Genomic DNA, 115403 nt, shown 5'->3' with positions numbered 1-115403 from the left:
AACCACTTTCCCTTTCCATCTATTCATTCCTTCCCTCTCCCTAATCTTCAAAAGAACAGACCATTCATTTTTTTCTTTTTCTTGCAAAAAGCCAATAAGGGGTTCCAAATGCTCAAATAATTACCTAATGTCTTTGGCCATCTCGGCATAGTCTATCCTTTTTCCAATCTTCTGCTGGAGGCAATGTAACTTTCCATTTTTGAGCGTATAATAGTCTCGCTGCTGTTATCATATACAAAAATAGTATGCCATGTGCAGCTTCCAGTTGTTTATCCATTAATCCCAGCAAAAAGGCCTCCGGCTTCATTTGAACATTAGTCTTTAAATTCTTCTGAATAACTGAATGTATTTGTTTCCAGTTTTTTTTGCTCTGATACATGTCCACCACAGGAGATAAAATGTCTCTTCCTGTTGCTCACATGCTTCAAGCTACCATCTTAATAGGTTTAGTAACTGGATATGCCTAGTTACTTCTAAAAAATACTCAAAGGTGTAATACTAGTATAAAATCCATATTTTCTCTACAAACCACAGACATACCAGTGGCTAAGTGTTGTAAATCAGCACTCTACTAGTTCGAACCCCACGACTGCCATGAGCTCAGTAGGTGGCCACTCCTCTCAGCCCCAGCTCCCCAGCTGCATTATGGGGATAATAATAATACTAACTTGTTCACTGCTCTGGGTGAGGCACTAATTTGTCTAGAAGAGCGGTATATAAGCACAGTTATTGTTATTATTAAGAAGAGATAATATGAAAAACTGTTTTGAAACTTGTATTCCAAGTTATCCCAAGTTATAAAAGGGCACAGACACACTGAGGTTGCTCGGGTGTTTCTTTGCCCTGGAGGGACCTTGGATTCTTTCCAACTGATCCTCAAACGAAGCACAGGTTTTTCTTCGAATCCAAGGCTAAGTTCCACTTCCCTCGTACCCCTCCCCTCCCCATGCTTTAGGAAAATTTCCTGACCCTGCTATTTTCCCCCAAGCATGTTTATCAGATTAAACAGTTTTTGGTTGTTGGGGGTTTTCCGGGCTGTATTGCCGTGGTCTTGGCATTGTAGTTCCTGACGTTTCGCCAGCAGCTGTGGCTGGCATCTTCAGAGGTGTAGCACCAAAAGACAGAGATCTCTCAGTGTCACAGTGTGGAAAAGATGTAGGTCATTTGTATCTACTCAGGAGGGGTGGGGTTGAGCTGAGTCATTCTGTAAGAGTTTCCCAGGGTGTGGAATGCTAATGGCGGGAGGCTTCACTGTGTCCTGAGGCGGTTCTTTTGCATATGGATTGGTGCTTGATGTGCTAATCTTCTCTGCAGGGCTATTGTCGGGTGTGGAGTGTTTTGTTGGCCTGGTGTTTTTCAGAACTGGAGCCCATGCTCTGTTCATTCTTAAGGTTTCTTCTTTCCTGTTGAAGTTTTGCTTATGCTTGTGAATTTCAATGGCTTCCCTGTGCAGTCTGACAAAGTAGTTGGAAGTGTTGTCCAGTATTTTGGTGTCCTGGAATAAGATACTGTGCCCTGTTTGAGTTAGGCTATGTTCAGCCACTGCTGATTTTTCAGGCTGTCCAAGTCTGCAGTGTCTTTCATGTTCTTTTATTCTTGTCTGGATGCTACGCTTTGTGGTCCCGATGTAAACTTGTCCACAGCTGCAGGGTATACGGTATACTCCTGCAGAGGTGAGGGGATCTCTGCTGTCTTTTGCTGATCGTAGCATCTGTTGTATTTTTCGGGTGGGTCTGAATACTGCTTGAAGGTTATGCTTTTTCATAAGCTTTCCCATCTGATCAGTAATTCCTTTGATATATGGCAAAAACACTTTTCCTGTGGGAGACTGTTTTTCTTTGGTTGTTTGATTCATCCTGGGTTTGATTGCTCTTCGGATTTCATTTCTGGAGTAGCCATTTGCCTGAAGTGCGTGGTTTAGATGATTAATTTCCTCATTGAGAAAGCGCGGCTCACATATCCGTCTTGCACGATCCACTAATGTTTTCATTATGCCTCTTTTCTGTCGGGGGTGGTGATTGGAGTTTTTGTGTAAGTACCGATCAGTGTGAGTTGGTTTCCTGTAGACCTTGTGACCTAACTGAAAGTTTGCTTTGCGGATGACCAAGGTATCCAGGAATGAGAGTTTTCCCTCACTTTCTTTCTCCATTGTGAATTGTATGTTCAGGTGGATGTTGTTGAGATGATTCAAAAACTCCATCAATTCTTCCTCCCCATGGCTCATTTGGAGCCATGGGGAGGAAGAATTGATGGAGTTTTTGAATCATCTCAACAACATCCACCTGAACATACAATTCACAATGGAGAAAGAAAGTGAGGGAAAACTCTCATTCCTGGATACCTTGGTCATCCGCAAAGCAAACTTTCAGTTAGGTCACAAGGTCTACAGGAAACCAACTCACACTGATCGGTACTTACACAAAAACTCCAATCACCACCCCCGACAGAAAAGAGGCATAATGAAAACATTAGTGGATCGTGCAAGACGGATATGTGAGCCGCGCTTTCTCAATGAGGAAATTAATCATCTAAACCACGCACTTCAGGCAAATGGCTACTCCAGAAATGAAATCCGAAGAGCAATCAAACCCAGGATGAATCAAACAACCAAAGAAAAACAGTCTCCCACAGGAAAAGTGTTTTTGCCATATATCAAAGGAATTACTGATCAGATGGGAAAGCTTATGAAAAAGCATAACCTTCAAGCAGTATTCAGACCCACCCGAAAAATACAACAGATGCTACGATCAGCAAAAGACAGCAGAGATCCCCTCACCTCTGCAGGAGTATACCGTATACCCTGCAGCTGTGGACAAGTTTACATCGGGACCACAAAGCGTAGCATCCAGACAAGAATAAAAGAACATGAAAGACACTGCAGACTTGGACAGCCTGAAAAATCAGCAGTGGCTGAACATAGCCTAACTCAAACAGGGCACAGTATCTTATTCCAGGACACCAAAATACTGGACAACACTTCCAACTACTTTGTCAGACTGCACAGGGAAGCCATTGAAATTCACAAGCATAAGCAAAACTTCAACAGGAAAGAAGAAACCTTAAGAATGAACAGAGCATGGGCTCCAGTTCTGAAAAACACCAGGCCAACAAAACACTCCACACCCGACAATAGCCCTGCAGAGAAGATTAGCACATCAAGCACCAATCCATATGCAAAAGAACCGCCTCAGGACACAGTGAAGCCTCCCGCCATTAGCATTCCACACCCTGGGAAACTCTTACAGAATGACTCAGCTCAACCCCACCCCTCCTGAGTAGATACAAATGACCTACATCTTTTCCACACTGTGACACTGAGAGATCTCTGTCTTTTGGTGCTACACCTCTGAAGATGCCAGCCACAGCTGCTGGCGAAACGTCAGGAACTACAATGCCAAGACCACGGCAATACAGCCCGGAAAACCCCCAACAACCATCGTTCTCCGGCCGTGAAAGCCTTCGACAATACATTAAACAGTTTTTGTTGCTTTGTAATGATTTAAAAGGCAGTTTGTTTAAAATGAGGGGTGGTGGCCTGAGGAGCGGGCATCTGGGAAGGCGTTGTTGTCACAAGAGCCAGGTAACCCATGCTGGGCAGAGTTCTGTTGCCTGTAGAAGGAATGACAGATTTCTGCTGCGAAGGCTCTGGGGAGGATGACTGGACCTCTGCCAAAACACCGAGAATGTTCCGCAGCTCTAATTCTGGACACCTGGACACACACGAAGATTAACGTCTGCAGGTCGATTTCAGAGGTGGAGAGAGAGTCCCTCAGCCCTGGGAAGGCCTTGCATGGAACCTCTGCCAGTGCTGAGAAGCAGTCCTGAGCTGGCTGTGCTATTGCTCCCTGGAGAGGTGTTGGAAGGAGCCAGGAGTCCTGTAGGCAGGGAACTTGTTTTGTCCTGCTTTGTTTAGCAGGGTGATCCACGTATGAAGCTAAGGCACCCTCAAGATTCAGCATTTAAGTTTGCATCATGTCCGAGTTTTAATGTTGGCTGATTCCGCACACGTTGGATAATGCACTTCCAATCCTCTTTATAGATCATTTGGAACGGATTTTTTTTGTGTGCGGAACAAAAAATCCACCTCAAACGATTGATAAAGTGCATTGAAAGTGCATTATCCGACGTGTGCGGAATCAGCCGTTATCACTCTCTCTGCAACTGATGCAAAAGAATTTGCTTAACAGTAAGAAGCCTTTTATGAAGCATTCTTGCATCTTCTCTCCAGCAGCTCCTCTGGATTTTTCACACGGCCAGCTTCATCTTCTTGATGACTCGGCAGTTTATTTCTAGTAAGGAAAGACAGTGGAATTATCCCATCTGCCTCTGACATCCATGGCAGACCTTCCTTGTGCCCAACTTGCAAATGTAACTGTACAACTGTCATGGACCTGAATGTTATCAGTTTAGACCAGGAGCTGTGAACCGTGGCAACTGAGGAGTCTGCCCACATTGACTCCCCTGTCCCCATTTAATTTCCCAACCGGGTTCATGAAAAGGAAATATCATTTCAGAACCAGCATCAACCCCATCTGCACCTCAGCCTAAGCCTACGGGTGAGGGGAACTGCGATGGCACAAATGTGGCACCTGCCAACAGCGGCCTATAAAATGCCCTACCTGAGGCCAGGCACCACTACAGAGACAGGTAGAGGGCGAATTCAGATTCATGACATCCACACTGAACCCAAGCATATTGTCATGTCTGTGTACAGCCACGCCATGGTTGTCTGTTCGTTGTAACCACAATGTACTGAAGTTACAATGCTTTATTACCAAGCTGACGTATTCTCTCCATAGCCATATTGTAAGTGTTACTGTTTTGAGACTTAGAATGGGCCTGTCCTGCTATCTTAGAGAAATACGCAAGTCTCAGCTAGCACCGACCTTGGAGCGTCCAGATGCCACTTTTTGCTACTTTACCCAGACGCTGGGAATGTATTACTGTGTACCTGATATCTAGCCATAACTAAATGGGTTCTCACAGGACCCGTGTAGACTTGCGTGCCAAAACCTTAACAGTCATTTGGAGGGCGGGAAAATCCAAGTATAACATAGATTGTGTGTCTTGCCTTGTCTCTTCTGCCAAGCTCAGTGATGGAGTTCAGACCTGAACTGTATAGATTCTAATAAAGCTTTATCTACTGGAACCACCGTGTGTTCACTGTGGAGGGGCTGAGGGATCTACCTGCCAGGAACTGACACATATCCAGTTTCTGACCAGATCTGAATGAGATTCAGTATTGCCTCAGCCTCTGCCATGGCACTCTTGAGGGATCTGGGCCCTGTGGCATGGACGAGCCATACTAGCCACCGCCTCAGTCCCTACTATCCCTTCCTTTTGGTCAACTGTCCTCCAGAGAAAGGGAACCCACGAAGAGAACTCCAGGGAGTGCTAAGGCAGTCAGGGAGGCTCCTAAGCCAGGCCCGGCCCAAATGGATCGATCCCCTCATTTCTGATCATTCCTGGGCTGGACAATTCTATAGCACCTGAACTCCTTTGAGGCCTGGCCAGGAGAAACACTGATGTTGGTGTTGAGTTCTTCTTCCTCTTCTCTTTCCTGGAACTGTAGCTTCTTTTCTGGAGAAAGCAGGATAAGTGAAGAGAGGGCTCTCACTGGCACACCTGTTCCCTTGACACTTTTATCACTTGTCCTCAGTGGCTGAGCTGTGTTGGAGATATAAACAAGGACTGTTTGCACCATAACTGAAGGAGGACTCTATTTAGAAGTTTTAAAAGATGTTCACTTCCAATTTGATGTTAAGGGCTTGTGTTTTTAAAGCGGAATCTCAGCTAGGCCCCAAGTTAAATCACTTTGAGTCACACCTAATGGACAATAACAAAATCTGACAAAAAGTTATTTTCAAAAGTCTTTGGCATGTTAAAGAACAAAGGTTAGGTATTTTTTTTTTGTAAATGAAAGTTGTTTTCTGTTTTGCAAAACAGTTCCACGTGGAAGGCAAGCTGCACTGCCAAATTTCTCACCAAGATAAATTGCCAAAATCCTGCTCCAGATAATGTTAAAAAAATGAAAGTCCCTCTCTTTTTCCCAGACAAATTCTAACCCCTCTCTCTTGCCTTCAGTCTGAAATTATTAAGAGTTCGGAATTCATATTACCTTTTATACACTTACACTACACAGACCATTATAAACCAATAAACAATTTGCTGAACAAACTTTATGTAATCATTAATTATTAACAAGAAAATTCAACAGGTACAGTAAACAAATCAAGCTGGGAAGACATCCAACAGGTAAGCTTCCACATTATAACACAATCAGAAACAAGATAAGTACTATATTCTTATATTTGTATGTACATGCCCTTTACAATTCAACAGGTGCAGTGAAAAACTCCAACTGTCTTGCTTAAGAGGCACTTAAAATGTTGAGGAGCCTCAAGGATCAGTGCTACAAGCAAAAGCACATGTTCTCTAGGTTCAGGATACAAACAGCTTAGTATGTAGCTGAGCATTATACCTCTGAATTCCAAGATGGGGAAGATAGTAAAAAGTCCAGTAACACCTTTAAAATTAACCAACTTTATTGTAGCATAAGCTTTTGAGAGACACAGCTGTGCTTTTCGAAAGACTAAGCTACAGTAAAGTGGGTTAGTCTTAAAGGTGCTACTGGACTCTTTTCTATTTTGCAACTACAGACTAACACAGCTAACTCCTCTGGATCTATGAAGATGGAGAAGAACTCTTTCCTTCTCCTCCAGCCACATTGTTCAGTTGGAAGGGCTTCGGGTGTTGTACATAGTGCCAATTTCCATGCCAGGCAAGGTTGTGCCTTGGACCTTGCTGAAAGGATGCTTAAGGCTAGGGGAGGGCAGGGACAAGGTGACTGCCGGAGCCACAGTGTAGCAACTTGGGGACTCTGATGGAGGACCTGGGAATGACAAGGGAATGGTGAGCCCCAGAAAAAGAACATTTTTTTCTGCCAGGAGTTGGCCACTGTGGCTCATAATTGGCATGGTCCTTCCATTTCAAATGGGCTCTTATAGGCAATGGGGGATGGCCTCATTGGTTAGGGATGGACCAGGCAGCAGAAGTCTCTCTGCAGTGAGAACCCCAGCAGTTAAAGGTATTCTGCTGACTTGCTGGTACTTCTGCAGTGGAACTTTAGGCCAGAGCTTTAGGGAAGGGCATAGCTCTCCAACCCCACTCTTTTACTTCAAGCTAATTCTTAACAGGTACTCTGGGATCCTTCTTGCATACTCAGTTACACAGCTTTACCCTTTAGTTTATTTGGAAAACTTCCTCTGGCAAGAAGATAATTTTCCACTTAGGGAATAATGGACAGTGGGTGGGGGCACCTTCTTTGGGGGGCCCATAAAATTGGTCCTCATGGTCCTATCTTCAGAAAACTTGGGGGATCTTTAGAAGACAGTAAAGAAGAGGTTCCCTCCAAATTTGGTGAAGTTTGGTTGTAAAACGACCTCTCCAGCCCACCAGACATCTCCCAGAATGATTTTCTCATAGAAAACAATGACCGAATTTTTCAGAAATACTCGAACCCAATTAGAAAATTGATTTGGAATTTGGAGAATTCTGACTCCCGCCCCCCCAACTCAGTAAAAAATTTCAAATTTACTGGATTGGGGGTGGGGGGTGGTGGTATTGCCACCATTGTCTAAATTCTTGCTTCCCAAAATCCCACATTGCCATTTAATTATGTGTTCAGGCAGCAGCTGTGCTAATTGCCACTAAGTCTGCTGACACTTTCTCCCCTGAGCATTTCTACCCATAACCATTGCCTGGGAAGGGTGCTGCTCCCCCCCCCCCCCCGGGCACACCACAACAGTCTCGTTAATTTCACTTTGCTTTGCCTCCTCACTTTGCTTCAGATGCGAAAGGCACACGCTTCCCTCCTCCTGGGCCAGTTCTGAATGAGGAAGGAAACAGGAAAATGAAAGATTTGCAGACGAAAGTTCTGTACAGACTAGGACCCTTGCCATTCAAAATTTCAAACAATAAAAGATTCACCTAGTTCTGCAGTTGATTCTAATGGCCGACTGTGGACAGGCAGGGGAAGGCGAACTGCAGCAGGTAGTTTCGCCACAAGTTGCTGCTCCGCTCTCTGAAAGCAAAAGATAGCAACAGAGCCGTTATGATCACCCAGCTCTAAGATCCTGGCTTGCGTCTTTTCTGCACAGGGCTTTTTCATCGGTTCTGGTCCCACACTGCAACGATTTCTCTCTAGACTTCTGCACACAGGGTCAAAATGCTCCCCGATCCAATCTCCAAACCCCTTCTCAGACTTTTTTGCATTCCTTGTGGAGAAAGACTGCAACTACTGCAGAATCGATCTTTCCTCAGCTTTTCTTCCCACACACATACCCCAATGGTTTTTTTCAAAGTCAAACCAGGACTTTTTTGAAGTGCAGAATGCTTTCTTCAGTGTCAGGCCTGGCCCTGGCCCTGCCTTTTGCCCTCTCCTTTATTCCCCTGCATCCTGACTGGTTAAACAGCAACCCATCAAGTTTTTTTCATTGATTTTTTAAAAATTAAATGGCAACTTTGCAACTTCGGTGCCATTAAAAAAATTAAAAAACATTTTTGTAAGTTTCCTCAGCAATCGACTGAGGAAACTGACCAGTCCTCAGCCCATTAACTGAGGAAACCAAGTCCTCAAAGCCTGCAGCAGAATTGGGGCATTTTCTTAGTGCAGAAATAAAAAAACGGACACCAGTTCAACTCCCCTAGTGTTTTGGGTGCCCTATATTGTGCCAGTTTCCATGCAGAATTAAAAAATCAAAGCAGGATGGGGCCAGAACCGATGAATAAAGCAGATCCAATCCTCATGGGTTGCATAAGCAGAAAGTCCAATGTAAGGTCCAACTAGGCAAGAAAGGGGACTTGCCCCCCGGCATAATTACTCAAAGCAGTCACACAGTACTTAATTGCATATAAATACAAATTTTAAGTGCAACATGCAATAAATATGTGCAGTGCAGGAAGTGAGATTAATAGACTCTCTCTCTCTCTCACACACACACACAGTAATTATACACGATAAATAATCATAGATGTAACATCCAAGGTACAATACAAAATACACACAAATCCCCAAGCAGCTGGGCTTCAATAAAAAATGGCCAGTACCTGTAGTCACTATCTTCCTGCTATTTATTCCACAGGTAAGCAGTATATGCTCCTATCAAGTTCACCCTGCCTCAATGACTTTACCTGTCTATATCTGGGAGGTAGCGATGAATTTCCTGCATTGTGCAGGGGGCTGGACTAGATGACCCTAGGGGTCCATTCCAACCGTATGTTTCTATGATCATATTTAATATGCCATATATTTAAGTTAGGATAGACAAGTTCACTGCCAAACTGTGCAGCTAGGGATTCCTCTCCCTGCTTCTTTTGGATGTTGTCAGCCTTCTCTTGGCACCAAGATATCTGAAGACCTGTCCTCTCCCATACATTCCTGCCCAGGTGTTGAGGTCACAGGGATCAGCCTTCCTGGCTGTTCCATCAACCAAAGAGGCTAAGCTGATGGTACAAGGGAGGGCCTTTGTGGTGGCAGCCCCACTGCTGTGGAACAATCTCCCCAGGGAAGTGAGCCTGGTCCCTCACTCTCTAGCTTCAAGAGGCAGCTGAAGATTGCTTTATTTCAGACAGTTTTTTAATGCACTTTAACTATGTTTTATCTCTGTTTTTAACTTTTTAAAAATAGTTTACTTTATTTACTTTTTACATTGTCAGCTGCCTTGAGCATCATTGGAAGGCAGCTAATAAATGTTTTAAATAAATAAATAAATAAAGAGCATCTTTTGCTTTCCACTGTTTTCGATGCTACAGCCACACTTCAAACTGCAGCCAAGAAATGGCATAAAGGCCATTTGGAAGTCTTGCAGTCTGAAGGCGCCTGAAGCTGTTTGAAAGTAAATGTTGAGTGGGTGGCCCTCCTAGCTGCCTGAAGGGGGCGCTGCTTGGCAAATGCATTAGGGAGTGTTGTGCAGCCAGGGACAAAATGCATTCCAGTTATTTTGGATCGAAAGTTGTTTTTCCAAAAGCCAAGGAATGGCTTGCAACAATACAGTAAAACTACAACAAAATCCAGCAAATAAAAGATCAGCGAGAGAACAAGAGAATCGCACACCATCCAAGGTAAACCAGACATTTTCATCTGGGGCCTAACACTGAAATGGAGACTGCTGTACAAAGTGTGTGGCCCTCCTCGTGGTGGCTCCCAGAGCCTGCTGTCAAAACTGAGTATCATCAAAGGCCGAACCCTTCCCTTTCCACCACCCAGGTTACCATTAGCTTGTTCTCTAGTTGGGTCTCCAGGTGGTTCAGCTGCAACATCTTCTGCTGCAGGGAGGCCAAGCGGGCCTGTTGCTGGACCTCAAACCAAGCCCAAACCCTCCTTGGCTCCCACGGTATTCTGACAAAGCAAAGCAGGGCAATTAGATCTGTCGGAGGTTTCTTTCAAGATGGATTTTGTCTTCAACGTACAGAAATTCATAAATAATCTACCGGAAGATAACGCCAACTGTGCACAGACGTTTGTCTGTGTCATCACAGGCAACAAGGAGAGCATCAGACTGTGAGTACAATCATTTGTTTAAGCAGTGATGGATTCTAGTAAGACCTGATCGGCCCCACCTGGACCACTTTGTGTCTGGATCCAACAGAACACTTCCACAGATGGAAGATGTTCTACCCACAGAGAGCAACTTTCTCAGCCCCAAATAACCCTCAGTGCTGCTCCTGGTGGAGAGTGGAGCCCCCAGGAACACCCGTTGGTTGTTGGTTGGTTGGTTTATGGTCCCCCTTTCTCACTGGAACTCAACTGAATTGCAGTGTAAGTCAATATGATCGACGGCTGGGACAACCAATGAACAATGCGATAGGGTTTGGATGGCAGACATTTGAAAACAAGCAGGAATCTCATACACAGCTCTAACAATGCTGAAACAAAACACAAGCCATCTAAGATGACATATTAAACAATGCAGAAGCTACCCGGTAGAAACAAGCCTACAGCAACAGACAGTATACAGTAGTATAGTCTACAGCCCCTATCAGTTTACCAAAGCATCTTTATCAGGAATTTGGGGCTGAACCATGATGAAGAAATCCTTCCACACATGGAAATTTTCTGTTGGATCCAACTGTGTGTGTGTGTGTGAGAGAGAGAGAGAGAGAGAATGTGGTGAAAAACTAAAATTGGGATAACAGTGGCGGGTGGAAGTTGTGTGCTGGAGGTTTGTATGGCACTGCGTGATACACACCTAGAGCAGGAAATTTGATTGTGTGTGCCCTCAGTATGATTAACACTGTCACACTAATGTGCTGCAAATAATCATAGTAACAAATACGATACTTATAATAATAATATCCTTACAGACAATCCAGAATGAAAACAAAGATTTCCAGTGGAACTTCCATAAAGGAGAAGGGCAACGTGGGAAACCTCGCACTGGCTAAAGAGCAATACAAGTGACAGCCAGGCACCACTGGAGATTGCATTAACGTTGTGCTAGAGCAATCACTCATAACTAGATTATCAGGGGATGACAAGACAGTTCGGTTGCAAATGATTTCTATAGTGACATAATTGCATGATATCCAACAACGTTTGGATGAGCCCAGTGTCTCACAGCACTTATTCTTGGGTCTGTCACACTAGAGCTATGCAATAGTAAACTGCCAGAAAAAATCTGAACACGTTCAACCTCAAAGATAATAGAAGTAGCTCAGATAAAGAGAAGCCAGCTTGGTGTGCTGGTGGTGCTTATACAGGATCAAGAAATCCCACCTTAAGCCAGCACCATTTATTGAAAACACTGTAAAAAAAAGACTTGTCAGGAAAAAAAAATCTTATGTTGAAAGTCTTGTTACCGTATAAATCTGTTATTCTGTAACATTCATTTTCTTCTACCCTCTCTCTGATTATGAACTTGGCTTCAATGCTCTAAACCAGGCAGCCAGGCACCAGAATAAACTAATACTGATCGATATTGTTAGTTTCCATATGGCTTTCATTATTAAAAGCAATAACTAATAAAAAGCAATAACTAAAAATAAAAAGCAATAATAAAAGCAATAACTAATAAGAGTCTTTCATTTTTTTCCTCCAGTTAATAAATGAATGCACCTTCCTAATAATTACAGTATACATTTACTTAAAGTAACTAAAAAGTAATTTGCATGTTTAATCCTGATAAACTTATGATGGATCAGAAAGTTTTTTCCAACTCACATTTATCGTGTAAAACCATCCTTTAAAAAAAAATAATCATATTTAACTGCTCTGATTATAAGTGGCTCATTAAACGATTCTTTCCATTTTGCATTTAATGATCCCCAAACATTTATGCAAATAACAAGCCATTCTAAGAACTTTGGTATGAATATTAATTTGGGAATAAACACATTAGTTCAATGACAGACAAGAAACAGATGCAAAGAAGACAGTTTGTGAAGTTCGCCTAAATCCTCAAAAACACAAACTGCCATCAAGCCGTATAAAGCAACACAACTGCTTCATCTCACCTTTCCCAGCCAGCAGGTGAAGTATTCAGAGGGCCCCCATGGTCTCCTTGCTCACAATCCTGCTTCTTTTGATGTCTTTGGTATTCAGTCCTTTCTGTTAAAATATCAATTCTGTAAAACCTCCCGCTTGCTTTCACATCACTTATAACAAGCATTTTATGCCACAAATTATAACAGACTGTTAATTTAGATTTCTTATCAGCACAACACAGCAGGCCTCAAATCAAGCCTTTAAAGTGCCTGCAATGCTACACTACAGCTCTTTGATACACCCGCTGGGTATACTTCTGGCAATGTAATTAAAAACTCTGAAGTTAGTTATTAAAAATTGGTATTTTTTAAAACTCACATCTCCTGGATAATTGGAGGCTGGCCAATATCAGGAGCTTCTTAATGTTTAGGTACAAAATAAACAGGAAATCCGGTGTGGTGTTGAGGTCTGAGTGTCTGACCAGGATCTGAGAGACCCGAGTTCAAATCCCAACACTATCATGGAAAACAGCACAATCTACTTCGCAGGGCTGTTGTGAGGATAAAATGGAGAAGGGAGAACCACAGACACGGCTCAGAATTCTGTGGGTGATAAAAAGAGGCATGCCCTCTGTGAACTGAACTGTGCCTGCCCTAAGGTCTTACAGTTAGAAACTGTTTTATGCATTAAGATGTACAATATAAACACTTGGAATATCTGTATCAAAAATGTTGCCCTTCCCTATTCCTTCTCCTTCTCATTACAGACTGTCAGCACTTTGAGTCTGGACTGAGACATTCTGAAAGCAGAAGACAGAAAGCAGATGGTGGTGGAATTTTTATATCATATTGTGCTGGTCAAGAAGAGCCTGAAAACAAGACTGAAGGAGCAGGGAAGTTCCGTTAAAGAAAAATCAGAGGCCTAGTTCAGGCATGCAAAAAAAGAAAGAGGTGTCAGCTATGGGACAGAATGGAGTTTATCATCTCAGGCTACAAGTTGGGGATTCCAGCTACAACGCCCCACAAATAGAAAATCAGCACTTCAGGGAGAAATAATAATAACAACATTCGATGTATATACTGCCCTTCAGGACAACTTAATGCCCACTCGGAGTGGTTTACAAAGTATGTTATTATTACCCCACAACAATCACCCTGTGAGGTGGGTGGGGCTGAGAATGCTCCAGAGAACTGTGACTAGCCCAAGGTCACCCAGCTGGCTTCGAGTGGAGGAGTGGGGAATCAAACCTGGTTCTCCAGATTAGAGTCCTGTGTTTTTAACCATTACACCAAACTGGAAAGTGTCCACCCCCTCTCTTTGCTTGCTGTACTGCTTTTCTACTTGCCAAAATTTTTTTTAACCTAGGGGTACATTCCAATGTGAGCCTCCACAAACCTCTACCCACAATCTAAAGTGGTGCAGTGTAACAGAATTATTAACTCAGGTCTCTGCTATCTCCCTGCATGTGAGAACTGACTCTAAGACTACAATCATATGCACACTTCCTTATGAGAAGCCCTATTGTACTCAGTGGGACTTACCCCTAAGTAAACATGCACAGGAATGTACTACAAGCATATTGTAGATATGAACAGAGGCAGAACTGTATAGTGGTTAGAGTACTAGATGCAGACTTGTAAGATCACCACTCCAGTCTCCACTTAGCCATGAAGGGAGACCTTGGTCCCTTCCTCTCTCTCAGGGGGCTGCTGTAAGGATAAAAAGGAGGAAGGGGGCCAAGCCTGCTGCCCCGAGATTCTTGGGGGAAACATGGGATAAAAAGTTTGGTGTAGTGGTTAAGAGCAGCAGGACTCTAATCTGGAGAACCGGGTTTGATTCCCCACTCTCTGCTTGAAGCCAGCTGGGTGACCTTGGGTCAGTCACAGCTTCTTGGAGCTCTCTCAACCCCACCCACCTCACAGGCTGATTGCTGTGGGGATAATAACGACACATTTTGTAAACTGCTCTGAGTGGCTGTTAAGCTGTCCTGATGGGCAGTATATAAATCGAATGTTATTACTATGTTGTTATTACTAAAAATGAGGCTTCTGATAAGCAAGAAGCCCGTATGATTTTTCTGAGGCATAAGCCGATCTGCACAGGCATCGCAATTACTATTAAATCCAAACACAAATAGTTTTGCCCCCTCCCAAGCTGCATACCCTGAAATGCTTTCAGTGTTGCATTTTCGTGACTCTCTTGGATCTTTGCCAGCTGGTCCAAATAGTTCTGCAGCAACCTCGGGGCTGTGTGGCTGGACACGCAAAGACTCTGCACGGTGGCTCCTTCCAGCACCTCCTGCAACAAGGCACCGCGTCATTCACCAGAGCAGAAAACAGAAGCCAGTCGGTCAAAGGATGCTCTCCACTGGGCTCTTTAGAGAAGGAAAACCATCAAAAAGGACCACGTGTGTAAAATGCCCTCGAGTGGCAACAACCGACTTATGCCGGCCCTTGCTGGCTCTTTCTTTTTTTCCTTTTCGATAGAGAAATTTTATTTTAAAAGACAGGATATAGCAATAGAAAGTGCATAAAAGCTTATACAAGCACTACGTTTGAAATGAAACTAACAGAAAAATACAATCAGAATATATAATAACAAAACTTAATTGTGAAATAGCTCTCCTTCCCTCTCCTTGGTTACTTATACAAGCATTAGTATCAACTATTTTAGTTAATCATTTCCCTGTGTTTTATCTTCTTATCTTTGTATCGAGTTACCTTAATTAATAGGAGCCCCGTGGCGCAGAGTGGTAAGCTGCAGTACTGCAGCCCAAGCTCTGCTCATGACCTGAGTTCGATCCCAGCTTCAGGTAGCCGGCTCAAGGTTGACTCAGCCTTCCATCCTTCTGAGGTTGGTAAAATGAGTACCCAGTTTCCTGGGGGTAAAGTGTACATGACTGGGGAAGGCAATGGCAAACCACCCTGTAACAAAAAGTCTGCCAAGAAACTGTTGTGATGCAACATCCCCCCATGGGTCAGTAATGACTCGGTGCTTGCACAGGGGACTACCTTTACTGTTACCTACCTTAATTAATGCTAATTTTAGCCTAAATAGTCAAAGAAATCCTTCCACTTCCCCCAAAACTCAGCTATTGGTCTATTATGTACATAAGTAGTTAAATTTGGCCATTGATGCATATTCATAGATCTTATCTATCCACTCTGACACATCAAGGCACATATCTGCTTTCCATTTCGCTGCATATAGCACTCATGCTGCTGTCATCATATAACAAAAAAGGTTGCCCTTTTTGAACGTTGTTTGGTAGAATGTTTAATAGCATATTTTTTGGATTTAGCTCAAATCTGAGCTTGAAAATCTGTTATCTCTTCATGTATCCTGCTGCGTTTTCAAGGCAAGAGACTAACAGACGTGGTTTGTCATTGCCTTCCACTGTGTAGCGACCCTGGTCTTCCCTGGTGGTTTCCCATCCATATATTGAGCAAGGTTGGCCCAGCTTAGCTTCCCAAGTTCAAGCTAGCCTGGACCACCCAGGTCAGGGTTAAGTAATTGCCATCAAGTTGCAACCCTCTTATGGCAACCCCTCATGGGGTTTCCAGGGCAAGAGTTGAGCAGAGGTGGTTTGCCATTGCCTTTCTCATTATTTCCTTACTATAATTTCTAATCGCTCAAGAGAACCCACTTTTTAGAAGTGTTGATCTCAACATGTTGTATCATACTGTAACTGTGCTGTTATAGAAAGCTGGTGTTATAGCCTTAGAAAATGTTAGATAACGAGCCTGCGCCTTTCAGAATACAGGCTCATGGGAACTGTAGTCAGATATTCCCTTCTGACTCCCTTCCTCCTGGGATACGGGGGGCATATGAGATTTTTAATACCCCTTTTTCCTATCTTTGTTTCTTTGTATTCACTCTTCGGTGGGGATGGAGGATCCTCATCTTTTTTACTGTTAGCACACAAATATATCTGGCTACATGAATAGATGTATCTACTTGGTTTGATATAAGTAGGATTTCTTTTGAAAGCTAGAATCTCTAACTGCTATTGTGTTAAAACTCTCCAGAATCAGCTGGCTTAGCTGTAGTATGGAATAATAACCATTTACTGATGTCAGTTAATGTTCTTATGCGTGACTGCTGCTTCTTTGATCTTCCTATATCATACTTTTGTTTATCTGCACCCCGAGAGTGGCTGGAACCTCTGACTTGTCTTGTCATTCATTATGAGTAACGACCAGGGCTTTTTTTCAGCAGGAACGCGGTGGAACGGAGTTCCGGAACCTCTTGAAAATGGTCACATGGTTGGTGGCCCCGCCCCCTGATCTCCAGACAGAGGGGAGTTTAGATTGCCCTCCACACCAGTGGAGATCAGGGGGTGGGGCCACCAGCCATGTGACCATTTTCTCCGTGGGCAACCCACTGAGTTCCACCACCTCTTTTCTCAGAAAAAAAAGCCCTGGTAACAACCGAATTAATTCCAGACTCTTACACAGAGAATCATACCTGAACAATTTATGACAGGATTGACACCAAGCCTCATTCTGCCCCAGCTGTGCCTGTCCTCCCCTCTCTTTGGTAACTTTCTTGATAAACAGAAGGAAAATGATTTCCTTTCCTTCCGACATGCACCTGAAGAAATAAGCTCTGACTCTCGAAAGCCTAAAGCTGGAATAAATGTTGTTAGTCTTCAGGGTGTTGCTGGACTTCTGTTTCATTTAACATGGAAATGCTTGTGTGGGATGTTATGTTGGTTGCAGAAAGGGGAACAGGGAGAAGAGGGGAATGCTTGCATGAAAAGATTCTACAATATGGAAATAGAACAGGTTTCAAACTTGCTTGGGGGGAGGCAGGGCTGGAGTGAACCTAGCTCTCGTTTTGACCTTCGTGCCTCCCATTTCTGAAGTGCTCCCTGTCTGGCAATACCTTGGCATCTTCTTTCCCGTCTGTGTCATGCTTTGCAGCCAGCTGCCGAGCGCGCTGGACCAAGGCCCGGCCAATCACTTGCTCCAGCTGCCGCTGTAGAATCTGAAGAGTCTCTTGAGTTTCTGCCATTAACTGCTGGTGGAATTCTAGTCTGGTCTGTAGCATTTCATTGTCCAGTTTCTCCTCCTCTTCAACAATGTGCGACTCCTTGCAAACAGAGAAAACCATCATTCCTGAAGCAAACCGTAGCCTCACAGACTGTGCGTCAGAGTCTATTCAGGTCCAGACCCAGACCACACTGAAATTTAAGCTTAACCAAGTGACCTATCAACTATGGTTCTCCCGCTTTTGAATGACTTTGCCGAAATAATGGGATTTATACCGAGTCCTCCTTGAAAGCCTCTCCTAAATTGGCTTCTTATGTGTGGCCTCAAATACTCTCCTAGCAAGTGGGGAACAGAACATTTTGAACGTAAGACAGCATCAACAAAGCAAAATGCCCGTCTTTTTGTTTGGCCATTTCAGGCTTGGACTTCTTGTTCAAAAAAACACCCAGGAGAACACTGTCTCAAGACGAGCAATTCCCAATTAATTTGGGCCAACCCTAGTAGAGGTTTTGGGGGGGAATCTGAGAAACAACATAAATGGAATCTGTGGGGATAAGGGCAGCTCGTCCACAGAACTGTCGATCTCCTTTTACATAAAGTAGAATTTGGGGCAGATTTGGAGGATCCTGCTTAGGCACAAATCACAAAAGAAAAAACCAAGAGAAAAAAAAACTTAGATAAGATCAATGACATTTACCGTAAGTTTTTTTAGGTGTGGGGGGGGGGGGAGCAGACATCTCCATTCATCTCCAAAGACCACAATCCAGAGATGTGTTGACGAAGCCAAAGCCAGTTGGCCAAAAGCATGACCAACTCTCCAGTGTGAGAGTCTCTCTTACACGTTAGGTACGTTACTAAGTACCTAGGGATGCTCAAGTGAACCTCATTTCACGTCTCCCCCTTCCAACTTTCCATGCACTCGATCGTACAATCACGCTTCAATTTGCTCCGCGTCATGTGTTTGATATCAGTTCCTCCTGATATCAAGTTAATAGTGGAGGATCCAATATTAATTTGACTTTATTAAAAATACTTAGTCTAATTAGAGACGTAGATAATGGATATAGTAGTGGAGACGATATCGTATATATAAAAGAATTTGAATATGCTTAGATTAAGAGATATACAATGCAATCCTATGAAGACTTACTCCAGTCTAAGCCCATTGAAGTCAATGGGCTTAGACTGGAGTAACTCTCCATAGGATTGCACTGATAATGTATGTATGTTTTAGAAGAATATAGCTGAAAATAAGTTAAGTAATATGATAGGTTAAGGGTTGGAAAGCTGTTGGAGGTCTATAAGGAGCGGGGAGGGAAAGGGTGGGGGTTGATAAAAATTAGGTAGGATGGGGAATGTGTGTATTAATTATGTACTCACCAATAAAAATTAAAAAAAAAAGATATCAGTTCCTCCTCAACTGCTAAAAGTATCCCAGTTTCCCCCACATGCGTTCATTGAAATGCAGATCTTGACACTTCTCACACCTTAAAGAAATGCAAATTGGCAAAGGAGCCTGCAGTACTTGTTCTCCAGCAAAAACAGAGCAGAACTGGTGCTTGGCCCTCCGGAATCACTTGCAGAGGCAGTCACACAAAGGGAGCTCCCGTGAAATCGGCATTCATGTGCATCAAGCAAGAACAGCCCGCACGTGAATTGAGGGCTAGACATACCATCCTGCACTTGAGCGTCCCTCCATACTTAGTAACGTGTAGAGAGACTCTGAGATGGTGAGAGAAAAGACCATAACCAGAAATCCAGTGACAAATGCAGAAACCTGTATATGCGAGCCTGCATGGAATCCTGTGTTTGTGCCTTGACAGCCTTCAGAGGGAGCCACCAACTCCCAAAGCCCCAAGGGCAGTCAAGGAAACTCCAAAGACAGCTATCTGGCTGTAGAGGGCAATAAGACTGGGCAGCAAACAACTGGATGGGTATGTGGGCAGCAGCTGCATCAGCAGAACCAAGCTGAGGGTGGGTGAGACTTTGACCAGCTGTGTGCGGCTGGGAGATGAAAGTTCTCCTTGTCAAAGTATGAAGTTACTCATTGTTCCCCCCATGTAGATGCAGCTCATCCTAATTAAGATGAGGAAGGTTACCAGAAGCTACAAAACACGTCCCCCCCCCCCCGCTTCCCGTTCTTATCTGTTAATCTCAATGTACTGGAATGTTCTTATTTCAAGGGCTAAATTTAGCTCAGATAAATTGTCATTTGATTACTTGCATTCCTAATAGGAAATTAGGGTAGAAAGCAATGCACTTTAACTATCCGCGGTATTCTCTAGGGCTACAGAACCCATATCAGCGGTGGTTGTTTTGACATATCTTTATTTATAGCACAGGCAGATGGTTTCTGGTTTTGTTTTGTTTTCTTCCTTGTCAAGAGCAATCTACAGTCACAAAATGCTATCTCATCACAGTGGAGGCTGGGTTTTATTACAGGTAATGTCCTGAATCAAATTTATATTTTGGGTCGAAATCAGGAGCTTCACTGCCCTTCCTCCACGGCTTAGCTGCATACTTCATTGCCATATACTCAGCTTTCAAACTCACACTAAAAAACAAGGGCCTCAAGGGGGATATTCCTCTGCCATGAGCAGAGCCTGACCTTGAAGGATGCTCCACTCCTGGAAGGCTTTTCCCATTTGATGGCTGCCAACGGTTATTAACCAGGACAGCTAAACATCTTTGAAAGTGAAAGGCCTGAGAACAGTCCTTCAGCCCAGTTGGCCGTTGATGGAAACAGGACGCCGGGTCTTTGGTGTGTTCCCTGCTATATTGAATCCACTAGGTTTCCTCTATTTTTTGTTGTTTTTACTGAGAACTTCTACACAGTTGCCTCCCTTTTTTTAGCAGCGTATTTTTGAGCTGCATGCTCTCTTCTTAAGAACATAAGAAGAGCCTTGCTAGATCAAACCAGTTGTCCATCCCATCCAGCACCAGTGGTCCACCTAGTCCAGCCTCCTGTTTCATACAGTGGCCAACCAGTGTAACTCTTAGCAAGGTATCTCCTTGACACCCTTCTTCTATTATGCTAAGTTTAGATCACTGTCCAACTAAGGTTGAAAAGCACAGAACCAACTGACTGTTCAGCTCTGCCAGGCTAGTTGGCATTTGAGACTATTTTGGATGGACTTGTGATTGTTTCTGTATTTCAATGGAAGAACAGGTGATGGGGATTGAATACAGCTTCTCCAATGAATAAAGTTAAGCTGTTTGCTTGCTTTTCAGTAGATGCAAAACTGGTCTTAACAATTAACATCGTTGCCTGAAAAAACTACTTTTGTTAATATTTTGGAAATCTTACTGGCCTCTGGTGGAAAAACTCATCTTGGCACTTCTCAAACATCGTAGAAGAGGGGACCCTGGATATGTCAGTGCCTCTTTCCCAAACCCAAGCCAATTCTCCATCCTATACGTAACCACCCGCAGATCCTCACAAGCGGGAATGGCTATTTAATAATAACTGCACTTATATACTGCTCTTCTAGACAGATGAGTGCCCCACTCAGAGTGGTGAACAAGTTAGTGTTATTATCATCTCCACAATACAGCTGGGGCTGAGAGGCTTACCCAAGGCCACCTGCTGAGCCCATGGCAGTAGTGGGATTCGAACCAGAAGAGTGCTGATTCACAGCCAGACCACTTAACCACTGTGCTACAGCAGCACCCTATTTCTATGCATGCTTCCTAAAACTGCACAGAGTCAAACAACACTGGAGCACAGAAGGTGCTCTTGAAGAGCTCCCTTCTCAGGTTACCTCAATCAATCCACTGTGGTTCAAGGAAGCTCATCTGCCAGAGGGCCAGATCAATCCATTTGGTGATGGGCTGCTGTCAGCAGATGGCTTCGCCTCCATCAGGAATTCCTGCCACCCTGGAACGGCTGACTCACCTCTTCAGTGTTCCATTCCTAGGAAGGCCCACCTCACTGCCTGAGAACCTGGAGCCCCACAACTCACTATAAAGCATCACAACCAGGAGGACTTCTTTAGGGCGAAGCAAGGTGTCCTGTTGGCAGTGTCTATCACTTTGGAAGTGGCAACATTGTGGGTGAAGCAGATCTAGCTGCCAAACTAGTCTGAGGTTCTGCATTTTATAAACTTTGACAACCTTGCTGTTCTGACCAAGGGAGTAGATGCAAACCAAGAAATAAGGGGTGACCAAACAGGTAAGGACAAATACCGTTTCCTTCCATTGTTTCCACTGGTTTTCATCAAGGCAGTGAGAAGAGCTCCGCTGCAGGATCAGATGTTCTTTCAGCTCCCAAATGAAACTTCTTCTCCTCGATGTTCTCATTCGAGCGAGAATACTCAGAGCAACGTGTCGGAACGCCAGCCTCCTCAGGACGGGCTTGAGCAAGGATTGGTGCTTCTTAGTTATGTATTTTGAAGATCTGTGAAAAATCAGTTCAGGAGTGGAGATTCAAAGAGTCGCTGCCACATGTGGAAAGTGTGGATCCAAAATTGACGTCTTGTCAAGCCAATTTAATGGGAGCCTGTGCTCCAGAACTTAGCAGGACACGGTAGGGTGGATCCAACCATCCTTCAAGAGACCTTCGTCCAGCCTAAGGAGTCTTCTTCCACCTTCAGGGGCTGCAGCGGAAGAGCCACCGAATTTGGCAGAAGGTTCCTTAGACTGGAGGAAGGCTTCAAACTTGAGCGTAAGGGAAGTTGGGGAATACACATTTTAATAAACAAACACACTTTGCTCAATGGAGTGGTGGGGAAGGGGCAGGATTCCCTCCCCCTGATATGTATATGTCCTTCTACAAAGCTAAGGGAAAACAAGAGGAAGGGAAAATGGCAAGGTGTCATACCTAGAAGATTGTTTTCAAAGATAGATCAAGATGGGTAGCTGTGTTAGTCTATCTGTGGCAGTAGAAAAGAGAAAGAGTCCAGCAGCACCTATAAGACTAACAAACTTTGTGGTAGGGTAGGAGCTTTTGTAAGCCACAGCTCACTTCTTCAGAAATCTTTTGTTAGTCTTATAGGTGCTACTGGACTCTTGCTCTTTTCAAAGATGTTCACAATAACAGAACCTCTTCTGTCCCAACCTCACAGAAGATGTCTGAGGTTCAGCCCTTAGGAGCTGCGCACTGTCCTCTCTTCAGATGGGCCTGCTTCCACGGAAGCAGAAAAAACTCTTCCAGCTACTACAGAGTAAGCCAAGAAAAGGAAAAGGAAATAAACAGACCAGAAAGAGAACTCTGTCTTAGCAGAGGAAGGGCAGACGATGGGATGTGGAGAAAGGGCAACAGATCTGGTCTTTAGCAATATTTCACAGATGGAAGAAGGCAATGCTTATGCAGGCCAGAGAGTGGCTAAAGGGCAGCTGGAGAGCACAGCCCTCTGTCCAAGGGCAAAGGAAGAAATCAAGCTAAATGCAACTAGACAATACTGAAGAATAGAGAGTTTGCTCTGAAGGCTGAAGGAAACGTGGGATATAAATATTATGAACGGGGTGCATCCCACCCTGCCAAGCAAAGTTATTAATTAATTAATTACAATATTTATACTGCCCCTTCCCTTTTGGTTCAAGCCTGAAGCCATCCTCCAACCTAAGGAGTCTTCCTCCAAGCGGTGGCTTCTCTGTTTGAGAAGGAGCCATGGGACTATTTGGGGCATGGTTGGATCTATCCCAATAAATCCAAGCAAGCATCATGAACAACAACACATCGAGATGAAGGGAAAAGAGGAATAAGGCCATGAAGCCTACTAACATCCCATAACATTGAGAGCACTTCCATCTCCATGAGAGGCAGCTTTCGTTGTTTTGATATGGTAGATCTGTGGTGGCCAACCTTTGGGGCAGGTGTGTCACAAGACAGCTCCAAAGTAGGACAGTGTGCCATCTGGACATATGCTACCACACACACACAGGCATCCATGCTGTAGTTCTGACTTTGCTCTCCTGAGACAGGAAGCAGGCAGTTGCACAGCACTGAAGAAGCAGGCAGGAGTCTAGCCGTTTTTGAGGACTTTTCCACTTCCAGACTGTGCCAGAAGGACTTCCGAACTACACCCTATTGTACTAGCCATCTTGCTTCTTTCTTTCCAAGCGTGTCAGGAAACTTCTGCTACTTGTGGGGCTTGGCGTGTTGCAATCTGGCCACCCAAGTCATCATAAACAAAAGATTTTGATGCTTCTATTTCTTACCTCTACGCTGGGTCTTTTATTTTCCTGGAACAAATAGCCTATTCTCACCAACTGCTGATTGGTGCCAACAGGGTGAGGTGGTGGAACTCAGTGGGTTGCCCTCAGAGAAAATGGTCACATGGCTGGTGGCCCCGCCCCCTGATCTCCAGACAGAGGGGAGTTTAGATTACCCTCCATGCCGCTGGAGTGGTGTGGAGGGCAATCTAAACTCCCCTCCGTCTGGAGATCAAGGGGCGGGGCCACCAGCCATGTGACCATTTTCAAGAGGTTCCGGAACTCCGTTCCACCACGTTCCAGCTGAAAAAAAGCCCTGGGCACCAAGCCCCATTGCTGATTCCATTATCTCCTCAGCTGTTCATCTACCCTCCTGTGTCAGATTCTAGCTGCGACAGCTTTGGCCACTTCACCCAGTGCCACCCTCAGCAACTGGTTAGGGGCCTTCTGTCACTGCAAGGATGTACATTGTGTTTTGAATATTTATTACAATTCAAAAATATGCCTACCTCTGCTAATCTTGTGCCTAGAAATCTATTATAAGCCTCCTCAAGGCAAAAAAAAAAAGTTATGCAGATGTATTTATTTTCACATACAGTTTAACTCTCTGGTTTAGATGGCTACTTACCCCTTGCTGAGCCCGCCCAATCTGGTCATCACACACTGGATAATCTTCTCATTTGTCTCTGACAAACGACTCTGCATCATAGCAGAGAAGGCATGCTCTTCTATCCACAGCTGTAACACGGGAAGGAGGGGGGAACTCTTTGGTAAAGTTGTTTCTCAGCATTTTTCAAATTCAAACTGGACCCTCCTATATCTCTAGATTCTAAGAGTTAAAATACCTTGTCTTCTGACAGGTTTTTAAAGAACTATTATTTTAGTCATATTCCTTCATCAAAGCTTCTGATACAAATTAACATATAAATTTATTTTTAAATAAAGTTACTTTAATGATCTGGCTCAGGACCATAGCATGGGGATAAGAGGGGTTTCCCACCCACCCCAGCATTGTTCCAAGCAAACAACCCGAGAAAGGAGTTATTTGCCCACCTGGAGCTACACACGAGTATTCCTACCTGACTTGTCAGAAAATGTCTCATATAGTTGGGTCCCAAGTTTGCTAGGAACAGAGACAGGGACTTTTCCTCTCAGGGGAGGGGAGAGTAGCAAGCATTTAAAAAAAATAAGGATGGTCTCACATCGTACCTTCTGTTCTTCTTGTATTTCTTCTTGGAAGGAAGTCCAAAGCTTTTGCCTGTGGCTCTCTGCTTTCTCTAACTGCAGGGCCAAATCTTCCTGCTGTTCGTCTTTCAGAAGTTCACATTCTGATAGTGGCAGACTAGTTAAAACGGGAAGAGTCTGAAGAAACAGCTGACTAACCGAGTCCTCCAAACTACGAGAGTATCGTGAATACAGTTCCTGAAACAGAAACAAATTATGATATCAGAGGTTGGCATTCCTTCTGGTAACCTTTCAGCGTTTACATTTTCTTTCATCTTTACTAGCAGGTTGCTTCCCGCTTTGTAACTGTTACAACAGCTCAAAGGGAACATATTGCCTGGCTGTTGAGTCAGACGACAGATGTGAATTTCCTGCTGGAAATGCCGTTCTCAAACATGACTGATTTGGATCAGGACGCCAGCAAGGGGCAGGAAGGTGTTTATGCTTCTCTGTCTGCACCGAGTCCCCAATTTGAAACAACCCTGGGAGGTGTGCTTTTTGCTATGCTGGGGACTGTTAAGCCGTATGTGCAGCTGTCAGTGAGGAAGACAGCTCCCCCAGGGGCTGTTAGGTGTCAGGAAAACCAGGGGAGACAGAAGGCCTGTCACGGTCCTGCCTTTACATGTGGCCACATACGCTTGAGAACTGAATTCGCAGGGGGGAAATGGCGGCTGATGGTTGACTAAAGGTCCTTGGGGAGGTCAAGCATCAAATGTAGTTTGCTGTAGTGGTTAAGAGCACGGGACTCTAATCTGAAGAGCCGGGTTTGATTCCCCACTCCTCTACTTGAAGCCAGCTGGGTGACCTTGGGCCGGTCACAGCTCTCTCAGAGCTCTCTCAGCCCCACCCACCTCACAGGGTGTTTTGTTGTGGGGATAATAATGACGTACTTTGCAAACCGCTCTGAGTGGGCATTTAAGTTGTCCTGAAGGGCGGTATATAAATCAAACGTTGTTGTTGTTATTATTATTATTATTATTATAGTCTGGCCCTCTGGCTATACACACCTGGATGAAATGCCTTCTATCTTCACAATAAATGCTCAGTACTAACTAATTTCTTCCCCTTACTAAAGAAGTCTCTGCATGTATCCTTCCACAACAGAAACACCTGAGAAGGCTGAAGTTGGGCAGTCTAAGAACCCCCGACAGAGAGCTCCAGTGATGTCTCAGGGCCACTGTACATTACATCAGAGACAGAGAGAAAAAAATGGCACCTTATAGAGATCTGCCACAGCTTCAATGGTTTCACAGTCACTCTCTTCTTCCAGCTTGCATCGTGCTTTTATCTGCCGTTCTGACATTTCACAATAAGCCTAAAATTGAGAGAAGAAAACTCTGTGAAGTCTCCTCTTTAGAATAGTGGCAACCAGTTAGAAGGTCTGTCCATCCCTCCCTCCCTCCTTCCGTCCTGCGAGTCCCATCTCCATGCTTATCTGAGCATACTCCTAACTGGCTTCAGAAGACAGAACAGTGATGTATTTTTACATTTTGCTGAGAGCTTCACCAGAATCCCAGCCAACCCCACCTTGTTATTTGTTTGAATCCTTCCTCCAATCTAAGGAGTTGTTGTCCAACTTAAATGGCTTGTCCTTTGGAGGAACAGCCTGTTTAAGTTGGAGGAAGGCTCCTTAGGCCTGAAGAAGGCTACCTAGAGGATCAGAAGAGACTGATTCCAGTTCTGCAGACACAGATCGCTGATGGCCAAATTTCACCATTACACTTTTTGTAAGAAGGGCACAGCCTGCCTGGCGGATGCATCTGCTATTGATTTGGACAGGATCTTCTGCAACACCAGCCATTTTAGCTGGCATCTATTAACATGCTCAGCAGAAAGGTCAAAAAACAGAGCAGGCAATAACATGTTCTGCACCCAAGATGGCAAAAAAAAAAAGTGCTGGTAAAAGGAACTTTCTTATCCTAGCAGGCTAGAGGGCTGAACTGATACGCTGCTCTACCAGAATTCTTTGGAGGCCAGGATTCTATGAACAGGGAGGGACTTGAGTAGGCCAGATTTCCCCATCTCCATTCCCCCTCTGACTCTTAACCATTTTCAGCATCCCATGCTTCCTGGAAGATAGTCAGGTGGGATTCGTAAACTGTTTAACTCATTACAGAACAGATATTAATCCACAGACCAATAGACTGAAATATGGGTGATGTTTCTGATGTACTGGAAACAATACATATTTAGATAATATACATCCTTGTTCTCTCCCCCCGCCCCCAATGCTGGAGTTTTTATTATATGAGATGTTGGTGAATTCCCTTTGTGCTTTGAATGTATTCCTTTCCTTCCTCTACGTTATTAATAGTCCGCTTTTCTCACTCAGACTCACGGCAGACTACACAGTAAATACTGAACTGTTTTATTTAGATAAAAATTAGTAAAATTTTGAAAAAGTTCACCAGTGATTATTACAAGGAACTCTCCAGCCAAACGAGTTTCCTTAAGGGCTACAGCTCTGAACTTCCTGTCTTTGGAAAGCTGTTTAGAAGCTTAAGTATCAGCCAGTAGCTATCCAAAGGCAGAAAATGAAGACTTGCAACCTTATAGGATACCTTAGGAGGTTGGCTTCCTCCAACCTCAATTATTTCAGGGCAGTAATTCAAAACGTTCCAAGACACTTTGACACAGTCTCCACTTCTTGCGAAATTGAACAGTGGAGGGGTGGTATGTGCCACAGTGACCAGGGCCATCATAGACTCTACGGAGAGGCTTCTGCACACCCAAGAGGCTCCCCAGGTATGCAGAAAAATCTGATTTGGTAAATTAACCAAAAAATAAACAAAATGGCCTAAAGATGCCTGGGCCTGCGTTGGGATGCATGGAATGTTGAGAGCAGCTGAGAGGCACTGAAAGGGAAACAAAACAGAGGACGCTGGTTTAATTGGCCTGGAAGAGCTCTAGTAGGATCCTGGAGGAGGGAACGTGGCTCAGAGGAGAGGCATTTTCCAATGATTTTAACACCCTGGCAATCCCTTGTGGGCCTCCAGCTTCTCTAGAGTCTGCTGTTTTTGTGGCCAGTACCTTCAGAAATGCATCAGGGCTTCCAAGCTGCTGGCTTTGGTTGAGGAGATCTCCTTGCTCATCATCCTGAACTTTGCTTAGGCGTTCTGATTTCTCTGTGTAACTTGTAAGGCATTTCTGAATTAGATTTTTTCCTAGTTGAATACATTCTGAAATGCAGAATTTTGAAGATTTGTTATTACAGCCTCAGGGGGGTGGAGGGAGAACAAGGCACTGGAATATTGTTATATTAATATACTGTTCTGACAATATGTGTAACAGGTTCTCTGAACTTCCAGCTTTCATTTTTAAAAAATACAGAACAGAACAAGGTAGTGAGTGACTTCTACAGGGTAGCAGGGAAACAGCTGGGGACCGGAGCTTGTGAAAGAGGGGTTAAACATTCCTACAGACCCCATTACCGGTCACTTAGCAGGTCAACTGTTTGACACCAGAAAGGATCCTGCCTCCACTGCACTGAAACAGACTACAGACCCCATGAAAAACACTTAATTCAATATACGGTTCCAAATTTTTATCTTAAAGTGCAAAGTGCATAATAAAGTTAATCAGTGATTGTAATCAGTAAACTTTTACTCTGTTACTTGTATGCCACTGGCACTCCCTTAGTAATCCATTATCTCATTTCTCATAAATACACTTCAATTGGTACAGACTTCATAAACATCATACAATAAATAGTCAATAAATATTCAATAAATAGTAAAACCAGTATACATGTACGTGTAAAGATTTGCGATTAGCAGCTGACGTGAACCACTGTGCTTGCAGACACGAAGAATCAATGATTGGAGAATACAGCAGACTGATGAACTGAACCAGAAAACTGTTGCCTTGAAAAAGAATATACGAAACAGGATTCAAACTAGCAGCCTGTTGGGACATTCTGGGAAGAAGCTGCACTCCATTCCATTCCCAAGAGGCTGATGACATCAGCAAGGTTTGGGTGAATATTTTGGATTACCATGGAATAAATGAACACACAGAATTAGTGCGGCAAGGATACACTTCATATTTACCTATGATGTACTGAGTTACTTGCCCACCTTGCAGGAACGGTGTATATTTACCATCGTCTTTTCACACCACAGGAATGAATTGACTGAGGTTGCATTTAACATATTTATGCTTGAGGACCTAAAGGACAATCTTTACACATACATATATACTGGTTTGACTATTGCATATTTATTGAATATTTATTGTATGATGTTTATGAAGTCTGTACCAATTGAAGTGTATTGATGAAAAATGAGATACTGGATTACTTAGGGAGTGTCGGTGGCATAAAAGTAATAGAGTGAAAGTTTACTGATTACAATCACTAGTTAATTTTATTATGCACCTTTAAGATAAAAACTGGAACCACATATTGAAGTACTGAGCGTCTTTCACGGGGACTATAGTCTCTTTCTTGGTGGTTCGGACCCATGTAAGCCCAACAATCGGTTGTGCTATTGCACTGAAAGCTAAATGCAATAGTAAAAAAAAAGCACTTGAGTGAAAGGGGGATGAAAACTGAGAAAACACAGAAGTGCCGTGGCTTGAGTGGAATGCGGTCTGTATTCTCAGCAGTCAATGAGTAACCAAACCGTGCGAGCAACACAACAGGAGGCTGGAATCGAAATCCTCAATGAACTCACTTTCTTCATAGAGTTCTACTTCCCCTCCAAAAGCCTTCTGGATTCCTGTTAAAAGCTCCTCCTTTTGCCTCACAGTGAGGCTGTCACTTTGAATTAACCGATCCAGCGTGTGAGATATTGCACGGAGCCTGCATTTACTCTCTTCCTGTATCTGTGTTTTCAGCAGACCCACAATTTTCACCAGCTGCTCCCAGTTAAACGTTCTTTCTTGGATGGCCTGAAAATAAAATGAGCCACATTAACATCTAAGAGGGCCATGCAGGCCATATACATGAAGGATTGCGCCATGCAACAGATTTTACTGTAGCCTTTGTGAGACAGATGCTTGGCTCTAGCACCAGGCACAACCTGCCCAATGGAAGCCATCTTAATAACAACAACAACAACAACAACAACAACAACATTCAATTTATATACCACCCTTCAGGACAACTTAATGCCCACTCAGAGCGGTTTACAAAGTATGTTATCATTATCCCCACAACAAAAAATACAAATGGGACTTGAGCAAGCAGAGAGTCAGTTTGCTGTCGTGGTTAAAAGCGGCAGAACCAGGTTTGGTTCCCCACTCCTCCGCTTGAAGCTAACTGGGTGACTTTGGGTCAGTCACAGTTCTCTCAGAGCTCTCTCGGCCCCACCCACCTCACAGGGTGATTGCCGTGAGGATAATAATAACACACTTGGTAAACCGCTCTGAGTGTGGCATTAAGTTGTCCTAAAGGGCGGCATATAAATAGAATATTATTATTACTACGTTATATTTTGTGCTTTGAACCTGTGTAAATTAAGACTCAGTAAAATTACCCTGCGCTCTCACATCAGATTAGTCTAATTCTCACACCGTAAAAAAGGGAATTGTGGGAAGAAAATTCCAGGACCTGGTCCTGGAATACGTGGTGCTCTTGCAAAGTACATTAACAGCGCTTGAAAACAGGGACAGCCAGCTCTGAATACAACTGAACGCCTCATTGCTTTCCCTCTTCCTTAGACTGACTGTCCTCATCCCTGCTTCTCCAATTCTACACAGCTGGCTTGCATAACAGAAATGTTCAACAGGGCATTTTAAAAAAGAGATTAGAACTGTAGTATAACGGAACAGGCCAGGAGGGCACCTTTCTAATGGAACGGACTTGTAGTCTATTGAAATGATTGTTTTTGACTACTTTTGCCGCATTGCCCTATACAGCTTACCTTGCCAGTTTGCATTGGTCTCTAATTCTGTTATCCTAATCCAATTGTACTGTTAATTGATGGTTTTACACTATCTGATTGCACTATTTATATCCTGAAATCCTTCAAGAGAGATGGACTATAAATAAAGTAAACAAATAAACCAGGGTAGCGTGTATATCTGTTCACTGCTGCCATGAACCTTCAGGAATGAAGAGCACAGCTGTGAGTAGGAACAAACACATCACATACATTGTACATTCCAGCATTAATCTCACTAGATGGAGCTAAATTGCAACATCTGACAGACCTGCTTTTGTTTTAGAAATGCAGAAATTCCAGACCCGTAACCACTTAACACGAGCCATCCCGTATCAGTCTATGGACCGGGCTGCAAATCTTATGGAAAAGGATGGATTCTATTTTATTATTTTATATTATTGTCCCAATAAGAATAATCAAACTATTCTTGGCAGACTTCAAAACTCCACTGGGGCACACGTGTCCTTTAAGGCAGGGGTGCACCACCCAAACTGTTAAAATGGGTCGGAATCAACCTTGCAAGCGTTCCCAGTTCATATTTTTGTGCACAGAAAACAACGCAGCTGATTTTGATAACACAGAAGAGGACATAGTATGAAGCACAAAATATAACAATACACTATTAACATATTAAGATTCAGTTTGGTGTAATGGCTACAGTGCCAGATATGGAATGGAGAGATTTGAACTCATGCTTCATGGGGAGGCAGTGGATTGTACCACTGTTATCAACATGGCACATACTACCATGTTGTTACTTTATTTTTTTTTTTTACTCATCTAATACCATTTTTCTTTATTATATCCACACTCTGTATCATGGCTCATATATTAGGCTCATTTGGATTTCGGTTATCTTCGTGTTCGTGCATGCTCATTGGATGTTGATTGTATCATCTGACACTGTGCTTATTAGATGTATCTTGTTATCAAATTACACTGCATAATCCACTTTGTGTCTCAATGAGAAAGGCGGACAGTAGATAAATAGACAGACAGACGGACGGATGTGTAGCTCTGTCCTAACCCTCCGGAGAGTCTTCTCCTGCAACCCCACAGGAGGAAGGTCACAGCGATCAAACTGTTCAGCCTCGAGCTCAGAACACTCCTTCTCTTCTTACTGCCCTAACAGTGAAGTCCTGAGCAGAGTTACTCCAAACCCTGCTTAGGATCTCACTATAATGCCAGCATACTCTTCTGAGGCCTGTTCACGGCTGGAGCCAAGTCCCCATTTGACATATAGGTATGGCCAGACGCAAGTGATGGCATCCTTCCATTCCAAATGATTTTTTGTACGTGCGCTTCATAAACTTTACCACGGTCTGTGAATCCTGCAATTCTCTGAAGTACTCCTCCACAGCTATTGTTGCCTCAGTCAAGCACATCAGGATTTTCCTTGCTTTGGCACTTGAGCACTTGGACTGATCCAGGAAAAAGAGCAGGACATGGTCTGTCTGTTGCCAGAAAGCTTCCATCTAGGAGTTAGGAATTAAAAGCTTTAGTATTTTACCACCACAAAAGTTTGATTGTAACAGAAAAAGAGACAGTGTGCTAAAGAGGGCCGGGCTTGAGAATCTAGGTCATTAAGAGGGTAGCAAATGTCACATCCTAGAGGCATGCCAAGATGTGTCCTGTCTCACACAAGAGGAGGACAAAGTCAGGATACCTGAAACCTCTGCAACAGAACATATCCTCGTCCTTCACTCCATCTGTTTCAGCCTGAAAGGCATAGATCCCAGCTGCTCAAGAAAAGGCCTACATCTGACAGAGAAAAGAAGGGAAGAAGCCCACTCACTGAGGGTGGGGAAGATCAGGATAATTATTCAGCACCAACGTGATCTTCTGTTCTGTTGTCAAAGGACAGGGTGGGGTGGGGAAGAGAGACACTGGCTTTGAATACTCGGGGCTTTCTGGCCTGCCATATAGCTCCTCAGGTTGCCTCACATTTTTGCAAAAGGCCAAAACAAAACAATCATCAGCCCTCAACTAGAGCTGCCTTTGAATTCAGCTCTAAGGGGAACCAGCAGGCAAACCCTAGGGTCCTGCCCAAAGCAGAAAGCAGACCCAAATACAGGCTAGCTGGTACATTTTTCTGTTACATTTTTATCCCACCCTTCTTCCAAGATGCTGTACATGGTTCTTCCTTTCCATCCCCATAACAACCCTGTTAGGTGGGTTAGATGAAAGAGATCTTTTATCCAACCCAAGTTCACTCAGTGTGCTAAGAGGGGACTTGAACCCATGTTTCTCCAATTCTCAGCTGGCATTCTAACCACGATATCACATTGGCTCTTGGAGATCTTCCCTGAAGTTGCAGAACGTATTAAGGGCTGGCATAAAATAGACTGGCATCAAATGATGAAATTGTGGTGTCCGGCCAGCACATTCTAGGCATGCCCATCACAGAATCCAACATTGGAGGAAGTTTATAGAAACTCAGTTTTCAGGTTGCCAAATCCAGACACATCGACTTTCATCTGAACTGGCTGTTCTGCCTCCTTCAGGTGTCAATCCTGCACTAGGCAGAAGGAAGTGTTGCTAGAATCACAGTGTCAGAAAGGAGCAAATAGCACTAAAGAGAGGTTGAACTATGTTCAGAGCTTCTGAAAATTGGCTTTTGCAATACCAAACTATCCCAAAGCACGGTGCAGACTGCAATCAATGGCTGTCTTCAGGTATCTGAGTGAAAAAGCAACTTTTATTAAACGGAATTAAGGTTTTAGGCATTCAAGATTATCAAAATCACTGAGACAATGTAATAAATGGTACGAGGCCAAAATATTGCTTATGCCAGAAGCAGCTTCCAAACTCTCCAAGAACCAGGTCTGGAAAAAAAAATCCAAATTGAGGCGGCAATACTTTGTTCTATTAAAAGCAATCCCAACAGAGATTAAAGGAAAATCCTACTGATAACTGTAATAACATCCATGTGGTGTTAGGATATTTCTGAAGCCTGATAAAAAGCTAGAGAACTTCGACGAAGCTATTTCTTTAAAAGGAAGTGGGTGATTACATTATCTATGACATGATCCGCGTATCCCTTTTCATTCCTTTCCAAGTCATCCAATGTTTGATATGCTGTTTCTTGGGCTCCAGAGCCCTCCATATCCAAGAGTCTGGAACTGACCTGGTTTTGCAGCTGTTCAAGCGCCTGAGAAAGGAACACAAGAAAAGCTTTTTAAAACGAGAATAAAGCTGATCAGGAGCTGGCTAACTTGGTGGAAGAAGCAAGTTCTACTAGTAGTTCTTCTGCCCTAAACAGGGGTTGACAAACTCCCCATAAAGGAGAAAAACTCTGAAGAAACCAGTCAAGGGCAGTGCCAACTGATCCTGCCGAGTTGTGGGAGCAAGAGTGAGATGCATTGCACCAGAATTCAGCTTGCCTTCCAATACAGAATAGCCGTCTGTCAGGCTATGGATGACAGGACACAGCAGACAGATCTCTGGACCACTGCAGCAAGACACAAGTTCTTGGTCAAAATGGCTTTTATTCAGAAATCAGATCATTTCCATATACAGGTCCATAGGACCACTTAGAAGCAAGGTAGACATCTAAACAGCAAGAGCAGAAGTTGACAGGAATGACATCATGTGCGAGAAACTTCTCTTTTAACATTCTAGTTTACTCCTTTCTCCCCCCTCCCAAACATAAACAATATTTTGACGCTCTCTTGGTGTGAGAACGTTTCACGTATTTGTGATATTATGTTGAGTTACTAGGAAGCAAGACACAGCACTGTCTGGGAATGAGAACAAGGTCATAAACACTGGAAGCTGTTACAGTCCAACAGATAAACACCTGTGAAAGCCTGAGAAAGAAATAGTTATGACACTAGCAAAGTGATATTGAGCTATAGCAAGATACATGGTGTTCAGCAGAACTGAATCAAAATTGGCATGGATGGGCTCAGACATGACACCATCATGTGGAAATGGCTGAGAGAGGCAGTATGTGTTTGGGGTCTCCATACCAAACAGCTCAAGGAGGCACAACAAGGGCAAAAATGCCTTTTCACAATTAGGAGTCCTACAGACATTCTGATCACTCACAAGAAGGGCCCTGAAGCCCTTCGCTACCCAGAACAAACTGGTGCATTTAGTTGTAGCTTCCTAATGAAGTTTTCACACTTGTCTCCATAGATACCCTGAAGGCTTGGCATAAGGGTCAGTTCTTGTAAAAATGACCTACAAGGGGAATGCTCTGAATAAAGATGGGTTAGGAACTATGGAAGAGACCAACTGAAACACCTGATGGCACTACAACGCCCAGGTGGTTTACCTCCAAGTTGAAAAATTACAGATCAGCTGCCAGACTGAAATTTTAAATCAAAGATACATGTGATTATCAGGCAGAAAGCTGGCACCAAATATGTTAATCTCTCTTCAGCAGACAACCTTTTGCAACAAAAGAGGAGCAGCTGGGCCTTGGTATGCAAATAAGCAGCGACAATGAGTCTGAAGTATTGTTGAAGGCTTTCACAGCCAGGGAACGTTAGTTGTTGTAGATTTTCCAGGCTGTATAGCCGTGGTCTTGGCATTGTAGTTCCTGACGTTTCACCAGCAGCTGTGACTGGCATCTTCAGAGGTGTAGCACCGAAAGACAGAGATCTCTCAGTGTCAATGGGTGGAGATGTTAGCAGGTAATTTATATCTACTCAGGAAGGCGGGGCATGGTTTCCAGTCCTGAAAAACACCAGACTAACAAAATACTCTACATCTTACAATAGCTCTGCAGATAAAATTAGCATATCAACCACCAACCCATATGCAAAAGAACCTCCTCAGGATACAGTGAAGCTTCCCCCCATTAGCATTCCACACCCTGGGAAACTCTTACAGGATGACTCAGCCCAAACCCACCTTCCTGATATAAATTACCTGCTAACATTTTCTCCACACATTGACACTGAGAGAATTTTGTCTTTCAGTGCTGCACCTCTGAAGATGCCAGTCACAGCTGTTGGTGAAACGTCAGGAACTACAATGCTAAGACCGCGGCCATACAGCCTGGAAAATCTACAACAACTAATGAGTATGAAGGGCGGGTCGGACAAAAGCAAACATCAAGTTGAGTGAATGGGGCATTCCCTTGCCCATCCCGCTGCTGTCAGAATTGTGACAGCCAACTAGATGTCTACTGCAGCAAAGTAAATGTCTGTACAGAAGAGAAACCAGAAACCAGAAAGGCCTTTACAGAATGACAAATCCTGCTCTCTTTCTGGAGAGTCCCCTCAGATTTTCCTGAAGCAGGTTTTTAAATGAAATGCATCTTAGGCCTCACTCTACTTCACGGACCAATTCACTGCAGGATATTTGGACGCACAGTCCATGTTTGCTATCTTTTTTGGCTTGGGATGAAGGTCTATTCCATGGCCAGCCCTCAGTGGGTCCTAGCAGGTGGGTGAGCAAGAGAAGGCAGGGAGTGGTGGGAAGGAGCAACTTCTGCTGTCTCCACTCTCTGAAGGAAGGAAATGGCATGAGGTGGGGGTGGGGAAGCAAGAGGAACTGAGGTGCCTTGTTGTCAGTACTGCTCATCCACATCGGCAGATGGACAACCCAGAGGGGGCTGAGGCCAGAAAGTGGCTCCGGGCAGCACTTCTGAAGTGCTGGGCCTTTCATATCTGCCCAAAGATGCTGACCCCCTAAGACCAGCCTTGCCTGGCATCAATGTCAGCTGGAGGCATAAATCACCAAGTCATTCTCCTCCCTGGAAACATCTCAGAATCTATTTAGGAAGACAGAGATGGCGCTAAAAATAGTTTCAGGAGGGGAATCTTCTTCTAATGCAATGTATTTAAAAAGTGTAAGAACAGAATTTCTGTAAAAAGTACTTCATCTTTAAAAGCTGGCACAGTGCCATCAATGTATCTGAGTGCCAAACTACAAGTGACAAATGACACTTGAACGGCAAGTGTATTCCTCCCTGTTCACTTGCCCTCCACTCGATCCACTTGCCATTCAAGTGTCATTCGTCACTTGTAGCTTGGCCCTCATTCTCAACATGGCCGAATCTGTCTAGTCCAGTGACTAGAGCCATGAAGAGATGAAGACAGATCTTCCTACAAACCTGAAGAAAAATCCAGGTTTGCAGAAAAATCTGAAAGGTAAAAAAAAAAAAAGGGGGGGGGGTTAAAAGTCCCCCAACTAACAGAAACAGCGCCTATAGCTTTAGGAAAGGAGTGCTCTCTCAGTGGCTATTGATAACGGTGTTGCAGTTGTATTGCCAGACTTCAAACCTCGGTTTCTGTCAGCAAAAGCAGAGGGAGAGGGAAGGGCTCTTTCTGGGGCTGTTTGGGTCTTTGAAGAAGGACTGACTTGGACAGCAACCACCAGGCAACTTGATGCCATCAGTCTTGGATGATGCTTGCGGGACTGACCGTTTGCTACAATTCAATGGCACCCAGCCCAAGAAAGCCAGTGTGGTATAGTGGTTAGAGTTTCAGACCAGGATCTGGGAGACCCAGACTGGAATTCCCACTCCACATGGAAACTCAGTGCATCACATTCTCTCACCTTAACCTACCTTACAGGGTTGTTGTGAGGATAAAAATAGAGGGGAGGTGAATGATGTGATCTGCTTTGGAGCCCCACAGGGTAGAAAGACAAGGTATAAATGAAATAAATAAATAATAAATATACATGAAAATGAGGGGCAGATGAAAGGTGTGTAGGTTGGTGTGAGGAAAGGAGAGAAGGAAGAAGGTGAAGATATGGTAGGCTGCCAGGAGGAAGAGGATATAGTCTGTGGGAGATATAAGGGAAAATGTGGTTCCCCTTTGCACAACTAGGCCTGGTGGCCAGCACTGCACAATGTGAACATAGTTTCTGAGATAGAGGCTGCCAGGGGCAGTGAAGGAGAGAAAGCTGAAGAAAGGGGGGCAGATAAAGGTCGTTCAGCTGGTGGGAAGGAAAAAAGAAAGCGGGAAAAGGGGAGAGGCTATGAGAAGGGAACGAGGAAATCGGGGGGGGGGGGGTGAGGTCCCCTGCTTGTAGTATAGTATTTGCATTTTCTTCTAATCTCAGAAAAGTAACACAACCGAAACATTTCTCAGATCCTCAGTGTTGGTCCCAACATATCCACCTTCCATAATAAATTGATCTTTATTCCACTTTTTCTCCAAGGACTCATACCATCATATATAAACATAGGTCAGTCTCCTCTAATCCACAACAACCCTGAGAAGTAGGTTATGATGAGAGGGAGAGATCAATCCAATGTCACACAACAAATTTTTTAAAATCTGAGTAGTGATTCGAACCTGGGTCTCTCCAGTTGTAATTGGGCTCTCAAATCATAACACAAAAGCCAGCATGCTACAAAGGCCAGCGTGCCTCAAAGGTGCTGCAAATGTTAGAATTCAGCTGTAAAAGGATTTAAAATCTATTTATCTTGTACATTAACTTTAAATGTCTAAAATTCTGTTTTTAGTAAAGCTAACATGAAAAGTGGATTCTGATAATAATGTCATGGGCAAAAGCCAGGTAAGTTTTCTTATTAGCAGTTTCTGGTATTGTATTTCCTATTCTGCTGTTCTTACAAAAAACGCAGAAGATAAAAAGACGGTAATTAGAGTTCGTTCATTCAGCTGAATTAATGGTAGACTTTTAGAACATCTTGTTTCTTTTACTCTTCTCAGGGCCTTTCCCCCTAGTAAGCGAGCTGCATAAATTTCAGCTGTCTGACTGGGACAGGTAGAACATTGATCACAAAACTGTGTCACGGGAGAATAAAAAGTAACTATTTAGAAAAAGTTGCAGTGGCAAATTCTTTGCTCAAACAGTTGACATAAAATGACATATTTTGGTGAGATCAATGGAACAGATGAGTTTGCTGATTAAATGGAGTATATACTTACTGTTTCTTGCGTACGAAGGATGCTTTGATACAAATCTTCAGGGATCTTCTTTTTAAGATAAAAATTAGCTACGTACAACCTGAAAATGTAGAGAATTGCCTAAGAGACAAAATAGATAAAATTGGAGGTGAATGACAAGACAAACCATCTTATCTGCAACTGTCACTGTTGCTGCTTAAATGCAATCATGAGGAGGCAAATCTGGAGTCCACTGTTAAGAGTATTTTTAAAAAATAGGCTTTCTGACTCTCACCAAGTAGTCTGACCACCGCATGGTTACTCATTTCATTAGCCTGGCTCAAGGAATTCCAGCATGTGAGGATATATGCATCAAACTGATGATACTGACCCAGGGCTAAACTACACGAGATGCCTGTCACGTGTCATGTTCTCATGTAGTTTACCTGGGTAGTGTAGTCAGCAGGAGGATAGGAGGGAAAGAGTCAGCAAGAGGAGCCCGAAGCTGTCAGGCGGCTAGCAGTGGCAGAAGGAACTGCCACCGCCACTGCTAGACTCAACCATCCCTTCTCACAGAGGGGAAGGTGTGAGAAGGGATGGTTGAGTCTAGCGGTAGTGGTGGCAACGAGAGCCTCAGCAGCTCCTTCTGCCACTGCTAGCTGCCTGCTAGCTTTGTGTTCCCTTTGCTGACCTTTTCCCTCCCATCCTGCTGCCAACTACACTACCCAGGTAAACTTGCAAGAAAACGAAACGTGTTCGGCGTCTCGTATAGCTTGGCTCTCAGAACACTGGTCCACTGACTTAATTGTGAGGAGGTTAGGTGGTATGTTTCCAAGTTCAGTGTCCAGAGATGCTTTCCTACCTGCACTTGAACAACCCATGAATTGTGTCCCTCTTTGCCAGAGGAGATCATAGTCAGCCTACCCAGCTATCAGCCTACCCAGCTACAGAAAATGGGTATCTTTAAGAATCTATTCTAAAATTTGCTCTGAAGTAATTTTTAATTAGCTTCTCACATAGTGCCATCATTTAGACCAGGGGTCCCCCTTATGGTACCCACGGGCACCCTGGTGCCCGCTGACTCCTTTCGGGCACCTGCCAAGCGTTTTTAAAAAGTTGACAGGACCAGATAGAGCTTTTGCCCAACAGGGTTTCTGACTGATCATTGAAGATCTGTGCAGAATTTTTAAAAAATTGCTTTGGGAACAGCTGCCAGCATAGCATGAAGATCTTCACTGTCTGACAGAGGGTAAGCTGTTTGTACGCAAGAAAGTTGTTAAAACATTATGTTCACTTAAAATAGCCAACATCTTCTGCCTGAAATGTTGAAGAGTTATGTATACATAATCTTGCTCCCTGACATTTTGTAGTCAGCTCCGCCTCCCATGGTGGCCATTTTGTGGTTGCGCCCACCACCTTGAGTCAGAAATATGAAAGTGCCCGCATGATTTAAGGCTGTAAAATGACACAAGGGAGCCACGCCTCGCAAAGGAGAGGAAATCCTATTCCCCCTGCCATCCGATTGATGCCATTTCTTCCTCACAGTTCTGCTTCCCATCCCCTTACCTTCACCTTCTCCTCATTTATTTATTTAAAACATCTCTATGGCACCTTCCCACTGGAGCAGGCCCCCAAACTGGCAAACATTAAAGCAGCTTTTAAAATAATATATAAAATATTTAAAGAATTCAATAAAGTCATATAGACATACAAGCACACATAACACACAACCAGAGAGGAAGGCCAATAAAACAATACAAAGTCTTCACCCACTGGTGAAGAGAAAGAGGGAGAGGGCGTGTGTGTGTGTGTGTGTGTGTGTGTGTGTGCTGGATGTAACAAGAGGCTGGAATTTTGCGAGAGAGAGGGAGAGAGAGGGAGGGAGAGAATCCCCCCCCCACACTGCTCTTCTTCTTGATGGAGAATCGCATCACGGATTCTCTTTCTCTCTTGCAAAACGCTGTCCTGGATTTCCTGCCTCCTGTTACATCCATCCCACCACACCTCGTCCCTGAGCTCCCAGAGGAAAATCTGAGCAGAGGCTTTTTGCAAGAGACAGAGAATCTCACCCCCCCACACACTCACCAATGTCTTCTGAGAAACTGATTCTTGTTCCATCTCACTGTCTTCCTGCTCCCCCCACTCCCCATGTACCTAATTTTCTGCTCCTCCCCAATTTAGTTACGATCAGATCATTTTTTTCTTCCCACTTCAGGCCCCATAAAAATATGCCTTTCATCATCTTTCTTTGTACTATGATGAGAAGCCCTGCTTCTGTGTTCCCTACCTCATCTGCAATATAGGCTGCCTGGGGTTTCTTCATCTTAAAAAGAGTTCCCTAAAATTTTGCCTTCAGAAAGCACATGCGACCCCCAAATAAACAGCAGAATTTCAGGGGAGGGAATTGTCAGACATGTGCAGAGGCTCATCACCAAACAGAAAAGTGGCCCATCTTCTAGCCTCCAGGGATGCGAGATAACCTCCTCCTCACCCCCGTCCCCGCCAGCCCATGCAATCTCCCTTTCCTGCTAGGAGGAGCGCTGGAGGAAGCACAGCATAAACCTTATTTTTAGCTGCACCAGGGCCCACAGGGCTGTTCTCTCTTCCAGAGCGCACACACTGGGGCAGCACAGTTAGTGAGTGAGCGCCAAGATGCTCCAAAACCTGGATCTTTTACCTGAGCACTAAGAACTTCCTCATTTCTGCAGGAAAGCCAACTAGGAAATGGAGCTAGAATTAAACCCCATGAACTGCCTCTTCTTATAATTTTGTAATCCTTGATCTTTGGATGTCTTGTGCTATTTGATTGCACGGTTTAGATGCTGTAACCTGCCTCAGGTCTCTGTGAGAAAGGCAGACTATAGATAAAGTCAATAAATAAATCCACACTCCACAGAAATGATATCATAATGTACAGAATATATATATATATAGTGCTTGTGGGAGGGTCCCATAAATCTACTGGGACACATGACAGGTGGGGTAAGGGCACTAAATTACACTGGTTTTGAACAAGATAATTCAATGTTTGCTTCCATGGTACTAAACACCTTCTTGCAATGCAGCTCCATTTCGTCTACACAAATGCTTACAAACTCTTTTTCTTGGGTCAACAGCCTTTATTTATCCACCTTGGAGTTAGGAAAAGGGTTCCTCTGTTTCACCTAGCAACCATTCATCATGGCAGCTCTTTGTTTACATTTCTTCTTGGGAGGCGGCAGGGATGCTAAGAGAGAGGGGTGAGCATGAGGGTCCTCAGACAGCTCTGGCTACAAAAAGACTCCTTTCTCAGGAGCAAGCATTCCTGTCAGGGCCAATTCTGAAGAGGCAAAAGGAGCAATATGTGTTATGATTTACCTCAGCTCACAACAATACCCAGATGGGGCACTGACTAGCCCAAGTCTGTTCAGTGAGCGTCAGAACTGGACAGGGATTTGAACCAGGACTGCCTCACTGGACCACAACAGCATGACTGTGAATGTCTCCCACTGTCACCTCAACCTGGACACAGCCCTGCCACCAGGCCGAGAAAGGTAGTTGCTGTGAGCTGTATATTTGGGCAGCGCTGAGGGTAATGGAATGGGCAGCAGGCAGAATTGACTCCTGGAGCACAGCTGATCTTCTGACAAAACCCGTTTAAAGGACAGGGGGGCCATTTCCACTGTCTGTCTCAGGCATCAAAGTAAGTCCAGCCAAGCATGAATGAAATGATCCCAATTTAACAAGCACCTACCAGATGTTTTTGTTTCCTTAATTCCATGTCCAGCAGTTGGAGATGCTTCAAAAAGAGGCTGTACGAGCACATCTTCACATCGAAGCTAGAAACCCCGTAAAGACATTTCATTAATATCTGTGAAACGTTACATATGCACTGAATGTTGTTTTAAAGTAATCACTCCACGGTATCAAATAATATTGCTGTTTAAGGGCCTACTGCTGAAAGGCCTTGAAAATCTTGATCGACCCCATCGGGCACCTGGCTTTCAGGTAACAGTCAAACAGGGCACTCACACAACGAAGCAGTCTTAAAGCTGTCCCGCTATGACTTGGATCGCTCACAGCTCTACTGTTAGGAAGATTAATGATCATCACTTGCCATTACGGCTAATCCCCCAACCTTTAAAGCCCAGTTCAGTCTTACAAGTGAAACCAGCAGAAAAAACTGCAGGGCTGAGGTGGCCTTTCCTTTCTCCCCTTCTATTCCGTTTTAGCATTATGTGTGGTCATCTCCCTTAATCTGGTCGTGACGAACACTGCAGAATGTGGCCAAACTCCCCTGACGATGTGCTGAAGAGGCCACACTGACGGAGGGGAGGGGAGTGGACTTGAAGGAGACATTTTGTTGGAAATAGCAATGTCTGGTGTACAAAGATGAAGAGAAGACTCTACCCTACTGGAGGCAGCAAGGATTAGTCAGGTAGGAATGTGAGGACCTCTCTTTTCTGTTAAGTGTCACTTCCTTGTTTCTAAATGGGCTTACTGGGGCAATATCCTCCTCTCTCCACACGGAAGTCTCTCTCTCCTAGCTAGCTAGATACTGTCTCTATCTCTCCTCTTTACTATCAACAATGTAGTTCCTAAATAAACTATTTTCTCACCCTTTTAAAACCGTACTGTGTAGCTACCGTTGTATTTTTGGCACTTAGCCAACAGGGGGTGGATTTGAAGGAGAGATTTGGGTGAGAGTGATCCTGCAGTCCATTCCCAGTACATAAGCCTTGATTCCAACTGTAAGCTGAACCAGGACTTAGAACTTGTCTTGCTAAGATTGAGATTGTTATCAAGAAAAACCCACCATCCCAGGGCTGAATTAACGCATGGCTGGGCCCCTAGGCTTTCAGGTATTTTGGACCCCCTCTGGCACTTCAATCTTTTACTCCACTACAGCTGACAGCCTGAGCCTGGTACGGTAGGTACTAGACTGCAGTACATAGCCCTCTATCCATTTTGAGGGTCTCCTATTCACAATTTTTAATATATATTTATTGCGCGAGTAGAACTCTTCAGGAAAGCACATTTTGGGGATGTAATTGGTCAACACTGTAATATTTTGAAGTGAATATTTGTTTTATTTATTAAAATATATAATTCATGGATAATTGTTTTAATGTAAGAGACAATTCAATAAGGAAGCACTTAATTATCTTATTAACAGGGGTTCTATAAGAGAATCAGTTAATTGTAACTTATGTGGGGGTGTGCCTCAGCAATAAAAATTGATGGGGCCCTCATCCCTGCAGGGCTCCTAGGCTTCGGCCTAGTCAGCCTTAGGAATAATACGGCCCTGCACCATCCAGCAGCAGCACCACCTTTCTGTTAGGACAGAACTTCAGCCAATACAACTGAGAGCGGGACCACAAGTGACGCCTGACACAGGTTGGACACTAGTCAGCTTCCCTCAGGTTTTGATGGGAAATGTAGGCATCCTGGTCTTGCAGCTTGACTCTCCGACTGCTGCCCAATGGACTTTTCAACTGTCACTTGTCCAACATTCCGCCAAGCTGCCTACATTTCCCGCCAAAACTTGAGGGAAGGTGACAATTGTCCAACCTGTGTCAGGCGTCACTTGTGGTCCTGCTCTGACAATCCAGATCTGCCTCACTTACGTGTCGCAGGTCAACAGTTCAGGGAAACGAGCCACTTTGAGGAAGGTTTGATCCTGGTATCTGTCGTCACTTGCTGCAGAGTGCATCGTGGTGGATGAAGCACAATCCTCTTTGGCTGCCTGACTGAGGGAACCCAGGCTGCTTGAGGTGGACCCTTCCAGGATCTGATGAGGCAGAACGGCCTGCTTTGGACTGTCATGCAGCGAGGGATTGGATGAGCCGTCTGCCAAGGGCTGCGATCAAAGTGAACAGACTGACGGACCAATGAATGCTTCACAAAAACGTTACCTTTTAAATCCTTCCTCCTCACCTTTGTATGACACAGCACCTGGTGTGTTTTTTCTCTTCTGGGAAACGGGCTTCATCATTCAAAGACGACATCTGTTTTGGGATTGACAGCCAGCTTCCCCAAAGCACTGGCTATTTTACATGGACTGGATTGGGCAGAATCTGCTGAAGGGAGTGGGACTGATTGGTACATTGTCCTGCACTGGAGGCTGGGTGGAAGGGATCTACATAGAGCCAGTTTGGTGTAGTGGTTAAGAGCGCAGGACTCTAATCTGGAGAGCCGGGTTTGATTCCCCACTCCTCCACTTGAAGCCAGCTGGGTGACCTTGGGTCAGTCACAGCTCTCTCAGAGCTCTCTCAGCCCCACCCACCTCACAGGGTGTTTTATTGTGGGGATAATAACAACATACTTTGTAAACTGCTCTGAGTGGGTGTTAAGTCATCCTGAAGGGCAGCATATAAATTGAATGTTATGATTATTATGAATTATTTACAAATTGTGTTGGAAACTTTGGGATGCTGTCATGAAGTGGTCTGGATGGATGGACAGGCTTCCTTTAATGGCTGACTGCCCACCACAACCTTTCTCCCCTTCTAATATACAGCCACAGCGGATGTTAAGTTGTAGGATGTACTCTGAGTTTATGACAGGCTGTGATGGGGCCCCGAAGAAACCTGGCCAGTCTCACAGGAAGTGACTCTGCACTCTAGACCATGCCCCCAAATCTTTTTCAATTTACAGGGGCTCTGGGGAAGACGCTCAAGGGATGCTCAGTGTACAGGCCAATGTGAAAAGAGTCCTCGTAAGGTAGGCAGTCTGAAAACCACTGTTCTAGATGACCTTTGGACCCTCCTAAATCTTATTCTATGCTCAACTTAAATCCTACTTTGACTGAGAGAAACACTTCTACTGGTTACTGAGCCTCTGTTAAACTGACCTGCCTGGAGACAAGCTAGTTGCTCCCTCCTCGCCTTTTTCGTGGCGTGAAATGAGCTGTGCGGGTGGCAGGAAAAATCGAATCATGGTTTGCTGATGGGGATGTCAGAACAAACTATGGTGAGAGCTAAAAGGGGAAAGGTGCGGCGTTGTGGTTAGAGAACTTGGCTACGATTAGGAAGGCCCAGCTTCAAATCCCCACTCTGCCATGGGAGCTTGCTGGCCAGTCATATACTCTCAGCCTAACCTACCTCACAGGGTTGTTGTGAGGATAAAATGGAGGAGAGGAGAAGGATTTAAGCTGCTTGGGGTCCCCACAGGGAAGAATTGAAGGTTATAAGTGAAATAAATTAAAGGAGGGAGGGAAGGAGGGATGAGGGGAGGCTGGGCAGGGGGAAGGTCTTTCTTCCATGGTTTAAAAGCTAATAAATAGAACTCTTGGAACTCACCAAAAATGCAGGGAGAGGAAGGAAGAAGGGGAAACAGCTTTGAATTCATTTATTTTCCCCTACTGCTGGTGCTGGGGAGGGGCTTTTCTCTGGAGTCACACAAGGAGATCTGCTGCCTTTTGCATCTAATGTGGCTCCAGGAGGAAGGAGGGAATTGGTGGCTCCTTGTTTCAGCTGAGCAATGGTATCCCCCCCTCCTCCTGCAGACCAGGGCTACTGCCTCTGCTGTTGGAGATACTCCTCTGAGGCACAATGGCAGCACATATGCACAACCCCGGCCAGGGCCAAGTTTGGGAGGTGAATGGATGTTGCAACTCCCTGCAATTTTTTCTACAAGGTGGTGAGTTTTTACCAGCAGCAATGCAGTTTATCCTACTTTGACCCTGGGATATCCATACACTGGCATGTCCCTTTACAAATGCAGGGAGTGATTTTTCGTTGAAGGAGACTGCAACTTCGTTGGTTAATATTTACACTAAACAGATACATGCGACCACGCCTCAGCCGCAACTGATAATCAAAATGAAATTTCATACATGTTAATTCCACTCTCCACAGCCCACTTTTATGTCAAAAAGTTGGCCTTTTCATAAAACAGTTTAAAAGGCTTACCCTAAATTTTTGGTTGATTGGATAGATGACCTTAGCTTTTAGTGCAAATTCTGTAATATTGCTGTCGAAAGGCAGCTGGTCTTCCTGCAAGGAAACGGAACACAGAAAAAAGTCTAATAAATTTGGATTTGACAAAGACCCAAGTCCTCGGAGAACCTCAGCAAATATTACTTGTACCTGGCATTAGCACAAGCACTGAAAATCAAAGTGAGACACAAAAAGCAGTGGAAGACAAAATGGGAAACACAACAGTAATTCCCACTCGCCTTCTGTCATAGCCAGTCTGAAAATGTCAACCGCCAGACACAACTGGAGAACTCAAACCTGAGTTCTCCAGTGAGCGGCTTAAGCTTTAAGGGCATCAAATACAAGTTCCTGCTCTGTTGATCACACAAAGACTAAAGGCCTGTCCAATCCACACTGCCTGCCAGTCACAGGGACCCAAGGCCTGAATTCACAAGCTACCAGGCTTTGCGCTAGGACAGATATGACTCCCAGATTCTGAGGTCCAGCCAAAAGAATCTTTGATACCCTCGAACTAAACCCGGTTTGCTAACCTTTTAGATCTGCCTATACTCTTACAGGAAGTATCAACACAAGCACAACGAAAATGAATGGGATTTCATAATAGCACATCTAAATTCTGGGTGGATTTTCATATGTCTTTGTCTGAAACAATTTATTTCTTCCTTCTGCTAGGCATTAACATGGACAGTGTCCCCGGAGAGTATACAGATCACAGATACCTGCAGCCTTCTTATTATCTCAAAGAAGAAAATGTTAGCTTCCTTTTGATCAAGAGAAGGCTCTCCTGTCATAATGAGAATTTTCAAGAGCTGTGCCAAACTTGGAGAATCCTCTTCCCAGGCCTTGCACAGGAATATATAAGGAACTGCCTGCCTGCCTGAAGCATATACTAGTCAATACCTTTTCCAGCAAGCGCAAAACATTGCAGGCTGACGGGGCTGAACACTGACTGTCAAGCTATTTCACCACGGTTACGGAATTCCAGCTGTGGCACACCACTGGTTGCTACACTGATCTGCCTCAGTTTCTTTCTTGCTTCTGCAGAATAATATTTGTTTTTAGCTCTCTTTTTTCACTAAGACTCAAGGAGGATTACACAGTGTAATAAATGTTTTCGTCACGTGGTACTTTGAAAATTGTCTAGCAAGAGAACAAACTGCCACTTAATGTATTTCTTTTTTAATGACCAGAACAATTTATTTTGGATAACCACCATATATTCTGGCTTTATTGCTTCTAACAGCTGTGTAATCACCCCTCCTCCAGGTTTTCATCTTGGAAATCAGATTATGGTATTGCCACTGTCACTACAGAACTCTTTACAGAAAAGCAGAGAGACAATCTTGAATAAACACAGCAGTTTGCAAGATTGTTAAGGAATTCTTGTTTCCTTCATGGCTCCTCCCAGCAAACTATTTTGAAACCATATAAGAGGGGCCTGAAAGTCTCTCCTGAGATTACAAATTCAAACCCCACAATACAAAAGTATTTTTTAAAAATTAGCAATATTGCAAGGAACTAAGGGATTTTGTGGAGGCAGAGATGTCTCTGGCAATGGCTGGCTGAGCTAAGCTGTGCTGATATCCTGGAATATTCTCAAATATTCTACTGATAGAATGAAGCATAGAGAGGTCGAAGGGAAGAGTGCCATCCGCCATGGGAAGGAATACAAGGAATATGCAGGTTACAGAACAGAACTTTCCACAGGGAAGCTGCTTGTGGGACGGCAATTTACAGTGAAAATAGTGGGAACAGGAAGTGCTAAGCGAAGTGCCTCCCTATTTCCCCAGTCAGGTTTGTTGCATGGATAGATCCACTTTGAACCTGCTCTAAGAGTGGATCCTGAGCTATTTTATACTGCCTGAAAGTTGCAAACAACAGACTGCTCTGTGCTGTTGTGGTGTAGAGGTCAGGGTGTTGGACTGGGAATGCTTAGGAAAGACTGCAGGCAGCTCCTTGAATTCTACCCCATTATACTGTGATATTGTTGCAGTCACAAAACCATACTGTTAAAGGCAACAAAAGCATTGAGAACAACTGGAACACCTCTGAATATTTTCATATTTTAGGGGGATGGAGGGGAGGCATAGAATATCACAATGCACTATATGATGGACAAAAATGTTCCTGAGTCCTGATTACTTCAAAGTTGTGCAATACTTCCAAAATTCTCATTCGAACTTCTCTCTGAATGCTGAAGTTCTGAATTAACTTGTCTTATTTTCAAAGTTGAACTGATGCATGAGGAACCTTCCGCTGTTGCATATTTTTGTTTGTTTCTGAGCTGTGCGCGTGCATGCTCTGTCACACATTTCAGCTAATTCATATCTTCCCCCTCTTCTACATTAGAGATGCACCAATGTGCAAAAGACCACTTAAACACAGCAAAAAAAAAAGCAACCTCGAACCATATATATATATATATATGTTTCATCAAGACTGTTTGGGGTTTTTATTGATGCATACTTTGGGGGTTTTATTGATATGCACTTCTCTGCTTTAGTGTCAGATTGTATTAAAGTTCTAATTATGTGGTGGCTGGCCCAAGAGCTTCAGTGCAGCTCAGCAAAGTCCACACCTGTGCGTCAATAAATTAACACACAAAAATTCTGATTAAGTTGTTCAGATGATCACAGCAAAATGGTTTTTCTGGCAGTGTTTTATGTGCCTGAAGGGGATGCAAATGAATTGAAAGGATTGAGGGCTGCATTAATAAAGATACCGAACCAAGGATATTTGCTCACCCCTACATTTATGGAAATTTAACTAGGTTAGGTTTCTATGGTTTAGCATTACTAATATTCATTATTTTATTTTATTTGTAGTCCAATCTCCCTGCAAGCAGGCTCAGAGTGAATAAACATCATAATAAAATACATACAATATAAATACTTGGTCGCTATCAATACATTACTTAAAACATCCTGATGCAGTTACTTCATTGGCTTCCCATCGATTACTGGGCTCAATTCAAGGTCATGACTATCACATTCACAGTCCTTCATGGCCTTGGCCCCTCATATCGGTGTGACCGCCTCTCCCCCATGTGCCACCATAGCAAAGTCATTAATCTGAATACGCCTTCTGCTGATATCACCTTGTAGTTGGGCAAAACCAACAGCTGCCGGCACATGAGCTTTCTCTGTGATACCTCCACCTTATGGGATGGCCTGCCTGAGGAGTTCAGGAAAGCTCCCCCTCTCCTGGCTTTCCGCAAACTATGCAAAACTGAATTATGCAGGAGGACTTTCTACCCAGATTATAGGGCTGAGTCATAGGAAGTAGCTCAGAGAGATGCACTGGTATGGACGGTTGGGGACGATACCCTACATTGTTGGATACTGTCTGCTAATGCAGACATGAACCTACTATGGAGTTTTCATGTTGCTAAACATGCGTTGTAAATTAGTTATGCTTCGCTTCAGAAAGATTTGAGCTCTGTGCTTAGCTTCAGCTTGTTTTCAGATTTTCTGCTACCACGCTGTATTGTTTATCTCTTTCACTAAAAGAATTAACTATTGTTCATCATTATACTTTGCTTAGTTAATGTTCTAGCTGTTGATTATATTGTATTTTCAATACATATTGATGTCAGTGGCGGGTTGTTATATTCGGAATAAAACAATAAAGTATTTTATAAAAATAAAAATAAATAAATAAAAATTAAAAAAATAAAATAAAAATAAAATAAAAATAAATATATATATTGTACTTTCACTTGCACTGTGTAATCTGTCTTGGATCTCAGTGAGAGAAGTGGACTTTTTATTATTGTTATTGTTATTATTATTAGTAGTAGTAGTATTCAGCTAGGATTGTACCTGCAACAGGGTATAACATTTCAAGCCCACAAACTGAAACATCAGACTGCACTCCATCTAGCAAATTGCCCAATACCTTTTCTGTGACAGCCCATTTCTTGGTTTCCTTCATTTCTGGTAAGGGATAATCAAAAGGATGTTTCTGTGCGAGAGAGCGACTGCCTTCAACCATTCTTTGGGAGTCAGCCTCCTGAAATCCCAAAGACAAAGATTATTCCATTAGTTACAACAGAAAGACAGTTCAATAGACTTTTATCTAAAGTAGTTTAAATGACGGTGCTTGAATTCTATAGACAAACGGGCTAATTGCCAAGTGATGTAAAGATCGCACTCCTAAGAAAATTAAACTGAATATATGTGTGACGGTGCTCCACTTACAGGCCCTACTCTGACCTCCACAAATACAATGTGTTATTTGCACAATACAATTGACATAATCATTACCTCCGCTTCTGCAAGGCAACTGATTGCTTGTGCAGTCAGGTGTACAAGCCCAGATCTGCCAATTGACTTGAATGGGCTCTGTTGGAATCCTGCAAGTTGCAGATCCTCCAACGAGGACTGGATCCAGAGAAACAAGGGACTAGGTCAAATGAGGTCTCTCCCAGTAGTGTTGAGCGCTGTAGATCTTGAATGACAGTCCCGGAGTACAATAACAGCCCCCTGAACGAAATGATGGTCTCTGCAATTAGAGTAACTGGTCTAGTTCTACTCTGAGATTGTTATTCAAGGCCTACAGCACTTGCACTGCAGGGAGACACCATGTTTGACCCATTCCTTTGTTTCTCTGGATCCAGCCATCACTGGATATGCAACTCTGCAGAACTGCAATGTACATCTCCAAAAGAGATGCCAGCAGCTTTGCTGAGGTCTGAGCTAGGCCTGCCCTCAATAAAAGCCCGTGCTCATTTTACGATTATCACAGCATGAAAGAAAAATCAACTGTCTAACACTGGTTCATTTGGCAATTCTAGCTTTAACTTATTGCTAGGCAGGGACAAAGCTCGCTCTGACTTTCTTGCCGGCATTATTGCTCGTTACATTATCCCTGATGATCTACTCCAGCCATTGGGGAGTAACTTGGATCTACGAGAATGGTTATTCAAAGAGGACATTCCATAATTGTTGATTAAAAGTTTGCTCCCTGGTACAAAACCATAATGAAGGGCCATGGCAGAGTTGTCTATTCTGTCATCTTAACAGCTCACAATCTAAGGATGGCATTTATGGCATTGCGCTTTCAAACAATGCCAACCGAGCTACTAACATTCCAACTGACCAACGTATCTGTGCGGCAGCTCAGCGGAACTACCACATTACGTTCTGTCCTGCCCCTTGTCCCTGGATCCCAGAAATAAGTTCCTGGCTAAGATCCTGGTTGATCTACAGTTTTTCTCAGACCCTGAAAAGCTAGCTTTTATGCTTTCTGAGGCAGGCCCTGTTTCCTACAGAATGGCTCTTTTTGCTTTAGCAGCCAGGCAGATCCGAGCGAACAGTCTTGGTAAGAACGTTTCTAACAGAAGTTAAATGTGACCTGAAGTTCTAGAATTTAATCTCGTCTGTTTGTAAATGTTTTAATCTTCCAAATTGTAAAGGCCATTGGCTGCGTACAATAAACCTGACCTGCCTCGCCATGTACGCCTCGGGGCCGTTCAAGTCAACTGGTCTTCCTGGCTCCTATCTTATACAAGGGGCCTTGAGGCATCTTCCAGAGACATTCCTAGCACTGGCTTGAGAACATCCCCAGCGCTGCTAGAACGGCTCACCTTCGGGCCTTTTCAGGAATGGAATCCAGGAGGTGAAGGATTGGGGCGGGGGGGGGGGGTCCACCAGCCTGCGGCTCCTGCCTGCATTACAAAGGCAGGGGGACGCAATAGGGTTGCCATCTCCAAGAGGAGAAATTCCTGGAGATTTGGAGGGTGAAGCCTGGAGAGGGCAGGGTTTGGGAAGGGAAAGGACCTCAGCATGGTATAATTCCCTAGAGCGCACCCTCCAAGGCAGCCCTTTTCTCCAGGGGAACTGTTCCCGGTGGCCTGGAGACCAGCTGTAATTCTGGGAGGTTTCCAGCCGTCACCTGGAGGCTGGCAACTAGGGGGGTTCGCCCCTCGAGGCCGGGCTGACGAGGCGCCCGCTTAAGAGGGAAGCTTTCGGGCCGCCCCGAGTCCCGGCCCGGCGAAGTGGGCAGCCAAGTGGCCGGGGGCGAGCGCGGTACCTGGCGGCGGAGCAGGCGAGGCCCGAGCGCCCCGAGCCAGAGCAGAGCGGCCGCGCCGCCTCCCAGCCCGATCCCCAGCAGCACCGCCAGCGCCAGCAAGCCGCCCGAAGGCTGCCAGAGGCGCTCCAGGAGCCGCAGCTCGACCTCCGCGCCGCAGGGCCCCACCGGGGGCGCCCAGCCCGCCGCAGCCATGCAGCCCCCGACGCCGCCTTTGCGCGCCTGGCGCTCGGGGCGTCCGCCCGCCCCCAAGAAGGAGGGCGAGCCGCAGCCCCGCCCCGGCGCGTCCCTCTCCCCGGCCCGGGTGGGCCGGCCTCGGAAGGGAAGCCCTCTCGGGGGGAGCCCGAGCGCTCCGTCCCAGAAAGTTGCCGCGGCTGCCCATGCGGCCGCCTGCCCGGCGCGGCGCCTGCCCGGGAGCGGCTTCGGGGCTGGGCGTCGCGCTCTTGCTGCTGGCGGCGGCGGCGCCGAGTTGCTTCGGGCAGGGGCTCGGGGAGGGGCGGCCCCGGCGGGAGCCCCGTGGCCGGCCGGGCCGCGGCCTAGTCCGCCCGCTTCCCCCCTTCCTCGGAGCAAACTTTTCCCCGGCTCTCGGCACCGAGCGGGTGAGTGAGCGGCGCTCCCGCTGCCCCCCGCGCGGCTCCGGAGGGCTCCGTGGGCGGCCCGGACTTTCTGGGGCTGGCCAGCGCAGGGCGGCTTTGCGAGCCTCGAGTTGGGAGCGGAGCAGTCAGGGGCCTTTTGCCCCGGCTACGAGTGGAAGATCCCAGGCTCGACCCCGGCAGCAGCGCGGGTTTGAAAAAGTTCTCCGGTAGTAGTAGCAGGTCTAAGGACTGTTCCTGGCGGCTGCTCTGGAGGGCCACTCGGCAATACTGGCCAAAGGCCTGACTTGGCATAAGGAGGCTTTGCATGTTTGCGCTTCAGAAGAGAATAGGGAACACATGAAGCCGCCTTATACCGTCAGTCCTTCGAGGTCAGTATTGTCTACTCAGAGCCAAACTACAAGTGACGCCTGACACAGGTTGGACACTTGCCAGCTTCCCTCAAGTTTTGATGGGAAATGTAGGCAGATTGGCCAAATGTTGGAGAAGTGACCGTTGAAAAGTCCATTGGACAGCAGTCGGAGAGCCAAGCTGCAAGACCAGGATGCCTACATTTCCCCTCAAAACTTGAGGGAAGCTGACAAGGGTCCAACCTGTGTCAGGCATCACCTATAGTTTGGCCCTCTGATTGGCAGGCGCTCTCCGGGGTCTCAGGTGGTTTCACATCTCTTGTGTGGTGGAGAGTGCCCTCAAGTCATCGCTGATTTATGGCAACCCCTCATGAGGTTTTCAAGGCAAGAGACTAACAGAGGTGGTTTGCCTATTGCTTGCCTGTGCATAACAACCCTAGTCCTTGTTGGAGGTCTCCCATCCAATTACTAACCAAAGTCAACCCTGCTTAGCTTTTAAGATTTAACAAGATCAGGCTCATCTGGACTATCCCAGTCAGTGCTTCACAGCTCTTACTCCTCTCTGATTCTTTAAACTGAAAATGTCAGGGGTTGAACTTGGAACTTGTTTGGTTGTTAAGATTTTGGCAATCCAGCCATGCATAAGGGGAGATTGCACAAGCCTTTCGATATGTGTGGCCACCATTTTTGTGTGAATAGGGCATATGGACGTTTTCCAGTTTAAGTGTGCACAACTGGAAATCTAGGTGCTTGAGGGCATGCATTTGCATGGACTAAAGCTGAATGCTAGGTGCGCTGCCTTGTTCACATAAATGGTGACTGCATATATTGAAATTATTGTAAGTAGTTCATGTTTTTTCCTGTGGGGTGAAGATTTGCTGTTTATGACTCAAGTAGTAAAAAAGTAAATTATTATTTATTTATTTGTCATTTATATTACGCTTTTCTCACTGAGACTCAAGGCGGATTACACAGTGTGAGATTAGTTCAGTCAGTATTAAGGACATTTCCATATACAATGCCATAGGGTAAAGAAACATAAGTTTACAAAGGCATAGCATTAGCAAGAATTCAATACAGAGTTGAAGAAATGCTGAAACAGAACATAAGCAATTCTAGGGCTGACATTAGACAACATGAAGCACAGGTAACTTGTAGGAGCACATATTTAAAACAACAGATAGTATGTAAGACAACATAGTAGTGAAGTCTATGGTCCTTAACTCATTAGCGAAGCATCTGAGAGCCCCTCCTTACAATACAAAAGCCTTTTTGAATGACTTGGTTTTGCATCATTTGCAGAAAGCTAAGAGAGTGGAGGCTCTCCTAACCTCGGGCAGGCCGTTCCACAGGGTAGGGGCCACCACAGAGAAAGCCCATGTACGGGCTGCTGTTGATTTCATCCATGTGCAAGGCAGCACCTAAAGTAGGTAGTTCACTCTGCTTCTAAGCGAGGTTAGAGCACCTAAACTGGAAGAACTGAACAAAGTTTTTCTGCTCTTCCACTTCCTTCACTTACGGAAGAGCTGAGATTCTTAACCATATCCATCCCAGGCTCTGTTCACACATACACCATAATCACTTGTTGAGTTGTGTTTGTGAATGAGGACCTGTAGATTAATCACCTCACATAGAACTGCAGTGGCACACACTGTCCTCTCAAACACTGGTGCTCTTCAGTGGGGATGATTCATACATTCATCGTCACAGGTTGAGTAATCTAGTCGTTCTGGGGGCCTTTTCACATTACCTTTATTGTTTTACATGATCAGTTCCGGCCTTCCTGGAATGTGTGCCCTCAAGGGCTGGTGAAAGACATTTTGGGGCCATCTGTTACGTTGCCCCAGCCCAGCATATAGTTGGAGAAGGCCAGGCCTACTCATGGGACCAAGCACTGCATTTTGTGAACGTGTCCTGAATTTCTAAAAGTATGTCCAGTGGTGAAAAGCACTCCATCATAGATTTCTGGGCCAGCAGAATAGTCCACCCTCTTCACTGCTGCACTGGAGAAATGTGATTCATTTCATCAGAGGGAAAATCATAGTGTACTCAGAATTTTTAAAAAGCCTGTATGAATTCACCCTTGATCAGTAAACCTCGATGATAATGGTTGTTGTGGGTTTTCCGGGCTGTATTGCCGTGGTCTTGGCATTGTAGTTCCTGATGTTTTGCCCGCAGCTGTGACTGGCATCTTCAGAGGTGTAGCACCGAAAGACAGGGATCTCTCAGTTTGACACTGAGAGATCCCTGTCTTTCGGTGCTGCACCTCTGAAGATGCCAGTCACAGCTGCGGGCGAAACGTCAGGAACTACAATGACAAGACCACGGCAATACAGCCCGGAAAATCCACAACAACCATCGTTCTCCAGCCGTGAAAGCCTCTGACAAAATATCTCGATGATAATGTTTGCATTAATAAGTCCTGATCATGAGACCCCCATTGTGCCTTTAAAAACATTAGGATCTTTCAACTCCAAGTAATACCGTATCCAGTGATGTAGAAGAAAGTAGATACTGTCAAAAGTCTGAAGTAGGGAAAATTGCGTAGCGACACAAGCACTGTTTCTACATACTAATTTGGGGACTAAGTCGAAATATTTAAGGCCAAATATTGTTTCAGGTGGCTCAAGATGTGTTTAGGATTCAAACATCGAGGAAGTGTTTCAGCACAACAGGTAAGTGCTAATTTCGACTATTTCACTATTTTATAAAGCTACTTTTTGACAGTGTGCTGCCTGACGTAATGCCTAGTTATTTTGTAATTCATATGTTTATGGGTGAGAAGAAAGTATTTTCCAGGAGATTTCATGGTTTGTTACCATTTTGCAAAGAAATGGCATCGTCCTTGCAAATCTTCCACAGCGGGAAGTTCAGAGCAGAGTGAAGCACGTTCCTGTCCACCTGTTATAATAGACCTGCACTGCAGGTGGTGTGATGGAATCCTGCAGTATGGAATCCTGCATTGCTTCCTTTTTCAGCTCACCTACTTGGAGGACCAAGTAGGATCAAAGGGCTCCAACACTTGTTCTTGTGTCAAATGCATGGGAGTTTTGCAGGTGGGCCTGGTTCCAGTTTGGAATGCTTCATTGGCACTGAAAGTACACTAGGGCTGTCTTGCCTAGCAGTTCCCCTGCATCTGACAGGCAAAGTGAAGTAACACTGGCTGAAATGTGTCTGCCGATCATCTGATAGTCATGTATTGAATTTTCTTTCTTTTTTTTTTAGCTGTCAAAATGCCAGAGATCCAGGGACAAAACGAAGACCACAAACTACTTTTAACTTCTGCTGGACCAGATATTCACAGCAACCATTCCTCCTTTGCTTCGGTATCCTTCTGGACAAAAAAGTTCAAACGACAAGTTTCTGTTAACCATCAAACGGTCAGTAAAAGATCATCTCTTAAAATGCCTTGCTTAATTCAGGGTCTGAATATCTGTTATTTGTTGGATACTGTGGTGGACATTATAATGTCATTGCACTCAGTAGTTCTAGGGAAGCACTGCCCTTGCATAGATTTTAATTCTTTCCCATGCAGTCAGATCTTCAAGTTTAATTAGGGAGCTGCGGGTTGGGAAATGCTACTCCACTCAGGGCTGTGGTTTTTCATCCTTCCCATGAACTGAAGTTGTCATCTAAGGCCCTGATCCACATGCCTTTTATGAGCCAGGTAAGTTTGGTCAATCCCCAGGTCGTGAAATTCCCTGCAGCAGAAAGGTGATTTTACTCCCTCAATTTTGGTGCTCTGGATGTTGGTAAAACCCATTTGTTTCTCAGGGCCTTTGATAGTTTACTTATTAATTTACTTCTGTACTTTTAATTGTATATATTTTGTGTGTGTTTCCTGATTTTTAGGAATTGGTTATCTTATGCTTTGTTTTGGTCTTAATTGTGCTGTTGGCTTTTGCAATTTATTTCATTGTTGCAGTGTGTTTAACCGACTACTTTGTAGGTTAGAACAATCAATAGAATTGGGATCTAAGTTTTCTAAAACAGACAAATAAATGTAATCCATAAACATTGTTTGTATTCTGCTCACTTGCAACCTCACCATTATGCACCCCCAGTTTCCTGCCCTCTTCTTATGCAAGTTAAAGTGAAATTGGAGTCAACTGTTGCTCATTGTTTCATCAGCTATATAGTTTTAAATTCTGGGTTCTCACAGTCACCTCTTTGAAAGCTTATTTGAAGCTCCAGTGTGCAGTATTGTGAATGGCTAACGAAAAGTAAAATCAGTACCATTACTAGCCCCCCCCCCCCATATAGCCTATTGTTGGAAGATCTTGCCAAAACTAACTACTTTTAAATGAAGCCAGCCTGTTGCAAAGGCCAATCCAAAACATTACAAAATGTATATATTTACTTCATTTATACCTGCCTTTTTCTCCTATGGGGAACCAAAATAGCCGACATCCTCCTCCTCTCCCCCTTTTTATCCTTACAACAGCCCTATGAGGTGGGTTAGTGTGAGAGCGTGTGTGACTGGCCCAGCAAGTATGTGACTGGTCACCCAGCAAGCTTCCATGGCAGAGTGGGGATTTGAATCTGGAGTCTCCCAGACCCTAGTCTGACACATTAACTGCCACACCCACCGCCTTTTGCTGCCTTCTCCCCAAAGAGGCAATTTCCCCCAGACTTGTGCCCTTCCCTCCTGTCAGCATGCTGTCCCTCAGGTCAAGGCTTTTTGCCATCCTAAGCCAGATACACCTGTTGTTTCCTCCTGTACTGCCAGGTGCAAGCGATGCCCTGTTGTAAACTAGTAACTTGACACTCTCCAAGCAGTTGCTGGGATGGAGAGCTGGAAAACAAATTACACTGATTGAATCCTAAGTCAGTCATATAAACATGTAATTCAATATTTGCAGTATATACCATCAGAAAATCATCAAACATCAAGCAGATAAGTACCGAATGTACCATCAAAGAATTATAACACAGGCATCTAAACAGGTGGTACATCAAAAATTAATGTTATCAGCATACATTTCTTAAAGTGCACAGTGCTCTAGTACAGTGTACATTTCTTGAAGTGCACAGTGCTCCAGGTATACACTTAATCCAAGGTAAGTCATGCCAAAGTTTTGCTAAACACGAGTTCTTTTTGTTGCAGGGCCAGCCAACACTTTCCCCCTGGGAACTAGAGGGACTGACCTGAAGCACTGTGCACTTTAAGAAATGTGCACTGTACTGGAGCACAGTGTACTTTAAGAAATGTATGCTGATAACATTAATTTTTGATTTACCAGCTGTTTATATGACTGTGGTAAGATTCTTTGATGGTACATTTGGTACTTACCTGCTTGATGTTTGATGATTTTCTGATGATATATATTGCAAATATTGAATTATATGTTTATATGACTGACTTAGGACTCAATCAGTGTAGTTAGATAATCATGGTGTAATTTGTTTTCTAGTTAGGATTGTGTTCCGTGATTCTCCTTAGTGCTTGCTACCTATGGAATGGAGAACTGGACTCACCTTCTCTTGCCACTCGTCAGTATCCATATGCTTAATAAAAATAAATAAAATAAAAATAAAATAAAATAAATAAAAAAAAATTATTATTTTCATTTTGTGATGCACTTCATCAGAGGCACGTACAAAACACGTGCATTGCTTGCCACCATGGAAGTTAATGCAGAGCCAGTTTGGTGTAGTGGTTAAGAGTGTGGGATTCTAATCTGGAGAGCCGGATTGGATTCCTCACTCCTCCACTTGAAGCCAGCTGGGTGATTTTGGGTCGGTCACAGCTTCTAGGAGCTCTCTCAGCCCCTCCCACCTCACAGGGTATTTTTTGTTGTGGGGATAATAAAAACGTACTTTGTAAACCACTCTGAGTGGGCATTAAGTTGTCCTGAAGGGCAGTGTATAAATCGGATGTTATTATTATTATTATTTATCTTATCTTACAGTTTCCATGTTTGTTGGTATTTTATTTTGTTTTCACAAAGCTTATGCTCTGCCGTTGTGCATTCATAATGGCTACCAAGGAAGCTAACAAATTAAAACATAGATAATAAAACCGCACCTTAAAATCCATTAAAACCAATAAAAACGTGTTATTAAAACAATTAACCCAGACTAAAATGCATACAAACTCCATAAATGTCACAGTTAAAACATTGGGCAGGAAAAGGGGATCTCTAAGGAAACCCCCAGCAGGGCCCTTAAGTGTTTTTTTTTCAAACCTGTTGTCATGTATGCCGGCATACCTGCCATTCTTGTGTTCTGCATTTTGTGTTGATCGTAACTGTTTGCCAAAGTTATATTCTGTATACTGTATATGTCATCTGAGGGCCAAGCTACAAGTGACAAATGGCACTTGAATGGCAAGTGAACAGACTCATGCATATTCCTCCCTGTTCACTTGCGCTCCACTTGATCACGTAGTGATCATGTAGTGATCAAGTGGAGCACAAGTGGAGTGCAGGTGAACAAGGAGGAATACATGTGAGTCTGTTCACTTGCCGTTCAAGTGCCATTCGTCACTTCTAGCTTGGCCCTCTGAGATCCAAGCTACAAGTGACGCCTGACACAGGTTGGACACTTGTCAGCTTCCCTCAAGTTTTGATGGGAAATGTAGGCATCCTGGTCTTGCAGCTTTAACGGAGAGCCAAGCTGTAAAACCAGGACGCCTACATTTCCCATCAACACTTGAGGGAAGCTGACAAGTGTCCAACCTGTGTCAGGCGTCACTTGTAGCTTGGCTCTGAGTGTCTTAACTGCTAACATGAAATGCAGGAGAGCCAGTGGGGCCTCTCCGTTATCTGTTGAAAATATTTACTTTCACTTTTCTAGCAAGTGTCCTTGGAGGCGAGCAGCGAGATGTATCTTTTCCCAGAGACTGGGATAATTTCACTTTGTACTCTGTCTAGCCTAAATGAATCAGTTTCCATGAATTTTCGCGCCAGAATGTCAATGGACCCGAACAACCAGAAGTTTCCTTATAATTAGTAATGCCTTTGTTTGAATTATGCTACAATAAAATTGGTTAGTCTTAAAGGTGCTACTGGACTCTTTTTGATTTTGTTTGAATTGTCACTTCTGCCAATTGCCACCTTTGTGTGAACACCCTGAACTGTATGGATCTCAGTAAAGTTGCTTCAACTGGAACACCTGTGTGTTAACTGTGGAGAGCTTGAGGGACCTAACTGCCAGGGACTGACACTTGTTACTGATCCTATAATGATAAAATACATATTGTACATTTAAGCTGAAATGAGGCTGTTTTGTTTTCTGTGCAGCGTCAAGATGTGTCAAGAATTGCGGTGTCTTCTGCACATGGAATCATTTTTCAGAAATGCGCAGTGGTAAGTTTCCAAGTGCTTTCTTGGAAGCATGAGATCCAAATCTTTTTTTTTATATATATATACTTGATCACATAGTGATCATGTAGTGATCAAGTGGAGCACAAGTGGAGTGCAGGTGAACAAGGAGGAATACATGTGAGTCTGTTCACTTGCCGTTCAAGTGCCATTCGTCACTTCTGGCTTGGCCCTCTGAGATCCAAGCTACGTGTGTGTGTGTGTGTGTGTATATGTGTACGTATATGTATGTGTATGTATGTATATCTATGTGTATATATGTGTGTATGTGTGTATATATATATATATATATATACACACACACACATACATATACATACATACATATATATATGGAACCCTACCTTAGCAATAGCCTGGAATGAGTGTAGTTGGTAAAATCAAACAAGGGAATGGTTAAATCTTTCTTTTGGACCACCTGGAGAATAAATAGAATTATTTTGAAATGGTAATTATGGATCTAGACGCCCCATCAGAATCATTAAGCACAGCCATCTAAGAACCATTTATCACAGCCATCTATGGGAGTCCCTAACTGAACCTTTACTCTTGGACTCTTGTATACCACAAGGAAGGAGTGCACATGGACTTTGTTGCTCCACATTTGTATGATATTCTGATTGTTTGAAATGTGTACTATAAAGAGGTTTTCTATGCATTTGCACTTGGTGGATGTTTGTGCAATATGTTGTAGATGAATTGAGGACCTTCTATTGGAGCAAATATTGGAGCATTAGCACTTTACTATTTGAATGTATGTTACCTCTGTATGAATGGTTTACTCTGTATGCACATGGCACTTTAAGAGACTTTCACCTCAGTACAGAGTATAAACGTTATGGTTGGATTTGAATATACATGCTAATATAGAAATATGTACTTTATTGTTATAAGTAAATATAAGACTTTGACTTAACTTTTTTCATACTGTTATTTGTTGTGTACATTATAAACAATACTTAGTTTGGGAAAAACCAAGCAAAAGTCCAGCTGCTTTAAAAACTAATAATATTTATTCCAGCATAAGCTTTTATGAGTCAAACTTCCTTTCCTCAGAGGCTTCTTCAGATGCTTTTAGAGCCTCTCTCTCTCTCTCTCTCTCTCTCTCTCTCTCTCTCTCTCTCTCTCTCTCTCTCTCTCTCTCTCTCTCTCTCTCTCTGTCTCCCTCCCTCTCTCCCCCCATCCCTCTCAACTGTTCAACAATACTCGTACTAACGTTAAATGAACTGGTAACTAAGGAATCCTTATAGAAGGAGGTTTGTTTATTTTTATTTGGATTTCATTTCCCATTTCCACAAAGTTCCAGAAGTTTACCAGTATGCTTGTCCCTTTTCCAGCTGTAGCAGAGTGTTGTGCCTCTACTCAGTAGACTTGGAGATTTTTCTTGCCGGAGATTGGAGTCCGGCTACAAAATCACAATCCAAGTACAAATAGCTTCTAAAGACCTTCAACCTAAAGTAAACTCGATTCTGAAAAATTAAAACAAATTATCATTCACTCTGGCATACTGCTGGCAAAAATTCAAGGCACCCTGTTGCCAGTTTAGGATTGCATACAGTTTCCAGCATGATAAGGATCAATTCATGAAGAGCTCGATATGGGAGGGGCAGAGATCAGGTAGAGAGAGAAAGTGGGGGCTTTACCTTCTCCCTCCCCCTTGAGTTCCTTGCCTGCTGGTGGAGAGGTGACTAGGAGACTCCATACACCTGAGGATACAGTACCAGGCCACCTAAGCAGGGTTCAGAATCTCATGTGTAACATTCTGAGTATAGTGTCCTTCCCAGGGCTTTTTTCTGGAAAAGAGGTGGCAGAACTCAGTGGGTTGCCCTTGGAGAAAATGGTCACATGGCTGGTGGCCCCGCCCCCTGATCTCCAGACAGAGGGGAGCTTAGATTGCCCTACGCGCTCAGCGGCGCGGAGGGCAATCTAAGCTCCCCTCTGTCTGGAGATCAGGGGGCGGGGCCACCAGCTATGTGACCATTTTCAAGAGGTTCTGGAACTCTGTTCCACCGTGTTCCAGCTGAAAAAAAGCCCTGGTCCTTCCTAATCCAGAAAATAAAACAGAAAGGGGGACAGAACAGAACAGAGAGGAGGAGGCACCCATTGTGAGCCTGGTGGACGCTCAAGCGTGCTTTCTTGCACAACCATTCTGCATTTCCCAGAACCTGATTTGGAAGGCTTGTTCCTTCTCTTCTGAGTTATGCCTCTCCGGGATGTTCCGCTGCTCCTATTCATTCAGCCCTTTCTCTGCATATGCTTTTCTCTTGCATTCAAATGGCTGGCTTTCTATTACTCGGTTCCCAAGCAACGGCTTGCTGTAGTAGAGATTAAAATCATCTTGAGAATTTAAAATCAGAGGCTGGTGGTGTTTGTGAGTTCCTCCAAATGCCCTCAGAAATGCTGGCATGACCCTTGACCCTTTCACAGCCAGAATAGAATCAGGCAAGCGGCATAGTACGTGGAGTTCTATGTAACTTTCTGCCAGTGTGCTTTTTTTCAAATGGAAAAAAAGGCTGCTGTTGGGAATCAAGGAGGGGCTGATGTGGAAGGGAGTTTGCCTCTTTCTCTGTCAGCTTTTTCCCCTCTCAGAATTATTCTTTTTAAACTGCTTATCTCCCTACAAGCAGATAGACACACATTCCCCTTTAGCTGCTTGAGAAAGAGTTAAGCCCCTCCCCTCCCCTTTCTCTTTGTTCCAGATCACAGCTTCTAATGGCTTCTTTTCATGAAAATAATGTCTGAGGAGAGTTCCATGGAACGTTGCTCAATACAGTTTGGTTCTAAGTTTAAGAGGTGTTGGTTAATATTTCCATTTTAATTAATACTTATTTCCAGGGCTTTTTTTTCTGGGAAAAGAGGTGGTGGAACTCAGGACTGCACAATGATGTCACTTTGGGTCAGCTGAAACAAGGGGGGAATTTTTAAAGTTTAAATTGCCCTTGGCGAAAATGGTCACATGGCCGGTGGTCCCGCCCCCTGATCTCCAGACAGACGGGAGTTTAGATTGCCCTCCACACCAGTGGAGCGGAGGACAATCTAAACTCCCCTCTGTCTGGAGATCAGGGGGCGGGACCACCGGCCATGTGACCATTTTCAAGAGGTGCTGGAACACCATTCCACCGCGTTCCTGCTGAAAAAAAGCCCTGCTTATTTCTTTCTGTAGGTTGGTACTGACCATGAACCTGAAAGAGCATATGTGAAACTCCTGATTAACAACACCAGCGCACCACATGCATTAAATGTCACAGATCTTGTTTTACTGGATAATATCACAGGTCTCCATGTTCAAGGAACGAAGGGTAATCAGACAGCAGATGGCTTCCAGACATTCCGGATACAGTTTTTGCATGGTAGGTTCATTGGTTTGTCATGGAATGTAGTTGCTGTAAGAAAATATTTAGGTAAAATTTGGGCAGACCCTGAAGATAACATGCAACAATTCAAAGTCAAATAAATCCAAATAAAAATTCAAGTTGCAATGTAATTGTGAGAAAGTATCAATGGTGGTTTCCAGTGTATCCCCAGCTAGTATTTTTAGCCTCGCTTCTGTGACTGTCGTCCATCTCTCCCCGCCCCCTTCCATTTGTGTCTTATTGCAATGCGATCTCATTTTTATTCCTTCTTCCACGCATCTTAGGGCTACAGATATAAACTCCCCTCCTCCATTCCCTCCCCTTCAATTTCTTGTAAAATGAATCAAATGTACGTCAAAAGAATCGTAAAATGAATCAAATGTGTTTCAATCTTCATAAAAACTTGTGTGAAGGGAGAGCTTTTAAAGCAATGTCAACAAGTAAAATAACAGTGGAAAAATTGTGTTAAGAGAAAAAATAAACAGACTCCCAAGGAGGTGTTTTGCCTTTACTGTTGTAGTTGTGCAGTTTTGATTCTTTCTGTATGTGTATGTTGGTGAGTTTTGCTGCCAGTAAATTTTAGTTGTGAACAAATATAGGCTGTTTCCACACTACTCACCTTCATCTGGAACGGGGCGCAACGTCGCAAAAAAACCCGCAGAAGATAGCGTCTTCTCGTGCGAGTTTTGTGCGAAGTCGTGCAAAATTTGCACGAGAAGACACTATCTTCTGCTTTTTTTTCACGACGTTGCACCCCGTTTTGGATGAAGGTGAGTAGTGTGTAAACGGCCATAGTATTGGTTTTCACGGGTACCTCTCGAGGCAACAGTTCTGGTATTTGGTTGGGGGGAGAAGAATTTAAAACTTACCCAGCATGATGGTCCCAATCCAGATCTCTCTCCTTCCCTGAAGCAAGTTTTTGTGGCTGAGCGAACCATTTTGGGAGCTGATCCAGGATTCCCAGCAGTTCCTGCCATTTGACTCCAGCACCTTCAGAACCTCTGGCTGCCAGACACTGCTTGTGCCAAACAAACATTTCTGAAAAGCCAGCCTGTTGTGTGCCAGTGGCAATACATAGATTTGTTATTACAGGGTTTCAGCAGATCATTTTATCTCTTTTATAACCCAGATTGTAGTTCCACACAACAGAGATAAAGCCAGAAATACTATTTTTCACACACGTTTTCTTCTCTTTACTTTTAGTTGGGGACCATTATTTACTGGAGTATATTGCCATTGTTAATGCAAAGGAATCGGGGAATGCTGGAGTATTGATTCTGCCTGCTAAACTGACCTTCCGCTCACCACTGGTATTTCCTTTTTCAATACAATTATTGTGTACTTTTCGATGTCAGTGTTGAAGTCAGTGTATTGTAGTGGTTAGAGTATTGGACTAGGCCAAGGGAAAACCCAATCCAGATCCCCATTTCACTGGATAGTTTTAACTTCTCCACTTAAGAAGCATTCATTAGCATTCATCATTAGACCCTTCTTCTGAACATAAAGACCTCTCACTGTGGTTGTGGAACTGTTGTACTGGAATGATCATTTGGTTTGACCTGCCTTTGAAAAGGTCGGTACCACCCAGATGTGGCAGACTAGCAGAAACAAGGAGGATGACATTTCAGAAGGTTAGCAATGTATGCTCTGAGCTCCCCGATTCTCTTGTAGAGAAAGGAGGGATAAAAATGTTTTAACTATGTCACATGTATGCCAATGGCTAATTTAAACATAGATCAGCTGTTACATGATGACTTGAAGATTTAAGCCTTGGGAGACCAACAAGTCCTTGGTCCCTGAAATCTGATGTGTTTGTATGTCGTGTCTCTTGTGCTGACCTCAAGGCTAAGAGTCATGGAGGGATACGATGACCTTAAGAGGGACAGAGAAGCCTCCTTTAGGCTTTCTGAGATGTTTAAAATGTGGCAAGGTCCCCTAGGGTGGGTAATGCTTATATGCTTCTGCAAAACTGGGCAGATACAGTCAAGGAAAATTGGGGGCTGGGGGCTGGAGATGCTGGAAATGTATTGTAGTCAAACAGTTCCCAGAATAAGGACTATTTCCGTCCTCTATATGTTTCGTTAAATTGAGGATATCTCTTTAATGTATACAGCCCACTCACCTGGCTTTTTGCAAAATAATTTTTTTGCATCATTTAATATGCCATGTTAATACTTATGCTTTGTTTCATCTCCATTTTCAGATTTCTAGTTGGTTCCAGATTATTATAATAATAATAATAACAACAACAGTAACTACAACTATGTTTATATACTGCTCTCCTAGACAGATTAGAAAGTCAGAGCAGTGAACAGAGTCCATGTTATTATTATCCTCATCATTCATCTGGGGAGCTGCGGCTGAGAGGAGCGACTTACCTAAGGTTCATGGCAGTAGCAGGCACTGAACCAGCTGACTACTGATTCGCAACTCAGCCACTTAACTATTACGCTATAGCAGCTCTCTAAATCCGATTGCATTGTTTGTTGGATGTCCCATCCTGTTGATTGTGTTGACTTGTGAGAAAAGTGGCCTATAAATAATGTAAATAAATAAGTAAATAATAGAGGCCCCATCACCCTGGTAGCCAGTATGTGCAATGGAAGATGGACTGATTGGTGTCCCAGCAGTTGGAAAGTCACTAGTCCTGTATTTGGTGCCCTGTAGCATGGCTGCTCCCCCACCCCGCCCTATGTAGGACATATATAGTGGGAGTGGAAAAATCCTGTACAGCATGCTTTGAATCCAGAAAAGTGAGGACTGGAGCCCAGTAAGTGCTCCAATAATCAAGAAAAGCAGGTCTTTATTTACATAAGCTGAAAGCAAATTTATTAAGAAGCGAGCCAGTTTGGTGTAGTGGTTAAGAGTGGCAGGATGCTAATCTGGAGAACCAGGTTTGATTCCCCACTCTTCCACTTGATGCCAGACCTTGGCCGTTTCCAGACGGCTTACCTGCAGCCGCTCCATGCCGCAACGTCGCGGATCGTGCCGGGGAAAACGCGAAATATCGCGTTTTCTCGCGCGAGTTTTGCGCGACGTCGCGCAAAACTCGCGCGAGAAAACGCGATATTTCGCGTTTTCCCCGGCATGATCCGCGACGTTGCGGCATGGAGCGGCTGCAGGTAAGCCGTCTGGAAACGGCCCTTGGTTCTGTCACAGCTCTCTCAGAGCTCTCTCAGCCCCACCCATTTCACAGGGTGATTGTTGTGGAGATAATAACAACATACTTTGTAAACCACTCTGAGTGGGCGTTAAGTTGACCTGAAAGGTGGTATGGTGGTGGTGGTGGTGGTGGTGATGATACATTGTCATCGGGTCACTTGGAACCATCTTGAAAAACTTTGCAATTCCTATGGAAAAACTGCAGCTTTCTGACATAAAACCTACAGAACTGCAAAAGATGGCGCTATTTGGAACAGCGTACATATTACGCCGATATCTGGTTGATACTTAGATCTCCGGCGGAAACTTGTATCAGCTTAGTAAGGCCAATCAATAATGACGTGACCTCTGCTTATTGTTGATTGTTTCGGATGATGATGATGATAATGATAATAATAATAAGTAAACAGAGAGCCCCAGTTCTTAGTGATAAGAAACCACGGTACTGCCCTTCTCCCCACTTGAGAGACCATGAGTTTGCAACAGCTGGCAGGAGCCCAAGCTCAGACTAATACTTCTGCCTGATTAGCATGGGCACAACTTCCTGTGGGTCAGATTAGTGCGCTTGTGTAGCTTGCATTAATTTCAACAGGGTTTGCATATGACACTTTCCCTGTATATTTGGGGAGAGCATCTGTCTGCCCTGCTCTGCTGCCCTTAATGGTGCCCAATAGATGCGGTCTGAGGTGGTTGTCTCATGAGAGACCTGCTCTGCAGCCTTCGAGAGCCGTTTTGCTTTGGGCCAGTTTCACTGGACCTCCCTTTGGTTAGCAAGACCTGTGCAGGGAGATGGTGCCTTAGAAAGTGTATACCGCACATTGTGGTGGTTGCGATCCTTCCATTTAGCTGTTAAATTCTGCCTCTTGTCTGAAATATGGGACATTCTATGAGGGGAGGAGAGCGATGACTTTCTTCTCAAAAGGTGATCTGGGTATCAGGTTAGATTATGCCAGCTGAAAACGGCTGATAAATGGACCTTTCCCCCCTCTCTGTTTTCAGAACAATTCTGAGTTTGATTCGCTGACAGCATCGTTGAGAATAATAGGAGAAAAAAAGACAAAGGTAAACAACTTTGCTTTCTCCCACAGGCCTCTTGCTTGCTTCTGCTTGGTAGCTTAAGGTCGTTTTAATGGACCAATTTGTGATGGAATCCCCGGTGCAACTCATCCAGTCTATTATGCTAACGTAAAGACTTCAGTTTCAAGATTATGTAAAGTGGTTGTAATTACAGAGGAAAATGCAATTCAGATTTATTCTAGAAGGGTTACTAGCTACTCTGGCAATTTATTTTTACTCATACAGAGGTTGGGGCATTTTTAGGTAACTACAAACAGAGTGGGTACAGAAATTGGGCTATGGATCAAAAGATCCCCGCCAAAATCTCACTCTGGCCACTCTTTAGGTGGCCTTTGGCAAATTATTTCTCCCTCTCTCAGCCTTTGTTAGTCTCTCTTATTTTCAGTGTGGTTATAATAATGTTGACCTACCTTGCAGGACAGTTGTTAAGGTTCACAACAAGGTCACAGATATGGAGTGCTTTGAACTCTCTAACACGCTACATAAATGTTAAGTATTTGGCCTTTTGCAAATTGAAGGTTGTCCTGCAAGGGTTGTGAGTGCCTGGACCATCACCTAAATAAAGTAAATAAATAAAAATAAATGAATAAAAAGTTAGACTTTTTTTTGCACCTGATTTCCCCCTGCTGCTCTTCTTCCTTTGTTTTCGACTTCACCGATCAGTTGTACAAAAGCATATGAAAATATTGTTTCATCTCCAAAGTATGTAATTCTGGTTGCTTTATTTGACATCTAAAGGAATATATTGTTAAAGCAACTGACAAATATTTGGGCAGAGAGAGTGATGTGCCAAAGGTGCCTATTGAATAATTTTTGTTAAATCATGCTGGTCTAGAAGTTGCAAGACAATAACATTCAGAAAATAAAAACTACTAAGCAATAAATGTAAGATAAAAAGGGCTACATTTTGATACTACAACAAACTGTTTGTTGTACAGTCCCTGGCTGGTCTGCCAGTCCCTGGTTGGTCAGAACTTAGGTTTGCCGGCTCTGGGTTAGGAAATTCCAGGAGGCACTTCTTGCTGGCAGGAATCCCTGCGGTATGCACCAGTCTGGTTGCCTGTTTCCATTGGCTTGCAAAGGAATACCCAGCCATTCAGGTACTGGTGATCTACCAGAGCTGGGTCTGAGAAGTGGAATTGGCCAAGATAGAAGCTCTGACCTACCTGATCCAAGTAGGGCAGGATGCACCAGCCTTCCAAGACACCCTCCACGCAGTGACCACCCCAGCTGAAGTTCTGCCTTGGATGACCCTGGCAACATGCCCCAATCAGATGCTGAAAGCAACGAGGATCAGCCATGGCCTGGCCAGTAGGGGACAGTGCAGTGCGGACCCTCCCATTGCCAATGAAGGAAGCTACACATCAACAACCTGAAGAGCTCAGATTGCCAGTTGGCAGAAGACCACCTTAAACTGATGGATGGTGAAATCCCACAGTCACCCCTAGGCTGGACCAGAGCCTGTCAGATGTGTAGAAGGCCCAGGTCTGGACCCTCCTTCAACAGGTACCCGGAGTATTCTCTTGTCTTGTCTAACTGACTCAATTTCAACCCAGTCCACCTGTTGACTACTTTCATGCAAACAATAAGATAAAATAGCACATGAAATAGAGGACATGTTTTGACTTAACATAATAGAACTGTCATATAGCACCTAGTGGAATCCAGTGGTGCTGGACCCCAAGCTAGATGGGAGCATTTAATTCTGTGTCAACTGTAGAGAATTTAACAAAGTCACACAGTTCAACACTTAACCTCTGCCCTACATAGAAGTTCTCATTGACCAACTGGGAATGGCCCACTATCTTTCCACCATAGATTTGACCAAGAAATACTGGCAGGTGCCCATGGCCCCCCAGAGATCAAGAAAAAATGATGCTTGCTATCCCCCATGAACTCTTTCAATTCAAAGTAAGGCCCTTTGGGTTGCATGAAGCACTGGTGACCTTCCAACTCCTAGTTGACAAGATATTGGCACAATGTCAGGAGTTTGCCCTCTTCTACACTGATGACATAAGGCCCTGTGCGGACTGGGACCAGCATATCTACAGGACCGTGCCCCGGAGGACACTCCGATCAGGGGACAAACAGCTGTTGGTGGTCCCTGGCCCCAAGGAGGCCTGCCTAGCCTCAACTAGAGCCAGGGCCTTTTCAGTCCTGGCTCTCACCTGGTGGAACACTCTCCTTGCTGAAATCAGGGCCCAGCAGGACCTACTCTCCTTTCGCCGGGCCTGCAAGACAGAGTTGTTCCGCCAGGCATATGGCTGAGGCTGGGCCTCTGCCAGACTGAAAAAAAAGGGGTGTATAAAATCTTAACCCTCCCTGTGAAGGCTGTCCACCATCCTGTTTTAAATGTGTATTAATACACTGTTGTTTTAATGTTTTAATGTAGATGAATTTTTAAATTGTATTTTATATGTTGTTATCTGCCCTGAGCCCACTCGCAGGGAGGGCAGAATAGAAATTTGAAACAAACAAACAAAATTTTGCCCCAACTGGCCTACGCGCCTGCACCATCTGCAAAGTGTCCTAAGAGCTCTGGAAGAGGCAGGCCTAACCGTAAACCAAAAGAAGATCCAGGTCAGCTTCCCAGAGCTAAAGTACCTGGGGTTCCAGCTGGAGTATGGCCAACTGTGTCTCTTGGCAGAAAAGCTTGCAAAGCTGGAGACTAGCCTCTGGCCCACCCCGAAGAAACAGGTCAGGAGATTCCTCAGGCTCATGGGTTACTACAGCAAGTTTATTTCCCACTTTGCCAACATAACCACTTTACCAACCTAACAAGGTAGCATGGTCTTCAGTTTGCCACCAAGCATTCCAGAAGATGAAAATGGCATTGTCCAGGGACCCCATCCCGAAGAACCCTGATTTCAACCAGCCCTTCATAGTCCAAACAGATACCTCCAGTATCAATTTGGGCAGTATCACAAGAAGTGGATGGGCAAGAACATCCAGTCCTCTTTATCAGTTAGAAGCTCCAGCTTGTGGAAGTCAACTATATCATCGAGAAGGAAGCCTTGGCAATTAAATGGACTGTAGGGGCTCTTCACTTCTACCTAGCCAACAACCTTTCACCCTGGTCACCATCCATGTTCTTCGGTGTGGCTAGCCTGGATGAAGGACCATAACGTCCGTGTCTTACACTGGTCCCGTCCCTTTTGCCTTTCAGCTTCACAGTCCATCACCTGGCAGGTCACCTCCATGTCGATGGAGACTACATGTCCTCACTGTTTGAGGTCCCCACCCCAACAGGAAGCCTCCATGATGGGGGGAGTGTCTGGGGCTGGAACTGATCACTAGCCCAGACTCTCTGCCATTGAGACCACCCTTTGCCCACTAAGGACGCCATCAGCAGCCAAAAAGGCCTCTGCCCCCATGACTCAGCAGCTGCCAAGAAGGACCCAAAGAGAAGCAACACACTGCTTGTGGGCCTCAGCTTGACCCTCACGGCTTCCGTGTCTCCATGGCTGACAGTCTCACTGCAAGCCTCAGCAAAGTTACGCAGCAACCCAAGGACAGCGGGGATGCTCATAGCAAGCTTCACGCCCTCAGCCCAGCCTCTGGTCATTGTAGGCAAGCCAACAGATGGGCCTGGACTTAGTCGAATGTCATCCCAAGCAGCAGCCTCACTGAGAGAGGTGGAGAAAGGGTGGGCCACCCAGACAGGAGACAGAGAGCTGTCTGGCTCCCAGGGATAGGGCAGAGGGCTGGAGGAGGTGGAGACCCCAGGTGGTGTTTCAAACTTTAGTCAGTTGTAGACTGGCACAACAGGAGTGGGCACAGAGGGGTAGAGTTGGCCAGGAAGGATAAAAAGGGCTCCAAAAGCACAGGCCAGGGAGGAGACAGGAGGAGCTAGTACCTGTGCACAGCCCTCCAGAAAGGTGATACCCAGGGCATGGATGTTGCAACTCAGCTCTGCCATTCCACATCTCAGAGCCAAGCTACAAGTGACGCCTGACACAGGTTGGACACTTGTCAGCTTCCCTCAAGTTTTGATGGGAATTGTAGGCATCCTGGTCTTGCAGCTTGGCTCTCCAACTGCTGTCCAATGGACTTTTCAACTGTCACTTGTCCAATATTCCGCCAAGCTGCCTACATTTCCCATCAAAACTTGAGGGAAGCTGACAAGGGTCCAACCTGTGTCAGGTGTCACTTGTAGTTTGGCTCTGAGATCTGGGGGTTGGACAGCCATTGGAAGACCCCAGCATGCCCTGAACGCCACCATAACAAGCAGAATAGTAAGGTTTGATTATGAAGTTAGAAGATAATTTTTTAAAAGCGTGATCTGAACTGTCCTTTAAATTTGACATTACCTAAAATTCACTTTATACAGTTGCTTTCCTGAACAGTTCTGTTCTACTCGTTCTGTGAAAAATTAGAAGTGTGGGAACCTTCCTGACCTTCTCAGACAAGCTACTCCATCAGGCACGACCCATCACAGAGAACACTCAATGATGGGTGGTTTTGATCTTACCCATTTGCAAGGTGGTACCTTGCAAAGGCTGTGCTCTGATGAGTGGAGCTGCCTCAGTGGAACATAGCAGGAAAGATGGGCCTGCAGGTATAGGGGCCCCAGGCCATGGAAGAGCTTTATTGGCGATAACCAGCACTTTGATTGGTTCCTGGAAACTATTTTGCAGCCAATGTAGACACTATAGAAAAAGTGTAATATGCATACCCTGAGTAGCATAGCATTCTAGACCAGCTGGAGATGCCAGCTAGTCTTCATCAACAACTTGTTCATCCTCAGGTAGGTGCTGTCTGAAGCCTTTGCATCCTGATTTATGAGATTCCCTGAAGTTTCTGACGGGCCACAGTTGGGAAAGGGCTGCTGCACTTGATGGGGCCTGGCTCTGATTCCCTCTGGCCTTCTGTTTCTCTGTGTCATTCTGGAACGGAGGTGTTTTTGGCAAAATTTCTCTTGGGCCCTGACATTAATCAGCAGGCCTTAGTCATTCAGACAAAGCTATTGTTATGTTTTGGGTCCGATTCCTGGCAATTGAGATTGAAGCTTGTCAAGAAGTTGTAGATAATGAGGTCACCTTGTGGTTGCGTCCTAAGCCAAGTTGTAACTCTTGATTTGTTTCTTTATCCACAGCGCTTGTTTGGGGTTGTTTATCACCATCCTGGAGAACTCCAGCTTCAAAGCACTGCTTGTGGGTTTACCATAAGTGTTGAAAGATATTCTTCCCCAGTTTGTATTTAGTTACTTGCGTATTTTATTCTGCTCTTGCTCCAAGGCACTCAGGGCAGCATACAGGTTTTCTATATTATTTTCCATCTGAACCTCCTGCAGAGGTCTCAGATGGTTTCCTCTGAGGTAGTGCTGTGAATGTCAATGAATCAACTTGGACTCAGTTGCTTTTGTTTCTGTTAATCTCCCTGTGTGGATGCAGATACCACAAAATTCATATAGGTGTTTCTTTGTTTTTCAGATTTTGTTGAGTCACAGCACACATGGTATGGGATTCTTTGCTGCTTTTATAATTTCTTTTGTACTAACAAGTGTGATGTTGTGGACTGCTTACAAAACTCGGCGAATTCTCAGGGAGCGCCAGGTGAAGCAATTTGTTTACTTATTATATTTATCTCTCCCTTTTCTACCAATGTATCCAGATGCCTTAGAAAATTAAAATGTGTAAAATACAAAGCTAAAAATAAACAATAGAATGGGGCACATTCAGCAGCAACCTGAAATTCTAAAACTTCATCCTCCTTATGAAACCAACAAATAAAAGTGATGCAAACAACAGTACAACCAATAACAACAACAATATTCGATTTATATACTGCCCTTCAGGACAACTTAACATCCACTCACAGCAGTTTACAAAGTATGTTATTTTTATCCCCACAACAATCACCCTGTGAGGTGGGTGGTGCTGAGAGAGCTTCTAGAAGCTGTGACTTACTCAAGGTCACCCAGCTGGCTTCAGGTGGAGGAGTGGGGAATCAGACCTGGTTCTCCAGATTACAGTCCTGCCACTCTTAACCACTACACCAAACTGGCTCCCAAAACAAAACAAAACCCAATCCAGCACCCTCAGTCAACCCCCAAATGCTATCAAAAGGCCAACACTGAAACAATAAAAATAGGCCTTAATCCTTTTCAAAGATTGGGAAAAAAACATCTTCACCCATTTCCAGACAACAAAGGGATCAACCAGGGCTGTTTTCACACTGCTTACTGGCCATGGAACATCGCACCAAGCTCCCCCGCAATGACAGCATCTTCCTGGTGCAATTTTGTGTGAGAATGCAGTTCTCATGCGAAATTGCACCTGGAAGATGCTGTTGTTCTGGGAGCTTGGTGTGATGTTCCGTGGCTGGTAAGCAGTCTGAAAATGGCCCAGGTTAGTTGGGCCAGGAATTCCAAAGCCTAGGAGCCTCCATTGGAAAAGCCGTTTTCCCACATGCCTGCCAGTTTCGTCTAATTCAAGGCAGGCACATGCAGAAGGAGTGCGTCCAATAATTTTAAACTTAGGGCAGGTTTGTTAAAGCTGTTTTAATTTTTACATACATCGTTGTAATAGGGAGGTGCAGGTAAAGTCAGTGTTGACAGTTCCTGGATAGTGCTGAATTAGAAATGCGTGAATCTGAGCATCACGTTTTCATAGAGTATGCAGGGATTTTGAAATGGCAAACCTTCTGTTCTCACCGGGGCTATTTGTTGGGATACAAATGTATGCATACAACTTGTAGGCAGTGCCCCCCTCCCCAATACAGACTGGCATACAATTGAGGCACAAGGTTGGAGCATTTTCATTTTTCGAATGAAAAGTGAAACAATGAGATGCCTTTAATCTCAGTGGATTAATTGTTGTTGGGGAAAATTGTATTTGAACATTTATCCCTCAAGACAGAAGTTGATCCAATGGGTTGGATGCAGTCAGCTTTTCCAGTAGTGAAAAAGAGAGGAGAGGAGCACTTTGATTACGCAAAACAGTTACTCTCTGACTCTTGGTGGCAGCAGAGAGTGAAAAGCTGGGTGGATCCAACCCAAGGAATAATTCTTCCTCGCCTTCACTGTAGTTTATGTTATATAGGGTCTGTTGAGACTTTGTGAATTATTGAGAATTTAAGGATTTTTTAGATGTGTAAAAAGAGAACAAAAAACTCATTGGCCCAGTTCAGACGTAATGCAAAACCATGGTTTCTTTTAACCAGGATTCAGCTCATAAGTGATCACTGAAAACAAAGATCGCTTCTAGAAATGCCAGTTTCATTGCCTTCCCTCTGAAACTGGGAAGGGTGTCGTTGGGGAACAAGCCTGGATTAAATCAGGATTACTGCTGAATATTTATATATTAATTAATGCACAGCAGCTTCATACAACCTAGATTAGTCAGTCATTTTCAGATCACCAAAAGGAGTTCATTCCAAATTTTTTAAAAAACGAAATTACTGAAGCTTGACCAGATGGTCCGTTGAGATACTCTAATGCATTGGTATTGTAATCTGTACATTTTGTAGTTCAAGAACACAACAGTAACTTTTCTTGTTTCTCAAACTGCATAGTATGATGTAAACATTTGCTTTGTATATGAATTTAGGAGGCAGAACAAGACCCTAACACAGAGTACAAGAAGGAACATTCCTATTTTAAGTCAGGTGGTACCAACCATGAGGACATCTTGTTGAACGACCACATTATTGACATCTTGTTTTTTGAAGAACCGGAGAACATGCTTCAGTCTCTAGAAGAGTAAGCATTCTTCTACCAGTGTATCATCTTTCATAGCACACGACAGGAGATCAGAAACTGGGAAGAGTAGCTATTTAATGGGGCTGGTGTCTTTTGACCATGGGCTCATGGCCTTTCCAAAGGCTATGGGAGAGCAGAGATATTATTATATAATGACATTTTACATTAGTTTTCATTGAAGTAAGTGGTTTTCAAACTCCTTGATTCCTGTATTCCAGAAGGAATCTGAATGTCATTGCTTTAGACTAATGGGTATTTTCCTAAGCAGTTAAGACAGCAATTATGTGTCCACTGCATTGTTGATTAAGTAGAAGTTATATCCATGCATAATATTTGGCTGCACGAGTTTGTTTTTTTAACCTCTTATGATGACTCAGAGTGGTTTACTCAGAGCACAAGCCTCTCTGAAGTTTTCCTGCACGTGCCTGATGGAGATAAATGGAGGTCAAGTAAGAGCACATACCCTACTCTTGCATAGCTCTCATTCATGCGCAAGGTACCTTTCTCATGGATTGAGTCCACAGTGGTCCACCTGAGACACAAAGGTAGCTGTCAGCTGATATGCTGCAAAGAAGGAACAGAGGCTGACATACAGTGATTTGTTTAGACGAGCCCCTCAGCCATTCTGTGGTGTCTGTTTAGTTTCAATCGTATTGATTTGGAAAGCAGTCCCTTCAATGCCTGGCATTTATCCTCCAAAGGTTGCTTTCATCACAGTAAAGAAGGGGAGCCTTTTATGCCATTATAGAGTAGAGTTTACCTTTAGGCCAGCGTGACCTTGTTCATGTAGATGGAAAAGGTCAGCTTTCAGTAGAACTCTTTGGTTGCTGAGATGTATTCACAGGCTTGGTGTCTTTCAAACACCTAGAGGAAGGAGTGACAGTACAGTCTCAGAAAGTTCTTTTTCCTTGTGTTGTTTTCTTGGAAGGAAGCTTGGGTTGCCTGCAGAATGCCTCCCCCCCCTACTTTTAAATGTCACCTGCTTCCTGGGAGAAGGTTCAAAAGACCTTTGAGATAGGATGGACCCCTGGGGTGCAGCTTCCTGAGGTCAGATTTCCTTGAGTATATTCTGAAAGCATATAGAATTTCCTTGAGTAAATTCTGAAGGCCTCATATGGCAGCTGATTTCAGCATCTGATACTGATTGATAGTTGATTCTCTACATGAATTCGCCTGACGAAGCAGATAACTGTGGCCTGATGAAGGACCATTTCTGAAACGAGCCGAAAGGAATGAGACCGGTGTAGCTCGTTGCCACCTGTTTTGCCACCTGTTTTTTGCAACCTTGCAACTCTGGATGCTACCAACCAGCTATATTCTGGACCTTTTTGGAACTGTGTACCTTCGGGCGTCATAAGCAAAGTTTGAGAGAACTCTACTATATTGGAATTAATTCTCTCTCCATGCATGTGTATTGAATTGCTGTAGATAATTGATAACTCAATGTAGATATATTGATATTTGTAGTGTGATACAGATAATAATATTGTACTGAGTCACTCTTTGGCATACTTCCTTCCTTTCTTCTTGTTGGTTATCAGTAATTTCGAGGAAGTATATTCTCCCTCTTTACCGTTCCCCCACCTCTTGAAAATGGTCACATGGCTGGTGGCCCCACCCCCTGATCTCCAAACAGAGGGGAGTTTAGATTGTCCTCTGTGCCATGCGGTGTGGAGGGCAATCTAAACTCCCCTCTGTCTGGAGATCAGGGGGTGGGGCCACCAGCCATGTGACCATTTTCGCCAAGGGCGATTTAAACTTTAAAAAACTCCCCCCTTGTTCCAGCTGACCCCAAGTGACATCATTGTGTGGTCCTGAGTTCCATCACTGAGTTCCACCACCTCTTCTCCCAGAAAAAAAGCCCTGGGCATAAGTGTTCTCCCCTAGTCCAGTGCAGTGTAGTGGTTCTCTGTGAAACCAGTCCTGGGAACCTAGCACTCACTTCTGCCCACTGCACAACAGGAAACTGGTTCTGTTGAATAAAAATTAAGCTATCGCTAGAATAAAGATCAAAATGAATTTTTTTTAGTTTATTTGAAAAGAAAAATAGAAATAAGGGTAGAAAGTGCATAGTAACTTACACAAAGTACAAAATGCTAAATTTAAACTGTAACAGAAGTATATTCAAAATATGTGGCTACACAACTAGCTTATGGTTCTCCTCTCCCTCTCCACAATTACTTATACCTAAAATTTAATACTGTTTTTAATCGGTCATCTCGTTCATGTTTTATACTCAACATTTTTATGGTCTCTATGTTATGATTTCTCTATTTTCATATTAACTGCTCTTAATATTTCTTAGCTTCAGGCTACATAATCAAAGCAATCTTGCCACTTTTTCTGGAATTCCAATATTGGCCTATTGTGGACATAAGAAGTTAACTTGGCCATCGATGCATATTCATACATTTTATCAATCCACTCAGACATATCGGGGCAAGATTCTGTCTTCCATTTCGCTGCATATAGTACTCTCACAGTTGTCACCATATAACAACAACATTTGATTTATATACCACCCTTCAGGAAAACTTAATGCCCACTCAGAGCGGTTTTCAAAGTATGTTATTATTATCCCCACAACAAACACCCTGTGAGGTGGGTGGGGCTGAGAGAGCTCCAGAGAGCTGTGACTGACTCACGGTCACCAGCTGGCTTCAAGTGGAGGAGTGGGGAATCAAACCTAGTTCTCCAGATTAGAGTCCCATGCTCTTAACCACTACACCAAACTACTTGAAAAGTTCTCCGTGTTCTTTTGTAATATTACTCGGTAGAATATTTAACAGTGTAGATTAGAATGAAATTATAAGGCATTTCAAGTCCCAGTCCATGGGAGAAATGGGCCTCTCTGCCTGAACCTGGAATTCAGATTCCAGGAGAAGTGAGCTGTGTATCTGAAGAAGTGAACTGTGACTCATGAAAGCTCATACCCTACCACAAATTTTGTTAGTCTTATAGGTGCTACAGGACTCTTGCTCTTTTCTCATGCTACAGATAGTCTAAACAGCTACCCCTCTTGTAATGAGACAATAAGAAGAGGATTTTTTTTTTTTAGTGTAGAATTCTAGCAGTAATTTTGATTCATGGGTCATTTTACTTTCTCTTCATATTTGCCCCACAGCTTTCTGGGAGTCTTTGTTAGTCTGCTCTGCTGTATTGTGTTCTACATACGACTAACATTTGCAACCTTTCTGGCCGGTCTGTGTCCCCAGAGCAGAGAAGTTAATCCGCTGAAGGATAGATTCAAATAAATTTCCCCAGGGCATCAGCAGTGATGTCAAAAACAATTTGGTGGTTTATTAGATGTGGAGTTTGACTCCTTTCTAAATGTAAATTCCTCTTTGTGCCTTGTCATTACAATTCCCTAAAGAAATGAACTTCGGGACAATCAAGAAGGAATAGAAGTTTTAACAATTCTTCTACAGCATAAAAAGTCACCAGCTTACATAACAAAGTTATTTATATATAGAAGCTTTAACCACCCACCCACCCTCTTTTGTGGAGTTAGCCATGTTAGTCTGTAGTTGCAAAATAGTAAAGAGTCCAGTAGCACCTTTAAGACCAACCAACTTTATTGTAGCATAAGCTTTTGAGAACCACAGTGTCATGTCTGTACCCCTACATCCATGTCATTGTTCTATGTATTGCTAATGCTGTACCTTAATGTCATTTGGCAAATGCTCTTACCGTCTCTTTCGTTTCTCAAGCATCCTGAGAACACAGCTGCCTTATCTCCTTCCTTTGAAGCTCCCAGGAGCGACCTTGCACTGTCTGAAATGTTACAGTTTAGTCTTATGCCTTTTGTCCTATCTAGGCTGATGTATAAACCCTAGCAGAAATTCCCAGACTGTTTCCTGTGCAAACCTGTCGTCTAGGTGGGAGGGGGGAAATGATTGTGTATCTAGAGATGTACTTTCTTCAAGTTTCTGTTCCTGTCAATGGAGCGTGTACTGCTTAGATGCTTTCTTGCTTCTGAGTAATTCTGTGGACATATATATGGAAATGATTGGATTTCTGAATAAAACCATTTAACCAAGAGCTTGGACTTTTTGTTGCAATGGTCCCCCGCATTAAATGTGGGGGATGGATTGAAAGTGATTTTCTGCTTTTAGCCCAACCTGAATACTAATCACAGCTTAGACAGAACAGTGTCTACCATATCCTGTCACCCATAGCTTGACACGCAGCTCTCTTTGTCAGATGCATCATCGGCTTTCAAGAACCACAGCTCTCTTCATCAGATGCATTGTCAGACCTTTTGCAGATGCATCTGACGAAGAGAGCTGTGGTTCTCGAAAGCTGGCGATGCATCTGTCGAAGAGAGCTGTGGTTCTCGAAAGCTGGCGATGCATCTGTCGAAGAGAGCTGTGGTTCTCGAAAGCTTATGCTACAATAATATTGGTTAGTCTTAAAGGTGCTTTTGTGAGTAGTTAGTGATGATTCTGTTTGCAGTAATGTCCGGATACTGGCCTGCTGCATCCACTAAGATGCTGTATCTGTTTGGAACTATTTTCCTTCCCCACCTCTATGATACCCATGTGAATGTTGCCATTTGAGCAGCGTTCTCTTCTGACAATCACCCCAATAAAAGTACATTGCTCCTAGTACTTTTCCATTCTTTTGAACCTAGATTAATTTTTTTTCTGATTGGTTTTTGTCTTTTTCTTGTTTCTCCCTCTGTCATCATTTCACTTGTAATCTCTGCCCAGTTATCTAAAATACAGTAAGTTTTCATAAAAGCTGCCGCTCTTGAAACTGGAATGTTGTGACTGAAGTGGTATTATAATAGGCATGTTAGAGAATCTTTCCTGCTGTAGCGTGCTTGTAATGATACCCTTGTAAAATCCGATTGCGCTGTTTATTTTCTTATCCTTGACAGAGCCCTTTGTACTTCAGATTTCTGAACATCTTAATTTCATTTTACAGCTTTGAAATAGCAAACTTGACCCACGCAGACAGAGATTTAGAAGCCCGTCGAATGCAGATTTCCCAAGAAGTGATTGCTCTGTTAATGAAGAACACGATTGCAACTTATGGGCTCTCTCCTCATGTGGAGAAAAGGGTGAATTCAGCTTTCAGAAAGCAGTTTCTCACGATGGAGGTGGAGATTCAAGAAGAGTATAAAAGGAAGATGGTGGCATTGACGGCAGAGTGTAGCTTGGAGAACAGGAAGGCTGCCGAGTCGCAGCACCACAGAGAGAAAGGAAGGAGCAGAGAGGCCGAGGAACTGGTTAAGAAGGCCAGTGAAAAGGTAACTGAGGGGCAGAAATGACAGCAGGCTGCAGAAATTGGCATTTTCCATCTTATGGGGTGGGGGGGATGCTGCTGATAATGACTTATTTCAGAATTTAGTTTTGTCCAACCCACAGTGCAATATGGATTAAGAATTAACCCTCATTTCCCAAAAAATTCTTGCACTCAGAATGTAAAACAATATTAGGCTTCCAGGCCAACCAGGTTGCTTTACAGAAGTATGTGCAAAAGTATGCGCTGTGAGGGAAAAAATTTTCATTAAATATGGGGGATGGATTGAAAGTGTTTTTCTGCTTTTAGCCCAACTTGAATACTAATCACAGCTTAGACAGAACAGTGTGAAGGCCAACAAATGCTGGTTTTTAAAAATTGTTCTGTGCAATTTGTGTGCTCTTAGTTGACAGGGCTCAGAACAGGGGAAGTGTGAAAGTCTTGGGAGCAAGAGAGCAGTCCAGTCCCTGGGCTTGACTGACCAAGCTAGAGAAGCTTCCAGGTAGAAATGAGCCCAGGTTTCGGTAGATGGCTTTGCGGGGGGTGAACTGGCCATTTAACTTACAAGGAAATTTCCTGGTGGCTGGTGCAGCCGAAAGCTCCTGGTAGCCACAAGCAAACCTAACCAAGCTGTAGCAACTCTGCCAGTGCCTCATAGATCACACTTCATCAACAATAATAACATTAATGTAATAATACTCAATTTATATACCACCCTTCAGGACAACTTAGTGCCCACTCAGAGCGGTTTACGAAGTATGCCATTATTATCCCCACAACAAACACCCTGTGAGGAGGGTGGGGCTGAGAGAGCTCCTAGAAGCTGTGACTAACCCAAGGTCACCCAGCTGGCTTCAAGTGGAGGAGTGGCGACTCAAACCCGGTTCTCCAGATTAGAGTCCTGCACTCTTAACCACTACACTGAACTGGCTCTCAATGGGAATGGGTATCAGTTTGCCAATCATATTTCCCCACAATTCTGCCAGTTTCCAGGAGGGATGAATGGACAAGCTATTACCTACCTATTAGCTTGGAGAAAAGATGACTGAGATGCGATATGTTAACCATCTTCAAGTACCTGAAGGTCTGTCCTATAGAGGATGGCATGGAGTTGTTTTCTGCTGCCGCAGAAGGTCAGACCAGAACCAATGGGTTGAAATTAAATCAAAAGAGTTTTCGGCTAAACATTATGAAGAACTTCCTGACATAGCAGTCCCTCAGTGGAACAGGCTTCCTTAGGAGGTGATAGGTTATCCTTTTTTGGAAGTTTTTAAGCAGGGGATAGATGGCCATCTGACAGCAATGCTGATTCTGTGAACCTAGGCAGATCATGAGAGGGAGGGCAGGAAGGGTTACATCAGTGCTTAGTTCTTGTGGCCCCTTTTTACATGCCCAGGGTAAAGACGATTGCCACCTTGGGGGTTAGGTAGCAGTTTTCCTCAGGCCAGTTTGGCCAGGGATCCTGATAGTGTTTTACCATCTGGGCATGCAGTAAGGGTCACTGGGTGTGTTTGTGTGTGTTGGGGGGAGAGGGGGGGGTAACTGAATTTCCTGCATTGTGCAGGGGGTTGGACTAGATGACCCTAGAGAACCCTTCCAACCCTATGATTCTACTGTTTGTAGTGCTGAACTGAGTGAACTCTGCAGTACTAGCTTGTGAGGCCACTCAGCTTGGATTGCTTCGGGCCCATTTCCACACCTAGGCACATCTGAGTACGTTTTATCCACTCTGTTAACCTTCTTCCTTGCCACATGGGATTCACTCTAAAGGGACAGTGCTGGCTCTTTTTATTAGGTCAGATAGCCCAGGAATTGCACAGTTCCCTCACTTCCAAGGCCTGGGAGCACCTCTGAGAGTGATGGGACTGGATAGCTTTAAAATCAGCCCCTAAGGGCTTTTTCACCAAAGACACACGGATGCCTGAGCTGAGATAAACATTGCTCTTTTGGATCAGAGAGCCAATGGGGAAAAAGGCACTGTGAGATGCAGCCAATATTATTAGCTGGAGAAAGCTCACGAGGAAAGGCCAGGCTTCCTCCCAAAGTGTTCTCTGGAAAAGCTCGTAAATACAAAGTCAGTTCTGAACTGTGCGGGCGAGTTTTGCATTCACTATGTTTTAGCAGAATTCTCAGATGGCAGCTTTCAGAGACAGGGAAAGACGAAGGGACTTCACAGCCATGATATATGACAACTAGTGATTAAAAGCCAAATCCACCGATATTTCACCCTTAATGCAGACTTTTCTCTGGTCTTGGGCTGTTGCCTTAATAGAGAGTTGCTCTTCTTTGTCCCCAAACACTTCTGCATTGTCACCCCCCTACCCTTTTAATGCATATAAGGTCACCGTTTGGATTTGCTCACGAGCAGCAAAATGCAATATGCGTTAGGGCCAAATCTTAATTTTCGTGTTCACGTATACTCCTAAGATATTTTAAGAGTAGAATAAAAAAAAAAAACGCTGTCCAGAGGGGACTACTCAGTCCAAACAGACCATAGATGTATTTTCAAAATAGTTTATGCAGCAGAAAATTTCCAACAGGCACAGCAATATTGTAGCCGCAAAATCAACAGGCTCAATCAATGTGCCTCCCTTGTTCGCTTCCGACCAACATGGATGCAGCCGCCACCTCTGCGCCCCTGAAGGAACACTATAGAGGCTGTGAAGAAGTGGATCATTGCGAAATGGGAGATTAACGAGGCCGGCATACCCGTTGCCAATCTCCCGCTGGGAGCTCCCTTCGGGGTAGCGAGGCGGGGTGAGACAGCTTTACCGCACACAAGGTTGGCGGTTCGTAAGTTCCTGTGCTCATATAGAAATCTGAAAAAGAAATACAAATAGAACTGTATGGTGTATTGTCGAAGGCTTTCACGGCCGGAGAACGATGGTTGTTGGGGGTTTTCCGGGCTGTATTGCCGTGGTCTTGGCATTGTAGTTCCTGACGTTTCGCCAGCAGCTGTGGCTGGCATCTTCAGAGGTGTAGCACCGAAAGACAGAGATCTCTCAGTGTCACGGTGTGGAAAAGATGTTGGCAGATCTCTGTCTTTTGGTGCTACACCTCTGAAGATGCCAGCCACAGCTGCTGGCGAAACGTCAGGAACTACAATGCCAAGACCACGGCAATACAGCCCGGAAAACCCCCAACAACCATAGAACTGTATGGGTTTGGACAGTGTGGACTCTTTAATAGTACATTGATTGAGCCTGCTGATTTTGCGGCTACAATGTTGGAAATTTTCTGCTGCATAAACTATTTTGAGAATACATCTATGGTCTGTTTGGACTGAGTAGTCCCCTCTGGACAGCGTGTATTACAGACCTTTCCCTCTTTGTATTGTAAAAAAATAAATAAACATGTACTGTGTTTTCAAGGAGCTAGGATCAGCCATATGCATTTGAAAAACATTTGCTGCCACACAATTTGTGAAGTGGAGCTTAAAGGACATGACTTCATATTCACTGTTTCGTGCCTAGTCAGATGTTACTTCTACTGAGAGGAAGTCACTGCCGTGTCTTGGCTATATTAAATTTAAAGGGTTGAATGGACTTGGCCTTCGTATTTTGAATAGGCTGGTAATAACCTCCTGCTTGCTTGCTTTTTTCCTCAGTCAGCGGCAGAATGCCGAGCCCTTATGGAAAAACTGCACCGATTGGAACAGCTCCACGGCAAGAGGTTTCTTCTGGTGAAGCAAGATGAGTACTTTGCCGTGACTTACAGAGAACTGGCTTTTTCTGAAAGGAACGAGATCCATAAAATCTTTTTCACTCAGATGAGAAATATGATTTGTAAAGGAGAACTGAAATTAGAAGCAGCCAAATCTCTCGCTGAGAATTACTCTAAAATGCAGGTATTGGAATTTACAGAAATAGCCCTTGTGATAACAAAAAAATAAACAGAGTGTCCAGCTATATACCTGGTCTATCTATAAGTTCCATTAAGTGAGAATCAAAAAGAGTCCAGTAGCACCTTTAAGACTAAACAACTCTATTGTAGCATAAGCTTTCGAGAATCACAGTTCTCTTCATCAGATGCATCTTTATTGTAGCATAAGCTTTCGAGAATCAGTTCTCTTCGTCAGATGCATCTTTATTGTAGCATAAGCTTCTGAGAATCACAGTTCTCTTTGTCAGATGCATCTTTATTGTAGCATAAGCTTTCAAGAATCACAGTTCTCTTCGTCAGATGCATCTTTATTGTAGCATAAGCTTTCAAGAATCACAGTTCTCTTCGTCAGATGCATCTGACGAAGAGAACTGTGATTCTTGAAAGCTTATGCTACAATACAGTTGGTTAGTCATAAAGGTGCTCCTGGACTCTTTGATTTTGCTACTACAGACTAACACGGCTAACTCCTCTGGATCTATGACCATTAAGTGAGAATGAGGCCTGAGTCGAGGGGTTGGGTTACTCTCATCTTGAATCCTCAGGCAATGAACCAGGCTAGCCTCTTCTTCCAAGAGATGGTCAGGCCTTTCTTTCCCCAGGAACCATATTGTTTGACAGGGAGAGGAGTACGTGATTCAGGGAGTACATGATACCGAGATGGGCAGAGGAGGGGATAATATGTGGATAGCCACTTTAGTTCTTCTTCCTTATGAGGCCATGAGCCTTTCTCCCCAGGTGGCTGAAAGGAGAATGGGCTGGGAGGGGTTGGGTCCAAGTAACTGGCAGTCTAGTTGCCAACCATTTACCTTTGCTGGCATGTAGCTTCAAGAGAAGTATGCGGAATTGCCGCACATTTGGAAAATCCAAGCTCAGTTAAATATCTGGCAGATCTTCTGCATCAATAGGTACAACAAAGCCTACATCCGCTGCAGGCCAAGGTGGAGAAGACATCACGATCAAATATGGGCCTCGTCTACCAGCCATTCATTGTGTCCGCCCGTGTTCCTAGTTTTCTGCTCCTCCTAAAACATCCTTTATTGGTGAAGCGTGCAGCATACTGACACCAGAGCATTTCCTTCTTCTTAGCTAGAGCACAGAGTGAGATGATGTTTTTCCCTTCAGAGAATCCTTTCCACATCGATTTGTAGGAATATCTACACACTACCACCACCACCCTGCACTCCAAATGATGATGAGGATTTAAGGGTGGTGTTCCAGGAATCACACTCAATTTATGTGGCTCACTGGCCAGTAAAGGAGCCCTGTGGTGCAGAATGGTAAGCTGCAGTACTGCAGCCCAAGCTCTGCTCACGACCTGAGTTCGATCCTGGCAGATGTCGGGTTCAGGTAGCCGGCTCAAGGTTGACTCAGCCTTCCATCCTTCTGAGGTCGGTAAAATGAGCACCCAGTTTCCTGGGGGTAAAGTGTAGATGTCTGGGGAAGGCAATGGCAAACCACCCCGTAAAAAGTCTGCCAAGAAAACGTCATGATGTGACGTCCCCCCATGGGTCAGTAATGACTTGGTGCTTGCACAGTGAACTACCTTTACCTTTTACTGGCCAGCAAATCGTCTCCCCCATTGCCTCCAACGGTTTAAGGACTTTGCTCCCAGTGGCTGTATTTCAGAGAAGATTGGTAGAAGCTGGGCCATCTGGCCTTCAGGGAAGCTTGCCTTTCATTACTGATATGCTCACAGAGGAATCCATTTAAACTTCCAAGAGCCTCCAGGTTTGAAGACCACTGATTCAATGTAAAGCAGGAGTCCAGTAGCATCTTAAAGACTGACGACATTTATTCTAGCAAGCGGCTTCCTGACTCCAGACTTCTTCAGATGCAGGTGAGCTCTGGCTCAGGAAAGCTTTCTCTGGAATAAATTGCGTAAGGTGTCCGTGGGTTCCGGCTGTATTTGCTGCCACAGATGGACCTAATCAAGGCTACAGTCTATCCCCAGCCGTTTTGTGGACACGCTTTGCTGGGGAAAAGGTGCCTAGAAGAAGGAAGGAAACCAGGGCGTTTGTGTTCAAAATACACATAGGGAATTAAAATGGGTAAAAATGTGGGTTTGCAGTGTGTGAATACTCTTAATTTGTTACAGCTTCTGAAATGAAGCAAAACGATCTGATTTTAAAAAACACATGAATAAATTCATTGTTTTGTTTCATAAGGCTATTTAATCTTATTAATGCAGAAAATTTCATTGCCACTCTTTCCAAGGTGTTACATTCATTGATCATAAAAGTTAATTAGATGCGTTTGTGTATATTTTTCTCTACAGGAAGACGTTGAGGAGCGGATGGATTTTTTGCAAGCTCATAAGAAGTACCATCTGAGTAAAAGATTTGCTCACAGAGAATACCTCATTCAATTGATTCAGTTATTGGATCCCCAGATGCCTTCCCTGTGGGACATTGTAGCAAACCAGATAGCTGTGTTCATTAGTAAAGTGGAAAGGTAAAGAATTGTTTATTATGTTACAGTTTTGGAGTGGTGCGGGGTGGCTTTGCTAAGAAAAAATTAATGTTCAACAAGACATTTGCGATGGAAAAGTATCGGGGTGCTGTGAAGAAGAAAAGCAAAAAAGAAGCTAAGCTCTGCCCCCCCCCCCCATGCTGGCTGACCTCCTGTTCTCCAGCGAGAACCTGCCTCAGGCAAGCCAGGCCCGAATGGTCCCAGACCACCTCCTGCTTGTGTCTTCTTCTTTTCTCCAGAGCAAACTTGTCTGGTTAGTTCAAATCATTGTGTGAAATTCATTTCCCTTCTTGGTTGTCTCTTAGGGAGCCAGGCCCAGATCCTGAGAGGACCCCCAGAACCTGGAGGAGCTTAAAATCCAAAATAAATGTTCAAAATGATTATACATGAACATATTCCAAAGGTTATCCCCAAGGCTTTTTTCTGGGAAAAGAGGTGGCGGAACTCAGTGGTGGAACTCAGGACTGCCCAATGACGTCACTTTGGGTCAGCTGGAACGGGGGGGGGGGGGGAGTTTTTAAAAGTTCAAATCGCCCTTGACAAAAATGGTCACCTGACTGGTGCGCCCACCCCTTGATCTCCAGACAGAGGGGAATTTAGATTGCCCTCCGCGCCACATGGCTCCCCTCTGTCTTCAGATACAGCTAGAATGTTAGTCCATTTGTCCTTATATCTTGGAGGGTAGAGTCATTTCAGATGCTGAATGACAATAGCAGGTAAATGACAATAGCCGGTGAATGACAATAGCAGGCGTGATCGGATTTGGTGGGGTATGCAGAGGGGTAGTAGGTGTGAAGAAATCAGCATTGGTGATGAGACAGGAAGTTTACGTCTTGATTCAATCCAGGTGAATGCATTGTCTTGAGTTTCGTTATCGGTTGCAATTCAGCAATTCAGCAGTCTCTCTGCCAGTCTCATTAGACAATACTGACCTTGATGGAGCAGTTCAGTATGGCAGCTTCATGTGCTCAAGGGGCTCAAGCAGACGGTGTGAGCTACAGATTTCAATAAAGTGGCAACAACTGGGTGCATTTCCAGTTACCTGTTGACTCAAATAGGAATGTGCATCCTTGCTTGTCATCCGGAAATGCATAACTAGAATTGGGCTTGAGCATATATGTTCAACATAATGGCTTCAGATGGGGTCTAAATGGTGGGATTCATTGAATTACTTGGCTTGCAAGTCTTCATGAGATTCTTTTCATCCTCTTTGCAGAAGTTGTCATTTTCCTGAAAATCATTTGGGAGGGGTCCTAAACAGAGCTCAGGCTGAACTGCACTCTGCTCAAGAGAAGTTTGCTCACTTTGTAAAGGAGGAGAAGCAAAAACTTCACCAAGAACTTCTTGCCAAAAGACGACAAGAAATGCTACATAAGGTAACCGAGAACTGGAACCTGCAGGGGGAGAAAACACACCAAAGGAATGTGAAAGGAATTCTGGGTATTTTGTATGTTATGTAACAGGCACAAGCCAAACCTGTACGTGCCTGAGTTGTTTTTCTGAGGCCTGGACTCTCATACATAGCGTCCATTAACTGCCAGGAAGCCTGGAAGATGCGGTTCGTGTCTCCCCCTGCTTTTGAGCCAGAAAGCTTTGGAGAACTCTGTTTCTCAAGCTATTATTAAAATTAACCCTATTGAATGTAAGAAATAATAAAGAGTGGGCTACTCTTTTCCTCTGCTGCTGAAGGTTTGTCCCTTGCTGTTGCCTGAGTGGACAACCATCGGGGGAGGAGTCACAAGTTGTTCTCAGTTCCAAAGAGGAAGTGGAGTGAATGAAGGAACTTGTAAAAGTCCTTTGTTCTCCTGAAGAAGTATTTATGTGTTATAATCAAGATAATGGAAGATCTTTCTTGTTTAATTTTGTTGAATGAATGACAGAAAGAAGAACAGCAGGCGCAGACGTGTCCTGAGAAAGCTTCCAGAGGCCTTGAAGATGTCTGCTGTTACGTGGCGCAGTGGCTAAGGATGCTGGTGGATCACTCCGCTGAATTTGAGGAACTCGTTGAAAAACTTGATAACGAGGTCAAAGAAGAACTCCTCGTGCTCAGATATCGTCTGACCAAGAGAGCTAGTGAGGAAATCAGGCGTATTCACTATGGATCTGTCATCCAAGAGCTGTTAAACCTCAGCGTGCCAAAACTGTATCTGAACCAATCAATGGAGGAGCATCAAAGGGAACTGGCAGAGGCCACACAACGGCTCGAAAAAGAAGATCAGGGCAAAATAATGGCAGCTGAAAAATTGCTTCAGAGTAAGAGAGAAAAATTGAGCGAAGAACTTCTGAACAGTATGAGAGAACAGAGGAAATTAAGGAGCTGCGAACAGTTAGTACTCTCGTAAGTATCTGCCCTGTCCCTTTTATTGGTTTTCTCACCTAGAAGGAGAAATCTTAGACATACCTGACAGATATATGGCCTTAATTTTGGTATTATTATTCTACTGCATTTCTTCTGAGCTCTCAAACTTGATAGATCCTGTTTTCATTTTTTTAAAAAAGACTGTTCTGGTTTAGTGTCCTCAGGTTTTAACATTAATACACCTAGTTTGCAAACTTAGCTTCAAGGATAGTTATTTCAGACAATAAGTCACTTTAATCCATTCTTAAAAGTCTTGATTTTATGAAACTTGGGCTGCCACACAGCAGTGAATGTGTTCACACTGCTGTGCAATTCATAATAGTCTCCACAAATAATAGTACCACAAGATTTTTATAATGCTTTAATTGGTGAGGATTCGCATCTTATACTGCTTACAACAGACTTGCAAAATTGGTCAGCATTGTTGCCCCTGCATGGAGCCTCCTGCCCTCCCTTCTTGTGGACTGCCTTTTACTCTGCATAACTTGTGATTCTAAACTGGAATTAGGTTTAGGAGCTCCATCTTGTGCCGAGGCACCTGCTTTCTGATGTCATGGTGAAGGGAGCATTTGGCATAAAGCTCCAGGCACAGAGAGAGGAGGGTGAGAGAAGCTACAAGTGTGTGCAAGTCCAGCACCCAGCTGTGTTTGTCCACAGTCAGAGCTCATTCACAGTTTGAATGCATGAGGGGTCCCTGAGCTCATGTACCCCTCCCTCCCCCTTCTCACCTTCCTCAGAGATGCAATAGTATAGGGTATCGTTGCATGTGAGTGCACTTTAATCCTGATTTAGAGAAAAGATCACAAACACAGAGCCGAACTAAATGTGACGGCAAACGTGGTGGCTGTGCAATCGCCATCACCATTTTAAAGTATTTTTAAAATTCCACACAGGCCCAGTCAGCAGCGTGGAGCCCCCCACGACTTCTAAAGCACCAAAACAGTTGTGGGAGTGACCCACAGCTGTTTCACCACTTAAAAGATGCAGGGCAGAGATGAAGGAGCTTTGTGCCGCAGCCCTATCATGATTGGGCCTGTGTAGCACTTTAAATGGCAGCTGTGATTGCGTGGCCACCACAACTTTGCTGTCATGTTCAGCCCACAGCTTAAGGCTTGGGCCTAATGACAACCACGGGTTAGCTGCAAATATGGACGTACTCCGTTGCACAATGGGGAGAGAGCACAGGGGTGTGAGCCTCCCTTGGCCTCATTTGTGCAATTACAAATGGTGTCGTGACCTTCCTTCTGAGCCACGGTCTGGGTTGCGTTCAGATGTCTTGACAAATCTCAGTTGGCTTGGGAGAGGCACAAACATGGCTTGATGCACAATGTGCTTTCCCTCCCTCTGCCTCTCGGGTGCTGTTTGTGGGGAGGAAACAAACTCCAGAGCACCCAGGCGCCTGCATTCAGACAGCAGGGCAAATGAGAGTTTGAAAGCTTTTGAAATCAGGCACGTTTTCCAGATTACTCTGTTGGAAGAATTGCATTAATTGTGAAAGCAAGAGTGTCAGGAACCCAGAGGGTCTGTTGGACCCCCGCCCCCCACCCATTGCAGTGCAGTACATTCTCATTAAGACCAACCAGATCATTTACAAAGCATTTTTTAAACATTCAAGCCCTCTCCAATTCTTCATCAGGCTGGATGTTCAGGACAGTGAGAATTTCCCCCAATTTTGTGCAGGGCACACTTTGAAGAACGTGTTTGTTTTTGTGGTGTCTTCTGGACAGGAAACTTTTAGGTGCTTCTCTTTCTCTGTCTGAAGAGGAAGTTCTGCAAATAAAGCAAGAGGTCCATGGCTGCTTTTCTCAGATGGATTCCTGTTTGGCTTTACCAAAGATCCGGGCAAGGGTGTTACTTCAGGTGTACCAGTCCGAATGGAGAGAAGCAGCCCTGCGAGAGGTAGATCGGAAGAGGCATTCCCCCAGCGGGCAGGTGAGACTTGCCAGGACCTCTTTATCTGTTCTCCTTTTCACATCCTTAAGAATATCCTTCCACCAGTACTTGAACGGATGTATTTAAAATGTAAAAGCTGCTCTGCACCTGATCTGACCTTTCTACATTACTGGCCCAAGTCATTTTTTGAAGCAAATTCAGAGATGTAGGCAGAAGAGATGGGCAAAAGCAGTGGATGTAAGAAGCTGCCTTGTCCTGAGTCAGATCACTGGCATGTCAAGCTCTGCATTGTCTGAGAGCTAAACTACACTAGACGAATGACACAAAGATGCTCAAGTGAAGGGGGACACAATGTTAGCCAGGAAGCGTAGTTTGAATTTCACCGCTCTCTACAGAGCTGGCAAAGATTGCTCCTCAGATTGTTTGTTAATTTCACCTCTCTACAGAGCTGGCAAAGATTGCTCCTAGGAGGGTTTGTTAATTTCACCTCTCTCTACAGAGCCCAAAGATCGTTCCTCAGAGGGTTTGTTAATTTCACCTCCCTACAGAGCTGGCAAAGATTGCTCCTAGGAGGGTTTGTTAATTTCACCTCTCTACAGAGCTGGCAAAGATTGCTCCTAGGAGGGTTTGTTAATTTCTCCTCTCTACAGAGCTGGCAAAGATTGCTCCTAGGAGGGTTTGCTAATTTCTCCTCTCTACAGAGCTGGCAAAGATTGCTCCTAGGAGGGTTTGTTAATTTCACCTCTCTCCACAGAGCTGGCAAAGATTGCTCCTCAGATTGTTTGTTAATTTCACCTCTCTACAGAGCTGGCAAAGATTGCTCCTAGGAGGGTTTGTTAATTTCACCTCTCTCTACAGAGCCCAAAGATCGTTCCTCAGAGGGTTTGTTAATTTCACCTCCCTACAGAGCTGGCAAAGATTGCTCCTAGGAGGGTTTGCTAATTTCTCCTCTCTACAGAGCTGGCAAAGATTGCTCCTAGGAGGGTTTGTTAATTTCACCTCTCTCCACAGAGCTGGCAAAGATTGCTCCTCAGATTGTTTGTTAATTTCACCTCTCTACAGAGCTGGCAAAGATTGCTCCTAGGAGGGTTTGTTAATTTCACCTCTCTCTACAGAGCCCAAAGATCGTTCCTCAGAGGGTTTGTTAATTTCACCTCCCTACAGAGCTGGCAAAGATTGCTCCTAGGAGGGTTTGTTAATTTCACCTCTCTACAGAGCTGGCAAAGATTGCTCCTAGGAGGGTTTGTTAATTTCACCTCTCTACAGAGCTGGCAAAGATTGCTCCTAGGAGGGTTTGCTAATTTCTCCTCTCTACAGAGCTGGCAAAGATTGCTCCTAGGAGGGTTTGTTAATTTCACCTCTCTACAGAGCTGGCAAAGATTGCTCCTAGGAGGGTTTGCTAATTTCACCTCCCTACAGAGCTGGCAAAGATTGCTCCTAGGAGGGTTTGTTAATTTCACCTCTCTCTACAGAGCCCAAAGATCGTTCCTCAGAGGGTTTGTTAATTTCACCTCCCTACAGAGCTGGCAAAGATTGCTCCTAGGAGGGTTTGTTAATTTCACCTCTCTCTACAGAGCCCAAAGATCGTTCCTCAGAGGGTTTGTTAATTTCACCTCCCTACAGAGCTGGCAAAGATTGCTCCTAGGAGGGTTTGTTAATTTCACCTCTCTACAGAGCTGGCAAAGATTGCTCCTAGGAGGGTTTGTTAATTTCACCTCTCTACAGAGCTGGCAAAGATTGCTCCTAGGAGGGTTTGCTAATTTCTCCTCTCTACAGAGCTGGCAAAGATTGCTCCTAGGAGGGTTTGTTAATTTCACCTCTCTCCACAGAGCTGGCAAAGATTGCTCCTCAGATTGTTTGTTAATTTCACCTCTCTACAGAGCTGGCAAAGATTGCTCCTAGGAGGGTTTGTTAATTTCACCTCTCTCTACAGAGCCCAAAGATCGTTCCTCAGAGGGTTTGTTAATTTCACCTCCCTACAGAGCTGGCAAAGATTGCTCCTAGGAGGGTTTGTTAATTTCACCTCTCTACAGAGCTGGCAAAGATTGCTCCTAGGAGGGTTTGTTAATTTCACCTCTCTACAGAGCTGGCAAAGATTGCTCCTAGGAGGGTTTGCTAATTTCTCCTCTCTACAGAGCTGGCAAAGATTGCTCCTAGGAGGGTTTGTTAATTTCACCTCTCTACAGAGCTGGCAAAGATTGCTCCTAGGAGGGTTTGCTAATTTCACCTCCCTACAGAGCTGGCAAAGATTGCTCCTAGGAGGGTTTGTTAATTTCACCTCTCTCTACAGAGCCCAAAGATCGTTCCTCAGAGGGTTTGTTAATTTCACCTCCCTACAGAGCTGGCAAAGATTGCTCCTAGGAGGGTTTGTTAATTTCACCTCTCTCTACAGAGCCCAAAGATCGTTCCTCAGAGGGTTTGTTAATTTCACCTCCCTACAGAGCTGGCAAAGATTGCTCCTAGGAGGGTTTGTTAATTTCACCTCTCTACAGAGCTGGCAAAGATTGCTCCTAGGAGGGTTTGTTAATTTCACCTCTCTACAGAGCTGGCAAAGATTGCTCCTAGGAGGGTTTGCTAATTTCTCCTCTCTACAGAGCTGGCAAAGATTGCTCCTAGGAGGGTTTGTTAATTTCACCTCTCTCCACAGAGCTGGCAAAGATTGCTCCTCAGAGGGTTTGTTAATTTCCTCTTTGCCTCCCCAAAGGCTCTGTCAATTATTAACAAACCCTCTGAGCATGAGCATGAGTTTAGTGGTTAGAGTGGTGGGCTAGGATCTGGGGGGGAGAAACTTTTTTTCCCTCCTTCTTGTCCCATATTTGGTGTGGCCCTCTTCTCTCAGATATAGGAGTCCCAGGTTTGAATCCTCACTCTGCCATGGAAGCTTGCTGGGTGAATTTGGGCCAGTCACACTCTTTCATCCTAACCTACCTTTCAGGACTGTTGTGAGGATTAAATGGAGGAGGGGAGTCCAATATATACCATTCTGAGTTCCTTAGTGGAAGGGTGGGATAAAAGTGTAATGGAGATGCTGCTAGGGATTGAACCCATAACCTTCTGTCCGTCCCAAGTTCTTTTTCAATCAAATGAAGTCCTTTTTGCCTTCAAGTGCTGGAATTGTTTGGTACTGAAGAGGAGTGAGGTCAGCAGGATGTCTGGATTGTGTCTTCTTGGAAGCCCTCCTCTTAATATGTTACATATTAAACACAAGGCAGATGCCAAAGGCAAATAGATGGAAACTTCCCAGTGGAAGGGGCTTGGCTGTCAGACCTCTCTTCTCCTGGTGAATGGCTGGCTGCTGGGGACACCCAGGAACTTAGGGGCCCATTGGCCAGGCATGCTGCTGGAACAAGATGCATTTGATATCCGAACTTTGGGCTGAAAAAAACCTCTCTCTTTCTTTTATGTTATTTGGACAGAACTATCGTAGCATAAATTTGTAGTTGCATTTAGTGAGAAGGATTCAAAAACATTCTCGACATTCAAGAACGTTCCATTTTGACTGCAAGTCAGGTATTCGGTCTCTAAACATATTTCTATTTGATTTTGTGGAAATGTGTGTTAAACTAATAATGGTTGCAGCTCTGATTTAGCTGTTGAGAATTAACTTAAATATATGTATCCTTTTTTTTTCTCTAGCAAGAGACTGAAGCTGGGAGTAAAACAAGAACCAAAAACAAGATAGATGTTCTAAAGAAATCTCTAGAGACAAAGATTCACATCTATGAAGAATCTATTACAGAGCAATATGAGAACAAGGTAATGGTAATAAATTGCTGTCCTCACTGGGACAAAACCCCATCATTTTTACAATAGGTGCCTGCAAAGCAAAGGGAGTCAAGCCTTAACAGAAATTTGGGCACAATCCAGTGTTCCCTAGTGCAGTAGGACCCTTGGTCAAGGCCACTCTGTTTTTGAAGTGGAAGTCATGAATCTCGTGCCCAAAGGAAAGGTGTACAAGCTGCTACCTAAAAGTAGCAGTTATCCTGCAGAGGAATTTCAAAGGGAGATTAGAGAGACTGCTGAATTGCAACAGATAACAAAGCTCAAGACAATGCATCCACCTGGTCTGAATCGAGACCTAGGCTTCCTGTCTCATTACTAATGCTGATTTCTCCACGCCCACTACCCCTCAGCATACCCCACCCTATCCAATCACGCCTGCCTTTGTCATTAACCAGCTATTATCATTTGGCTTCTGTAATCACTCCCGTCTCCAAGATATGACAGATGGACTCACATTCTAGCTGTATCTGAAGAAGTGAGCTGTGGCTCACAAAAGCTCATACCCTGCCTCAAATTTTGTTGGTCTTATAGGTGCTACTGGACACTTGTTCTTTTCTACTGCTACAGACAGACTAACACGGCTAGCCGTCTTGATCTGTACAAGCTGTAGTTTGGGCTGTAGCAGAAATTTGAATGGGAGACCCCCAAGGAAGTCCGGGGTAGTTACCCCAGAGGCAGGCAATGGCAAACCACTTCTGTTCATCTCTTGCCTCGAAAACCCTAGGGGTGGCCATAAATTGGCTGCAACTTGAAGATACTTTCCACCACCACCACTGAAACTGCTGGCACGACCTCTTTTTTGAATGTCTTTGCCTTTATTAACTGGGCATTGGCTAATCACTGCAAAAATACATCTATTCATTGAATGATAAAGAAGTAGATAGTTAATGAGGAAAATTATCTCGCTCTTTGCCCATTCACATGCACGTAATGTAAACTTTTATCTTGTAAGAACAAATGGTTTCTTGCTTGGCTTTTCCCTTACAAATTACTTTCCTCTCTGTTTTTAAACCAAAGGCTCAACATTGCCAGCCTGGGGCTTTGTTTTCAGCAAAAAAGTGACACCTTGAAGAGTGCTGAAAAGGCCCCCCTCAATAATTAACACCCCCTCCCTCTGCCATGCAGCATTTCTATGACACTGAAAAGTGATGGGGAGCGATCACCAGCCTCCTCCTCGGAGGATACCAGCTTCATGAATCAGAACCCAGAATATCATCCTCTTCTTATCAGCCTTCAAGGCGGCAGGCAGACGTGGCAGCTGGACCAGTCCAGAGGGAAAGATGTGAAAGATTTGTGTGTCAAGATACTGATCCACAAATCAGTGTGTTTGTTAAATAGCGTATTAACAAGGAATTGAAATCTAAGCAAAACATTAAGACGAGCCCCTTGTGTTATAAGAATAGGTATTGCTTTCAACTGGCATTTCTATGACATAGTAATAGTTGTTCTGCCCCAGTTGGGCATGATGTTTTTGGTTATTTTCTCTTTGCATAGTAAAGTGCCCCAGTGTGAAGACCACAGGAGCCTAAATCCTTCAGGAGATAGTAGGAGAGTGCCCACCTTTACAGAAAAAATGAGGACTGGTATCAGTCCCTAACCTGGTGAGGGAAGAGGTTTGTATGGGCACAGTGTTCTCCTACTTCCGGTAAACCAGGAAGAAGAGGGCACCATGCAAGCCCAAGACCTCAGCCAGCAAGCCCAAGACCTTCTCTCTCTGTGTGTGTGTGTGTGTGTGTGTGTGTGTGTGTGTGGCCGGTGGGGGGGCGGGTTTGCCATGTTGAATGTTAAAGGAAATCAAATGTCCCCAAGCCCAGTCCCATATCCATGCAACAATGAAAATGAATCCTTTGACAATCAAAGGGTACCAGTTGCCGCCCTCCCCATTTCTTTGGCAGCCAAGAGAACTGGCTACCTTGCTGTGAATTGTTCATGCTCAATTGTAAAGAGTCCAGTAGCACCTTTAAGACTAACCAACTTTATTGTAGCATAAGCTGTTGAGAACCACAGCTCTGATGATGCATCGGACAAAGAGAGCTGTGGTTCTCGAAAGCGTATACTACTTTGAGAGCCAGTTAAGAGTGCGGGACTCTAATCTGGAGAGTCGGGTTTGATTCCCCACTCCTCCCCTTGAAGCCAGCTGGGTGGCCTTGGGCTAGTCACAGCTCTCTGGAGCTCTCTCAGCCCCACCCACCTCATAGGGTGTTTTGTTGTGGGGATAATACTTTGTAAACCACTCTGAGTAGGCATTAAGTTGTCTTGAAGGGCAGTATATAAATCAAATGTTATTATTAAAATATTATTATAAAGGTGCTACTGGACTCTACTGTTTTGCGACTTAACTCCTCTGGATCTATGATCATGTATAATTTGTTGTGACAACATGCTGACAACGTGATAACTTTCCTTCTAACTTGCTAACTCTTCCAAATTTCGGTTTGGAAAGATTAGTAAACTTCTCTTGTCTCCTGTACTGCATAACAGAGGTCATGCAAATGGGTGTCTTTTGAAATTCTAGGCAGTCACCGGCTCTTCTAATGAGTTTTCGTTCTCTTTGTTCAAGGGCTTCTCATATAGCCTAATATTTGAGGAGCGCTCATGTATCCTCTTGAATAAGCAGTTTTGTTGCAAAATCAAATTTTAAATTCAGTTCTGTCTCTCAGATAATAAAGCGTGAGTGATAAAATGCCTCTTGACAGCAATCTCATCATGGGAGAAATTCAGGACTACCATCGCTACCTGTGTGACCCTTCTGGGGCCTGAAGATGCTGGAGTGTCTTTTGAGGAAAGGAGAGAATTCGGACATTATTGTACTTAATTCTGATAGCATAAATATAATTTCTGTTAATCAACTTTATGGATTAGAGTGGGATTTAAGACATCAGAAGTCCGTTTAGGATTGGGCTGTACAGAAAGTGTCATAAGAAGCAAGTGTGCACAATTTTAGTTTTGTTTGGCTCAGGAAGACTGTGAGGGGAAAAGAATAACAACAGCATTTGATTTATATACCGCCCTTCAAGACAACTTAATGCCCACTCAGAGCGGTTTACAAAGTATGTTATTATTATCCCTGCAACAAACACTTTGTGAGGCCCAAGGTCACCCAGCTGGCTTCAAGCAGAGGTGTTGGGAATCAAACCTGGTTCTCCAGATTAGACTCCTGCCGCTCTTAATCACTACACCAAATTGGCTGTCAGGCGTCATGCACTGTTTTTGCCAGTGAATATAGACTGGGCGGCAGGGACTGTTTGCCTCTTCCTTAGGCTTCACTGGTGAAAATGTTGTGGAAGTCTGAAACCCTTCCTCCCAAACCAAACAAAGCTGTGAAATTCTTTGAAGGTGAGTTCCCCCAATCGTATGTGTGACTACAAGTTGGGTTGGACTGCCATGACCCAAACTTTGTACTTTGGCCCTCAGGTGCAAAGAGATGGTAGAGAGCTTATCGCTGAGATGGACCACCCACATCAATGTAAAGCTGTCTTATCATACACTTGTGCAGCCATCTCTCAGAAGCCACCACGCTTGACCAACAAGTGTAGTTATGGGGAAGACTTTCAAGTTACAAAGATTTGTATTACCCAGCCCAGAGTCTGAAGTTCTATAGCCAAGTATGTCTAGACACACAAATATTATCAGTGTCTAGACATATTTGACAGGATTTTGTCCGCCTTGCTATAGCAAAGATTTTCCCCCCCAGATTCTCAGTGAACTACAGCTGGAAAGAGTGCATCAGCTGCAGGCTCTGGAAAGTAAAATCGGAGAGCGCATCACTTCTCTGCAGTTCCAAAGAACTTCAAAAATACCCGAAACATTAGAGCTTTACATGGCTGTTGTACAATTACGCAGTTTGCTTCTGGAAGAGCTGAGCACATCAAAAACCCTGACCAACTTCGATTGTGCTGAGATCACAGCACGAAGCAACCATGTAAGTAAGAAAAGAGTAGTTTGAATGAAATCTTTATCAAGTACAAACTAAGGTAACTCTATTGACATTGACTTAGTTGAGACGAAACATGAAACCGTGCTTCATTTTTAACTATGGATTGCGGTCACAGGTGTATCACTGTCTACATTTCACTTGCCTCAACTAATGCTGGTTTCATCAGTCAGGGAGGCTGCTAGTGAGAGGCAGTGAAAGACAAGAGCGGGTTTGATCGTGAGCCATTCTAGCAAGACTTATCTGTAGTTGAAAATATGGGATAGCAGTGCTGGGGAACTAGCCAGGATGAGGCCAGGATGTCCATCTTTGTCATATAAAACCATGATTTGTTGATTCATTTATTTAAAACGTTTCTGTGTCACCCTTGAACTCAACTATATTAAGACTAACTGGTTGATAAACCAACTTCAAATCTCACTGTCACATCCTGTTTAGATTTTATAATTATTCATTATATTTTTCATATGTTTTTCATGGGTTAGTTCTGCATAATAAATTGTGTGGCTGCTTGCTAGGCTATTTTACACAATTTTTTCAGACCGTTCATTGTGAATCCATCTCTTCTAGAATCTCTTCGAGCGTTGGCATATTCCAACAATATGTAAAATGGGCTGCATTGATGCATTTGTCTCTCAAGCAGCCATTTGTTCCACAAAGCACACCCCTCCCTATCTTCTCCACGCAGCTCCACGTGCCCTGATGTGGATTGGAGGGTGTTCTTCATGTGAGATGTAAAGTAAGAGCTTTCCACCACTGGAGAGTCAGCCAGCCAGCCCTTTACAACAACAGAATATACTCAAATTTTATTTCTAGCAGACTACCAAATGTCACTCTGCAAAATGGAGACGACTTTCAAAATCTCTGTTAAGATGCACTTTGCAAAATAGCCCTGTGGTTTCAGATGGCCAATTTGTTCTGCTGTATTTAAATGGTAGGATTTTGACAAGATGTGCGAATCCCTGTAAAGCAGCACATTTCTTTGTGAAAATTGCACCGTAAATGTGGGCCCACATGACAGAAGGCAAACAAAGCAGTGAAACTGGTCCACTGCAGCTCACCAGGAGCTTAATGCACCTTCTCTTGACTACATGAGCAGCAAACCAGAAAATTGTGAGGAGTTGTTGTTGCGTGTGTACAGCATCTGAAGGCTACAGTGAGAGCCAAGCTACAAGTGACACCTGACACAGGTTGGACGCTTGTCAGCTTCCCTCAAGTTTTGATGGGAAATGTAGGCGTCCTGGTCTTGCAGCTTGGCTCTCCATTTAATTGAAGTTTACAGAGCGGCAGTCTATGGGAGGGAGAACATGAGGTCAGGAGGGGAGTGCAGGCGTTGGGCTCTCGCCAGGTGCCCCCCCTTTCCCCTCTGCTGGGTGTGTGTGTGGGGGGGGGGTCTGTAAACTTCAATTAAATGGAGAGCCAAGCTGTAAGACCAGGACGCCTACATTTCCCATCAAAACTTGAGGGAAGCTGACCAGTGTCCAACCTGTGTCAGAATGCATCAAATGGTGGGGGAGGGAAGATGCAAGGGCATCTCTTTCTTGCCCTCCCTTCACCTCCAAAGCAATGGGAGGGGGAAGTGGGATCTGAGACAAAAGGATATGCTGTTGCTACTCTCAGTCCTTTCCAACCTGCTGCCAGGTATAGGAATGGCCATGGGTGGGAAGGTGGAAGCAAAGACACCAAAGGGGCGTGCTGGCTGGCAGCCCAAATTCTCTCCCTCCCACTGTATTGTCCAGCTGTCATTTCAGACCTGCCTCATGAGCCCTTCAGAGGTAAGGTGGGTGGCTACCAGAGGCAGGGCTTTTTCTGTGGTGGTGCCTTGCCTTTGAAATGCCGCTCCCCGGTCACTTGCATAACCTGTGCTGAAGCTTGGAAACCGCTGTGGCCCAAGCAGGGAATTTTATACCAAATCTTTTCAACACAGAAACAATGTTTGGAGATAAGGTAGCAAAAATCTTCCCCCACGGATCCCTCTCCCATTTTACTTTTCTTTGTGGAGGTTTGTTTTTGATAGCATCAATTAGCTGCAGGTTTGCACCGTTTTCTTTGAAAAATAATTGTTTTCTTGTTTACTATCACTAATATTGTCTTGCAGCCAATAAGATTTGTCATCATGGAGGGCGATCCATTCACAGTGTGGTGGGGGAAGTTGCACATTTTCTTTGAAGACTCTTCCTCTTGCAAAAAAAAAAAAATCTCTCCCAAAGCCCCTTTTGGAAAGTGATACACTTTACAAGTAGAGGAACGTGCCTTCCCCATTTTCAAGTGAGCTCTCTCAGACAGGCCAGTGAAGTAATTTTGAAAAGCAAGCAAACAAAAAATCAAGGCTTTCTTTTCTCATTAGTGGCTGTGCCTGAGTGAGAGAGTGCTCATGTTGTTTGTTTTGAAAATACAGGAAATGGAGGAGCTGGAAAAAAAGATGGAGGGTGAGCTGTTGCATCAAGAGTTAGCTCAGCCACAGCCTTATCTGATGAACAGGAGGAGGCAGAATCCAGATCAACCGGGCATTGCAAACAGCCTTGAGGAATTGCATTCAGATGGGCCTGTGCCTGCGCTCCTACAGCAAGCACTGACTAAGGGTGAACAGTTGGTGTGCCTGCACAGACAAAGGTAAATAACAACTGCACTTATATACCGCTCTTCTAGACAGATTAGTGCCCCACCCAGAGCAGTGAACAAGTTAGTGTTCTTCTTATCCCCACAATACAGCTGGGGAACTGGGGCTGACCCAAGGCCACCTACTGAGCTCATGGCAGGAGTGGGATTCGAACCGGTAGAATGCTGGTTCGTAGCGGAAGCACTTAACCACTGTGCTACAGCAGCTCTCTGGCTTTCTTTCACTGGCTTTCTCTCTCACTGCCTGTTTCCTTGTAACGGAAGACTGGTGCCTTTAATCATGGTGATTGCGTTGTATGTTATTTGCCATAAATAGCAGAATTAGACTTCCAGTGCAAAATCCACTTTAGCTGAGCAGGCGATCATATCAATAGACAGTACAAGGCTAAGGAAGGAGTTACGCAGAATAGTAAGAAATTACCCTACTTAAATTAGGGAAAGGGGTGAAGGGAAGCTTACATTGAAAGCAAATGTGAAGGACCCTGAGATCAGGATGCTAATTGGCTGCATTACTTAGATTTAATTAAATAAATTTAATTTAATAAATTAATTAAATAAATTAATTAAATTAATAAGCAACTAGGGAAGCTGGCCAGAACAAGCAGAAAATGTAAAGTTGTAAGTGGAAAGAAATGCAGCAATATCACCTGTTAATGCCCTGTTGACTCTGTGCGGTGGCATTTTTTGAAAACCGCTGGAGTGGCAGTTTGGTCTCCACAACTTACGTAGATGAATCTTGCAGCCTCCCCCACTCCGTGAGTGCTGAGGAAATACATCTTGATTCTCAAAATAATATTTTTGCCTTGTTTTACTTTAGCTTAAGAGATGTCCAGAATAATCTAGCGGTTCTTGAAAATTTTCTGGAGACCATAGAAATGGATACCCTTTTGGCAGTATATACCAAGGTAAGAACATTCCATTTTTTTTCAGCTTTCTGGATAAAGAGATGACATTTTGGCTGAGTTGGGTAATGACTGCACAGTCATTAGCTTTCCTGCTTTTTGCAACTGCAGTGGAACTTGCTGATTCATATAGGCAGGGCTTTTTTTTCAGCTGGAACACGGTAGAATGGAGTTCCGGAACCTCTTGAAAATGGTCACATGGCTGCTGGCCCTGCCCCCTGATCTCCAGACAGAAGGGAGTTTAGATTGCCCTCTGCGCCACTCGGCGGCGCAGAGGGCAATCTAAACTCCCCTCTGTCTAGAGCTCAGGGGGCTGGGCCACCAAACGTGACCATTTTCTCCGAGGGCAACCCACTGAGTTCCACCACCTCTTTTCCCAGAAAAAAGCCCTGCATATAGGAAAGGGAGTTGTGAGACTGAGTACTCAATTACCCCAACCCTTGGTTGCTCTCTTTCCTCTGCCTGAGGGGGGAGCCCAGCCAAGGGAGTCCAAATGGAGCCCTGGCATGGACTACTAGGAGCCCTCGGCCCTGAAACAGCTGCATTGAGCATGGCTCCCTGGGTGACTGCCTCTTTAGCAGGCATGGGCCCCCCCGCCCCCCCCGCCCCCCGCACCTTACTTCTTCATTCAGCGTTGGTTGCAGGAACATTGTTCTGCCATCTTAGAACCTTCTCAGTCTGAGTACGTAAACCATAACATATTGCAGGGCTTCATAAACATTTTGGTCACAGTGGAAATCTGCAATATCGTGCAAGAACTATTCTACATTTTGTGTGTTTTAATTCTTGAAGTCACCATCATCATGTTTTAGTTACAGAAAGACAGCAGTTAAATAATCCAAGTTAAATAATCCAAGTTCTAAATTTCAGTTTAAACAGCGGGAGTTTTGCTTTCTTTTTCAAACCTATACACCCTTCTCCATGGTGCTTTTTAGATTTAGAGGGGAGTTTGTAAAAAACAGCTCCATGATGTGTACGTGCAAATGCTGCTCAGGCAAGGAAAAGCTTTTCTACGCATTGTGTGTGAGTGTTATGTGCAGCAAACCTGGGCCTAAAAGCCAACTGTATACAGCTAAGCAGAGCAATGTGTGAAACTGCCCCTCTCTTTCCCTGCTGCATGGAACACACAGTGAAATGTGACACGTTATTCAGCAATTAGCTGTTTGCTGTATGTTTGTCCTGCTTTTCGGATAAAAAGTATACCCCATAGCACCTTTTAGAATTTAAAATTCAGTTCTAGTATTCTGCCATGTGAATGGCACCCCCTTTACTAAGTATCAGTTCCGGGCGGTCACAGGTAGGGCTCTTGCCAGCCTAGGTTCCAGCTACAATATTGAAGAAAAAATAAGGCTGATGCCCTCAGCTTACAATATAAAAGTTGACACCCTGAAAGGAGGCAGGAGGGAAAGAAAGGAGATTCATTTGATAGGAGCAGAGCAATGGGCAAAGTCAGGAACGTGCAGTCACAGTTGCAAAATTTTACTTATTCGTGTTCTTTATAGTCCACCTTTTCCACCAAGACTACAGTCAGCAACTGGGACATCCGATAGATAATACAAGAGGGTTTGGATTGTAGAAATTTGAAAACAAGCCGAAATCTGAAAAGCAGCTGAAACAACCCAAAAGCATTTAAGCATGGCATGCTAAATGATGCAGAAAGGACGTAGAAGGAGTGTAAAATAAGCAGTACTACCCACAGCAGCAGAGTCCACGGTTCCTATCCGTTTACCAAAGCATCTTTTTGAACCATTTCATTACAGTACAGCCTGATTTCTTATATCAAAAAGCCCTCTCTGTGGCAGCAGTTTCCCCCATGCAGTTTTAGTCATGCATTTTGTTTATCAATATTTATCCCAATCTTTATTTTTATCCCTCTTTATTTTCCTGTAGGAGCTCAGATTAGTATCCCATTTAACAAAATTGACTCAGGTGCCTGCGGGGACATTACGGCGACTCGTGCACTTACTTCTGCCAACACAGCCGCAAAACGAGCTCCTTTCTGTTCTGGGCTTGACTGCCAACAAACATTCCGAAGCCATCCCAGAAAGAGAGAGCAGTGGAGAGGAAGCCGGGAACTGTCCGAAGAAGTAAGGGGGCTGGATGATGCTTTGGGGGGGAAATTCAAGGTGTCGCCTGTTGCCAAATATAAAGCTGTTAGACAACAACAGAACAAAGAGACGAATGAGCATGCTGGATGAACATGTCCTTTTTCAGGGGAATGGCTTTGAAAAAGCGGGTTAAAACAAAATCTTGGGTGTTATGGCCAGTGTAGCATACAAAACGCTGCACTGGTGTGGAATTTTCCTTCTGGGCCAGTATGGTCCAGGTCCCTCCTGAAATGCCCTCAGTTTCCTGAATGTGCCATCTTGTTGTCTATTGGCATGGTCCCTTCTCATCTTTGAATATAAAGTAATGCAAAGTCCCTTTGAAGACATTGGCTGGTGGTGTCCTGGCCAGGCCTGACCTTCCAGTAGCTATGTTTCTATCCTATTGGCTTCTTCCTCCACCAGGTTGCTGTGCTCTGCCCCTTCCTGTCTCTTCCCGTCCACTTTGCTCGTTACGTCCATTTCATATCCATGAGGAGGAAAAGGTCTTTTAGCTTATGCTGTGAGATAAAGGGGAATGACTGGGCTGAGAAGGTCCTAGTTGCTATTAAAATTATTTGATAAATAAGGGTTTTTTTCTTTGAGAATATATTAAATATATTTTATTTTATTTTCCTTCATTTATACCCTGTCTTTCTCCCCATCGGACCTAAAGCAGCTTACATCATTGGCCTCGCCTCCATTTTCCCCTCACAACAAATGTTGTGAGGTAGTTTAGTCTGAGAGTGGGTGACTCACCCAAGGTCACCCAGCGAGCTTCCGTGGCAGAGTAGGGAATCAAACCAGGCTTACCCAGATCCTAGTCTGTCACTCTAGCCATTACACCATACTGGAATTATTTATTTGTTTATTTATGTATGTTATTTATAGCCCATCTTTCTCACTGAGACTCAAGTGGGACTACATTAAAGAGATTTCTCTCCTCTGACTTTCCCTCAGGAAGCACCAACAGTCATGGCGAACCTTAGAAATGAAATTGAGACAAGAGGTGATAAGTGCCAACTTGGGGAGAATGAATTCTGTCATCTGCGATAACAGGTCTGGAAAAGCTTCTTGTCTGTTTTGCTGATGGGGGGGGGGGCGGTCACAAAAGCTGCTGCTCAGCTTATTTCTCCTGAGAGCCCCCCCCCCCCAAAGAAAACCAAAGCCCTGTGGAATTTCATTGTGTGGTTTTTGTCATAGGATATATTTCATGTAGAACTGTGGAATTCACTGCCAGGGAAGGTAGTGATGGTGGTAAACATAGGGCCAAACTACAAGTGATGCCTGACACTAGTTGGACCCTTGCCAGCTTCCCTCAAGTTTTGGCGGGAAATGTAGGCAGCTTGGCGGAATGTTGGACACATGACAGTTGAAAAGGCCATTGGACAGCAGTCAGAGAGCCAAGCTGCAAGACCAGGACGCCTACATGTCCCATCAAAACTTGAGGGAAGCTGACAAGAGTCCAACCTGTGTCATTTGTCACTTGTAGCTTGGCCCATAGATAGCTTTAAAAGGGAGTTCGACAGATTCATGGAGGAGAAGTCCGTCCGTGGCTGCTAGCCATGCAGAGCAATCCTGTGCAAAATTACTCCATTCTAAGTCCATTGAAATCAGTGGGCTGAGACTGAAGTAACTCCACATAGGATTGTAGAGTAGGTGACCGAAGGCAGCCTCCATATTCCAGAGGCAGCAAACCTCTGAATGCCGGTGCCAGGGAGCAGCGTCAAGGGTGGGCTCAGTCTCTATGCCCTGTTTGTTGGCCCTCCAGGGCAAAAGGTTGCCCGTTTTTTGAGCCAAGTTGCTGGACCAGCTGGAACACTGGTCTGATCCAGCAGGGCTCTTCTGATATTCTTACATTCACATCTAACTACTTCTCTGCAATCTATAGAAAGCACCAAGTCATTGAAAATGGGAGCAGAAATGATAGTGGTAGGTCCATGTTTTAGCATATCCTATTTGCGTAGGGCTCCCATTTGGCGGTGTGGGCAGGGGATCCCCCAATTCCAGCCTCTGCCCCCTCCCACTGCTTACCTAACCAGCAACGGGGAAAAGGTGCACAGAACAGGCCTGGGAGATCCCGCACACTCTGGAGGACTTCCTTGTCACTGCAGGAAATGATGTCATTCCTGGCACAACAAGGAAGTGAATGCTCCACATGGGCCCGGTATGGTAAAAATCAGCCCCCAAACTAGTGAGTTAAGTTCCCCCCCGCGCACACACTCCACACACCCTCAGCCACCAGTTTGGTCCCCGGGGGACCTGGTAACCCTGTATTTGCACTTTATGAGGGGGAGATGCAAGAGAGGGAGACCTTCCACAAAAGCCCCACCTGCTCCTGCCCTTTTGACTCCTGCAACCTCCCCTCCTAAAACATGACCTGCTTTCCCCCATCCAAACTTATTTCCAGTCTTGCATCCCTGCTAGGAGAAAAAAAGTCTTAAAGGAGGGCTGGTAGGGAACAGTGACTAGAGGAAGGCTCCAGCACCTCCCAAGTCCTGACCCTCACTTTTCCACTTGAACCGGCCCTTTACAGCCATTCAGCACAATTATCTACGAAGACACCTGGTCTGCTGCCCACTACTGTCCTTGTGAGGTCCTGCAGGTAGACTCCCTTTAGCCCCCTAATAAACGTCGTGATATCTTCCAATCTTCAGACTGCCGTGTCACCTTTTTATCCTGCCTGCTCCTTCCTTTTCTCATCCCAACAGCCCTGTAAAGGTGAGTTGGTCAGAGAGGGTGTAACAGAGGAGGATTTGAAACCAAATCCATGTCGTTGTAGTGCAATATTCTGACTCCTCCACCACTTCAAGCTATATCTTATTTTATAGGAAACATTCGTCCTGGTTTGCAAATAATTTACCTTGTGCAATGTAGATTCGTCTCTTAGATCTTGTCCATGACAACCATTTGAAGTCTCCTTTTGCATTTCTGAATTCAGTGTGCTGAAACGAAAACAGCTGGCACTTCTGGAAAAAGCAACATTCTTCCACCCAGAGTGTTTGCCTGAACCCCTTCATCCTGTGGACGCTGCGGGCGCTGCAGAAATCATCATGCTCTCAGACACGAATGAGAAGATCTTTGTTTTCCGAGATTCTGCGTTTTCCACAGATACTTCATCAACAAAAAAGAAGAAAACCAGTTTTCTTAATTCAAAGAAGTTGGGCCTCATAAAGACGGAGAAGTGACATGTGGCAGGATTAGCCGTTACACTAAGTACATGGTTGTGCACATTCCTATCTGTATGGTAATTCGCTGAGGATGCGCTACGTGGAGACTGTACATATAAAGCACTCTCTTTACTGGACTCTCTTACATTTACCTGCAGCTCAGGGTATTATATTTGTTCTCTTATGAGATGGAGACAGCAAGCATGTTCCTTGACACAAAATCCTTTAAGATGTTGGTGCCTGCCTGCCCCTGCCATGAGAAACATTCCTTACCTGTGGCTGGACTGCTGCCATCTCAAAGGGTGATTTTGCATTGAAGAGGTGTAGCATCCCCAGTAGATCTCGAGAAGAGATCAGTGTTCCTTTCCCTGAAGTACGAAATGCAGTTCCGTTCTGAACCACAAAGGGATCCTCTGCTGAAGGAGGTTGTGGCACGAAAGGTGTTATGGCCTTCAGTGGCCTTGAAATGTGCATATTCTGCTCCCGTAGACAGGTCCTGCCCCGCAGTCCACTAACAGACACCTGAATATTCAGGTTGCCCAAACAAACATGTCCTCATTATTGGCTCACTTAAGAGAGGAGTGAAGTAAGTCAGATGAACACTAGCACACAAGGTAAGAGATGCTGCTTTTTCTATTTAGATCCTTCTGGCGTTCTGGTTAGGAGCAGTGAGATTTTTGATGTCCTTCCTAGACTGTTGTGCACAGTGTATATATAATGAAAAATATCCTGAATACTTCTAATAAAGCATTGAAGTTGGTTGCGTTCTTTACGTAGACATTACTTTGCATGTACCTGGTCAGCCAAACAAACTGGGACGTTTCCTGGCTTCAGTCAGGTAGCTTCTACTGACTCAACCTTGATTGCTCTTACTGATGGGATACGCCCCCCCATGCTACGTTTTCCTCTAACTTCTATAAACGGCAGCAGTAACCATCAATAAGAGATGGCCTAGCGGATCATTGTTCACAGCATCATTTATGCCCAAGGACTGATTTTTGCACATTTCTCTTGATAACACCAACAACAGCTGAGCTGAAGCAGGAGGGAGGCAGAGGGCCCATTCCAGAGGTCATGGTTAGATGATGAACCGCCATCTCCGTTGCTGCCTACTGATGCCCTCTGGCAGCAAGTAGATTGAAAGGGAAACGGAGGGGGTATCTTCTTCCAGTGATGGTGTAAAATTCAAGGGGCAGCCTAGCTGTCCTGTGAAGTCTCAGCACTGACAGATTGATGGTAAGGGAAAGGCTCAAGCCCTTCTACTTGGCTATCTTTAACTTGACACATAAGTGGCAAGCCCGGTCAGCAGAATAGCAACACCTACATACACGGCTGGCTCCAGACTTTGGGGAGCCCTGGTCGGTGTATGTGGTGGACCCCTATGTCCGCTCCTGGGCCGCCCTTCTTGCCCACCAACCTGAGTGCTCACCTGACTGTGCGTCTTTCCCCTGCAAGCTCTCCTACCTCCTGTGCTCATCGTTGCCCTCGCCACCTGTACACCCGCTCCCCAATACAGCTGGGTGCCGCAGGGCATGCTGCTGCTGTGTGTCTCGCCCTCACTCTCTTCCCTGGCAGCTGTCAGGAGTGTGGGTGACAAACCACTTGCATGCAGGCATGGGGAAGGCGTGAGTCCGGGTGTCGGGGGGGGGGGATGCATGGGTGGGGAGTCAGATACAGTGGGCCCCTCCAGAAGCCCTGGGTACTGATGGCTGCCCCACCTCACGGTAGGCTGAGGCTGGCCTTGCCTACATGTGCATAGTGTGTATGCGTGCTGCAAAAAGCACTTCACATACAAGGCAGATCAGTGCTGTTATCTCCATGTGTTTAGCAAACGTGGAGAGGGGGAAGATTGAGATAGCGTGGTCCCCCCCCACCCCTCCACAAGATGAAACGTGAGCTGGAGAGTTTCTGATTACCAGTCCAACCCATGACCCTGCTCTGTATGCAGAAGGTCCCAGGTTCAATCCCCAGCGACTCCAGTGAAAAGGCTCCGGTAGTGAAAGACCCCAAAACATCAGAGTAGACAAGACTGACCTCAAGAGGCTAGTTTGGTGTAGTGGTTATGAGTGTGGGACTCTAATCCGGAGAGCTGGGTTTGATTCCCCACTCTTCCACTTGAAGCCAGCTGGGTGACCTTGGGCTAGTCACAGTTCTCTGGAGCTCTCTCAGCCCCACCCAACTCACAGGGTGATTATTGTCGTGGGGATAATAATGACATACTTTGTAAAATGCTCTGAGTGGGCATTAAGTTGTCCTGAAGGGCAGTATATAAATTGAATGTTGTTGTTATTGTTGTTGTTAAGGGCCCACCATTGCCTGTGTTGTCCATTTGATGCTGCCTCAAGGACCTCAAGGCTTTTCAAATTGTGGCACCGTTTTGTGTGTGTGTGTGTGTGTGTGTATGTTTGGGGGGGGGGTTCTACTCCAGCTCACATATTCATAGTCCTATCTGCACAGAGGCCTATACACAAGCCACACAGTACACCCTTCCCCGCTCCCTGGTAAGCTCTGTTCACATGATCACAGGAAACAGCGCATGTAACCAGAGCCTGGGCACAGTGGGGCATACATGTCATGGCACTTGTATGCAGAACTTAAATGTTGTGCATCTGGGAAAATATACAGTCGTGCACACGTATTTCCGCTTCAACTAGAATACACAGGGCTGCATTTCTAAGAGTGCCCTTCTTCTTTGGATTTATAGTTAATTGACTTACTACAGAATGAAGATCCCATTGCCGAAGAACAGATGCTAACACAGCAGGGTGTTCATTAGAAGCTGCGCAAACACTATCCTGGAAATTAAAGGTAGCAATCAAATTTCTGTGGTTTTTTGTTTTGTTTCTTTATGTGAACTGTATGTATGCGTTATTTCTCAATCTTGAATCAAACTTGGAAAAAACAAAGCACACTGCCAATATATATGATGCTTTCTGTTAGTCTTGATTTTAAAATCTAGTGCAACAGAAATGTAAATTTCACTACTATATGATATGATGATGGCTGTTTGCTTCGATGAAAGTATCTAATTCCAACAGCTGCTGTTACCTGTGCTAGCTAAATGAACAGCCTCCCTGGGGGAGGGAGCACTCCCCCCCCCCATTCTCATCCTCATCCCGCAGATGGCTTCTACTCAGCCCTAATATTTTTAAAGGATTAAAGGACATTTCTGACAGACAGACAGACAGACAGACTTCCAGTTTAACAACAGCAAAATCCTAAAAATGTTTTCTCCAAAGTAAGTCTCCCTGAGTTTAATGGAGTTCATTCCCACTAAGGGATTTTCAGAGCGCATCCTTTTCAACCTGTTCATGCAACAGTGCGATCCATCTCTTTCCCCTGTAGCCTCTCCGTGTCCTTTGTAAGTGGTTGTGTTTCACCACAGGGCTTGATGGTTCCACTGCTGGACAGGTGACAAGTGATCTCTGTGAAAGATGGGGGATATTAGGGTGCCTGATGGGGCCTGAGGGGAAACATGAGCTTGCAGAGTGGAACACCCCATCTATTAAACCTCAGAAGGAGCAAGGGGGGGGGACAGCCAATCTGATCTGGAGAGCCAGTTTGATCTGGAGAGCTGGGTTTGATTCCCCATTCCTCCACTTGAAGCCAGCTGGGTGACCTTGGGTCAGTCACAGCTCTCTCAGACCTCTCTCAGCCCCACCTACCTCGCAGGGTGATTATTGTGAGGATAATAATGACACACTTTGTAAACTGCTGTGAGTGGGCATTAAGTTGTCCTGAGGGCGGTATATAAATCAAATGTCATTATTGTCTGAAAAGGGAGGTAAAGACTGGAGAGGCTGTGCAGCGGTGTATTTTAGAAGCTAAGCAGGGTCAGTACATACATGGGGGACCACGGAGGAAGACTCTACTGAGGAAGGCCATGGCAAAGTACCTCTGCTTCTTGGGGGGGAAGGTAGTTGTGAATTTCCTGCATTCTGCAAGGGGTTGGACTAGATGACCCTGGAGGTACCTCCCAACCATATGAATCTATGATTCTTGATTCTCCTGAATGCTCCTTAGCGAGGGTCACCATAAGTTGGCTGTGATGATAACCGCCCCCCCCCCACACACAAAGAGCCTGTTGGATATGAGCCGACAAAAGCTCATTTTTATCAATCTTTATGGTCACATAAAGATTTTTCTTACTCTCTTTCTTTAGAGATTTAGATATTCTAAATATCAAGCCAGCAAACATACAGAAATAGCTTTGTAAAAAAACAATATTAAACATCGCTTAATTTTCCATAGGCAGGGCTGTACTCTAGCTGTCTACATCTTTGTTTCCCAGAGGGATTCTTCCCATCTCTAGCCTTATTCTTTTTTCATTCACATGGCATTAAATTACCTGTGTGGCATTCAGGGCACTCGAAGGGAAATAAAACTCACCACCCTCCCTTTACAATATATTTGATGGCAGGGAACTTGGAAGAAAATTGATGTGATTGCTTTCATGAGGCAGCTTTGATTTTCAAGGCAAAAAGAGTGTGGAAACTGTCTGATGCTGCTGCTGTCATGAAGATACTTGGCTTATTTATAGGGATGTGCAGTCATAACCAAAGTCCAAGCCAACCATCCCCACCCACAGATATAAATGCTCTGAAAGCAAGCAGAAATATTTCTGACATTACCTTCTGAACTTACTGTTATTCTGGCTTTTCACTGTCTGGTTTCAATTTCAAAGACAGTAAGTCGTAGGAGGAGAGCAAGGGAGTGACTCAATGTACATGTACCTGATAGGATCGTCATTCAACCAGAACTGTTTGCCAATGTTCCCACCAAACAGGATTGTTCAAATTGGCATTTCACTGCCTAATGTTCCATTTGCCAATTATTGCTCTTTCTCAACTGGGTTGGGGGTAATTCTATATAAGCATTGGCCCTCTTGGTGTGACCTGTTTTTTCTCTAGAGCTTTGCCTGCCCACTAGGCAGCCAGAGGCAGAGTTTTGCTTGGGCAAAATGGCAGATATGCAGGACTGTGTGCCTGGGGGAGGGAACGTAAGAATGTAAGAAGAGCCCTGCTGCATCAGACCAGTGGTCCGTCTAGGTCAGCTATCTGTCTCATACAGTGGACAACCAGTGGTATGGAGGGTCAACAACAAAGCATAGAGGCTCAGGCCTTCCCCTGAAGTTTTCTCTTGGCACTGATACTCAGAGGTTCACTGCTTCTGAATGTGGAGATTCCCTTTAGTCACTATGGTTAGTAGCTGATGATAGGCCTATACTCCATGAATCTGTTTAATCCCCTTTTAATGCTGTCTATGCTTTTGGCCATCACTACATCCTCTGGCAGTGAATTCCACATCTTAGAGCCAAGCTACAAGAGATGAATTACACGAGGAGGAGCACATGAAGGGAGTCGCAATGTTAGCTGGGAAGCTGAGTTTTAAAAGAGATCGGAAGGCTTTGTCAATTTCCCCTCTCTACAGAGATTGCTGCTCAGAGGGTTTGTTAATTTCCTCTTTGCCTCCTGAAGGCTCTGTCAGTTTCCCCTCTCCTTCTGAGAGGCAAAGAGGAAATAAACAAACCCTCTGAGCAGCAATCTCTGTAGAGAGGGGAAATTGACAAAGCCTTCCAATCTCTTTTAAAACTCAGCTTCCCGGCTAACATTGTGATTCTCTTCACATGCTCCTCCTCGTGTAATTCGTCTCTTGTAGCTTAGCTCTTACTCTCATTGTATAAAGAAGTATTTCCTTTTGTCTATCATGATTCCACCACCCATCAGTTTCATTGGATGCCCTCAAGTTCTAGTGTTATGGGACATGGAGAAAAAGTTCTTTCTGTCCACCTTCTCTGCTCTGTACATAATTTTATAAACCGTTATCATGTCCTACCTCGTTGCTCTCTTTTCTAAACACTCCCCAGACTGTCCAGTCTTTCCTCATAGGAAAGGTGTTCAGGCTTCTAATCATCTTGGATACCCTCTTCTGCATTTTTTCCAGTCTGCAATGTCCTTTTTAATATACAGATACCAGAACTACACACAGCACTCTGGCTGAAGCCATTCCATAGACCTACACTGGGGCATTTTTATTCTCAATCTCTTTCCTAATAATCCCCAAAAGACCTCTGAGGCAGAGTCTCACAGCTAAACTACACGAGACAAATTACATAAGGAAGCTCAAGTGAGAGACGCAATGTTATCCAGGAAGTGTGGTTTGAATTTCACCTCTCTCTACAGAGCCGGCAAAGATTGCTCCTCAGAGGATTTATTAATTTCACCGCTCTATGTAGCCAGCAAAGATTGCTTCTCAGAGGGTTTGTTAATAATTGACAGAGCCTTCGGGGAGGCAAAGACCATCCTCGTGTAATTTGCCTTGTGTAGTTTAACTCTCAGGCTACCATAAGCAGCCCATCAGCTTTGCTGATTGAGGAGGGGATACAGGGAGAAGCTAACCAACACTGCATTCTTCCCATTAGGCTTGCTACTTACCTATCCACAGCAGGTAAACTCTCACTCTTACCCCAAATCCCCTGCCCTTGAGAAATGAGAAATGAGGGGCAGTCGAAAAATGGCCAGAAAATGGCCTCTATAGGGATGATCTAGGAATTTCCCCATGAATCTGTGGTTTTAGAGGTTAGGGGAAATCCTTAGAGTATTGCCTGGAAGTGATATCACATCCTTCTCGAACTCCCCCATTCCCAGGCACTGCATTTGCCCAAGTAGTGCTGGCAACACTATTCCCTACTCACCCAGCCTGCCGATAGGCTGAGCAGATTCTTAGCATCAACTGGCTGTTACTGGTACTGGAAACACTTTATTATGATCATAGTTTGGATGTGGTAGTTCAGAAATTGCTTGGAAAATTTCTAATTTATAACATTATTTGGGATAATATTCAATAATATCAGTAATTTATAATAATAATAAATATAATAGTAATTTTCTTACCCTACAATTTTATTAGGCAAGCATTGTATGAGGAGAAGTCATTTTGATTTTATCCAATCACCCTCAATATATCTTTCCGGTCCTCACATCTGACATTAAT

At 44.4% G+C, this 115403-nt stretch overlaps 2 protein-coding genes across 5 annotated transcripts; one reads left to right on the top strand and one right to left on the bottom strand.

Annotated features, from left to right (window-relative positions):
• Window positions 1-3410: 3410 nt before the first annotated feature.
• On the bottom strand, window positions 3411-52739 carry EVC (EvC ciliary complex subunit 1). 4 transcript variants are annotated; one of them, XM_054999983.1, is made up of 22 exons: window positions 52507-52739; window positions 50371-50484; window positions 46447-46530; window positions 44161-44393; window positions 42288-42372; window positions 38597-38695; window positions 33754-33891; window positions 32057-32215; window positions 29529-29745; window positions 27886-28034; window positions 26072-26170; window positions 24841-25053; window positions 24260-24369; window positions 21664-21874; window positions 17372-17578; window positions 14647-14782; window positions 12514-12607; window positions 10273-10399; window positions 7990-8083; window positions 7841-7888; window positions 5490-5667; window positions 3411-4289 (listed from the first exon to the last, which is right to left on the bottom strand). In XM_054999983.1, exons 1-22 carry the CDS (start codon window positions 52696-52698, stop codon window positions 4199-4201), a joined length of 3078 nt encoding a protein of 1025 aa, XP_054855958.1. In that variant the 5' UTR covers window positions 52699-52739; the 3' UTR covers window positions 3411-4198. The 4 variants fall into 4 exon arrangements, 3 of the variants coding, with proteins under 3 accessions (XP_054855958.1, XP_054855959.1, XP_054855960.1); XM_054999984.1 differs by lacking the exon at window positions 7841-7888; XR_008598310.1 differs by lacking the exons at window positions 3411-4289; window positions 10273-10399 and having other exon boundaries at window positions 5627-5667.
• A 93-nt stretch (window positions 52740-52832) lies between these two features.
• EVC2 (EvC ciliary complex subunit 2) lies at window positions 52833-109177 on the top strand. Its single transcript, XM_054999659.1, has 22 exons — window positions 52833-53102; window positions 56067-56121; window positions 56672-56826; window positions 60691-60756; window positions 63935-64121; window positions 65328-65434; window positions 68286-68348; window positions 73796-73918; window positions 75914-76065; window positions 80995-81319; window positions 84920-85159; window positions 87473-87648; window positions 88883-89042; window positions 89547-90004; window positions 91753-91957; window positions 95555-95674; window positions 99396-99623; window positions 102034-102248; window positions 103072-103159; window positions 105047-105243; window positions 106201-106299; window positions 108182-109177. Exons 1-22 carry the CDS (start codon window positions 52884-52886, stop codon window positions 108426-108428), a joined length of 3885 nt encoding a protein of 1294 aa, XP_054855634.1. The 5' UTR covers window positions 52833-52883; the 3' UTR covers window positions 108429-109177.
• The last annotated feature ends 6226 nt before the right edge of the window (window positions 109178-115403 follow it).

The sequence above is a fragment of the Eublepharis macularius genome, chromosome 15 (assembly GCF_028583425.1).
Source record: "Eublepharis macularius isolate TG4126 chromosome 15, MPM_Emac_v1.0, whole genome shotgun sequence".
Classification (NCBI taxonomy): domain Eukaryota; kingdom Metazoa; phylum Chordata; class Lepidosauria; order Squamata; family Eublepharidae; genus Eublepharis; species Eublepharis macularius.
Note: the sequence above shows the minus strand (reverse complement) of the source record. Positions and strands in the feature narration are given on the sequence as shown.

Coding starts and splice junctions, on each gene's coding strand:
- EVC (XM_054999983.1), bottom strand. CDS start 52,698: ATGGCTGCGGCGGGCTGGGCGCCCCCGGTGGGGCCCTGCGGCGCGGAG. Junction 26,171..27,885: donor GCCCTGATGCATTTCTGAAG/GTACTGGCCACA, acceptor TCTCAATTTTAG/GCTTATTGTGAAATGTCAGA. Junction 10,400..12,513: donor TCACCTGCTGGCTGGGAAAG/GTGAGATGAAGC, acceptor TTGCTTTGTCAG/AATACCGTGGGAGCCAAGGA.
- EVC2 (XM_054999659.1), top strand. CDS start 52,884: ATGCGGCCGCCTGCCCGGCGCGGCGCCTGCCCGGGAGCGGCTTCGGGG. Junction 103,160..105,046: donor TTTTGGCAGTATATACCAAG/GTAAGAACATTC, acceptor ATTTTCCTGTAG/GAGCTCAGATTAGTATCCCA. Junction 106,300..108,181: donor TCTGTCATCTGCGATAACAG/GTCTGGAAAAGC, acceptor TTCTGAATTCAG/TGTGCTGAAACGAAAACAGC.